The following is a 144,179-nucleotide window of genomic DNA, read 5'->3' on the forward strand; positions in this document are numbered from 1 at the left end:
GCTGGTCACCATAGCATCACCCACCTGTAGCATGCTCTCCAGCAGGTATATCTCTCAATTCTTTCTTTGGCCGCCTCTCCTTCCAGTTCTCTGCTGCCAATGACTGGAACAAACTACAAAAATCTCTGAAACTGGAAACACTTATCTCCCTCACTAGCTTTAATCACCAGCTGTCAGAGCAGCTCACAGATTATGTACAGACCTGTACATAGCCCACCTATAATTTAGCCCAAACCTCTTTCCCTACTGTATTTATTTATTTATTTTGCTCCTTTGCACCCCATTATTTTTATTTCTACTTTGCACATTCTTCCACTGCAAATCTACCATTCCAGTGTTTTACTTGCTATATTGTATTTACTTTGCCACCATGGCCTTTTTTTGCCTTTACCTCCCTTATCTCACCTCATTTGCTCACATCGTATATAGACTTGTTTCTACTGTATTATTGACTGTATGTTTGTTTGAAGAAAGAACACTGAAACAAACTTACAAAACGCGATATAACACATATAAAAAATGTGCAGACACAGGCAACTAGACATAGACATATATAATAACTCACAAAATACCCAAAGACTGTTGGAAAAGCATTCCAGGTGAAGTTGGTTGAGAGAATGCCAAGTGTGTGCAAAGCTGTCAAAGGCAAAGGGTGGCTACTTTGAAGAACCTAAAATATCTTGATTTGTTAACACTTTTTTGGTTACAACATGATTGCATATGTTTTATTTCATAGTTTGTTCTCACTATTATTGTACAATGTAAATAAAAAATGTTTAATGAGTAGGTGTTCAAACGTTTGACTGATACTGTATGTAAAATCCAAAGAAAATGTACCCTATTCAAAATGTTATTGCCAAATTAGGTCTTCTCAGATCTTGAAATTAAATCCATAATTCTAATCTGACAACGACAGAACCCGGTCATAATAAAAATAATAATAAATCAATACGTATCCGAGGTGGACCAGATTCGACCCAATATGTCAGAATGGAGGGAGAATCGAATCCAAATTGGATAATGTCTATCGGACTCAAATGGATCTGAAAGAAATTCATTATTGATGTGCAAGCCAGTAGAATTGTTTTGACTTGTCTGGCAGGCAGTGAACGTTAACATATATCAAAAATAATTGAGTTATGGTGTACACAAGAACTTAGTATTTTCATAAATAACATCCCGAATTTAAAATGTCAAACACAAGCGAAGGGGTGTGTGACGAAGACGCACTATAGGAGCTTCTCTCTCCAGAATGCGCTTTCTGCTCCTGCTCGTTCATGCGCATTAATTGTTTCATTGTGTGAATTGTTTGTCCCTTTGTTAATGTTTATTTTGCTTGAGCACGCATAGAAGTACCTGGGCTGACGTGCACTAATATAGGCCTATAAAAAAAGTTCCCATTTGGGAATGTCTGCATTTTTTTGTTGTCATGACCTCACACAACAGAGTTTTACATCCATTTCGAATGACAATAGTTCCCCACTGTATTTGAAAAACCTTTCTAACACTCTCCTTCCCGATAGGCCTAAGTAACCACTGCACCTCGGTGTGCTATAGCAACATATTGCTGATGCCATATCTCCAGAGGAACGTCATAAAATAGGCTACCTGAACACACCTACCGTGCGCAAAATCCAGCATTGTCTATTCTGAGCTCATTGGTGTGGGAAACCGTGAGAGCCCAGTTGAAACAATGCTGTAAGTTTGCTATGGCAAGAGTTCAAGCCAGGACCAAGTGGCAGACAGGTAGAGCACTAACTGCAATGCGTAGCAAACATGATTTATGGAGGATATTTATTTTCCTCTGGATATGTTCTTCAAATATAATTTTACAATCTGGTCAGTATATCATATTTTCAGACAGATCCAAGGTCCGTGGCCACCAAGCATGATCCCATCTCAGTGGGTTAACTGCCTGTTCAGGGGCAGAACAACAGATTTGTACCTTGTCAGCTCAGGGGTTTGAACTTGCAACCTTCCGGTTACTAGTCCACTGCTCTAACCACTAGGCTACCCTGCCACCCCAAGTTGAGATACTGGGGTGCAAAGGACCAAGATAAATAAATAAATACAGTATGGGGATGAGGTAGATTGGATGGGCTATTTATAGATGAGCTATGTACAGGTGCAGTGATCTGTGAGCTGCTCTGACAGCTTTTGCTTAAAGCTTGTGGGGGAGGTAAGAGTCTTAGTGAATTTTGCAGTTCGTTCCAGTTATTGGCAGCAGAGAACTGGAAGGAGAGGCGGCCAAAGGAAGAATTGGCTTTGGGGGTGACCAGTGAGATATACCTGCTGGAGCGCGTGCTGCTATTGTGACCAGTGAGCTGAGTTAAGGCGGGGATTTACCTAGCAGAGACTTGTAGATGACCTGGAGCCAGTGGGTTTGGCAAGGAGTATGAAGCGAGGGCGCCAAATTCAAAACAACAGAAATTCCATAATTTAAATTCCTCAAACATACATGTATCTAATACCGTTTTAAAGGTAGTCTTGTTGTCAATCCCACCACAGTGTCCGATTTCAAATATGCTTTTCAGCGAAAGCACCACAAACGATTATGTTAGGTCACCACGAAACCACAATAAAAACAGCCATTTTTCCAGCCAAAGAGAGGAGTCACAAAAAGCACAAATAGAGCTAAAATGAATCACTAACCTTTGATGATCTTCATCAGATGACACTCATAGGACTTCATGTTACACAATACATGTATGTTTTGTATGATAAAGTTCATATTTATATCCAAAAATCTCAGTTTACATTGCCGCGTTATGTTCAGTAATGTTTTGCTTCCAAAACATCCGGTGATTTTGCAGAGAGCCACATCAATTTACAGAAATACTCATCATAAATGTTGATGAAAATACAAGTGTTATGCATGGATTAAAGATATACTTCTCCTTAATGCAACCGCTGTGTCAGATTTCAAAAAAGCTTTCAGCGAAAGCACACCATGGAATAATCTTGAGTACAGCGCTCAGCCACCAAAACAACCATACAGATACCAGCCATGTTGTGGAGTCAACAGAAGTCAGAAATAGCATTATAAATATTCACTTACCTTTGATGATCTTCATCGGAATGCACTCCCAGGAATCCCAGTTTTATCATAAATGTTCAATAATACTCCAACCGGACAATTCCTTTGTCTTTAGAAATTAAAGGGAACGCAGGTCGCTCTCACGTCCGCACGCTTGATTTAGCTCATGGCATTCTGCCAGACCCCTTAGTCAAACAGCTCTTATTCGCTCCCCCTTCACAGTAGAAGCCTGAAACAAGGTTCTAAAGACTGTTGACATCTAGTGGAAGCCTTAGGAAGTGCAGTCGAACCAAATTTACAATGTATCTTGAATAGGCCATTTCTTGAAAATCTACAAACCTTAGATTTCCCACTTCCTGGTGGATTATTTCTCAGGTTTTTGCCTGTTATACTCACAGACATCATAAGCTCAAAGAAGTTAATTAAAAAAAATGTATTAACCAGGCAAGTCAGTTAAGAACAAATTCTTATTTTCAATGACGGCCTAGGAACAGTGGGTTAACTGCCTGTTCAGGGGCAGAACGACAGATTTGTACCTTGTCAGCTCAGTGGTTTGAACTTGCAACCTTCCGGTTACTAGTCCAACACTCTAACCACTAGGCTACCCTGCCGCCTGTCTGCCTCTCTCCATCTGGCTAGAGATTTTGGTATAGCAAACTTGCAACATTGTTTCAACTGGGTGCTCACCGTTTCCCACACCAATGAGCTCAGAACAGATACAGCTGTATTTGCTCAAGGGAGGTGTGTTCAGGTAGCCTATTTTATGATGTTTCCTCTGGAGATGTGATACACACTGGAAACTATTGAGTGTGAATGACAAACTGGCGGCCTACCAGACCTTGTTCAAAGGCACTTTTGTCTTGCCCATTCTGAATGTCACAAATACACAATCCATGTCTCAATTATCCTTATTTAACCTGTCTCCTCCCCTTCATCTAGACCAGCTATTCCCAAACTGCAAATAAAAATGTGATTCACATTTTCAAACAGTCCATTTAGATTTTCTAAATGTTTCACTGCCAAAAATAAAATTAGGCGCTAACATGTCTGACAATGAATGGGCAACATAAACCAAATTGAAACTGATAATTGTGCATGATTTCAACTGAATGATGAGGATGAAGAAGGTGATATTCCTCTGTCCTGCACGCGCACACCCGGATAAACACTTTGTTACCACTCATCAGTGTTACTTACTAAAACTGTTATTACACTAAGGTTTTAATTCTAAGATAAACTTAGACTACAATTAGGGTGTGGAAATGTTAAGATTATTTTGCTCTTACTGTAGTACTGTAGCCTACTCCTGACCGGTCACGTTGTACAGTGCCCGAGTCTAAGACAATGCAAACTGCATTGCTACAGAGACCCATGAGGCGACGGTAGGCTTTTGGTTTCTCTCCCTCTAAAAACAGTAATAATTCTAAATAACAAACAGGCTTTATTTACAAATTAGTAACAATGTCTCACCTCAAGAATGGGCTTTTTCCTCGCTCACTTTAGGTTATTTGAAAATGAAATCTCAAAATATATTTTTAAACAAGCCATAGAAAGTTGTTTGCAATTTCAGTTTTAGTCCACCAGAAAGATAGAACAAATATGGTTAACTCAAATATGCTAATTGATTAAAAAGATCTATTGGAACCTTTAACAAGTGGAAAGGGGAAGAAGTATTATTATTAGCCCTGTTTTTTGCAGGCTGTGAATTCTGCAAACGTTTCTAGGATGGGCTATTAGCAGGACTATATATTGGTCATATTGATCATGGCTCTCGAGTGGCATAGTGGTCTAGGGCACTGCATAGCAGTGCAAGAGGCATCACTACAATCCCTGGTTTGAATCCAGGCTGTATCACATCCAACTGTCCCATAGGAGTCCCATAGGGTGGCACGTTGCTGTTATTATTATTATTATTATATATAAAAAAACGTACATATTCTCAAAGATCAGATTTGCCCTAATGAAAAATCCCCCTTAGATATTATATTTAGAATCCTCAAATCCTCTAAATGTAATTTATTTCACTGAATCTACTTTGGGGTATTGGTTAGACTACAACAAGGGTGTGGAAATGTTATGCTCTTAGTATTGTAGCCTACTACCTACCGTCACGTACATATTTTCTGTTCCATCCTAACGGAAACCATGAGGGTTTCATTTTTCTTGGAATAGAAACATTATAATATTAATCAAATTAAGCTAAATTTCTTAAAATCAATCCCATATACTATGTTCTTACAAAAAAAAAACGTTTTAAGTTCTCTTGTACAGCCAATATTGAAGGCTACGAAATGCTTCTCAAAGATGCACTCTGGTGGTCAAACTAGCACTAACTAGCATTAATGTTAACAATGGCTGACAATTAAATAACGTGCCATAGAATTCTGCGGCAGTATGACACAACTTTTAAAGCAAGAACCACTGTATGTGCAAAAGTTCTATCTCACAACTTGATGAAACCTTCACAACAGGAGAGGATCTTTCTAAAGTACTGGACAGCTTTGTGACATCAAATGGACTTGTGGTCAAGATGTGTTGGTATTTGTACTGATTGCGCAAAAGCCATGACAGGGAGACATAGTGGAGTGGTAAAGCACATGCAAGCAGTTGCTCCCGACGCCACTTGGGTACTGCAGCATCCACCGAGAGGCTCTTGCTGCCAAGGGAATGCCTGACAGCTTGAAAGACATTTTGGACACTAGTGAAAGTGGTTCACTTTGTTAAAGGCCCCTGAACTCTCGTGTATTTTCTACATTATGCAATGATATGGGCAGCGACCATGAAACGCTTTTACAACATACAGAAGTGCGTTGGTTGCTGGGGCAAAGAATTGACACGTTGTTTTTTAAATTGAGAGACACATGCAAGCAGTTGCTCCCGACGCCACTTGGGTACTGCAGCATCCACCGAGAGGCTCTTGCTGCCAAGGGAATGCCTGACAGCTTGAAAGACATTTTGGACACTAGTGAAAGTGGTTCACTTTGTTAAAGGCCCCTGAACTCTCATGTATTTTCTACATTATGCAATGATATGGGCAGCGACCATGAAACGCTTTTACAACATACAGAAGTGCGTTGGTTGCTGGGGCAAAGAATTGACACGTTGTTTTTTAAATTGAGAGACCAACTTAAAGTTCTTTACTGACCATAATTTTCATTTGTCTGACCGCTTGCATAATTACAAGTTTAACACACGACTGGCCTATCTGGGTGACGTTTTTTTGTGCCTGAATGATCTGAATCTAGGATTACAGGGACTCTCTGCCACTATAGTGGGGCAAAAAAGTATTTAGTCACCCACCAATTGTGCAAGTTCTCCCACTTAAAAAGATGAGAGAGACCTGTAATTTTCATCATAGGTACACTTCAACTATGACAGACAAAATTTGAAAATCACATTGTAGGATTTTTAATGAATTTATTTGCAAATTATAGTGGAAAATAAGTATTTGGTCAATAACAAAAGTTTATCTCAATACTTTGTTATATACCCTTTGTTGGCAATGACAGAGGTCAAATGTTTTCTGTAAGTCTTCATAAGGTTTTCACACACTGTTGCTGGTATTTTGGCCCATTCCTCCATGCAGATCTCCTCTAGAGCAGTAATGTTTTGGGGCTGTTACTGGGCAACACGGACTTTCAACTTCCTCCAAAGATTTTCTATGGGGTTGAGATCTGGAGACTGGCTAGGCCACTCCAGGACCTTGAAATGTTTCTTACGAAGCCACTCCTTCGTTGCCCGGGCGGTGTGTTTGGGATCGTTGTCATGCTGAAAGACCCAGCCACATTTCATCCTCAATGCCCTTTCTGATGGAAGGAGGTTTTCACTCAAAATCTCACGATACATGGCCGCATTCATTCTTTCCTTTACACGGATCAGTCGTCCTGGCCCCTTTGCAGAAAAACAGCCCCAAAGCATGATGTTTCCATCCCCAAGGTTCACAGTAGGTATAGTGTTCTTTGGATGCAGCATTCTTTGTCCTCCAAACACAACGAGTTGAGTTTTTACCAAAACGTTATATTTTGGTTTGATCTGACCATATGACATTCTTCCAATCTTCTTCTGGATCATCCAAATGCTCTCTAGCAAACTTCAGACGGGCCTGGACATGTACTGGCTTAAGCAGAGGGACATGTCTGGCACTGCAGGATTTGAGTCCTTGGCGGCGTAGTGTGTTACTGATGGTAGGCTTTGTTACTTTGGTCCCAGCTCTCTGCAGGTCATTCACTAGGTCTCCCGTGTGGTTCTGGGATTTTTGCTCACCGTTCTTGTGATCATTTTGACCCCACGGGTTGAGATCTTGCGTGGAGCCCCTAATCGAGGGAGATTATCAGTGGTCTTGTATGTCTTCCATTTCCTAATAATTGCTTTCTTCAAAACAAGCTGCTTACCTATTGCAGATTCAGCCTTCCCAGCCTGGTGCAGGTCTACAATTTTGTTTCTGGTGTCCTTTGACAGCTCTTTGGTCATGGCCATAGTGGAGTTTGGAGTGTGACTGTTTGAGGTTGTGGACAGGTGTCTTTTATACTGATAACAAGTTCAAACAGGTGCCATTAATACAGGTAACGAGTGGAGGACAGAGGAGCCTCTTAAAGAAGAAGTTACAGGTCTGTGAGAGCCAGAAATCTTGCTTGTTTGTAGGTGACCAAATACTTATTTTCCACCATCATTTGCAAATAAATTAATAAAAAATCCTACAATGTGATTTTCTGGATTCTTTTTTTCTCATTTTGTCTGTCATAGTTGAAGTGTACCTATGATGAAAATTACAGGTCTCTCTCATCTTTTTAAGTGGGAGACCTTGCACAATTGGTGGCTGACTAAATACTTTTTTGCCCCACTGTATATTCAATGTGCGGGACAAAATTGAGGCTGTGATTAAGAAGTTGGAGCTCTTCTGTTTGCATTAATAAGGACAACACACAGGTCTTTCCATCATTGCGAGCAAGGAGGCCTACAAACCTGACTTAGTTACACCAGCTCTGTCCGTCTTAGGATGAATGGGCCAGAATTCACCAACTTTATTGTGGGAAGCTTGTGGAAGGCTACCTGAAACGTTTGACCCAAGTTAAACAATTTAAAGGCAATGCTACCAAAACCTAATTGAGTGTATGTAAACTTCTGACCCACTGGGAATGTGATGAAAGAAATAAAAGCTGAAAGAAATAATTCTCTCTACTATTATTCTGACATTTCATACACTCAAAGTATTCTGTTTTCTACGTATTTATTGACTGATGTTGTATCTGTGCACTGATTGTATTTGTTATTTTCATTTGTGGTGTAACATACATGTATAGGCCAAAATGTATAGGTGAAATCATAATCTCAGCTGTGAATTCCATATTCTGTAGGACACACTGAACTTTTGGTATTATGTAGTAAACACATTAAATATTTCACTTAACCGTCCAAATACATTTTAACACCAATATGCAGTGTTGTGTAGTTGTGAACTACATGTAGTTCAACAAGTAATTCAACTACATTTTGCAGTAGCTTGGTGGTAGTTGAACTAAATTAAAATCTAGGTAGTGTTTTCAGTATTTAATGACATTCTTTGCCATGTAGTGGTGTAGCTAACTGCTAGAAGTAAACACTACTCTTTTTGCAAAAATAAAATAAAATATGGGTGAGGTAGGCAAACATTTACTTTCTTTTTCGGACCTCAGACCTGCCTAATTCTCACTTGAAACATAGTTTTTGTGTTTAATAGGCTACATTACATTCTCTGTTAACATATGACCCCAATGTGATCTGTTCTGCAATTTGTAGTCTATGACATTTCAGACTTGCGTATCGTAATTTTCACGATTTGGATGTAGAAAACTACTTTTTCAAAGTGACTTGGGCTCCCGAGTGGCACAACGGTCTAAGGCACTGCATCTCAGTGCTAGAGGCTTCATTACAGACCTTGGTTTGATTCCAGGCTGTATCACAACTGGCCGTGATTGGGAGTCCCATAGGCGGCACACAATTGGCCCAGGTTCGGGTTTGGCTGGGGTAGGCCATCATTGTAAATAAGAATTTGTTCTTATCTGACTTGCCTCGTTAAAAATAAAAGTTAAGTACTAGATTTGTGCTAGACGTGTGCTCCTAGATTTTTTTCAAGGGTAGATTTAGTGTAGCTTAACTTCTTCCAGTGTGAAGTAATTGGTAGCTTGGTAAACTACTGTCTATTTTCAGAGTAGCTTCACTAACACTGTCAATATGTTGTTCTGTCAGTGTAACATTTATTTTGAACTACACTCACTCAAAAAATCTTGTTAATGTGTAAGTGCGTCACAACGTGGATACTATTGTGCAGGAGAAGACTTTTGTTTTTACACAAATTAATTCACTGTTTGTTTCATTTATGATTTTTGTTGAATAAAAAGAGGCTACCAGAGCTGTGGTATTGTTTATTTGTTAGTTTTTATTCCTTATTTCCACGCTGGCATGTACATGAGGTTTGTTGGTAGCCTGGTGGAACCAGCAGAGATCGGACTGCTTCCACCAGCCTAGATAGTTGGGACAATAATTGGGAGAAATGTATCAAATATTTGAATAGGGGTGGGCTGTCAAGGAATAAGTGAGGCAAGAAGTAATTCTACTGTACATACTACTATACCAACTGAGCAGAGGAATTAGATAACAGTTCACGCATTTTGAACAAAGTCACTGTTTGCAACTGAAATAGTCAACTTTGCAGAAGCAGAGGAAGTCATTCTTGGTTAATGCGCTCTCAAGTGGCCAGTTGTAGAACTGTTGATACTGACAGATCAGAGCCTTGGCAAGGCTCCATAGCTTTAATTTGTGTTCTGTTGAAATAACAGAGTACACAAAGGAAAGAAATGTTTAGCACCATGTGTCCTACGCTCCCTCCCTCCCACCCACCTTTCCTAATGGTCCTCAATGATTTTAGTTTCTTCCTATCCCAGTATTGAGGTACACATCATATAGATATCTCAATCATTCAATCAAATGTATTTATAAAGCCCTTCTTACATCAGCTGATGTCACAAAGTGTTGTACAGAAACCCAGCCTAAAACCCCAAACAGCAAGCAATGCAGGTCTAGAAGCACGGTTGCTAGGAAAAACTAGAACCTAGGAAGAAACCTAGAGAGGAACCAGGCTATGAGGGGTGGCCAGTCCTCTTCTGGCTGTGCCGGGTGGAGATTATAACAGAACATGGCCAAGATGTTCAAATGTTCATAGATGACCAGCAGGGTCAAATATCTACACTACCTTCAACAGTGAAGAGGCGACTCCGGGATGGCCTTCTAGGCAGAGTTGCAAAGAAAAAGCCATATCTCAGACTGGCTAATAAAAATAAAATATTAAAAGGGGCAAAAGAACACAGATACTGAGTCCCGGAGTCGCCTCTTCACTGTTGGCGTTGAGACCGGTGTTTTGCGGGTACTGTTTAATGAAGCTGCCAGTTGAGGATTTGTGAGGTGTCTGTTTCTCAAACTAGATACTCTACTGTACTTGTCCTCTTGCTCAGTTGTGCACCGGAGCCTCCCACTCCTCTTTATATTCTGGTTAGAGCCAGTTTGCGCTGCTCTGTGAAGGGAGTAGTACACAGTGTGTTAAAAGATCTTCAGTTTCTTGGCAATTTCTCGCATGGAATAGCCTTCATTTCTCAGAACAAGAATAGACTGACGAGTTTCAGAAGAAAGGTCTTTGTTTCTGGCCATTTTGAGCCTGTAATCGAACCCACAAATGCTGATGCTCCAGATACTCAACTAGTCTAAAGAAGGCCAGTTTTATTGCTTCTTTAATCAGAAAAACAGTTTTCAGCTGTCAACAATTAACCCTTAAGGCAATGTTCCCGCGTTTGCAGAGACAAAATTCACTGTCAATTCTGCATATGTTGGCTCAATTGGAAATTACCTTTCAAATTGTGCATTGTCGAAAAAGCGCAATCGGATCGGTCTTAGTATTTTCTCCATTCACCATCTCCTGTAACTGTTATATATCTCAATAAGCAACTAAATTAAAAAAAAAAATAGTAAAATGTTTTAAACCAGATGTGCACATTTATCAGCTTTACAAACATTCATATGAAGTATTATTATGTTTCAATGTTTCAATTCCCTTTTAATGTGCTGTGATTCACAATTTATAAAAGCACTCACACTTCTGAGTTATCTCGTTGCAGGTTTTCATGGGAATAATTCGATAACTTCAAAGAAAATAAAAACCAGCATGCTGTTCTTGCTAGTGTGACTTATTTATTCAAGCTTAGACTACGTGGCGTACTCTTGGCCTTTCTTCTGAGCTTTTTCTGTGTCGTGCTCAAATGCAATTGGATGCTTGATATCGAAATCATTATTAAAATGATTTACACATAATCAATATGGCCTTTCCATATTGATGCCTATCACTACTACTGAGTATAATGCTGTTAATGATTAACCTCCCACATCTACGTTGTTGAGTAATGTTCCCTTGATTGATTACATCACCACAGCTAAAATAGAAAGGTATCTTCCAAAAACAGCTTCTTTGAGGTGTATGTAAAGGTCATGTGAAGTTTGCTCATTTCAAACGGTGTCCAGAAGGATCTCTTAGGAGGACAGTTGTGTCATGTCTGCATATTGTATAGTACTCGTTAATTCATTCATTTCGAGACTTCTGGACTAAATCAGTGTGTACCATGGTGAATATGGTACAATTCTTTATTGGAAAGAACCTGACATACTGTAGGTAGCATACAAGTTTGAAATGGTGCGAGACAGGGAATAATTTTTCTATCTATTAACTTATATTTTTTCATTTTAAAGAAAGCTACACAAATTTGTAGAAATGGACAGTAGAAACATAGCAACCCAGTGCCACACAAACATCAATCCATTCATTACAGCCAATGTTCTCTTACACGTCAGATTATTTCCCCATTGGCTCTTATTGTGACCACCTAAACTGAGGGCATCTTAACAGAAAATATCATCTGCTATTCTCCTACAGGACAGTAAAGACGTCACAAGAAGTAATCTGTTAGGGCCTACACTATCCCTGTGCAATATTAACTGACAGCTACAAAGGTCATAATTTTTAGGTGAAGTAGTGAGAAGATTATAAAGGTTAAAGTCTTAATAGAACCAGACTTTATCAGAGATGCAGATGATTAAGTTTAGGTAATAGAGAGGCAATTGTTAAGATCCAAGGCCACCGATGTGAACCAGTCCTAACGCATAACTGTCCTTATCATGACATCTTTACTGTATAGGAGAATAGCAGATGCGCTTCTTATTGTGCACTCAGTTTAGGTGGTCTGCCACAAAGAACTGGTGGGGAAATAATCTGACGTCCATAGACAATATAGGCAGCGTAATCTATGCAGAGCCAAAGGCAAAAATGACGTCAAGTTAATGGTGAAAGTTTACGTTGATCTTTATAGTCCCATATAAGACATGGGCCAGAGGGCCACTTTTCACATATTGGTCCACCCTGGGGTGGCATAGTCTAATGATGAGTTTCATTGAGGTCCATGTCTGTGGGTTATGTTTTGGCTACACACGTGCAAAAGACAAGAGCAATGGAAAGTTAATGAAGGTTACGTTTATCTTTATTGTTTCTGTGGGTTATATTTCAGTATGATAACCACTTAGCGGAGGTAGCTAAATTGTGGTTATCTGTACATTAATGTTATGACCCCTTTCACATACAACAAGGAGATCCATTGAGAAAGCATTTTAGTTATATAGAGTCAACATATATTTAGTCCATGGACTAATAGGGACATTTGATCTGCAGGCAGGATGACATCGCAAACTACATACAATCCAAACCAAAGAGACAATATAAACTATACATCATGTAAAATAAATAAACAATATATATACAGCACATTGCTACTGAATAAATATACATGATTAGGAAGAAATAGTAAAAATATCAAATTAAATCATTTGAGGTGATTGGTTTAAGGTTTACTTGATTGAAAAAACGCATTTATAAAGGTGTTTAAATGTAGTTTATGAACTGTTATTTATTAGTTTATGGATGAAATACTTATACATTCATGTTTTAAGTGTAACCAAAATATGGCCATGTAACCACAAAATCTGGTCACAATGTGGTCACAGTGGACTGATAAAAGACACATTTTAATGCCAAGTGTAGGTATGGCAAATTTTGATCAGATTATGGTGATTGGATCATCTTGATCGGATGACGACAACCACACACGTGAGCACCAGGTACAAACAGGGCTTTAGTTTGTACGTGGCCATGAATCTCATCCAACTCCAGATAGAGTTGATCTGAGTAGTGGGAAGGAATGAACTCATCAATCTTTCACCTACCTTTCACCTACATTCTTGTGCTGTCCATTTCCTGAAAAGTTTCCATTGTGGAGATACAAGGTTTTCTTACAAATAAACAACAGAAGCCAGCTAAGTGAATTAGTCTCTCTTTAAAATTTCTGTCTTTCAAATATCATCTGGTGGGTGATGACACAGTGGCCATTTTTGCACCAGGAAGTTCACCACACAACAGCTAACAAACACAAAAATGCAATACACATGTTTATTACCACTCCCAAAATAAGAACTGCTTTAGTATTCAATTTGTGTGATTGTTAGATGAGTGGTGAAGTTTCTGAGTGGTGAAGTTTCTGGTGCAAAAATGCCTGCAGTGGCATCACCCACCAGATGAGATTTGAAAGAGAGTAATGTGAAAGTGGCTATAGCAGGGAGCAAGGTAGGGGGGGGGGATACTGTGATAAGATCCAGAGGCCCATTGTGAGGCCCATTTTTTAAGGTATCTGTGACCAACAGATGCATATCTGTATTCCCAGCCATGTGAAATCCATAGATTAGGGTCTAATGAGTTTATTTAAATTAACTGATTCCTTCATATGAACGGTCATTCAGTAAAATCTTTGAAATTGTTTCAAGTTGCGTTTATATTTCTGTTCAGTTGTCACAGCCGTCGAAAGAAGTAGACCAAAGTGCAGCGTTGTGAGCGTACATTTTCCTTTTATTTAAAATGTTGCCAACAAAACAACAAACATGAAGCTTACAGGGCTATAGTGCCACTAACAAAAGTCAACTACCCACACTGAAAGGAGGGGAAAAAAAGGGCTACCTAAGTATGATTCCCAATCAGAGACAACGATAGACAGCTGTCCCTGATTGAGAACCATACCCGGCCAAAACATAGAAATAAAGAAACATAGAAAACAAAACATAGAATGCCCACCCCACATCTCACCCTGACCTAACCAAATAGAGAAACATAGTGACATCAGTATATAATGACATACATATAACCAAAGATAAAATGATATGACTCGTTTCTGAAAGTTAGTCCCACACATTTTCAATTTTCAATTGCTCACCTCTCACTTTAGACCCCTTTCAGCACAAATAACCAACAGACCCTAAAAGTGTGTGAGAGAGAGTAGGAGAGAGAGTAGGAGAGAGAGTAGGAGAGAGAGAGAGAGAGAGAGAGAGAGAGAGAGAGAGAGAGAGAGAGAGAGAGAGAGAGAGAGAGAGAGAGAGAGAGAGAGAGAGAGAGAGAGAAGGGGCAATATCTCCTAAAGAGAGCGAGAGAGAGAAAAAATGGGGTTAGGAGACACATCATTTTAACTAATATTTGATATTTGTTTTTCAGAGGCTGTGATCAGACGATTCCAAGGTACCACCAAGGGGCAGCTTGGGACAGTAAATACATTGTTAAATTGCTGAGCTCCGCTACTACCACTACTACACTACTACTACCACTACTACACTACTACTACTTACACTACTACTACACTACTACTACCACTACTACTACCACTACTACTACCACTACTACTACTACTACTACTACTTGTCTACTACTACTACTACTGCCACTACTTGTCTACTACCACTACTACACTACTACTACTACTATGTGTCTACTACTATTACTACTTGTCTACTACTACTACCACTACTACTACTACCACTACTACTATTACTACTTGTCTACTACTACTTGTAGTAGGAGTAGGAGCAACAGCAGTACTGCTCTACTAAATAGATGGAAAACAGTGACCCATTGTTTATAACAAAGGAACTATTGCATAACTTGCATATTGTATGAGCATTAAATGAACTCCCATTATACCCAGTCACAGCTATTGGAACTACACAGTGGGAGATCATGACTTGTGTAGCCTTGAGGAAATATGAGCTTTACACAGCCACATCAGCATATGAGATAGGGGAGAGCGATAAGAGTGTGAGCTAACACGGGACATGGTTTAAAAGGCCAGGTGGTAGGCTAAGGCAGGTCACTCCTTAGAGTAGAGCCAGTCCAACCCTTCCAGCAACCATGACCTACAACGGCACTTGGAAAGTAGACCGCAGCGAGAACTATGAGAAATTCATGGAGCAGATGGGTAAGAGATTGATCGTTTTTGGAAAATTTGTTTTGGGGGAAAGACTTTTGGGCACAAATGGCACAAATGCATTTGAAAGCAAAGACAAGTAGGCCTACAAAATGTATACATAAACAGGCATACAAAGTGCATTTAAGAAATAATGCAAATAATGTATATTCACGTTTTGTACCACAGGCAAATTCAGTGTTTGCATAAAAGCTATTTTTAATGCATTACATGCCTTTAGATTAGAGGACTATGTGTGCACCTTGCACCTAAGGCACTGTAAAATGAATGCATCATCTCTAGGTAGGCGCTGCACTGTAGTACATGCAGATGAAATATCTTGTATAGTTGTTTGGGCATGGTTCAAAGAGATTTGGTGTTGGACACATGGATTGTGTGTCTGTTCACAGGAGTCAACATGGTCAAGAGGAAGCTGGCCGCTCACGATAACCTCAAGATCATCCTTGAACAAACTGGAGACAAGTTTGTCGTGAAGGAGGCCAGTACTTTACGCACGCTGGATTTGGAATTTACCCTGGGAGTCACCTTTGAGTATGCCCTTGCAGATGGGACAAAGCTATCAGTAAGCAATGCATTTATACAGTATTATATAGTATTATAGTATTGCTGCCATACAGACAATAGCTGTGGAAGAGCCTAGGCATAGTTGTTATGTTGATGCATAGTGTATTCCCAGGATAATAAATTAGTAACAATATAATTGAATGGGTGCATACCACAATTCCACATATTTTATTCCGATCTGTTATTTCCAATAACAAAAGTTTATTGCATTATTTTTCTGTGCTCAAAAGCTATTGAGAAGCTATTCAGTACTTGATAATGAATTGCAAAGTACAAGGCAATTATTATTACTCAATAAAACAGTACAGTCCCATTGGCTATGTTCCAATGTGTCCACACTAGGATACCGGTTAGAACACATTCACAATCCATTTCTTTATTGTGTACAGTATACTACTGTGCATATAAAGTATAACCACAGGCCTGATGAAGTATAAAACCTTTCAGCAACTAGATGAATATGATATAATCTTTTGAGATGTGCAGCATGACTGCAACAACGATTACCTGGAATGTTGCCACTTGATTCTTGGACCATTATCATGATGAATTATTTGACCTTTCACCCCTCAGGGTTCATGGGGCATGGAAGGAGACATGATGAAAGGTACATTCACCAGAAAGGACAATGGAAAGGTGCTGACAACTACTAGAGCCATTGTTGGAGAGGAACTTGTACAGGTTAGTTACCCTCTCTGGAAAATGTTTTACACACCCTTAATGAAAACCTCCATAAAACTTATTTACACTTTTGAAGAAGAAAACAAGCAGCAGACCTTGGCCAAAGTACAAATCAAATGCTTGAAAGTACCCATCTTGATTTACCTTGGAGTTTGCAATGTTGGGACTATTCTATTGGTTCAATTGTACATGGCAAACCAAATCAAGTGCAGCGTTTGACAGAATTGTTTGTCATGGATATGAATTTGAACCAGGTCTGGTTGTAAGTTTTTTTTTGTCATAAAAAAAAAAAATATATATATGCTGTATATATATATATATATATACTCTTCCTCCAACAGAGTTACAGCTACGATGGAGTCGAAGCCCAGAGATTTTTCAAGAGGGGTTAGAGGAAACCGATCAACCAATCCAACCGCTAAGAACAAGAAGCGTTACCTTCAAATCCAGAATGATACCATTGTGACACTGAACATTTTACAACCTTTCCTAAGCCATTGGACCACTTCACGTCTTTGTAACACCAACATAATTATTAGCTGTACAAAAGTAACTATTTGTAATAGAAATGTATAAAGCAGGTTTGATTTGCACTTCAAGTTTTGATATTTTAAGAAGTAAACACGTTTTAAAATTATTTATGGAGTCATTTTCTGAATTTCTCAATGTGCACATAATGTATACAGATATTTATGAATATTCACGATTTAGATGAGTACAATCACAGTACTGCAATACGCTATTGCCAATGACTCACTGTTGGCAATCATCAATGGAAATCAAGTGACTTCATAAACCAGAGGCATACAAAACACGTTTAGTGATTGCATAATTTTAAGTTTATTAAACAATGAATAAATATAAATGCATAGGCATCTCCAAAAATATCAAGTGTGCACAGTCAGCTCTACTGTACATGTTTCTTTTTAAATGGAACCTGTTCAACTTTCTCATGGAAAAAAATGCAAAGGCACTCCAGATACAACAGCAGAGCAATATATACGAAGTCCATACTCCCAAAAATAGCCCGTGAGAAGCAAGACTTACATAAATTAATAATAAACGGTATATTACATTAATCATTTAATGTAAAGCATTGAAATAACCAACTTTACAACAAGCAAATAAAAACACTATCAGTGAGAACTGGGGACACATTTTCATGTTGAGCTACATAAAAAAACTATAAATGGGGATTCATACAGTATTTCAACAGCCCAGGAACAAATACTATGACATCCATTTTTATTGGAAGGTCCCAGTTTGTTGAGTCTTACCCCAAATTATTTGAAAGCAAAAGTGTCAATAATTATTTTACCATTACAAAATGTTTATTTTACTAGAAGTAATGGCAAAACCGTGAATTTCAAAGCAGCATGCATTTAAATAAATGCACCAATCAAATGACAGTACACAATTGGATTATGAGTCAAATAAATAGCATAATCCATAAAGAAAAATAAATGTTGTTTTGCTAACTGAAAAATGACAGCCAAGATGCTAAGTATTCAATAGCTTTTTTCTCGTTAAGATTTTTGCCCATAGACGCTGCACTACATTTTATGCCGATGAGTCAACATGTAGGACCTGAAAATTCTAATATCAGGAATATTGACTTGCATTGAATTTACATGCTAAAAAGTTTGGAGACAGTGGCCAGTTAAACAAAACCAAAGCATGGAATGCTGTCTTACCTTGTCCATAGACTGCATAGACCAACATGTAATTTTGTAATTTGGGAGAACTATCCCTGTAAATTATTTTTCTGAAAGTACCAGGGTACTCTGGGACATGGGGCAAGATTCAGACTCAAGTTTTGTTAATGCTTCTGCCCAACCATGCAATTGCTGTATCTGTTCTTTGCACATATTGCAAATGGATAGAGGAACATTGCAATTAAAATAAATCATTATGTTAATAAACATTTTGGGGGGGGGGTTTATAATTTGATTTACACAACATGCCTACCACTTTGAAAATACAACATATTTGTTATTGTGAAACAAACAAGAAATGAGACAAAAAAAATTTAAACTTGAATGTGCATAACTATTCACCTCCCCAAAGTCAATTCTTTGGGGGGGTGAAAAAAAAAGTTGAACCTCCGTCCCAGTCTCAAATCTCTGGAGGACTGAGACAGGTTTCCCTCAAGAATTTCCCTGTATTTAGCGCCATCCATCATTCCTTCAATTCTGACCAGTTTCCCAGTTCCTGCCGATGAAAAACATCCCCACAGCATGATGCTGCCAACACCATGCTTCACTGTGGGGATAGGGTTCTCGGGGTGATGAGAGGTGTTGGGTTTGTGCCAGACATAGCGCTTTCCTTGATGGCCAAAAAGCTTAGTTTTAGTCTCATCTGACCAGCGTACCTTCTTCCATGTGTTCGGGGAGTCTCCCACATGCCTTTTGGCGAACACCAAATGTGTTTGCTTATTTTTTTCTTTAATGGCTTTTTTCTTCTTCTGGCCACTCTTTCGTAAAGCCCAGCCCTGTGGAGTGTACGGCTTAAAGTGGTCCTATGGACAGATACTCCAATCTCCCCTGTGGAGCTTTGCAACTCCTTCTGGGTTATCTTTGGTCTCTTTGTTGCCTCTCTGATAAATGCTCTCCTTGCCTGGCCCGTGATTTTTGTGGGCGGTCCTCTTGGCAGGTTTGTTGGGTGCCATAATCTTTCCAATTTTTAATAATGAATTTTAATGGTGCTCCGTGGGATGTTCAATGTTTCGTATATTTTTTTATAACCCAACCCTAATCTGCACTTCTCCACAATGTTGTCCCTAACCTGCTTAGTGGTGTTGCGAACTCTGGGGCCTTTCAGAACAGGCGTAGAAATATATATATATGCACACTGAGATCATGTGACAGATCATGTGACACTTAAATAAAGTTCACCTGTAGACAGTTTAACTAATTATGTGACTTCTGAAGGTAATTGGTTGCACCATATCCTATTTAGGGGCTTCATAGCAAAGGGGGTGAATACATACGCACGCACCACTTTTCTGTTTTTTAATTTTTTGAAACAAGTCATTTTTGTCATTTCACTTTAACTATTTTGTGTATGTCCATTACATGAAATACAAATAAAAATCGATTTAAATTATAGTTTGTTATGCAACAAAATAGGAAAAACGCCAAGGGGATGAATGCTTTTGCAAGGCACTGTACGTATCCCCAGTTAACCGCAAGTGGTTTTGTCCATGGATGTCCATTGTCCATTGTCCACGATGTAGCTCTGTTGCAATTTTTTATAACAGGCAATGGAGTTGAGATATCTGGAATGTGCCATTTTCCTCTCACAAAGAAGCACTTTGCATGAGCAAACGACCTATAACATTTTCAATATGTAATGGCAAGTGATCCAAGGCAATGTCCAAATGCTGCAAAATTGCAACATAAATCATGAGCTGCAGTGTTCAGAAATCCCCATGGATAAAGTACCATCCCACCTATATAAAATAAGCAAAAGTGTCACTCTGTGGGAAGAAAATGTCACCCATAAAGTGTTAAACTATGAAGTGTTAAAGGTTCAATGCAGCCACTCAATATCAACTAGTTTCTGTGATTGTTCTCAATTAAAATGGTCAAAAAGAAACAAAAATAGCTTGATAGGAAATAGCAATTTCTCAAGCAAGAAATTTGCTAGGACTGTCTGGAAGTGTTTGACTGGGGAGGGGAAAACTACAAAAAACTACAAAATTATGTTTCTGCTGTTAATGGCATAGAGATTTGGAACTTATTGGTCTAAAAACTAGTTTACCGCATGGGGACGTCACCATGGAAGGCCAAAACTCCCTCTCACCAAAACTTTGAGAAATTTCAAACAGCTCAAAACAGCTCTTACACTACAATTATCACAATTTTACAGTATTATTCCAACCTCATAGTTTGGAAATATATATAGAACACGGGAAAAATCTAGACTACACTGGGCCTTTTATCACCAAAACTGAAGCCATTTCCCATTGGGTTATTTATCTAATACGTAGGCGGGTAGCCTAGTGGTTTGAGCATTGGTCCAGTAACCAAAAGGTTGCTGGATCGAGTCCCCGAGCTGACAAGGTACAAATCTGTCATTCTGCCCCTGTACAAGGCAGTTAACCCACTGTTCTCCAGTAGGCTGATTTTGTTCTTAACTTACTTTTATTTTTAAATCCTATTTTCCAATCACAATGTGAAATATCAAAATGATGTATGTAAAAAAAAAACATGAAAATAAGTAGAAGTTATGGTTCCTGGTTTTTGACAGGAAATGACCCGACTTATACAATGAAAACGGAATAAAATGAATTCTAATGTGAATGATATTTGTTTGGCTTCATTCAAAAATATCTAGAGGACAACTTGCTATCATCTTTATCAAAATTGTAATAAATTGCACCTTAAATTGCGATACTATGGGTGTCATTGACAAAAACATATTGACACAATCATGCTCGCATAGTGTCCCACACCTTGGCCCAGATTGAATCTGATCGCAGGTTATAGGCATTGATAAAAACATATTGACACCATCATGCTTGCATACATTAGTATTCCACACCTTGGGACACTATGCTAATTTTCAGATTGAGACAACATTATCAGCACTTACCGTGAATAGGATCTCCGTGAATGTGGGAACATTGCCTTTAAAAGCTACAATATCTATAACCCGTGATCATATTGAATCCCTACCGTTATCGTCACTGAATAAAAATATAATAATAATAATGACAACTTAAAGGTTATTTTCACTGTTTTCAGACTCTATTTTTTCCACTTACTCTGAAAGTAGTCTACAGAGCCAGATAAACTGTCACCCACAGCTTTGATTTGTTTAAATAGCCACTACTAACAATGGGAGTGATAGGGGCAAGCTCACCATGTTCAACATTGCACGACAAAATCAACTCAAATACCTTCAAATCAGTGGTGTGAAGGTGAATGGCAAGGCACTGGAGTGACAAACCACCTTTGCTGTCTTTGCCTGGCTGGTTCCCTCTCTCCACTGGTATTCTCTCTGACCCAATTACTGGGGCTAAGTCACTGACTTCCCATGCCGTCCCTAGGAGGGGTCTAGCTTTTTTCACTATATTCGTGTCCGTTTTTGCACCCCTTGGGCTCGTGAGGTGGGGGAGATATTTTTGTGCTATACTCCGCCTTGTCTCAGGGTAGAAAGTCGGTGGTTTGTTTATATCCCTCTGGTGGTGTGGGGGCTTTGGCAAAGTGTGTGGGGTTATATCCTGCCTCGTTGGCCCTGTCCGGGGGTATCGTCGGACAGGGCCACAGTGTCCCCCGAGTCTCAGTCTCCAGTATCTATGCTGCAATAGTCTATGTGCCGGGGGGCTAGGGTCAGTCTGTCCTATCTGGTATAATTCTCCTGTCTTATCAGGTGTCCTGTGTGATTTTAAGTATGCTCCCTCTAATTCTCCAATCTCTCTCTCACTTTCTCCCCTCCCAGAGAACCTGAGCCCTAGGACCATGCCTCAGAACTAACTGACCTGGCGAATCCTGGCTGTCCCCATCCCCAGTCCACCTGGTTGTGCTGCTGATCAAGTTTCTGCTGTTCTGCCTGGAACCCTGACCTGTTTACCGAACCGGTTACCTCATGCCGGATCTACTCTTTCAACAATCTCGACCTGTGAATGCTCGGGCATGAAAAGCCAACTGACATTTACTCCTGAGGTGCTGACCTGTTGTATCCTCTATAACCACTGTGATAAATTTTTGACCCTGCTGGTTATCTATGAACGTTTTAACATCTTGAAGAACAATCTGGCCTTAACGGCCATGTAATTCTTATAATCTCCACCCGGCACATTCAGAAGAGCACTGGCCACCCCTCAAAGCCTGGTTTCTCTCTATGTTTCTTCCTAGGTTCATGCTTTTACATCAGCATTGCTTGCTTTTGGGGTTTTAGGCTGGGTTTCTGTATACACACTTTGTTACATCTGTTGATGTAAAAAGGGCTTTATAAATACACTGCTCAAAAAACTAAAGGGAACACTAAAATAACACATCCTAGATCTGAATGAATGAAATATTCTTATTAAATACTTTTTTCTTTACATAGTTGAATGTGCTGACAACAAAATCACACAAAAACTATCAATGGAAATCAAATTTAGCAACCCATGGAGGTCTGGATTTGGAGTCACACTCAAAATTAAAGTGGAAAACCACACTACAGGCTGATCCAACTTTGATGTAATGTCCTTAAAACAAGTCAAAATGAGGCTCAGTAGTTTGTGTAGCCTCCACGTGCCTGTATGACCTCCCTACAACGCCTGGGCATGCTCCTGATGAGCCAACTCCTGGACAGTCTGTGATGCAACGTGGATGTGGACGTTGGTGGATGGAGCGAGACATGATGTCCCAGATGTGCTCAATTGGATTCAGGTCTGGGGAACGGGCGGGCCAGTCCATAGCATCAGTGCCTTCCTCTTGCAGGAACTGCTGACACACTCCAGCCACATGAGGTCTAGCATTGTCTTGCATTAGGAGGAACCCAGGGCCAACCGCACCAGCATATGGTCTCACAAGGGATCTCATCTCGGTACCTAATGGCAGTCAGGCTACCTCTGGCGAGCACATGGAGGGCTGTGCGGCCCCCCAATGAAATGCCACCCCACACCATGACTGACCCACCGCCAAACCGGTCATGCTGGAGGATGTTGCAGGCAGCAAAATGTTCTCCACTGCGTCTCCAGACTCTGTCACGTCTGTCACATGTGCTCAGTGTGAACCTGCTTTCATCTGTGAAGAGCACAGGGCGCCAGTGGCGAATTTGCCAATCTTGGTGTTCTCTGGCAAATGCCAAACGTCCTGCACGGTGTTGGGCTGTAAGCACAACCCCCACCTGTGGACGTCGGGCCCTCATACCACCCTCATGGAGTCTGTTTCTGATAATTTGAGCAGACACATGCACATTTGTGGCCTGCTGGAGGTCATTTTGCAGGGCTCTGGCAGTGCTCCTCCTGCTCCTCCTTGCACAAAGGCGGAGGTAGCGGTCCTGCTGCTGGGTTGTTGCCCTCCTACGGCCTCCTCCACGTCTCCTGATGTACTGACTTGTCTCCTGGAAGTGCCTCCATGCTCTGGACACTACGCTGACAGACCCAGCAAACCTTCTTGCCACAGCTCGCATTGCCATCCTGGATGAGCTGCACTACCTGAGCCACTTGTGTGGGTTGTAGACTCCGTCTCATGCTACCACTAGAGTGAAAGCACCGCCACCATTCAAAAGTGACCAAAACATCAGCCAGGAAGCATAGGAACTGAGAAGTGGTCTGTGGTCACCACCTGCAGAACCACTCCTTTATTGGGGGTGTCTTGCTAATTGCCTATCATTTCCACCTGTTGTCTATGCCATTTGCACAACAGCATGTGCAATTTATTGTCAATCAGTGTTGCTTCCTAAGTGGACAGTTTGATTTCACAGAAGTGTGATTGACTTGGAGTTACATTGTGTTCCCTTTATTTTTTAGAGCAGTGGATAATTGATTGATTGATGTTACTTAGAGGTGATTTTGCCACAGATTCTGAACATAGTGAGCTTTCCCCTATCACTCCTTTTACTTTTTGGTTGGCAGTGGCTAAAGTTGGTAAAGTTAGCAGTGGTTGAAATAAATGTCTCTCCATGCATGTACTTTTTATGTCTCTCATGGCCTATAAAGTACATGCATGGTACTGTACGTGAAAAAATTGAGGCAGGTCCCAAAAAAAGTGAAGATATAATTGAAGTAGACCCAATAACATAAACCAATTGGAATTTGGATGTCGGTTGGATTTATGTAAAGTATGCCATGCGCATGCTCATACTGTACACATCACTATTGTTACCTCTTTATAAGTCCTCATGCAGGCTAACATTGTAACAGTTGTCTATTCAGCAGGATAACAAGTATGCAAACACAATGTTAGTGTTTGTATTCTGAGATTGCTGAATTTGGTGCTCATATTCGGAAATAAAATTTGTGTTGGCCACACAATCAGGGATGCACATAACCTTAAACCAAAAGATACACCTCTTGATCCCAGAGGTCAATGTCACACTGTAGCAATTGTATATTCAACAGGTTATCATTATATTTTACTGTAATATGCCTTGGACTGCCCTTTCCAACTTCCAACTCATCTATCAACATACATAAAAAAAATTCTCTCTGACAGTGGACTATCAAACTGTATCTTACTTCAAAATACATATAAGTACTTCTGTAACGCACAGTGCATCAGTGATTTGGCATTTGACACTGATTTCAATTGAAGTTCTAGGAGCAACACCTTTCCAATCAGCAGACTCTTTGGCATCCAGTTCAATAGATTATTTTCCATGGACATCAGACCTATGAGTAAGAAGAGGACAGTAGATTACTATGATATAGATCATACTGTATGTGTACGCCATGAATACGCCATAAGTACATTTCCAAGAAAGAAATGCCTTTTAGCAGACACTTTTATCCAAAGCATACATAAATTGTGTATGGGTTAATTGCCTTGCTCGAGAGTAGAACGACAGATTTTTAGCCTGGCAGCTCGGGGATTTGTCCAGCAACCATTTGTTACTGGCCCAACGCTCTAACCATTAGGCCCACTGTCCTGTGTTCAAAGCACAATGCTCTACCAACTAAGCTACAGAGGCCCACATTACCAATGTGCTATAGAGCTTGTTACTAAAAAAACATTTATTGTCCTTATACACTTCTTGTACTGCAGACCTGGGTAAAATATATAATGTAAAATATTTTCAAATACATGGGAGTTTCATTTCATTTGGTTGAGTACAATGAAACCAACACAACAGTAAAAGAAGTGCACCACGCAAACTAAATATTTCTGATTAACATATATTTTAAAGTATTCAACCTATGTATTTGACCCAAGTCTGGTTTATTGGTTGTGCATTTTTCAGCTCTTGTTTTTGCTTGTTTAAGTTGACATTTTAGTCATTTAGCAGACACTTTTATCCAGAGCAGCTTAGTTAGTGAATTTCTTAAAGGCCCAATGCAGCTGTTAATTTATCAATATCAAATTGTTTCTGGGTAACAATTAAGTACATTACTGTAATAGATTTCCATTAAAATGGGAAACATTTGCTTTTTAGTTAAAAAAACTTCTGAAACTAAAAATTTGCTCGGTCTGGGAGTGGTCTGAGTGGGGAGGGGGAAACTGAAAACTAGCTGTCACTGGCACAGAGGTTTTGGACTTTCTTTGTTATTGGTCAATTAATCAATTTACCGCATGGTGATGTCACCATGGAAAGCAGAAACTCCCGCCCATGCAAACCTGCTGATAATACGGTAATGTGTAGATTGTATTTTCAACCAGCAACTATCAGATACAGTGAGGGTAGTCTGTGCGGGTAGGCTAGTCTACATGATGAGATTATTATATATAAGAGCAAGAATATTTGTATTTGTCAAATGGCAGTCAAGCATCGATCATCATGTCACCAGCATAAGACCTTCGATATATATCGGAAAGGAGCATCAAGATCAATGTGTACTTTCACCACCATGTGAAGTTCATCATCACTTATCACCTGTAGCCTAATGTACTTCATGGTTTACCAAGCCGTAGTGGGAGGACCACACACCATATCATCGCGTGACTCCAAGTTTACTTCCATATGATGGCTATTATATCAATACATGTCTATAAAGGCGTTTCCAACACCATTTCTCGCATGATACATTTTACAGACAAAAAAATTCCCAGGTCGAACAAACAAATGATCTATCGGCATTTATAAAATTGTTTTGAAACGGTTTCCATCACAGCTGGCATGTTTTTTTTTTATACGCTATCACTTTAGTCGCATAAAAACGGTGGATGGAAACATGGTTACTGTCAGCAAATATTTCCTCAATAAGTAGCAAAGTCAGTGCATGTCCTGAGTAGTGGTACTGAACAGCTTAAATTCTGGTATACAGATGAATATATGTTTTTTACTGCATTAAATTCAAATAAGAAATGTCATGCATTATCATCTCCAGGGAAATTAAATGATTTTGTGTCTGGCCTTCTCTCACTGATTTTGACTCAGGCGAGTGCAGCATGCCGTGCAGTAATGCTTGTACAAAATAAACTGCATCTGTATTCATAGAAGGATTTGGTAGAGGAGCCATTAAAAAAGTACTGAAAAGAGGAACTGTGTATCACTTACCAGGTAATACCATCACAAATAGCCACGCTCATCCAGTGCTTTGGCTGTCACTGGGTTCCATTTTGCAGTGGGCTTATTGCTGTTATGGCCTGTTTTTGAGGAAAAAAATAAAACAATATAGATGAAGATGAACTCAATGCAAAAACACACATGACATTTAATTTTTTTGTGTTTTTTTACAGATGACGTCAAAGCAAATTTTGGGCAGATGCCAGCATTAAAAATATTTGGATGCTTTAATATTTATGCTTTATTTACAGTTGTAAATTTACTGTTGAGACCAATTGTACAGTATGAGGAGAACATGTCGTTTTGGAACAGTGTACTGTACATGAATGTCCGTAGGTGTTTTTACAAGCCGCTGTGACTGTACAAGCTTACCTGCATCAGGCCGGGTTTTGGGTGGGTCTAGCATGGAGTGTGTGTTTGCGGGGTGCAGGTGGTGGCTGGGATGTTCTCGGGGCTCCGTCGGTGCTCGCGACACGATAGCCGAGAGTAGGAGGGGTCGCTGGTGATGGTACTTAAGTCTGTATGTGTCCGTCATGCAATTGTCCACGCTGAAGTACGTGGTGAGGGAAACCCCTTGGGCTGCCGCTGACTCGGCTCCAGGTGGCCTGCAGATGGGCAGCCTCTCCTCACTTTCGCCCGACGATGGGTTACTCCTCTCTGGGTCCGAGCCCGACTTGGAGCTGGCACCCGTCGAGGGCCTCTGCAGAGGGCCATTGGATTCCGACCTCCGGTTGGGGCTGGGGGTATGTGAGGCCGAGGTGGGCCGGACGCTGGGCCGGGGGCTGGTCTGGGAGGGCTCCTGGAGTAGCCTGGGATGGAAGCAGTGGCGGCCAACATCCCCCTGGTGAGGGGAAGCTCGCTGGGCGGCTTTGGGGTGAGGCAGTGGTGGCGTGATGGGCTGATGTTGAGATGAGGGCTCTTCCAGTTCGATATGGGGGGGTTGGTGGAAGGCCAGGTGGTGGGGGGGACAGGGCAACTCGGACAGAAGGGGCTTGCTGTTGCTGGAGCGGTAGGCACTGTCCTCTTGTTCTGAGAGATTCCCAGTCAGGTTGTCGGTACTGTTCCACTCCGAGCTGCTGGGTTCACCCAAGCGCCGCAGGGCGGGGCTATCGCCATGGTGACCACCTCTGTTGTTGTTACTCATCTCTGGCGATTCCATCATGTGACTGCTCCTGTTGTCTGAGGAGCTAGCGTCCCTCTCTAGACCAGCTCCTTTCTTAGAACTACAGGGGCTGTATCTACATTTCTGTCTGTAGAATACAACACAATATACTTTCTAAATGCACAAAATATAGATGTACACATTGACAATTACGACATTAAACATATCAACATAACATTACCTTGAACTTGGACTACTTTTCAGAAGATGTGAAACTTGATGGTCGCAATTCTTTCCCTGAGTTGTCAGTTGATGTTTACCTAGAAGAAAAATAGACAAAGCTGAAATTAACACACTCACTGCTTAGGACAAAATGAAAATGAAACCCCAAAATGATGCAATCACCAACATTTTATGGAGTTATTTATTTACATTATTTATAAAGTATGGATAGTTTTTCCCCATGATAAATCTTGATATTTTGTCCAGAAGGGAAAAGTAATACAACTTGGGGGTGATTCCATTGAATAAATTACATCAACAGTTAATCAGGTCTATTTATTCATGATTTATAAATTAGGAATAAGTATTTGACATTTTCATTTAAACCATCATTTTCTAGAGACACAAAGAAAATAACACCTAATCGCAGAGAAGAGAAAAAAACGAACAGAGCAACACACAGGAGAGACATTAGAGCAAGAGAAAGAAAAAACTGAAAGAAAGAAAGAAAGAAAGAAAGAAAGAAAGAAAGAAAGAAAGAAAGAAAGAAAGAAAGAAAGAAAGAAGAGAGAGGGATGGACAAGCAGGTAGACACAGACACAGAGACAGAGACAGAGAGCGAGAGAGAAAGAGAGCAAGAGAAATAGGGAAGGGCCTATTTTCAGGGAGCCTATTTGTCTCACAGTGCCAGTGAGATGGGGGAGTAAAAGCAGTTCTGTTTCTCTGACGCACGATGGCACCACAGGGTTGATCTCCACCGCCATTGACCCTGCTGCTGGATTGACCAATTGGCAGACGGTCAGCACAGCAGGAGGCAGTATATGCATGCTAAATTCATCCACTTTAAAAATGGAATCGTATTTTTTTTTCCTTCCTGCCACTGACCTAGAGGTCCATGCAAGGATAAAAGCTGTGGGAGTCAGTTTGGCTCTAGATTCACACAGGTTGACTGTAGAAGGAAGCATTGCTATAAGTTAACATATTCAGGTGAAGGGATAAAACATGTTCAACTCTATGCTCTTCCATAAAACTATGAAAGAGTGTTAAAAAGGGGCCAGCACTTGATTCAGTTGCAATAAAAGCTTTGAATAGCTTAGCTTTTATATATTTTACGGGGAACTTATCCTACTGGAGCACACAGCGCTCTACACACAAGCTAACATATTAACAACAATGACTAAGGCGGAAACAGTCAAGTCCAGCTGCGGCATCTGAACAAGCATTTGGGGATTATTGTCAGATTAATGAATGTGGAGGGGCTTAATGGGTGAACAGGTTAAATCAACTTTTTGGCATTCTAGAGACCAACAGTCAACCAGCGCACAATCCAAATTGACATTCTGTGTACATTTATTCACTCATACGGTGTTTAAAATGTTTATTTTTATGTGACTAAAATGTCCTCTTTAGCCTTTGAACACACATCGGATAAAACTTGACAAAAATGCCATACTCTGGCCCCTCAAATACAATGGCATAGAATATCATATTTTTCATCAAATACACATAGGATAAAATGTGAATAGAAGGTCATCTTTTCCCTCAAATTCACATAGGATTTGTGCATCCTGTCAAAAGATGTTGCGAGCACAGAATCTACAAATCTAGAATATAGCTATCAAGGCAGACCGCAACAAACTCCCTCTAGGAAACAAAGTCAATAGGGTCGAGCTTAGGCAAGGTTTAATAAGATCTCCCTCTCAACATGACAACAACAAATTATCAAGTCAGGATGTTACTGTATTTTTATATTTTGTCTACCCTCATTCCCAGTGTGGAAAATAGTCAGAGACCTACAGTACAACACAACACATATCCTACTGTACACTACACATGTCGGATAGATTTTGGCGTGTTATTTACAGTACTGCTAATTTACAGTAGCGACAGTAGGCCATGTGTTAGCTCGGCTCAAAATCTATTTCCACACTAGGTTTATTTAGCGTTTTCTTCTCGGATATCGTCATGTATTTTAAATAGCTAGTGCAGATTAGAACGTAAGAGATTTGAAGGGCTTGATTTTGCATGACTCACTAGGGCTCTGACAATCATGACAAAGGTCCTTTGCGTTTAGGGCCTATTGCCCCCATATTCAGTTGGCCGTAATCTAGCACCATTAAGTCAGGGGATCAAAATGAACAGTCCCTTAATCTGCTTTTCCTTCTTTTTTAAAGCCTATGTTTCCCTGAAACGTTGGTATGGGGGAGGGGAAGATAATACTGGTATCTCTCTTTTCAAAACACTGAGGATTTTGTCGTTGCTCGGATGTATTATACAAAGTCGTCTTATAATACAGTTTGAACATTTTATCAAGGGTTGCACTATGATAGTGTGATGGAAATTAAGTATCACATTTCCATCACAATAGATAGAAGATACATTATGTACTGTATTGATTTAGAACTATTACTATGATTTTGCAGGTATAACGCTAAACCTTTGTAAGAATAACACAATTTTTCAAGTGTTCTGAGAGATTTGGAGTTATGAACTCTTTAGGGACAGTTTGACATATGAAAAAAATATATTGCACACCCTCCCCCTCAAATCAAAAATAATGATTACCACCATAAATAACAATAACTGTAGCAACCCTGTGTTTATAAACGTGGATATCAACTTCAGAAAGTTGAGCGTTTGCCGACCACCACGGACGGACAGGCTCACACTCCTTGCCTGTATCATTACACTACGACCAGAGCCGGCTGCAGACAACGATCAGCTAGGGGTTAATCGTATTTTCCAGATGTTGATGCTATATTTATAATTATATAAAATATATGCAATTCATTTTCCATCAACAGGTTTCTTGTGCCAATGCACCACACACAACCAATAAGCAACATATAACTGCATACTGATTACCGACTTTGAGCGCTTATCATCATGGTTTGAGTCTTCAACACCAGAACCAAGAAGAGTATGTCAGTCTGGACAAAACAGAAATCACATCCCTCCCTACTCAGAATTGAAGGCTTGGTTTGACAATCTCCAAAAGTCATGAAGACTTTGTAACAGAAGTCTCTTTATATTATTCAAATGGCTGTTTAGTTTTTTCAACCTTTCTTTAACCAGGCAAGTCAGTTAAGAACAAATTCTTATTTTCAATGAACAGTGGGTTAACTGCCTGTTCAGGGACAGAACGAAAGATTTGTACCTTGTCAGCTCGGGGGTTTGAACTCGCAACCTTCCGGTTACAAGTCCAATGCTCTAACCACTAGGCTACCCTGGCGCCACGTTAATCAAGGAACCTACCAGGTACAACCCTAAATCTGTAAACTTGGGCACCCTGAAAGATATCATTCTGACCAACTTGCCCTCTAAATACACCTCTGCTGTCTTCAACTAGGATCTCACCGATCACTGCCTGCGTCCGTAAGGGGCCCTTGGTCAAACGACCACCCCTCATCACTGTCAAACACTCCCTAAAACACTTCTGCAAGCAGGCCTTTCTAATTGACATGGCCCGGGTATCCTGGAAGGATATTGACCTCATGGCGTTAGTAGAGGATGCCTGGTTCTTCTTTAAAAGTGCCTTCCTCACCATCTTAAATAAGCAAGCCTCTTTCAAAAAATGTTGAACTATGAACAGACATAGCCCTTGGTTCACTCCAGACTTGACTGCCCTTGACAAGCACAAAAACATCCTGTGGCTTACTGCATTAGCATTGAATAGCCAACGCAATATGCAACTTTTCAGGGAAGTCAGGAACCAATATACACAGTCAGTTAGGAAAGCTAGGGCTAGCTTTTTCAAACAGAAATTTGCATCCTATACCACTAATTACAAAAAGTTTTGGGACACCGTAAAATCCATGGAGAATAAGAGCACCTCCTCCCAGCTGCCCACTGTCACCACTGATAAATCTACAATAATCGAGAATTTCAATAAGCATTTTTCTACTGCTGGCCATGCTTTCCACCTGGCTACCCCTACCAACAGAAACCTCTGGCAGTCTCTATGGGGGTGCCACAGGGTTCAATTATCGGGCCTACTCTCTTCTCTGTATATATCAATGATATCGCTCTTGCTGCTGGTGATTCTCTGATCCACCTCTACGCAGACAACACCATTCTATATACATCTGGCCCTTCCTTGGATACTGTTAACAAACCTCCAAACGAGCTTCAATGCCATACAACACTACTTCCATAGCCTCCAACTGCTCTTAAATGCTAGTAAAACTAAATGGATTCTCTTCAACCGATTGCTGCCCGCACCTGCCTGCCCGCCTAGCATCACTACTCTGGACGATTCTGACTTAGAATATGTGGACAACTACAAATACCTAGGTGTCTGGTTAGACTGTAAACTCTCCATCCAGACTCACATTAAGCATCTCCAATCCAAAATTAAAATCTAGAATCGGCTTCCTATTTCGCAACAAAGCCTCCTTCACTCATGCTGCCAAACATACCCTCGTAAAACTGACTGTCCTACCAATCCTTGACTTCGGCGATGTCAATTACAAAATAGCCTCCAACACTATACTCAGCAAACTGGATGTAGTCTATCACAGTGCCATCCGTTTTGTCACCAAAGCCCCATATACTACCCACCACTGTGACCTGTATGCTCTCGTTGGCTGGCCCTCGCTACATATTCGTCACCAAACCCACTGTCTCCAGGCCATTTATAAGTCTTTGCTAGGTAAAGCCCCGCCTTATCTCAGCTCACTGGTCACCATAGCAACACCCACCCGTAACACGCGCTCCAGCAGGTATATTTCACTGGTCATCCCCAAAGCCAACACCCCTTTGGCCGCCTTTCCTTCCAGTTCTCTGCTGCCAATGACTGGAACGAATTGCAAAAATCAGTAACGCTGGAGACTTATATCTCCCTCACTAACTTTATGCATCAGCTGACAGAGCAGCTTACCTATCACTGTACCTGTACACAGCCCATCTGTAAATAGCACATCCAACTACCCCATTCCCATATTGTTTTTGTTTTTTTGCACCCCAGTATCTCTACTTGCACATCATCTGCACATCCATCCCTCCAAAGTTAATGTTAAATTGTTATTTATTTTGCCACTATGGCCTATTTATTGTCTTACCTTCCTAACCTTACTACATTTGCACACACTGTATATTTTCTATTGTGTTTTAAACTGTACATTTGTTTATCCCATGTGTAACTCTGTGTTGTTGCTTTCGTTGCTCTGCTTTGCTTTATCTTGGCCAGGTTGCAGTTGTAAATGAGAACTTTTTCTCAACTGGCCTACCTGGTTAAATAAAGGTGAAATAAATAAAAATAATTTTAAAAATAAAAAGCAGTTTGGATGATGGAATGGGATTATAGTTTAGTGGATGACCGTGAGAAGGTAGCCGACAGTTTGGAAGTACTGTAGCCTAATCAGATTAAAACACTGACTAATTGTGTTTATGCTAGGGTGACCAGACGTTTCCGTTTTCCGGGAATGTCCCCGTTTTTAACTGTGTGCTAAAAACAGACCGCAAAGTGAAATTATATTTTACGTGGCAAGAAAGACCAGGCAGCAGAGCCTACTGGTTGATGTCTCAATCGCGTTGTGTTTGTATTGGCCAACAGAGGGGGCTGCTCGCTGTAGCAGCTTCATTCACTCTTCTTCTTCTACTAACTACTTGCTCTCGCTAGTTTTAGAAAAAACTGCTGTGGAAAACTCGGCCAGAAACTAGCAAGTGTCAAGTGAATTCACATCACCCCAAACTTATTTTCAAGGCAGGTGAGTTACTAGCTAGTGATGTTATAATGTCACAATTTATTATATAGATAGTGTCAAGCCTGCTCCCGCTCCCCCCCCCCCCCCCCCCCCCCCCCCCCCCCGGCACTCGAGGGCGCCAGGCTCCCCAGCATTGGACTCAATCACCTGTTTACTACCTCCCCTATATTTGTCAGTTTCCCATCTCGGTTCCCCTCATTTGTCATTGTGTACCCGTGTGCTGACGCTGTTTCGGTCTTGCTCTTTGTCTGTTCCTAATTAAATGTCAACTCCCCGTATCTGCTTCTCATGTCCGGCGTTGGTCCTTACAGATAGATGATCTGCTCTATAAGGTTTTAAATAGGTTATGCTAGCTAAAGTTAGTCTAGCTAGGTTAGTTAGCTACTGGCATGGCAGCTAAGTTAAAAAAAACGTTCACATGTAAACATGACACAATTCATTATGAGAATATTTATTTGTAGATTACAATTTTAATGGTTTGGCATTATAATAAGTAGTGTGAAAATATACTTTGACATTATCATGGATAACATTAACATAATGTTTTCTGTTAGAGAGTTGAGAGGAAGGTGTACTATTTATTATTAAAGATTGCCACACATAAAAGGTAATACATGTGAAATGACTAATATTTAGGCATCATCCTAACGTTCTCTAGGAGCAGGTTCTAGGTCAAGGAAAGCCGCTCGGATCAGAAAGGAGGCAGAACACTTGTTATACTTTCCTGAATAATGGGCCTGCTGGGAGCATAGGCCTATGTGGACACACTATATAGGACGACTTCGGAGAAGTCCTCATCGTAGGCCCCGGGCTGGGGAGCTAGGAGCAACAACGGCTCAGCTGCAAAGTGGTAGGTCATACAAGCTCACAGAATGGGACCGCTGAGTGCTGAAGTATGTAGCGCGTAAAAATAGTCTGTCCTCGGTTGTAACACTCAATACAGAGTTCCAAACTGCCTCTGGAAGCAATGTCAGCACAATAACTGTTCGTCAGGAGCTTCATGAAATGGATTTCCATAGCCAAGCAGCCGCACACAAGCCTAAGATCACCATGTGCAATGCCAAGTGTCGGCTGGAGTGGTGTAAAGCTTGCCGCTATTGGACTATTAGAATCTGCCCCAATGCATAGTGCCAACTGTAAACTTTGGTGGAGGAGAAATAATGGTCTGGTTCAGTCTAGGCCCCTTGGTTCCAGTGAAGGGAAATCTTAACAATGCAGCATACAATGACATTCTAGACGTGGCAACAGTTTAGGGAAGGCCCTTTCCCATTTTGCAATGACAACGCCCCCGTGCACAAAGCAAGGTCCATACAGAAATGGTTTGTTGAGATTGGTGTGAATGGACTTCACTGGCCTGCACATAGCCCTGACCTCAACCCTATCAAACACCTTTGGGATTAATTGGAACGTCGACTGCAAGCGGTGCTCGACCTCACTAATTCTCTTATGGCTGAATGGAAGCAAGTCCAGTAGCAATGTTCCAACATCTATTGGAAAGCCTTCCCAGAAGAGTGTAGGCTGTTATAGCAGCAAAAGGGGGACCAACTCCATATTAATGCCTATGATTTTGGAATGAGATGTTTGACGAGCAGGTGTCCACATACCTTTGATCATGTAGTGCAACATTCTGAGAACCATGTTTCTTAAGAGGGAATTTAAGTACTTCAGCGTAACGTTTCCTACAGGTTTCCTCATGGTTCTATTTAAAGTAATGTTCTCAGAATGTTCAGAGAACATTAAGAAACAACGTTCTTCTGTGTGAATTTCAGTACTCCAGGATAATGTTTTCTGCAGGTTTCCTCATGGTTCTACATGAAGTCATGTTTCCAGAACATTAAGAAAACTTTCCATAAAAAAACAAAAGAAAATATTACTAACGTTCAAAGAGCGTTCTAAGAATGTAATTTAAAAATAGATGCAGTGCCTTGAGAAAGTATTCACACCCCTGGGCTTTTTCAAAATGTTGTTGTATTACAGCCTGAATTTAAAATGGATTAAATTGAGTTTGTTTGTCACAGGCCTACTACACACAAAACCCCATAATGTCAAAGTGGAATTATGCTTTTAGAAATGTTTACAAATTCATAACATATTCAAAGCTACAATGTCTTGAGTCAATAAGTATTCAACCTCTTTATTATGGCAAGCCTAAATATGTTCAGGAGTAGACATTTTCTTAATGCAAAATCAGCAGCTACTCTTCCCGGGGTCCACACAAAACATGCCACATAATACAGTCAATGGGGTGTGAATACTTTCTCAAGGCACTGTATCTATTTTTAAATAGCATTCTTAGAACGTTCTTTGAATGTTAGTAATATTTTCTTGTGGTTTTTATGGAAAGTTTTCTTAATGTTCTGAAAACATGACTTCATATAGAACCATGAGGAAACATTATCCTGGAGTACTGCACATCAATAGACAAGAACAGCTCAAGGACAGAACTACATACATTTAAAGAACGTATGTTGAGCAGTGAATTTCAAACACAGATTCATTCAACCACAAAGACCAGGGAGGTTTTCCAATGTCTTGCAAAGGGCACCCATTTGCAGATTTTTTTTTTAAAGCGGACATTGAATATCCCTATGACAATGGTGACGTTATTTATTACACTTTGGATGGTGTATAAATATACCCAGTCACTACAAAGATACAGGTGACCTTCCTAACTCAGTTGCTGGAGAGGAAGGACTGGAGAGGGTGACTTTAAAACAGTTACAGTTTAATGGATGTGATCAGAGAAAACTGAGGATGGAACAACATTGTAGTTACTCCACAACAATACCCTACATGAGGTTTATATCGAATATAATATTCAAAAATATGCATCCTGTTACAATAATGCACTAAAGTAAAACTGCAAAAAAAATGTGGCAAAGAAATTAACTTCCTGTCCTGAATACAAAGAATTATGTTTGGGGAAACTCCAACAGAACATATCACTGAGTACCGCTCTTCATATTTTCAAGCATGATGGTGGCTGCATCATGTTATGGGTATGCTTGTCATGGGAATGGACTAGGGAGGTTTTTAGGATAAAAAGAAATGGAATAGAGCTAAGCATAGGCAAAATCCTAGAAGAAAACCTGGTTCAGTCTGCTTTCCAACAGACAGTGGAAGACAAATACACCTTTCAGTAGGACAACAATTTAAGGCCAAATATACACTGCAGATGCTTACCAAGACGACATTGAATGTTCCTGAGTGGCCTAGTTACAGTTGTGACTTAAATTGTGGAAAAAGTGGAATGTGGATGTGGAAAAAGTAAAGGGGTGTGAATTTTTTCCGGAGGGCACATTCTCAACATCAAGAAAACATTCTCTATCCACTATCTTGTTTTAAAAAAAAAAATATATATATATATATATATATATATATATATATATATATATATTTAACCAGGCAAGTCAGTTAAGAACATATTCTTATTTACAATGATGGCCTAGGAACAGTGGGTTAACTGCTTTGTTCAGGGGCAGAACGACAGATTTGTACCTTGTCAGCTCGGGATTCAATTTAGCAACCTTTCTGTTACTGGCCCAACGCTCTAAACACTAGGCTACCTGCCGCCCCGTATGTCTTATTTAGGGCTTGTTTCCTTTGAAATGGGGTCTGTTTGAATTGACTAAAATTAACAGCTTGGTATGAGTAAAAAAAACAAAACAATGCATGGTAGCTCCATCCTGGTGGCAAAGTGGACTACTTCCATGGATAGAGAACATAAGGAAATTAATATAATGTGTACCATCTGTGCTTGGAGTTCAAAACAGTCAGCCTAATGTAGCAGTGTTATTAAAAGTCTTATTGAAACATGTTCTCAGATCATTATTTAATGAGCTTCAAATAATCTATAATTGCTGTTCTCACAACGTTAATAAAAACTCCAAAGAAAACTTTCAGGGAACCATAGTAAAACATTCTCAGAATCTCCCTGCAAGCAAAAAAAGTTAGTTCCCAGAACAGGCAAAATATTAACTTCCAAAATATTAACTTCTAAAAGCGTAGTGCATAAGTGAAGTGCCAAAACACCTAGATAGAGAGGGCACATGCAAACAGATGAGGAAATTGGCTATATGGAAGACATGAAAACCTGCAAAATGGTGAATGTAAATCAGGGGAAAAAATGTACTACCCTCCCCAAAGCAAAACAAAAGTTAGACAACCTTCCCGTTTTGGAGCAGCCCTCCCACCCTAGTACATTTTCAAACTGTCCTTTAGAGAGAACATGACTCAGTTTCAGTTTACATTAAAAACAATGAACCTTCACTAAACATACTGTACTACAGTTGTAGGATATTAATTGACTAGTATTGTCGCAGCAAAAATAATCCTGCAGCATGTTGCGTGATCGGTGGTTAGGCTATATTAGTGGTTAGGCTATTAGCCGGCCAAAATTAGGCTACATGAAAAGTGAAGTACTGTTAATATAACCATGTGTTTTTGCATGTTTTCAGTGAATTTATGTAAATCATGAAACCCATCTGCATTTCCCACTGTGCAGAAAAATTCTCAGTTACAAAAGAGTGATCAAATTAAGATCATACATCTGTACAACTTATATATTAAACACACATGCTCGAAAGCGCAGAACATCCACTTACCTTGATGCAAAGGGGAGTGTACCGCATCAGGTTTTGAATCGCACCTGTTTGGGTGAAGCTGACCCCTGCAAAAAAAATAAAAGAAGATTTAAACTCTGAAACAACCCAAAATGGACTTCAGAGAGTAAGATCATTGTGTTTCACCCAAGAGACTAAGTTTATGATGGACATTGTGGTACAACTATCCTTGTGTGACATTTAAAGTGTTACATTTATTTTATTATTGTCTGGAAACACATGGGTCCCCTGAAAAGACAAAAAATCTATATAAACAAATATAAGGCAAGTTTATTAAGTGTCAACACATGAACTCGATTAAACTTAACAACATTACAGTCACTTAATACAAGATTTGAATGTAAACAAAGTCCACCTTTGTGAATGCACACCTGGCATTAATCTATGCTCCTAGATTTTAGCTCAGCAGGCTAAAGCCCGGTCTCTAGAGCTGGGTTTAAACCCCAGTCTGCCATCATACCTCTGAGACTGCACCTCTGGTGTCAACCGCTGCTCCTTCCCGGCAAAGCTGTCCACCCCTGGCGAGTCAGGGTTGGTGGAGCCGCTGCTCAGCCGGTCGCTGCTCTCATATCCCGACTCAGTCCTCTGGATGGTCCAGGTGTCGCTGCGCAACAGGGCTTTGGTCCCGCCCTTGGCCCTACTCCCGCTGCTTCCATCCCCTCCACCGCCCCGGTCGCCGTGCCCACTTGCCCTGCCCTCCGATTCGAGGGAGCTGTGGCTCTCTGTCTCTTGCCGCTGCTCGTCCTCGTAAATTGTCATCAAGCACTTCTGCTGCTTGCACTCTTCCCTCATCCTGAGACGGTCCCGTTCCCGCTCTTTATCCTTTTCCCGCTCTTTTTCCCAGTCCCGGTTGTCCTGTTCGCTGCCATGCGGGATCTCCTGATAGGAGGGTTTAGCGAGCCTGGGGCTACCACCACCGCCATAGTGCTGCTGTTGTTGTCGCCGTTCAAGGTCGTTCAAGACGCTGTCCACATTCAGAACTTCCCGGATTGGCCTCCAGGAGGGCTTGGCTTTGTTATGGCCCGCTCCCAACCTGCTGCCCTTATCCCACGCGTCCTGGCTGCCGTCCTGTTCTTGGTGACCAGGGGATGTTTCCTGTCTCCAACTGTGTCCGCCAAGGGCACCGGATTGAGAGCGTGGGTCTGGGTCCTGGGAAGCTCTGCTCTGGTGGGAGGATGACAACTTGTCAGCCCGGGCTCCACTGCCGCCTCGCAAACTCTGGTCAGCGTGCTGCCTCAGCCCGCCCTCGGGCGGGGATCTGGCATAGGACATATCTAAACAGGAAGTGACATACAGATGTAGGATCTTAATGTGTGCCAGTTTGCAACAGCAGGACAATAATCCTGCAGCAACATGAAATGTGAATTATTATGTGGATTATAATTAATGGACATTTTTGTAGGGGTTGATACATTAGGGCAGATCAAGTCTGATATTTCAAAGTGGAAATTACAAACTTTTGAAATTCTAAACCTCAAATACACTACACATTTACATTTTCCTAGATTGCTCGAAAGTTCTCCTGCAACAGGTTGATCAAATTAAGATCCTACATATGTAAGAAACAGCATTTTTGTTTTAGTGTGCCAAGCATGCATATTGTACTTGTGTAGCATCGTAAAATGTATTTAGGCCTACAATCTACGTATAAACTTATTCTAGGTGGTTTTTAAATATATTTCTCAGGATTGGATAAATGTTGAACAATGAATGGCTCGATTGAGAGAAGAAAATCTCCTGCACTTGGTCCAAGGTTTATATCTTAAAAGTTGAAGATATTTGACATAGGATACAATGCCTTCCAACATCGTCCAGATATTCCAAAAGACAATATTACATAATCTTTCTCTGAATATTCTGTTTTAGGTGGAATTTTGTGTCGAAGAATCTGATTGGAGAGGGCACTTTTGGGACACATGTCACATGGTCTTCTGGGAAACACTGGCAAAATGCAAAGCACATTGTTTAGCTTCATCAGAAAACTTACCTCTGAACTGAAAATGTAAGAATAATAAAGTATGCTAAAATTTAGAAAAGCAGGTCACACAAATAATAAAACCTAGGATTAGAACTACACAAAAAAAACTGAAGCACTCTGGAACCAATTATTTCCATCTTACATGGTTATATTTGCCCTGAGATAACTTTTTCTGTGTAGAACAGATGGTATGCTATTTTCTTGGAGATTGGCCAGTCCTGTAAAACATTTCCTGACTCCATATTGCTGCCCTTAGTTTGCCCTTTGGTTTGGGCCACATCTAAAAAAACTATGCACCAAAACATTATCCAAGTGACACTTCAGGCAATCTATTGGATGTGCACAGCATCATATCACATTATAGTCAGTACTATTTGTGTCTATAAACAGTGTGAAAAATCATCCAACCAATCTTAAGGAGAAAACCCTTGTATCTTAATAATCTACAATCAGGTTAACACAGTCAAGTATACATTTATTTTGGTTGTAGCACTGGTTGGTTGAATAGTTCACTCATCACACACAACATTAAGTTTGTGGTAGTCAGTGACAAGTAACTGCCTCTGATTCAATGAATAGTAATTTCAATTTTTGTGCAAGTTATTTCTATCTGCCACTGTAAGCTAAAACTGTTTTGACAAAAATAGTATGGACACAATATACTGGTTCTTACACATGTCATCAGCGCTTGTCATGGTTTTTCAAGGTACCCCTCAAAGTACAGTAAAATGTTACCTTATGAGTATAACAATCACTGTAGTGCACGTTACCTTTGTGTGGATCTGGTTTTCGACGCCCTCTTTCGGCCTCCTTCTTTATCCCCTCTACAACCCTCTGGGAAGTCTCCTTGGAAGGAACCCGGAATTTGTTGGGACTACAAGGTGGGCCTTTCACTATGGATATCAGGATTGGGATAACACATGAGTTACAACACATGCTCATTTGATTTGATTTATTTTACAATTTAAAAACACAATTCAACCATACGATGTGGATACAATGCATTTAAAATCATATAATATAACACAAAAAATGTTTTATTATGTTTTGAGGTCTTTTTTAAATCTTAGTTGTCTTCCTCTGCCAAAATCCAAGTCTGGGTCATGTTCTGCACAGCAGCAGTTTTGAAATGGAAAACGAAAATGAGGTTCAATATGCTTCAAAGCATTTTCTACTGTTCGGTACCTACTGGCCTCAACCTGGATCTTACCTCTTTTGTAGCCTGAGGTGGAGGGTGGAAGTAGCATCTGCTTATAGGGCCCCTGGTTGGAGCGGAATGGGCCTGCATTCTCCCGGATGGCATCCAACTTCTTCATCCCTGCAGCAGAAGCAGAACATCAGATAGGCATTCAGTGAGATGAGGTGAGAGCTAATGGCCACGTTCCAGGCTGACTACATTTCAGATGCATGCCAGATCTCAGAACGCTTGGATGGGTGTTTAACATGTCAGCTATCCACATCATATGATATAGCAATCTGATGCTTAACTGAGCAGTGAATGACGTGGCACACAACCATTTGTTGTTGTAATGCAACATCTGCAATTCAGTTGGTCTGGAACGCAAACTATGTGTATGAAGGCCTTTGTTCCAGCCCTACACTAACCCAGCTGATTGACTTTCTCAACAGTTAGCAGAATAAAGTATGTTAAAGTAGGACTAGAATAAAATCCTACAGTGGTGGCCAACTGCACAGGAGGAGAGCTGGCCACAGCTGCAGTAAGCTAAAATGCAACATTGGACAATGCATTTAAAAAAAACATTATAATAAAGTTGCACTTTTTCCACAAGTGTTGTTTACTCCTTTGGTTGTTTTTCTACGACACATGACATGACCCAGCTCAGTAGTTGGCCTGTCACAAACTTGTGTCTATCCTTGCCAAGGTGTTCTGCCTCACTAAAACAGCAACTGGCATTAGTTTACTCCATTTTTGGTAGCATCTAGCCAGCCCATGTTGCATACCAATTCTCTACCCTGCTGCTTTGTGTGTACGCATTTTCACTTGCCTTCACGGGTTTAAAAGGAAAAGACTGGTGCAAAGAATACGGTGGATGCTCCCATGGCTCTGGAGCCACATCAGGCCCTCAAAATGCTTTCTTGTAAGGCCCAGACTAATATCTGATTCCTATTGGAATTAGGCCCTCTCCTCTGTAAGGGTGTTTAACTGGCGGCAGAGAAGTCAGACGCAGGAGAGAAATGTTTCCAACGGCGCAGTTTATTTTTTTAAAAACCCACCGGAAAACATAATAATAAAAATCAATGGGTAACATAACCCGACGCACACCAGTACAGACGTACACAAACACTTACAATAAACAATCACCGGCAAGGACATGAGGGAAAACAGAGGGTTAAATACACAACATGTAATTGATGGTATTGGAACCAGGTGTGATGGAAGACAAGACAAAACCAATGGAAAATGAAAAATGGATCAGCGATTGTCACACTCTGACCATTATTTGAGTTGTTTGTTTCAATGGTTTGTTTGGTCAGGGTGTGATATGAGTGGGCATTCTATGTTGCATGTCTAGTTAGTCTGTTTCTATGTGTTTTGGCCTGATATGGTTCTCAATCAGTGGCAGGTGTTTGTCGTTGTCTCTGATTGGGAACCATATTTAGGTAGCCTGTTTTGTATTGTGGTTCTTGGGTTATTGACTATGTTATGTTGCATGTTAGCACAGTGTTCATTAGCAGTCACGGTCGTTTGTTGTTTTGTTAGTTTGTTCAGTGTACTTCGTGTTTTTTCGTCATCCATTAAACTATGCATTCACACCACGCTGTGGTCTCCTCCATACGACGATCGTGACAGAATAACCCACCAACAATGGACCAAGCAACTTGGTAACGGCCAGCAGCAGCGGCAAAGAATGCAGGACTCATGGACTTGGGAGGAGATTCTGGATGGCGAAGGACCCTGGGCACAGCCAGGGGAATATCGCCGCCCCAAAGCAGAGCTGGAGGCAGCGAAAGCAGAGAGGCGCAGGTATGAGGAGGCAGCACAGCAGCGTGGCTGGAAGCCCGAGAGGCAGCCCCAAACATTTATTGGGGGAGACACACGGGGAGTGTGGTGAAGCCAGGTAGGTGACCTGCGCCAACTTCCCGTGCTTACCGGAGAGAGAGAGGGACAGGGCAGGCACCGTGTTATGCAGTGGAGCGCACAGTCTCCCCAGTGCGTGTGCATTCCAGCTCCTAGTATCGGCCGGGCTAGAGTGGGCATCGAGCCAGGTGCCATGAAGCCGGCTTTACGCATCTAGTCTCCAGTGCGTCTCCTCAGGCCGGCGTACATTGCACCAGCCTTACGCATGGTGTCCCCGGTTCGCCAGCACAGCCCAGTGCGGGCTATTCCACCTCGCCGCACTGGCCTGGCATTCAACCAGGTAAGGTTGGGCAGGCTCGGTGCTCAAGAGCTCCAGTGCGCCTGCACGGTCCGGTCTATCCAGTGCCATCTCCACGCACCAGCACTCCGGTGGAAGCCCCCCTCACCAAGCTGTCTCTCCATCTTATCCCTACCGCCGCCCCTACCGCCGCCAGAGTCTCCCGTCTGTCCTGAGCCGCCAGAGTCTCCCGTCTGTCCTGAGCCGCCAGAGTCTCCCGTCTGTCCTGAGCCGCCAGAGTCTCCCGTCTGTCCTGAGCCGCCAGTCTCCCGTCTGTCCTGAGCCGCCAGAGTCTCCCGTCTGTCCTGAACAACGATCGTGACAGCGATGGCTAGAAGGTCGGTGACGTCGACCGCCGAACACTGCCTGAACAAGGAGAGGGAACAACTTCGGCGGAAGTCGTGACACCCTCAAAATAATTTTCTTGCTTTTGGAATCAACCCACGTGCACAATTAGGTAAATTATTTCATAAGCTTTTTAGATCATGCTTTTAAATGCATGGGGAGGAGCGTCCACTTTGTGAGTGCACACTTCTGGAGAAAAGTAGAGAAAAAACTGAAAAAATCACTGAAAAATTGAACTCTTTGTTTACTTTACAAAATTAGCCAAATATGGCATGGTAACAGTGCATTTATATTAGATTGGATTTCAGCATGAAACAAGTATTTATGTAGTCTGTGGCGAGCCCACAATTGACGTTGTGACGCCAGGTCGCAGTTGCAAATGAGAACTTGTTCTCAACTAGCCTACCTGGTTAAATAAAGGTGAAATAAAAAAATACAAAAATAAAAAAACCAGACAATCTGCAAATCGGGAAAAGGTTATTCTCAGACAAGAGCACTGCTAAGGCAGGTTAACAATGTCTAAAAAAAAACTATCAACAGCATTGATAATCTGGCCAATACTGCCCAAAAGCATCCTCACAAATATCTGTCCTTATAATATAATAATCCACATCAAACAATAACGCAACACAATTACTTACGCTTATCCACATAACAATGCAAATCAAATCCCATTCCAAAAGAGATGACCGGATACGACGCCCAGGCTAAAAGGTCCGTTTCAAAAAGCAGGGCACCATTTCCGAAAGCAAACGCATATTAGAATGGGAACAAACGCGGGATGGGAGATCACGGGAGGGAGTGAAAGCTACCAAGCGCACTTGACCCGGGGAGCAGGGATAGCAGGGAGAGCAGGGATTAGGCAGGGAGGCGGGCGGTAATCTGCATGTCACAGAGGCATCGTCCTCGTATCAAGTTCAACTCTGCACACGACAAGGGAGGACAATCGCAACGGCCATCGCTCCGCCAGGGGAGTGCTTTTAAAAACAATGCCAGGCGCCATCACATTTTTTTCTCAATGACAGTGTTCGTTGCGTACTGTAGGCCTCTGTATTACGCATGTAGTGGAAGCAGAATAGTACATATTCTCTTTCCACAGCTACAATATTTGAGGGAAAATGTATTGTGGGTGTTGGATGTGTGATCTAGATAGAACCTTGTGTATGGGCAAGGCCATTTAGGAAAGACACTGAGCTAGCCACAGGACAAGTGTGAAACAAAGTCTTGCAATGCCTTATGATCACATCAAATGCCTTAAGTAAAGTTTTACCAACATTTTTGCACCAGGTTAGTTAAGTGAATGTTTAACGACCCTTCACCTACCACGCCCCACACCTCCCATAAAGGTCTGCTACACTGGAAACTTACATTTTGGCTGAACGTGAGACACTCATTAATTTCAATATAACCTAGAACCTACAAAACTTTGCATAAAATGATGCTCTAGTTCTATTTTCAAGAATTTGAAGTGCGGCACAAGGCCAAAAACTCTTTATAAAGTGGCTCACACTCTGCTCACGATGGGAAAAGTAACGAGTCCAGTGTAGCTCAGACTCATTGTGACACACATGTAAACCAACCGTTAAGGTTTCGTCTTACCTGGCACTTCCCCGTTGGCGTGGGCTTTGAAGCGGTGACACATAATCGTTTGTCTTGGCGCATCCTCGCTGGAGACTGGGGTCCCCTCCAGGTTAGTGTAGAACAGGAGCAGTGGCTGGAAATGTCCCCGGATGCATTTAGAGGCCACATCTTTCCACTTGGATCCGATCTAAGAAGAACACAAAAATAACGTAAAAGTGAAAAGAATAAACATTCTGTGTGTGTGACTGACATATTTGAGACTAAACGCTAAAGACTAGCAACTAGTATGTTGACGTTTTCATTTTCTTCATTTAATGTGAAGTACAGAGAATTTGCTGCGTCTTTCTACGTGTGGTGATTCCAGATGAAACATGGTCTAGTGTCATGTTTTTGATGGTGAGGCATAGACCTTGCATAACTGTCAGCATAACGATGGATAGTTCAAGTAACATGTTAAAATGGCTTCCGTCTTTTGTGAACCTCTCCATTTTGCTTTCATGTTTCATCATTACAATTTGGCAGAGCTCTTGGGAGAGCATTGAGTTGATTGCTGAGCTTTTAAAATGTTTTCTTTTTATTTAACAAGGCATGTCAGTTAAGAACAAATTCTTATTTACAATGACAGCCTCCCCGGCCAAACCCTAACCCAGACGACGTTGGGCCAATTGTGCACCGCCCTATGGGACTCCCGATCACGGCCGGTCGTGATACAGCCCGAGATTGAACCCGGGTCTGTAGTGACGCCTCTAGCACTGCGATGCAGTGTGCCACTCAGGAGCCAAAGGATAGATCAAAGGATAGCCCAGCTGTTAAAAGGAAAGCATTGCTTTTACGGCTCCTGTCCAAAGAGTAATATTGAGTCATGTAGAGAAATGCTAATTCTTATGTAGGTGACCAAACTATTGTTAAGGGGGGGCTACCACTCAGAGTTGAGCCTGTGGGGTCCCCTACAGGATAGCTCCCGCATTACACTAATGGCCAAAACCAGCGCACACACACATGATCTCCGTTGTACCTGAACGTTGAATACCCGAAGAGGATTCTACGATGACGGACAGACTACTGAGCCAATGGCGGAAGACTACAGACTACACCCCAGCTGAACCAATCCAAAGATCCGATCTTCCAGAATCAACCTACTTTCTGTTTTATATATAAGTGGTGTACTGATTGTATCGGCCTCTTCTTCGTCTGCGCTTCCGTACGAACCAGCGGGAGAGCCGTAATTACGCTGTTCTAGATATCTTCACTCTGAATAAACTGTAGCTTGTCATACAATTTACCACCTTGTCTGAATCGATCCTTGACCGACTCGTCCGTCTACATATCCAATTACTAACAGAAATGGTAGCAGAGTATAGTTTACTAACGATCCAGTCGAAGTGAGTTGATTTGGGTGTGGAGAAGGCGAGTTGGGGAAAGGACGATTCATTAAATAAATAAGAAAGACGGGTGAAGACTTTCGGGGGAGGGCAACAATTCTGCTCAACTCGGAAAACTGATTTCAAGGTGCACCATAAAAAAAATAAGGTAAGCAAAAGCCTGTTAAATCAAACTTTGCATATTGTCGAATAGTCTGTCCAAATTTTTATCAGTTTTTCCGAGTAAGTATGAATTCTTGTGTAAATTTATAATTTGCTGACGAGTCGAAATAACAGTGTACGTGAACATATGTAGTAACGAACCGGCGACGGCCGGTGTGATTTAAATCATTGATGAGATATCAGTAAGGGGATAGCTAATTACTATTCATTAACTCTGGCGCCGAGGGGACAAATTGTAATTTTGGGACCCGTGACCCGGTCAGCACAGTCTGCTAGCTTTCAATGATGAGTGATCACTGTTTTGTCTTTGATAGTTCCGATAGGGGTCGGGAATAGAGATCAGTAGGGGATAGCTAATTACTATTCATTAATTCTGCAGCCGAGGGGACAAATTGTAATTTTGGGACCCGTGACCCGGTGTGGTTCAGTCTGATAGAGATTCACCGATAGGGGTCGGACATGTGTAATAATTCTGATAGGGGTCAGCTCGATAGGGATCAGGAATAGAGATCAGTAGGGGTCAGCTAATTACTATTCTTCAAATCTGGCGCCGATGGGGATAAGTTGTAATTTTATCCTGTGGTCCGGTACGGCTCAGTCTGATAGAAATTCACTGATAAGGATCGGCTTTCAGGGGTCAGAGATATAACGTGCTGTTTTGTCTTGTTTTGTCTATTTGTAACTGTTTATGTTATGTTATGTTAAAATGCAATGTGGTTGTAATTGTTTCCATTAAGATTGTTGGTGGTTAGATAGAGGGAGAGAGAGAGAATTATAATAAGGGATATTGGATAAATCCGAAACTTCTATATTGTATGTACCTATGTTAATAGGTACATGTATAAATGTATAATCAGGAATGAAATGACTGATGTATAATTGAAATAATATCTGAATATAATATGTAAATATTGAGACTAAATAGTCGAATAGATCCCTTGGTTGTGCGCTCCATAATGCTATACAAACCCATGCGTTTTTTCTCAACCTGAATATACGAAGGAGAAGCTCTGAGATAAGGCAGAGCACGAGCAATAGTGTCTCTTCGAATACATCGTGGGTACTAATCAACGTCGGGCGAAGTATATGCTAACTATATTAAGATAGAAGGAGAGAATTTCGATTAAAACTACGATTAAATTCCGATTGAATTAAATTAAATTACGTTTAAAGCAAATTCACAATGGCGACTCCCAATACTCCAAAGCTGAGGTTTAATGAGTTCCTAGAACAAAAAATTGAATATAGATCAGGGGGAAAGGAACGATGGACGCCTATAAAGAAAGTTTGGGAGGGATTGAAGTTAAGATGGACACAAGCAGGTTATCTAGGGGGGTGGCCGCCAACAGGGGCCCAGCTGAAAACAATGGAATGTGAGTTGAGAGGGACGTAGCAGGAGGCCAGAGACAAGGAAGTTGAAAGAAATAAAAGCCATGTATTTAAGAACTAAGGGACCAAACAGAGAATGAACAGAAGGCGGGGCCATTGCGTCTCCCACTGGTCTGCTTACTGGCGTAAATGAAGATTTGTAAGAATCAAATCCTGTGCATGAAACACGCTTGATATTCAGTCGGGGACTAATATCGATATGAATGAGGTCGGGGACAAAGCGAGTGTGGTACATGAGGTGTTTCAGTTGGAGCTGGAACCGGTGAGAATGTTGAAAAAGTCGCAGGCTTGCTGATGAGAGTTATATCATAGAATATTGAGGGGGGGTGCATGACTGTTGGAAAGAGTGTTAAACTCTATTAACGCAAATTTCTTTTTGCGGATTTATATTATGAGGTTTGAACTATACTAATGTTGTAGAATTACATAATCAACATCTGAACATACTTACGTTAAACATTAATTGAGCCACTGAGTAATAGATAAGCTGTACACTAGGTACGGGGCGAAGGGTGTGGTCGATGTAAGACGGGAGTGGTGTTCTAACCAAATTATTTAGTTATTTTAATTCATTTATACAAGTACTTCCCGGGTATTGATTTTGGTTTGATTGTTCAGATAACATCATTGAAATTAAACAGGAGGTCAAGGTATACTAACATTAGAATCTGTTTTCATTATGGAGAACTATGAAAGGCCCGCAGAGTGGATTGCAGGCTGAGGTTTTTATGTTAAAGGGACAGTGCACATTTATCACAGTTGTGTGTGTCTGTCTAATGGCTGGGTATTTAAGAAGTATTTTTGGGAGAAAATTTGGAGAAAAACGAATAAGACATGAAACATCGAGACAAATTATTTGAGTTTGAGGGGATTATCATAATTATTAGGTTTTGTTTTTGTAGTAAATGTTTGGGTTAAGGGGATTTCCATGTTCCCAGAGACATGATATTTTAAAGAGGCACGCTCACATATGGAACCTTTATGAGTTTATTTTATGAGTTTTAATTACACAAGCGATTTTTATTTTATTTTAAGGATAAAGGGTTCTTTAATATGTCTAATATGGTATGGAACACGAATGTGGGGGGATGGTGTAACCCGTGACCGGATTTCATGGCTCTCTCGGGTGGTCTGATCAGCCACAAGGGGGTGCCATTTGAATAATACATTTGTGGTCATGGGTAATACTGTTTAAAAAAATAAAATAATAATAATTAAAGTTTTTTTTTAAATTTAATTTTTTAAGGTAACTTAATTATAGTGGAGTTTACTTAACCTATATAAAGACTTTAGAAATTGCCACCATAGACATGTTTTTCTAAAAATCCATGAGTTTAGATAAAGCCAAACAGTGGGACATTTAGTTAAAATGTGGAAACATGGGAAAAGGCAGACAGATGAGCCCTCCCCCGCACTGCAGAGACCTTGACGGTTGGAGAGCAGAGAGGAGAAGTTTTAGAAGGGAGCCAGGATGAGCAAAGATAACGGAGTGTGTAGATAACAGTCACTGAGTGGAGACAAAAGGGAGAATTGGACATGTGGGAAATTTAAAGGGGCGCTCCTACATGATAATGTCAGAACAGAAGGATAATATACTAATCTTACCTAAGTCATTATTTAGAGTAGGTAAGGTTGTTACCTGGGCATAGCCAGGTATCAAAAGGGGGATAGGTAAATTGTGGTCTAGGATAGGATGGGGCCTATTGGATAAGAAACTAATATTTAAAAAAATGTAGTTAACAAATGGGCATAGAAGTTAAAGATAGAATCAGATAAAACATGAGAAACTGTTTGTTAACCAAGCCTGTATGTCCAGCATTTTATGCATTATAGGTGAACTGCAGGTGAAGTCACTCAATCCAGTCCCAGAGGCTTGTTGGGGGGACCATACCAAGGTCTCCTGGTGGCAGCTAGCTGAAAGAGCTACCCGGATTCATATCGCACGGTGGGAGGGTAAGACACACGGACACTATCGAACAATAAACAGTGTTCGAGAGGAGAACTGGAATTAACAGAATTCCGGGGGCCATCTCTCGAATGAAGAAAATCCTCCCTGTCCTGTCACCCCTGTTTTTGTTCATAGAAGTGAAGATGTGTCTGGCTCTTGCTAAGTGATGTGTTCTCGGGGAAAGGGTGGGGCTTCACATGGAAGCTGTTTGTCTGAGCTGTCTTATCGTGGGTGACATCCCAAATAACACAGCTCCGGATGAATCAGTACCCGAAGCCTCAGCTGGTTTGACCACCCTGGCTCACGGGTTGACAGAAAACACTGGGGTGGATACTTCTGATTAATTGGGTTTGATAATATGTTTAGAAAATGGGGAAAATATTATGATCACTGTATTGTGGGCTACATTCACCTGTGTGACTGTTTTAGTTTTATGGGGCTGTTGTCTAACTCCCTGTCTATGAGGCCTTATTTCCAGGACTCTGGAGAAATCGATGGAAATAGATGGTGATGTACCAGCGGATTCCAGGTTCTGACCCGTGGAATGCTGAATGTATGTCTACAGAACAAGTGGACGAAAATTATAAATGAAATTATATTAAATTGGGAGGGTGTCCGTATGGGGATTACAGGATAACCGACTTGGGACAGTTCTGGGATTGGAAGAGAGGGTATCCTTATAGCATAGGGGATCCCACAAAGGTGGATAGGCTTTTCATGATATGGGAAAACCTGGGAGCACTGTTGAACTTTGTAAAGGTGATGAAATCTTGCTAACCATCAAAACTATTAAGCTCTCTGATGCAGGCACTTACACCCTCGGACTACAAAGGACCGGGACAGACACGATGGGTGTGTTTTCTATTAAGGTGCTGCCAAAACCAGAGGTCCCAGATGAACCAGGGCCAGACACACTCCTCTACCACCCCTGGACCGAACCTGCCACCACTGTATTAAAAAATCCCATTCAGGTAATTAATGTTAGACTATTCAGCTATTGATCAATTAGGCACTGAGACTGGTGTTATTGGTAGGGACAATTTGTGGCTTTCTTATGAGGTACAGTTAAGACCCTGAAAAGAAAGGACTACATGAGTTACATGAAACATTGGTCATGATGGACCTGTTCTGGCTACACACCCATTTGCTATAGGAGAAGGAGAGGGGTGGTTGTGTATTCTGAGAGGTTTATACCTGGTTGAGGCCAATTCAACTCTCTGTTCCTCTTTGAGCCTTGTGTTTCCTACAGTACCTCCTCATCGGGCCCCTTGGGGTGTTGAGGCATATGGGGGCAATTAAAGTTGCATCACGGGTACAGGTAATGGCATTGATTATGGGAGATTGCCTGAAGCTGATTGCAGTAGTAACATAACCATTAATTCCACTTGGCCAGTTACAGGCCTAAACCAAACTAGTGGTCTGGCTGATGTGTGGTGGATCTGTGGACCCAAAAGAGTGCTGAGACTCATTCTTAGAGGAGACTGGCAAGGTACGTGTGCTCTGACCAGTTTGATAATTCCACTGACCATTGTTGATGTTACTGCTGAACAGTTGTTGGGTTCTGTATCCAGGGGACCTGAAAACATTCCATCCCATGGGAGACATAGAAGTAGTGCTCCATGGACAGAGGATGTAGTTGACATACACACTAACCTGTTGGGAGTGCCGGTGGGGGTTCCTCATGAGCTTCAGGCCTTGGGCAGGAATGATGGATTATAGGTCTAGCCATGGTGGATGCAAGACAGACTGCATGGATTCATTACATCTACTATGATCAACAGCGTTTTGTTAATTACCCCCGTGATGCACTCACTGGTATGTCTGAACAGTTTGAGGCCACATCTAGGGTTGCCAGACAGAATAGACTTGCTTGGGATATGCTTCTTGCCAGTCAGGGGGGCGTATGCAAGATGTTCGGTGAACAATGTTGCACGTATATTCCTAATAACACCAGTCCAGATAGTAGTATATCTAAGGCCCTTAGTGGGCTTGATGCACTATCTGCTGAGATGAGGACCATGGTGGGGGTGGAGGAGTCTGGCCTGTTCTCTTGAGTGGGAGCCTGGGTTTGGTAAGTAAACTAGAATGGTGGTTACTGGATTTCTGACCCTAATTTTTGTTATTTGACGTGTTGTGCTGCTTGCATCATACCGTGTTTTAAGAAGTCTGTTACAGATGTGGTGAAGGCTTCAGGCATGATGATGCCTTTGCTTGATGCTCCAGTTGGAGATGCTGATACTGAAGCATGCTTTCAGGGGAGGATGAGACTGACTGAGGATGACCCATGGTATGCTGTGGGCGAGGTAGTAGAATAAATCTTACACCACCACAGTTCCTTGTTATACATCTTAATGATGGGTTTTCTTTCCAGTATGTTTGTTCTCCCTGTTGTGAAGGTTTTGAGTCCCTGGGTGGCATGAAGCCCAACTGGTGCAGGATAGGAGTAGCTGAGAGGACCAGATGGTTTATAATAATGCTTTGCTTTGCTTTACTCTGTTTTCCATGACCAAAGTTTTATCCGGTATCTTACATGTCAATAAACAATAAAGTGTTATCCTGTTTTTGCTAAGTGACACCCTTGTGGGTGTCAAAAGGGGGACTTAAATTTCATTTTTTTTTTTTTATGTTCTGTTTTTGAATGAGCTGTTCTCTTTTGACATGAAGGTATTTTAAACTCTGTGACTGTTGTATGATTCATTGCTGAATTTTTGTTCACACCCTGGGGGGTGTGAAAAAGAGGGATTATTGGTTCCTGTGTTTTACATTATAGCCATTACCATATATATGATTGAATATTATCTGCTGTTGGCTTGTGTTGATGTATGCAAGTGTTATGCAACATAGCTGACTTGAAACATTGTTAAAAGAGTCAGGGCCAGGGGACTTTCTCATGCTGGAAATATACAGAAGGGAGGGCACATTCAGAGCGTGGGGTTGCGAGAACAAGCATTTTTTTGTTAGATAACAGGAGCCAGGTGCGTGATAACGGTATGGAGCATGAGAGCCTGGCTGCAACTTCTCTTATGACATTCCAGAATCGCATTGCAGTAGATATGCTACTGGCGGAGAAAGGTGGAGCTTGTACTATGTTTGGTGAACAGTGTTGCACTTTCATCCCTAATAACGCAGCCTCCGATGGTAGCTTGACCATGGCCCTAGAAGGTTTGAGGACGCTTAATGGTAAAATGAAATCTCATTCTGGGATGGATACCTCGATGTGGGACTCCTGGATGAGTGCGTTTGGTAAATATAAAACCCTGGTGTCCATTTTGGTATCCATTTCGGTGTTCGCTGCCATTTTAGTTCTCTGTGGATGCTGTTGCATTCCATGCATCCGTTCCCTTGCCACTAGGGTTATCTCTAGAGCCATTGACCCTTCCTCCCCTTCCCAGATGTTTCCTCTGCTGGATAAAGACCTACATGAATTCGAGGATGAGGAGGAGAGTGCCTATTTAGGTTTACATTATATCTGCTGTTGCCTTATGGGGATGTATGTATGTGTTATGCAAGTGGATCATTCCGCCTGACTTGCCTAGTTTAAGTCACATCTCTTTGGAGATGTGAAGAGAGGGAATCACAACTTTTTCCTGCGGGAAAAAGTTGGCTTATGTAGACAAGCATTTACTTTTATTTTGAGCTGTTGTTCTCCGCTCTGTTAAATGAGGGTTGTAAGTTCCTAGGTGGCTGGTAGCCAACTTAGTACATAGTGGGATTGAATGGAGAACATGATGTAATACATATATATCTATTTCTGTTTAATACCGTGCCTTATTTCATAGTCCCATTGGGAGAAGTTTCTCTTTGTGTCTGGATCCAGTTAGGTTGTGTCACGTCTCTGGTGAGACGTGAAGAGAGGGTTTTGTAGAGAAATGCTAATTCTTATGTAGGTGACCAAACTATTGTTGATAAAGGGCTACCACTCAGAGTTGAGCCTGTGGGGTCCCCTACAGGATAGCTCCCGCATTACACTAATGGCCAAAACCAGCGCACACACACATGATCTCCGTTGTAGCTGAACGTTGAATGCCCGAAGAGGATTCTACGATGACGGACAGACAACTGAGCCAATGGCGGAAGACTACAGACTACACCCCAGATGAACCAATCCAAAGATCCGATCTTCCAGAATCAACCTACATTCTTTCCTATATAATAGTGGTGTACTGATTGTAACGGTCTCTTCTTCGTCTGCGCTTCCGTACGAACCAGCGGGAGAGCCGTAATTACGCTGTTCTAGATATCTTCACTCTGAATAAACTGTAGCTTGTCATACAATTTACCACCTTGTCTGAATCGATCCTTGACCGACTCGTCCGTCTACATATCCAATTACTAACAGTCATAATAACCTACTTTCTTTTATTCATTAAACACAGATTATGTTTACCGGTCGGCAATGTTAAAGGAACATTAAACTCCAAAGTCAACATTTACCAGATGTTTTTGGACCTCAAATGTAGTCTAACATCAAGATGAATCCACGTCCCACGCGTCCCATGGATTGTGGCAATCTGTATGCCAACACCAAATGAATGGAAAAGATAAGCACCGAATAAGATCTGGATATGATTTGGTCCTTAATGTTCCAATTCATTTGATGTGGCTGGATCTACTAAATTGATGGCCTGGGACTTATCTCCACATAAGAACACTTTTGAGGTGGTTTTCAAAGTTTTGACAAGAATTCTGCAACATCTGCACAAATAGATCATCTATGAGATATTAGAAGCATTTTTCTCAATTCATTTGAAAAAGACACCAACACGTTCATTTGAACACTCACCTCTTTCACGGTGGCGTCGTCAAAAAAGATCCATTTTGAGGACTTGCTGTGATAAGCGAATGCAGAGTAATGTTTGCTGGAGAAACAAATCATTCCCACGAGATGTAACTCACTCCTTTTGGCGTTCTCATCAGTGACCCGGTTGAACAGCTGAAATAGGACATACATGAAAGATACCGATGATCAATTAGGATAGGACTCTTCAACCAACATTGACATTTGCTTAATACTCAAGCAACCCTAATACAGCTATCCGGTCTGGCTACTTTACAGACGCCTGCCAGATCTCACAAGACCTTGATAGGATTTAGTCAGACTGGAATGTGAACATAATCATTGGACAATCATATTGTCTCTTTGAGTGTGAGCCATTTCCCATTTGAAATGTGTGTTCATAATCTTGTTCTTTGATCATACTTCATAATATGTGGCCCTAAATAACTATCCATTTAAATGGTAGTTACAAAGGCAGGTACAGTGTAATTACAATTACATATTGCTGCATACTACTAAAAATTGTTATACCTGATTGTGGCAAGGATTTACGAATAATATCAAGGTCACATTTTACAATAAGTGTCCTTAATACATACAGTATGTATTTACATGGTACTTACATAGGCAGGTGCAGTCAGTGTAATTACACCTAAAGTTCCACTATACATGTAATTACACAGTAATAACTGTAGTAACATTGTAGTGCTGTCAGCTTTTCCTGATTTGTTTATCTCTTGTGATCATATTTTGTAATATCTAACATACATGCAAACATTTGATTTAGAGTTTTTTGTTTTCTTTCATGATAAGATCTTTTACGTTTTTAAAGTTGTTTTCCTCAAAATGGAGGCGTAGCTACTTTATTTTAGCGGTTAAAAGGGGAAACAGGAAATATTACAGATGAAACTGTATATACTGTATCATGTATACTGAAGATTTGCCTAAAAAAAACTGTGCAGAAATTACATAAAATGGACACCCACGTAAGAGTAAAAAATATTCTAAAATTAAGGACTGTGTGGTTGAATGGGATTGGGGTGCTGTGTGATTCAGTTGGTAGATCATGGCACTTGCAATGCCTGGGGTTTGTGGGTTCGATTGGCAATGGGGCCACCCATACAAAAATGTGTGCTGCATGACTAAGTTGCTTTGGATAAAAGTCTGCTAAATGGTATATATATATAGTTAGTATTATTGTTGTTATCTTACTCTGTATTATTATTAAAATAAATTGATTAATATTACATAATCATGTATAGGAACCATACAGTCAACCCTCAAGCCAAATTTGAGGTAAACAATTAGCGACTAAACTTCCATTGTGCATCTTTAACCCTTACCCCCGAGAGGTTGAGATGTGGACCCAGTGACCTCACCACGTCCTCTGTAAGGTCAGACTGCTCTGCGTCCCACACAAAGCCAATGGTGACGATCTCTGGGCGGTTCATGAGAACCCGACGGATCTTGATGCTCTGGCCACAGTTGCTCTGTAAAGACGATGAGAAACGATCATCCAGGAGAGATAATTAAAAGCAGAAATCTATATATAAATCGATGTATTTTATTCCAGAAACCTTGTCAACTTTGCCATAAAACATGTTGCATCATATAGGAATCATAAATTATAATATATACAGAACTATAGTAGCCCTTTATAATAACTCCACGGAATAAAGCATTTATAATGGATTAGTAAATAGTTTATTCATTTATTAATGATTACTCCCACATTTGTAAATGTTAGTAACCTAGTGAGTCATACATTTATGAACAACTTATAAAGTATTTAATAATGATGTATAAGATGTTTAATATAAGTCCTCATAAACCATTTACTAATCATTAGTTAAGTATTTTTGTGTGGCCTCATCTAAAGTGTGGGCTATATATACTTTATAAATGTTTTGAGTGACCAGTGTAATTTATCACAGGATATGCCATTGGTAGATATTCCAACGGTAACTCCTTAAGGTATCAAAATGGCCGATAGAATATATCAACGGTTAAACAATAAGCACACAACACAGAGGATCCTTAAGAAAATATATTGAACATTTGATTCGAAAACACTCAAACTGTTGTAATAATGTGATGTGTATCTTCATACAAAGTCTATGCTGAGAAAAAATAATATATTGAAAGTCAATATATATATATATATATAAAAAATATTTTAATAAAAAGAGTTCTTAACAGGTTCTTTTTTTTGACCCACATAAAGTGCCTTCGGAAAGTATTCACCGCCCTTGACTTTTTCCACAATTTGTTACGTTTCAGCCTTATTCTAAAATTAATTAAATATATAAAAAAATCCTCAGCAATCAACACACAACGCCTCATAATGACAAAGCGAAAACAAGTTTAGAATTGTTTGTAAATGTTTTAAAAATAAAAAATAGAAAAAGGTTATTTACATCAGTATTCAGACCCTTCGCTATGAGATTCAAATTGAGCTCAGGTGCATCCTGTTTCCATTGATCATCCTTGAGATGTTTCTACAACTTAATTGGAGTCCACCTGTGGTAAATTCAATTGATTGGACATGATTTTGAAAGGCACACACCTGTCTGTATAAGGTCCCACAGTTGACAGTGCATGTCCGAGCACGACAAAACGTGGAGTGCCTGGAAACAGCCCTTAGCCGTGGTACATGGGCCATACATCACAAACCCCCCGAGGTGTGCCTTATTGCTATAATAAACCCGTTACTAATGTAATTAGAGCATCCTTTATAATTATTATTTGTTAGTTATTCTTAATGTTGTTAATATGAAAAATGTAATACAACTTTCATTACATAAAATACAAAATAGCTTTAATATCTATCTTTAATAATCCTGCGTGATAAGATTTTTTGATCCAGGAACAGTAGAAAGGGTTAATGGAACAAAGCACTTGCACCAGGGCTGACGCACATTGAAGTGGTAGACCGGTGCTAGCCAATCGAGATGAGAGAGCAACAGTGGATAAGCCTTAACTGCTATTTATATCCCTAACACTAGTCTGGCTGCCTCTCCTTCAGGCCTGTTCCATCATAATGTCACAAAGCAGAATGCAGAGAGTAGAAATCAGCTCGATGCGGGTTTGAATTAAATACTGTCTGGATCTGCATTCACTTGCTTTGGGATACTGCAGGTACAGTGGCTATAATATATTGTTCTGATGGTCATACGTTAAGGTTCAGTTCAATAAAACAGTATTGTAGTATTTACAGAGTAACATTGATGTGAAGATATGTCCTGTAGTTAATCAATCACAGAATGTTTTTGATACTGATAGAATAGCTGGTGGAATCCATTCATCGCCAGATCCTTTCTGTATTCAGAAGATGACAGTGATTTATAAACAAATAACATCATGAACATTGCTACAGTTATGGACTTTCACAGTTCAAAAAGCACAATCTCCGTCCACTACATAATTGACTAACAGAATGATTTGATTGGACAAGGAGTTCTATTTTGGTCAAAGATTACATAAAAAATCCATTGGAGTCATGTACTGCTAGAAGCTGGGATGACGGCACATTGCAGTCACATTGTTCAGCACCAACTTTCGGGCTGCATAGATAACAGCATGGCCACATGTCTATCAAAACCAAATACATCACATTGGATATTAGACATCAAACTCTGGTTCATAATGAAAATGAGCAACATACCGGACAGTTACGTAGGTCACCGATGGTGTTTGCCGCCTGCAGCAATTCCCCGAACATGTCCGACCGAATTCTGTTATTCTGCCCCAAGACGCGGTCCACCTGTTGGCTGGGACACAGAGGGGGCGGGATATGAGGGGTGTCCTTCTGCACTGTGAATCACATAGGCCTTATCCAAACCTAACAGAAAGTGTATGTTGTGATCGCTTAGCAGGCTAGCACGGTCACACTTTACAGCACAGTTACAGTAAAGTTATTACACTGTACTGACACACTGTACTTACCCACAAGTTATACAGTTATAATAGCATTGTAGCGTAAAGTCTTACCTACCCCTAGCACAATATGCAGTTGGAGTACTTTGGGAAAAAAAGTTGTGGGAAGACCTACTAGAGCAGTAGGTCTATCTACAACTAGCTGTGCGTGCACACCTGGTACAAGGCATTCACATAGGTTATTGCCTTATAGTTATCATAGAATGATGCCTATGTACTGTAATATACAATGTTGCTAAGTCAAATCAAATGTTATTTGTCGCATACCTCGTATAACAACAGGTGTAGACTAAACAGTGAAATGCTTAAGTACAGGTTTTTCTCAACAATGCAGAGAGAAAAATATAGAAACATAATAACACAAGGAATAGATACATAATGAGAAACGATAACTTGCAAGACACTGAGTGTACAAAATACAAAACATTAGGAACACCTGCACTTTCCATGACATAGACTGACAGGTGAACCCAGGTGAAAGCTATCATCCCTTGATTGATATCACCTGTTAAAAAACTTCTTAGGGCTGTGTCATGATGTTGGCCTCTTTGGGTATAGCAACCCCATCCCCCTCTCCCTGCCTCACCCCCCTTGCCTCCTTCAACAAGGCTGCTGTGGTCAGAGGTTGTAAATTCCTGAGGAGACCTCCTCATGGACACACAGTAGAGAGAGGGTAGATTTTCATGGATAACAAAGGAAATCCTTCCATCTCACAGAACTTGAGGTACGAACAAATTTCATCTTCCAGAGAAAGTATAAAAGATCGGTGAAGAATCCAGCTACGAACTAGTCCGTTTGTCACAACTTAGGAAGCTCATGGGAGACGGTGTGGCCACATCACCATAACGCTGTTTATATAATAGCCTCAGATATGAGATTTACATCTAATTGTTGTATAAGATGAATGAGTGAATATGATACTGTTTGTATAATTGTGTAATATGATTGTGGAATGTTTAATGAAGAAAAATAAATCAGAGGCCCGCCCCGTAGCCCAGTTAGGGTCAGACATCCTGGGACAGACCCTTTTCTGTCATTCCGAATAAAACCCAACTTTGAGAAATGATCAGCAGACCCAGCTTACCTCAATTACGAGATGGCTAAATGTTGCAGACCATGTTTTTCTCCATTAGGAAGAGGACAAAGGTTGTAAACCATTGCTAAATCTTTTAACCATACCACGTGGTTAAACTCTTAGACTATTGATACCGACCGAATGAGAACAAGTCTTTGATATTAATTACTAGTCTGCAGCTAGAAATTCGGTATCATTGAACGCGAAGAACGACAACCGCCGAAACATCCATTCTATAACGAATGTCACTCTGAACAATCCCCTCTAACCACAACCGAGAGAGGGAGAGAGACGGACTATTCTACATAAGACACAAACTTTTCACCAGCGGTCAAGACGACACACTGAGCGTAAATATATATATTGATTGCAGTTGTTCCCGAATGAGTGAGCGTTCATGTGTAAACGATTAGCATTTCAATCGTTATAATTATCACTCTGTAGTGACTTCTTAGTCGACCCCCACTTCCCCTTTGGTCTAACAAGCCGCCATGCCGGTTTAGCCCACTAGGGCGCATCCTCCTATCATTACATTTACCTTGTTTGTTTGTTTGTTTATGCATTTCTGTGAATTACTTAGTTAGTAATAAATAAATGATTTAAGACAATTGATGTATGGATGACTCATAGTGAAGACTACGTTCGTGCAAATAACCAACAATTTACGTTTGGAATGAGACTAACGTGAGGTAAAGTAAATAATTCATTAATTCGAAGACTAATTGATCAGATAAAATATCTGTAAAGTTATTTTAGGAAATTATAACTTTGTAATCTGAATATTTTTCCTTGGTGCCCCGACTTCCTATTTAATTAGTTACGTGATTAATCAGTTGATCGCGTAGTAACTAATTACAGTCTTCAGTAGTAACTATCAGTCTTCAGTTAATGATAGTAAAGACACAACAGCTGCAATCCTGTTAACGGGATAATATGACAACAGCCAGTGAAAGTGCAGGGCGCCAAATCCAAAATAACAGAAATCTCATAATTAAAATTCATCAAACATACATTTATTTTATACCGTTTTAAAGGTAATCTTGTTGTTAATCCCACCATAGTGTCCAATTGTCACGATCGTCGTAGTGAGGAGACCAAAGCACAGCGTGGTGTGAATATATACTTTTAATGAATGACGAAAAAAACACGAAGTACACTAAACAAACAAACAAAATAACAAAACGACCGTGACCGCTATCGAAACTGAGTGCTAACATGCAACATCACATAGACAATAACACACGAAACACAATACAAAACAGGCTACCTTAATATGGTTCCCAATCAGAGACAACGACAAACACCTGCCACTGATTGAGAACCATATCAGGCCAAAACACATAGAAACAGACTAACTAGACATGCAACATAGAATGCCCTCTCATATCACACCCTGACCAAACAAAACATAGAAACAAACAACTCAAATAATGGTCAGAGTGTGACACCGATTTCAAATAGGCTTTACAGCGAAAGCACCACAAATTATTATGTTAGGTCACCGCCAAGCCAAAGAAACTCTGCCATTTTTCCAGCCAAAGAGAGGAGTCACAAAAACCACAATAAAATGAATCACTAACCTTTGATGATCGTCATCAGATGACACTCATAGGACTTCATGTTACACAATACATGTATGTTTTGAGTTTACATTGGCGCATTACATTCACTAGTTCCAAAAACATCCAGTGATTTTGCATAGCCACATCGATTAAACAGAAATACTCATCATAAATGTAGATGATAGTACACATGGATTTATAGATATACCTCTCCTTAATGCAACCGATGTGTCAGATTTCAAAAAAACTTTACGGAAAAAGCAAACCATGCAAAAATCTGAGACGGCGCTCAGAAAATAAATACAATTTTCCGCCATGTTGGAGTTAACAGAAACCAGAAATCACATTATAAATATTCCCTTACCTTTGATGATCTTCATCAGAATGCACTCCCAGGAATCCTAGTTCCACAATAAATGCTTGATTTGTTCGATAATGTCCATTATTTATGTCCAAGTAGCTACTTTTAGCGCGTTAGGTACACATATCCAAACGCTCGCGCAGGTCCCGTATAACTTCGGACAAAAACTTCAAAAAGTTATATTACAGGTCGAAGAAACACTTCAAACTATGTATGGAATCAATTTTTAGGGTGTTGTTATCATAGATCTTCAATAAAGTTCCAACCGGAGAATTCCTTTGTGTCTAGAGAAGCAAGTCGATATCATATGGAATGCGCATGACCAGGAAATGGCTCTCTGCCAGTAACCTGACTCATTCAGCTCTTATTCAAGCCCACAACACAGTAGAAGCCTCATTCAAGTTTCTAAAGACGGTTGACATCTAGTGGAAGCCCTAGGAAGTGCAACTTCATCCATATCCCACTGTGAGTTCAATAGGGCCTGGGTTGAAAATCGACCAACCTCAGATTTCTCACTTCCTGTTTTGATTTCTTCTCAGGTTTTTGCCTGCCTTATGAGTTATGTTATACTCACAGACATCATTCAAACAGTTTTAGAAACTTCAGAGTGTTTTCTATCCAATACTAATAATGATATGCATATATTAGCAACTGAGACTGAGGAGCAGGCCGTTTACTCTGGGCACCTCTGGGCACCTTTCATCCAAGCTACTGCCCCTGCAGCCATAAGAAGTTAAATCCACTTCAATCAGTGTAGATGAAGGTGAGGGGGGGGGGCAGGTTAAGTAATGATTTTTAAGCCATGAGGCAATTGAGACATGGATTGTGTATGTGTGCCATTCATATGGAGAATGGGCAAGACAAAATATTTAAGTGCCTTTGAACGAGGTATGGTAGTAGTTGCCAGGCACATCTGTTTGAGTGTGTCAAGAACTGAAATGGTGCTGGGTTTTCCACACTCAACAGTGTCCCGTCTGTATCAAGAATGGTCCACCACCCAAAGGATATCCCTGCAACTTGACACAATTGTGGGATGCATTGGAGTCAACATGGGCCAGCATCCCTGTAGACCGCTTTCGACACCTTGTTGTCCATGCCCTGACAAATTGAGGCTGTCGATGTGCATGGGGTATGAGGTAATTTAAGTAGATGCACTATATATACAAAAGTATGTGAACACCCCTTCAAATTACTGGATTCGGCTATTTCAGCCACACCTGTTGCTGACAGGCATAGAAAGTCGAGCACACTGCCATGCAATCTCCATAGACAAACATTGTCAGTACTGGTCTTACTGAAGAGCTTAGTGACTTTCAACATGGTAACGTCATAGGATGTCACCTTTCCAGCAAGTCACTTAGTCAAATTTCTGCCCTGCCAGAGCTGCCCCGTTCAACTGTAGGTGCTGTTATTGTGAAGTGGAAAAGTCTAGGAGCAACAACGGCTCAGCCGCAGTGTTCGGTCACACAAGCTCACAGAACGGGACCGCCGATTACTGAAGCACATAGCTACCGAGTTCCAAACTGCCTCTGGATGCAACGGATGCTCAAGAACTGTTCGCCGGGAGCTACATGAAATGGGTTCCCATGGCCGAGCAGCCTAAGATCACTATGCGCAATGTCAAGTGTCGGCTGGAATGGTGTATAGCTCGCCGCCATTGGACTCTGGAGCATTGGAAATGTGTTCTCTGGAGCAATGCTTCACCATCTGGAGAACGCTACCTGCCCCAATGTGTCAATTGTAAAGTTTGGTGGAGAAGGAATAATGGTTGTGGATGTTTTTCATGGTTCGGGCTGGGCCCCTTATTTCATACAATGACATTCTAGACCTGGCCTGGGCAATTATTTTCCATGGAGGGCCACATTAGAATATATCATTGCAGACCAGAATCATATTACAGAATTATACATCATGTATATATATGACTGTGTTGACAAATATATATACTGTAAATCACGTCCAGATATGCTACTTATTGAACTTTAACATAATAAACCATAAATAAATCACATACATGCTCTCCTTTTGGAAGGTATTTTCATTATTAAACATGCAATGAACTGCACAGAGGGAAAAGTGCACTGTGCATTCAGCACCACGGATAGAACTCTTGTTAACGGGTTGCACAATAACACAAGAGAGAGAGAGAGAGAGAGAGAGAGAGAGAGAGAGAGAGAGAGAGAGAGAGAGAGAGAGCTCAACATTACATTTAAATTACTCAAATTACTCTGTGAGGAGTGAAGAGTGAAGTCCCTGATGGGCATTGACTAGAGCAGTTTCTGACGTCGCAATGCGCAGAATTGCTGAGAGGTGAGAGTCAGTAAGAGATGATCTGTCCCTTGACATCACATCAAATCGTTATTAGTCACATGCGCCGAATACAACAGGTGTAGACCTTACAGCGAAATGCTTACTTATGAGCCCCTAACCAACAATGCAGTTTAAAAGAAATATGGATAAGAATAAGAAATAAAAGTAACAAATAATTAAAGAGCAGCAGTAAAATAACAATAGCGAGACTATATACAGGGGTACAGCTACAGAGTCAATGTGCGGGGGCACCGGTTAGTAGAGGTAATATGTACATGTAGACAGAGTTATTAAAGTGACTATGAACACGTGATAACAACAGAGAGAGGCAGCGGTGTAAAAGAGAGAGGGGTTGCAACACAAATGGGGAGGTATGGGTAGCTATTTCATTAGGTGTTCAGGAGTCTTATGGTTTGGGGGTAGAAGCTGTTTAGAAGCCTCTTGGACCTAGACTTGGCGCTCCGGTACCACTTGCCGTGCAGTAGCAGAGAAAACAGTCTATGACTAGCGTGGCTGGAGTCTTTGACAATTTTTACGCTGAGCTGTAGTCAATGAATAGCATTCTCACATAGGTGTTCCTTTTGTCCAGGTGGGAAAGGGCAGTGTGGAGTGCAATTGAGATTGCATCATCTGTGAATCTGTTGGGGTGGTATGCAAATTAGAGTGAGTCTAGGGTTTCTGGGAGAATGGTGTTGATGTGAGCCATGACCAACCTTTCAAAGCACTTCATGGCTACAGACGTGAGTGCTACGGGTTGGTAGTCATTTAGGCAGGTTACCTTAGTGTTCTTGGACACAAGCACTATGGTGATCTGCTTGGTATTACAGACTCGGACAGGGAGAGGTTGAAAATGTCAGTGAAGACACTTGCTAGTTGGTCAGCGCATGCTCACATTACACGTCCTGGTAATCTGTCCGTTGACCTGTTTATAGGTCTTACTCACATCGACTGCGGAGAGCGTCATCACACAGTCTTCCGGAACAGCTGGTGCTCTCATGCACATTTCAGTGTTATTTGCCTCGAAGCAAGCATAGAAGTAGTTTAGCTCGTCTGGTAGGCTCATGTCACTGGGCAGCTCTCGGCTGTGCTTCACTTTGTAGTCAGTTAGGGTTTTCAAGCCCTGCCACAACCGACGAGCGTCAGAGCCGGTGTAGTACAATTCGATCTTGGTCCTGTATTGATGCTTTGCCTGTATGATGGTTCATCGGAGGGCATAGCGGGATTTCTTATAAGCTTCCAGGTTAGAGTCCCGCTCCTTGAAAGCGGAAGCTCTAGCCTTTAGCTCAGTGCGGATGTTGCCTGTAAACCATGGATTCTGGTTGGGGTATGTATGTACGGTCACTGTGGGGATGATGTCATCGTTGCACTTATTGATGAAGCCAATGACTGATGTGGTGTACTCCTCAATGCCATCGGAGGAAATCCATTAACATATTCCAGTCTGTGTTAGCAACACAGTCCTGTAGCTTAGCATCTGCTTCATCTGACCACTTTTTTATTGATCTAGTCACTGGTGCTTCCTGCTTAAATTTTTGCTTGTAAGCAGGAATCAGGAGGATAGAATTATGGTAAGATTTGCCAAATGGAAGGTGAGGGAGAGCTTTGTATGCATCTCTGTGTGTGGAGTAAAGGTGGTCTAGAGTTTTTTTCCTCTGGTTGCACATTTAACATGCTGATAGAAATTTGGTAAAACTGATTTAAGTTTCCCTGCATTAAAGTCCCCGGCTACTAGGAGCGCCACCTCTGGGTGAGCGTTTTCTTATTTGCCTTTGGCGGAATACAGCTCATTCAATGGTGGCTTAGTGCCAGCTTCTGACTGTGGTGGTTTGTAAACAGCTACAAAAAATACAGATAAACTCTCTAGGTAGATAGTGTGGTCTACAGCTTATCATGAGATACTCTACCTCGAGCAACAGCTTGATACTTCCTTAGATATTTTGCACCGGCTGTTATTTACAAAAATACATAGTCCGCCACACCCTTGTCTAACCAGATGCCGCTGTTCTATCCTGCCGATGTGGCGTATAACCAGCCTGCTGTATGTTGATAGTGTCGTCGTTCAGCCATGACTCCGTGAAGCATAAGGTATTACAGTTTTGACTTGTTATACTTCACCCCTAAAAATGTCTGTACACATACATAGGTTGATCCAAACAGTACATACATCTTCTGAGCATGACTCCTAATCTTTGGAGTTTTGTTTTCATCGAGATATGCATATAACCTCGTCAGTCACATTGTTTTGAATAGTTCTCTAATCACTGCATCAGCCTGAAAATCGATAAGCTCAAGTTGCATGTCAGTGGGAGCGTTATCCACATTGGAGATGAAAGGAGAGGAAACCAACTGCATGTCATTTTCCAACACTTTGAAATCCTCAAAACGACAGGATAACTCACTGTTCAAAGCATGCAGTAGCGATGTATTCTTCTCCCGCTGGTCATCTGATAGGGAACAAGACTAGTAGTGTCGGAAGGTGGGTGAGATTGTTGGCTTCTATTTGGCGGGTTAGGAGGACAAATTTTCGCTTGAAGGCTTTGATACATCTGATGTGAAAAAAGGGCCTTCCCTTGTAGTTTGGAATTCATTCATGACGGCCACGCTGTCCACGGTGAAGGCAAAATCAGCCAACCATTTTTATCTTGCAGTTGAGGGAAATCCACATATTTTCCTTTCATTTGCAAAAACTTCAGGTCCCACACCCTTTAATCACCTTCCCCAAACTCAGCCATCTCAGGTTTGTGTTGTAGGGGAGATCTGCATGATCCGACTGTCTCTTCCAACAGTGACAAGAACTGCCTGTGGTTTAACGATTTTGCTCTTATGAAGTTTAGTGACTGTATCCACCTTAGTGACTGTATCCACAACATGGCTCATTTTCAGAACACATTTACAGAGCACCTCCTGATGAATAATGCAATAAAGGAAAATCATTTTCTAATCTGGGTTCAGCTTAGCTACTTGATCTTGTATCCTTTTCAAAACGCCAACGTTTTTCCCTGTCAAGTTTAGGCACCCATCAGTGGTTACACTGGAAAACTTTTCAAAACTCAGTCCCGGCTTTGCCATACTTATTAACCTCCTCCAAAAAATCTTTCCCTGTGTTTGTGCTCTTCATTGACTGCACTGAAGCAAGCTCCTCTGTAATTTAAAAGTCTGGGGTTATGCCTCATAAGAATATCAACTGCTCTCATCCACGGCAAAGGAGAAATAGGTGCCAATTCATTCCCCTGCAACTGTTGTTCCATATTCTTTGTGATGTCCTCAACACGCCATATCGTCTTGACAGAGAAACATTTTCAAACAGCTCTTTCTTGTCGGGGGAAAGTATTGCTGCAGAGTCAATTAAACATTATTTAATAAATTCACCCGAGGCTAAATGGCTTGCTATGCTGAGAAATTTTGTGAGACGGTACATACTGTAGCTAGTTCTCTCAATTACGTTGTTTGCTGAATGCAGTTTTGTGAAATCCTTGCTGCTTTTGCAACTGAGAAAGCAACTCTTTCGATGCACTTGCCCTCTGCTCAGAAGACATATTCCTATATTTCTCTGCATGCTTCGTCTGGAAGTGTCAGAACAAATTGTGGTCTTTCAAGCAGCGATGCTCTCTTTGCACACTAAGCACACAGCTTTCCCTTGATACCTCAATAAATAAATATTTTGATGTTGACTCTTGCTGGAGGTGTTCATTCATTGTCTACTTTCCTTTTTTTTAATCTTTGAAAAACACATTTGGGGCAATTTATAGCTAGCTACTATTTGTAACTGTGACGTGTGTGTCAGAATGTCAGTCACTGTCTGTCCTCGTGCAGTTGTTAATTATACGTGCCTTCAAAATAAATGTGCCACAAGCGGTGGGAGTTAAATCATTACACAAAGGTGGGTATTCATTTGGGCTTTTAATTTCAATAACAAATACGTTTTTCAAAACTTTACTATCGCAAATTCTTTATGTGATCTGAGCATTATTCCCCGGGCCATATTGAATCAGGTCGCGGGCCAGAGCCGGCCTTTGCCCTGTTCTAGACGATTCTGTGCTTCCAATTTTGTAGCAAAGGGAAAGCCCTTTTCTGTTTCAGCATGACAATACTCCAGTACATGCAGTACATGCAGGCAAGAGCGTAGGCAAAATGTATTCAGTTCAGTGTGTCAAATCAGAGGGCATGCTGTCCGGTCCTCTGGCAGTCTCTATGGGGGTGCCACAGGGTTCAATCCTCGGGCCGACTCTTTTCTCTGTATATATCAATGATGTTGCTCTTGCTGCGGGCGATTCCCTGATCCACCTCTACGCAGACGAGACCATTCTATATACTTCCGGCCCGTCCTTGGACACTGTGCTATCTAACCTCCAAACGAGCTTCAATGCCATACAACACTCCTTCCGTGGCCTCCAACTGCTCTTAAACGCTAGTAAAACCAAATGCATGCTTTTCAACCATTCGCTGCCTGCACCCGCACGCCTGACCAGCATCTCCACCCTGGATGGTTCCGACCTTGAATATGTGGACATCTATAAGTACCTAGGTGTCTGGCTAGACTGTAAACTCTCCTTCCAGACTCATATCAAATCAAGAGTCGGCTTTCTATTCCGCAACAAAGCCTCCTTCACTCACGCCGCCAAACTTACCCTAATAAAACTGACTATCCTACTGATCCTCGACTTCGGCGATGTCATCTACAAAATTGCTTCCAACACTACTCAGCAAACTGGATGCAGTTTATCACAGTGCCATCCGTTTTGTCACTAAAGCACCTTATACCACCCACCACTGCGACTTGTATGCTCTAGTCGGCTGGCCCTCGCTACATATTCGGCGCCAGACCCACTGGCTCCAGGTCATCTACAAGTCCATGCTAGGTAAAGCTCCTCCTTATCTCAGTTCACTGGTCACGATGGCAACACCCATCCGTAGCACGCGCTCCAGCAGGTGTATCTCACTGATCATCCCTAAAGCCAACACCTCATTTGGCCGCCTTTCATTACAGTTCTCTGCTGCCTGTGACTGGAACGAATTGCAAAAATCGCTGAAGTTGGAGACTTTTATCTCCCTCACCAACTTCAAACATCTGCTATCTGAGCAGCTAACCGATCGCTGCAGCTGTACATAGTCTATCGGTAAATAGCCCACCCATTTTTACCTACCTCATCCACATACTGTTTTTATTTATTTACTTTTCTGCTCTTTTGCACACCAATATCTCTACCTGTACATGACCATCTGATCATTTATCACTCCAAAATTGTAATTTTTTCGCCTACCTCCTCATGCCTTTTGCACACAATGTATATAGACTCCCCCTTTTTTTCTACTGTGTTATTGACTTGTTAATTGTTTACTCCATGTGTAACTCTGTGTTGTCTGTTCACACTGCTATGCTTTATCTTGGCCAGGTCGCAGTTGCAAATGAGAACTTGTTCTCAACTAGCCTACCTGGTTAAATAAAGGTGAAATAAATAAAATAAAAAATACAATTCAATAGGATTGGTTGCTGGGAAAGTTTAACCGAAAACTATTTTTGCATTCGTTTTCAAATATATTTTTTGCTCTCGCTTTAAAATGATACGTTTTAGGGTTTTGCTTTTGATGTCTCATTCTTCTTTTCAATTCTATACATTTTGCTTTCAATTGTTTGGTTTTTGATTTCAACATCCATTGTTTCAACCGTTCTTGAAAATGTAATGTTTACATTCTCAACTTTATTTTTCATGTTCACAATTTATTTTATTTTGAATTCAATACATATGGCGTGAAATTTACCCCATACACAACCCTCCCCCTCTCATCTTACCCGAAGCTGCCGTCCGATCTTGACGATGCATGGAAAAGCCAGCAAGGTTTATATTATCCAAGTTCTTGTTCAGTCACGACTTCAACAAACATAGGATATTACAGTTCTTCAGGTTCCGTTGATAGGAGAGTCTCGAACAGAGCTTGTCCAGTTTGTTCTCTAGTGATTGTACGTTCGCCAACAAAACATTGGACAATCGCCTCTTTCGAGTCCCGGGGATCAGGGCCTGGTCCGGGGTAAGCATTAACGTCCAGAACTGCCGACTCGTTGAAGTAGAAATCTTAATCTAAATTGAGGTTAGTGATGGCTGTTCTGATGTCCAGAAGCTGTTTTCGGTCACAGGAAATGATGGTGGAAATAAGTTAAGATCAGCGTAAAAAAACACAATATCAGGAGCCCGTAAGACGGCAGCTATCCACTTCAGCGCCATCTCACCAGAAAATCCCCTTTTGGCTTAGAACAAAGATTTAGTTCTGTTTGTCAAGTTTCTTAGAGGAAGTGCTTACCATAGGGCTGTGGTGGAGACATAATGCACTAACTCTGTGAAAGGAAGGGGGTCCGAGGAGGCGCCACAACTACGACATACAAACTGCAGGGGGAGAAAATCAAAGTTGCATGTCAAATTAAAATAACAGAATAACTAACAGAAAGTTGAAATTGGAAATCCGATGATATGTGTATAGGCCTTATCAGATTGGCTTTCAAATATATACCGTATATTTGGCTAAATCTAATTTATGCTGTATGTATGCTTTTATTTATGCATGTATATGTCTTTCTTAGGTGGCGCAAGAATTCCCCTACGGGGACAATAAAGATCTATTGAATTGACTTGGTTTTACAATCTTTTTGTTGTTAGTATGTCACTATTGGGTAACACTTTACTTAGGGCATACAGTTATAGTGTATTATTACTTGTTACAAGCATGTATAAGTCCTTATAAATGCTTTAGAAATTAACTTATAAAATGGTACGTCTTTTTATATGGAAATTTATCAAATGGCTGAACATGGCTGTTCAGATGATAACACATTATAAACACTTCATAGATACTGATGGCTTACAATGCATTATGAACGTATCATGATGCATTATACCTGTATCCCTTAAGTAGAGTGTTACCTACTAGTCTATATGTCTCTCCTTTTCCCTCTTTCTAATCAACAGTGGATTAAATAAATCACATTACCTGTTCATAAAGTATCATGGCAAACTTCTGGTGGGTAATGCAGGACTTAGATGTGCAGGCCTCAGTCGCCGTGTCAGAAACTATGTGCAGGTGAATCCTCTCCAGAATGTTCTCCTTGTGCACCAAGAATTAAACAAAGTGAGGTCAGACATCTGAAGTCACTGTTTTCCATTACATCCTTAGCATCTGTAGCCCAAACTATCCTGATACACATATCTGTGAGTAGAAACATAACAGTGTACACTGAGTGTACAAAACGTTAAGAACACCTTTCTAATATTGAGTTGCACTTGTAGTCCATGCCTCAATTTGTCGGAGCATGGACTATAAGGTGTCAAAAGCATTCCACAGATATGATGGCCCATGTTGACTCCAATGCTTCCACAGTTGTGTCAAGTTGTCTAGATGTCCTTTGGGTGGTGGACCATTCTTGATACACACAGCAAAGTGTTGAGCATGAAAAACCCAGCAGCGTTGCAGTTATTGACACACTCAAACCGGTGTGCCTGGCACCTACTACCATACCCTGTTGAAAGGCACTTTAATCTCTTGTCTTTGTCATTCACCCTCTGAATGGCACACATCTGTCTATAATAAAGCACAGCTCTGCCATCTTAACAACACTATCAACAAGGCAGGTCCTACAGGCCCTAGTTTTGTCACACCTGGACTACTGTTCAGTCGTGTGGTCAGGTGCCACAAAGAGGGACTTTGGCTAAGAACAGGGCAGCACGGCTGGCCCTTAAATGTACACGGTGAGCTAACATTAATGACATGCATGTCAATCTCTCCTGGCTTAAAGTGGGGGAAAGATTGACTTCATCACTACTTATTTTTGTAAGAGGTGTTGACAAGCTGAATGCACCGAGTTGTTTAAACTACTAGCACAAAGCTCAGACACCGATGCATATCCCACGAGAAGTCTCTTCACAATTCCAGAACAGATTGGGAGGTGCACAGTACTACATAAAGCCATGACTACATGGAACTCTATTCCACATCAGGTAACTGATGCAAGCAGTAGAATCAAATTTAAAAAACAGATTAAAAAAACATTTCATGGAACAGCGGGTAGTGTGAAGAGACACACATGTACAGACAAACGTATATGCACACAGGCACGAGTACACACACCCCACACATGTACATTGTAATATTGTTGTATGTGTTATATATACCCCTTTGCAGCAGCTAATGGGGTTCCCTAACAAATACAAATACATACACAATCCATGTCTCAATTGTCTCAAGATTTAAAAATCCTTCTTTAACCTGTCTCTACACTGATTGAAGTGGTGACATCAATAAGGGATCATAGCTTTCACCTGGATTCACCTGATCCGTCTATGTCATGGAAAGACTAAATCAAATGCTCAAAATTAAAATATATTTTTACAGCACAGGAGAAATGTAGTCTTGTCTTACCCTGGCGTCTTCCTGACTTACATTTTGGTTGAATAGGGTTATTATGGTCTTCAGCTACTGTAAGATGGTACCATTGGACAGCGCTAGGAGAATCCCCAAATACCTCAGTTGAAGGTATAACCTCGTGTGTGCTAAGCAGAAAATACCCTCTGACCTCCTAGCTTCTGTTCCTTTAGCTCAGTGTTTCCCAAAACCTCTCCTTGAAGTACTCCCAGCCATTTCCACTTATTTGATTTATTCCAGAACTAGCACAGCTGACTTAACTGGTTAAGTGACTAGATGAATCAGGTGTATTTGTACTGGGTTTAGGGTTGCAAAATTACTTTTGGGAAAGTTACTGGAATTTTGCTAATTTAAGGGGTACCAACGGGGAGTTTTGGGAAACTGCTTTAGTTCAATAAAAAAGGCTAATATGACATCTCGATCGCTAAAAAAGAAAGTGCTACGGTTCTAGACTTACAAAGCACTCTGCAGCGTCGTCCATGTGGCCAAGTTGGAAACGCTGCTCGTCCTTAAAGGTTTCTGCGAGTGCGTGACGCAGGCTATCCGAAGGCAACGCTCGCTCTTGGCTTTGCTGGAACTGGCTGAAAATACTCTGCAGGGGGAAAAAACGTTGTAGAGAATTGAGGGGAGGGGGGTACTGTAAGTTGCCTTAATGATCAAGTCTCTAAGAGCTGGTTTCCTGAACCCAGATTCAGCTCAGTCCTGGACTTAAAAGAATGTTCAATGCAGTCCAGGATTAGACTTAATTCTAGGTCCAGGAACTCTGCCCACTGGGCACAGACGTCAATTCAATGTACATTCCACGTTGATTCAACATTATTTCATTGAAATGACGTGGAACCAATATTGATTCAACCAGTGTGTTTAAAAGATCTTCAAATATCAATGGCTATTTTTGTTTAAATAGAAACTAAATAACTATGCTACATTTTTTACGAGTGAACTTGGACATATTGTGAATCTCTTGAATCAGTAATTAAACTAGGTGTAAGTATTGTGATATGTACAGTATTGTGATGATGATATTATATACAAACCTTTAAAGCACAGAAAATGCAGGCATCCCCTAGACAAAAATGACCAGGAAGCTGTCTCAAACTCCTCCTGAAAATGTCCAACTGCCATAACACCTGTTCAGGTGAAATGACAGCATTGCACTGATCATATTCAAATCACAGGTATATGTGTATTAATCCAACAACATAACATAAAATGTTATGACTGTTTTAGTCCACATTACGTTCTACATGAAAAGTAGAACTAAATCCTACATAGAAAAAAGCATGGACATCTTAATTTTAGTAGTAATCTTGCCCCTTAGCCTTCCGTAGGAAAACTATTGCATAAACCTGCATATTGACACGTTTTAGCACTCACCTGTACGGCACTGTTGAGGAAGCAGCTATTCTGGCCTGGTTCATTCAGCAGGCCTTTGGTTAGAGCCAGAGACAACATGCTCCCAGGCTGATAGGATTTCCCCAGACCCCCACCACCACCAACAGCTCCAGGCTTTTTGAAGAGCTTGACCCATGCCAGAGAGTTAGAGCCTGCCACTGGGGAGAGAGCAGTCACCAGCTGTTGTTATGCTCTAATGGGAATTGGATATACAAATGTGGCTCCTGGACCAGAAGTTTAAGACTGCTGTTATGAGATATATCCATAGAGAACACTAATCATACAATACAATACCTTGTTTTACCAGGTAAGTTGACTGAAAACACATTCTCATTTACAGAAACGACCTGGGGAATAGTTACAGGAGAGAGGAGGGGGGATGAATGAGCCAATTGTAAGCTGGGGATGATTAGGTGACCGTGATGGTATGAGGGCCAGATTGGGAATTTATTTTACATCCTGAGGGGTAAGTCCTTATGTGTCCATGCACATCTTAGAGGGTGAATAGCACTTGGCCACTGGTTATGATCAGACGTTGGGTTAGGTAGGATTTAGTGACTTGTGTGATGGGAGCTGTTGTTTACCTTCTCTGGAGAGTGGGGGAGGCTTGCCAAAGCTGGACATACTGGGAAGAGGGAGCTAGCAAGCCATGGGACCAATCCATTACATCCCTGCCTCGCACTTCCAAAAAGATCCATTGAAGTCATTCCCAGGCTCATCCATAGGGAAGCTTTTGAATGGCACTATTGGACATTGAGTGACAATGGGACCAAGTCTAAAGAGAGGAAAAGAGATGGGACAAATCATTGGCTTTAAAAAAAACTTTGGGCAATGACGGCACAATCAGCACAAACCGTCATTCTGTGACCAAACTTTGCATCTGCACTGCGGGAATTGTTAAAAGTATTAATTGTGCATATAGTTGTATGGTTTAACTTTGCAATCATTGGTTTTTGTTTGACATACATTTTAAAGTGAGTTGCCCTACTGCTTTCAAAGGTTGATAAAATTCAATACCAGTGAGTTACCACTTAAGTTTACATGTATCTAACTTGAATATTTTCCGTGTGTGCATTTTCAAATTGATTTTTTTGAACATATTAGGGACAGATACAAATTAACAGTTGAAACAGTTTTTCAATAAAACACATCATATAGTTCAAGCCAATTGTCAACACTATATGTGATACAGTTTCCTGAGTTCCCATGGCCACAAGCAGGGGTGCTTGTTCCCCCTCTGGCCCCCCAGAAAAATACATCTTAAAATTGCCCCTGCTATTATGTTGCGTTACTGCCATTGTTTTATCCCATGCCTTCATACATTGTTTATGACTTTCTCAAAGTCTTATGATTTTATTTTGCATACACCTAAATAGAATCTAGAAGATGTATGTTATATAAGTGACCATAGAGACTAGGCCTACGGTTGCAATAGCTTCTCTGTGTTGTGATTGACTTGAGCTGGGTGGACAACGTTACAATCGTATAAGCTACTTGGGCACAGATTCAACAGCCAGTTTACAGGCATTTGCTGTTTTTCAAGTCACTGGTTGTCACAGCACTGAAAAATACAGTACCCCCTGGCATTTTATCACATTATTTAATCACATTAGGACTGTGTGAAAGTCTGGATACTCCCCATACCAAAACAGCACATATAGCTAGCTAACTAGGCCAATGAGGCTCCCTGCAGGGTTGGGGTCAATTTGAATGGAAGTCAGTCGATTCTGGAAGTAAACTGACATTCCAATCCAATAATTGAAAAAAGGGCATCTATTTACAATGACTTGAAAAGTAGAAGAACTGAAAAGTAGAAGGTACACTACATGATCAGAAGTAGGTGGACACCTGCTCGTCGAACATCATGGGCATCAATATGGAGTTGGTGCCCCCTTTGCTACTATAACAGCCTCCACTCTTCTGGAAAGGCTTTCCAATAGATGTTGGAACATTGCTGCGGGGGACTTGCTTCCATTCAGCCACTTGTCATACTAAAATGGGAAAGGGCCCTCCCCAAACTGTTGCCAAAAAGTTGGAAGCACAGGATGGTCTAGAACGTCATTGTATGCTGTAGCCTTAAGATTTCCCTTCACTGGAACTAAGGGGTCTAACCATGAAAAACAAACTTTACAGTTGGCACTAAGCATTCAGGCAGGTAGCGTTCTCCTGGCATCCGCCAAACCCAGATTCATCTGTCAGCCTGCCAGATGGTGAAGCGTGATTCATCACTCCAGAGAACGCATTTCCACTGCTCCAGAGTCCAATGGCTATACACCACTCATGCGCATGGTGATCTTAGGTTATGTGCGGCTGCTCGGCCATGGAAACCCATTTCATGAAGCTCCCGACGAACAGTTCTTGTGCTGACGTTGCTTCCAGAGGCAATTTGGAACTCGGTAGTGAGTGTTGCAACCGAGGACAGACAATTTTTAAACGCATTAGCACTCGGAGGGCCCATTCTGTGAGCTTGTGTGGGTACCACTTTTCTGCTGAGCCGTTGTTGCTCCTAGATGTTTCCTCTTCACAATAACAGCAATTACAGTTGACCGAGGCAGCTCTAGCATGGCAGAAATTAGACGAACTGACTTGTTGGAAAGGTGGCATCCTGTGACGGTCCCACGTTGAAAGTCACTGAGCTTTTCAGTAAGGCCATTTTACTGCCAATATTTGTCTATGGGGATTGCATCGCTGTCTGCTAGATTTTATACATCTGTCAGCAACAGGTGTGGCTGAAATACCTGAATTGACTAATTTGAAGGGGTGTCCACATACTTTTGTATATATAGTGTATACATTTCAAAAATTGTTCAATGTTTTTATGTTTTATTTAAATCACTTTCGGAATTGACTGCCTTCAATTCAAATGGACCAAAACCCGGTTTCTCTGCACCCTGAAACATTACAGACAGGACAGGTTACTGATATTGTTGCTGAGCTGTGATGCTGCCGAGTCATGATGCTTTCCTGGAATCCACAGAATTAATTCCATATGAAGTAGGATTAGGCATCAACCCAAGTAATATATCTGATATCCTACTGGTAGGTAAACCAGAAGCACATTATAAAGCATCAGGTTACTCTTATAGGAGTGTAATAACACTGTAATTACAATTGATTCTATATTGAACTCCATCTCTATCCCTACGTGATTGCAAAGCATTACTAAAACAATATGTTATTACGATGTTGTTATTGTAGTAAGTACAGTAATACACAGGTATAAGTGCAAATTAAAGCAAAGTGTTACTGGTAAACTTTTCTCATCCTCTTCTCTAAGAGTTGGCTATGGGCTACTGTACATAACACATAATAGTTTATATTCTATAATATTTGCTGGGTCCAAACGGCTACAATTTCCTTGAAAGATGGTTATTCTCCTCCTGTCTGACAATATAAAGTTGAAGTGGGAATTTACATTTAAACTCAACTGACATTTAATCCTAGTAAAAAGTCCCTGTCTTAGGTCAATTAGGATCACAACTTTATTTTAAGAATGTGAAATGTCAGAATAATAGTAGAGAGAATTATTTATTTCAGCTTTTATTTACTTCATCGCATTCCCAGTGGGTCAGAAGTTCACATACACTCAATTAGTATTTGGTAGCATTGCTTTTAAATTGTTTAACTTGCGTCAAACGTTTCGGCTAGCCTTCCACAAGCTTCCCACAATAAGTAGGGTGAATTTTGGCCCATTCCTCCTGACAGAGCTAGTGTAACTGAGTCAGGTTTGTAGGCCTCCTTGCTCGCACATGATTTTTCAGTTCTGCCCACACATTTTATATAGGTTTGAGGTCAAGGCTTTGTGATGGCCACTCCAATACCTTGACTTTGTGGTCCTTAATCCATTTTGCCACAACTTCGGAAGTATGCTTGGGGTCATTGTCCATTTGGAAGACGCATTTGTGACCAAGCTTTAACTTCCTGAATGATGTCTTCAGATGTTGCTTTAATATATCCACATCATTTTTGTGAAGTGCACCAGTCTCTCCTGCAGCCACGCACCCCCACAACAAGTTGCTGCCACCCCCGTGCTTCACTGTTGGGATGGTGTTCTTCGGCTTACAAGCCTCCCCCTTTTTCCTCCAAACATAACGATGGTCATTATGGCCAAACAGATCTATTTTTGTTTCATCAGACCAGAGGATATTTCTCCAAAAATAACGATATTTGTCCCCATGTGCAGTTGAAAACCGTAGACTGGATTTTTTATGGCGGTTTTGGAGCAGCGGCTTCTTCCTTGCTGAGCGGTCTTTCAAGTTATGTTGATATAGGACTCGTTTTACTGTGGATATAGACACTTTTGTACCTGTTTCCTCCAGCATCTTCACAAGGTGCTTTGCTGTTGTTCTGGGATTGATTTGCACTTTTTGCACCAAAGTACATTCATCTCTAGGAGACAGAACACGTCTCCTTCCTGATCGTTATGACAGCTGTTTGGTCCCATGGTGTTTATACTTGCGTACTATTGTTTGTACAGATAAACGTGGTACCTTCAGGCATTTAGAAATTGCTCCCAAGGATGAACCAGACTTGTGGAGGTCTATTTTTTCTGAAGTCTTGGCTGATTTCTTTTGATTTTCCCATGATGCCAAGCAAAGAGGCACTGAGTTTGAAGGTAGGCCTTGAAATACATCCACAGGTACACCTCCAACTGACTCAAACAATGTCAATTAGCCTATCAGAAGCTTCTAAAGCCATGACATAATTTTCTGGAATTTGACTGTGCCTTTTCTTTAAAGGCATAGTCAACTTAGTGTATGTAAACTTCTGACCCACTGAAATTGTGATACAGTGAATTATAAGTGAAATAATCTGTCTGTAAACAATCGTTTGAAAAATTACTTGTGTCAAGCACAAAGTAGATGTCCTAACCAACTTGCCAAAACTATAGTTTGTTAACAAGAAATGTGTGGAGTTGTTGAAAAACAGGTTTTAATGACTCCAACCTAAGTGTATGTAAACTTCCGACTTCAACTGTAGTCAGATCTCAGATGTGCCATGGAAACAATGAGCAGGAAGTAGTGTAACTCCCATTAATACTGTACCTGTGTCCCAAATGGCACCCTATTCCCTTTGAAGTGCTCTATTTTTGACCAGGACCCATAGGGCACTATATGGGGATTAGGGTGCCATTTGGGATGCAACCAATACCTCCTAATAACAGTAATGTGTTAAACAAGAAGCCCTGTATTAAGACAAGTAAATCCCAACCCAAAGTGCTCTACAAACCTACTTCAGAGATCATACAAGAGCCAGAAGCAATAGCTCCATCTTTCCATCTGATTAGTGGGTGGAATTCTAGCCATATTGCCTCATAACTACCTAGATGTAGGGGCTAGATTATGTTTGTTTCTGGATAGGGCTGCTGCTTGGTTTTAAAAAGCTATAGTCTTGTCCAGAAACAACCTGTTAGGCACATCTGAATGGTTTGGATAAGAATAACCAACATGACAGAACATCCCACCTACTGATACATTCATTTATGTTATGCATGAAATGAGATGTGTTTTCAGTGAACTATCCTTTCACATTCTGTTTGCCATCACGAACTTCAGCATAATATCTGACCGCACCTGTAGCTGACCCATGTTTGTCATAACTTCTACTATTTGCAAGTGAGATGTTTTTGCTTGTAACAATCACATATTTACAAAATGTGCAAAATGTTTACTGTATACAATGCCTTCAATTCGAATTGAGCCCAAACCTGGTATCCAGGCAAGTGTATCCAGCCCACGTTGTGACCAAAAAGTGGTATACATATACACCTGAATAATCACAAGCAGGCATTAACAAATATGATTACATTTGCCTTTCTGCACATGTGGTGTATTCTTCAAATAGAAAAAGGATCCGTATCATAGCCCTATAATTATAACCTAAAACTTCATATGACTTCATTTAGCCTATAATTCGCCATCCACTGTATTATTCTAAATAGCGAGGAGTTACTCGAACATGAGGGGTCTTTTCTACCATGCATAGGGATACTTCAGATGCCATTGCATATCGTGCAATTTACACCTGTTAGGACGCATGCGTGTTATGGGGGAACAGATTTATTTACCGCAACTCGCATCACTGCATCAAAGAAAAACATACCCGTTAGATAAAAATGTTATAACACTGTAATACTCACTGTATCTCGTCGATAATATTTGGCCGATATAAAATATCTCCCAAAACAGCTAGGCTGTCAACATTAGATTCCCACAAGTTGTGTCACCTACAAACCGGTGAAGCAAAAATTACTGCAATAGACTACCCGGACTCGCTCGTGGATAATGTCAGGCAGTACTGGTGGATGGAATCTGTGGGCAAATGCATTATTAAGGTCTGCATAGCTACAATAAATTGCAACGCCAGTGCAGTGATACAATGCCAACCGGCATTTTAACCGTCATACCCGAATACGTTTTGTCTATTGTCTTATTCTAGCCTGATAATGTCCTTGCTGTTTTTACGTTTTCGGTTCAATAGCGGAAATAATTTCTGGAAATAAATCCAGTAGTGGTCTATGCATGAATGTCATCCGCAGATTAGTGATGCTTCGAGAGTAGCGAGGTCAAAATCCGCCCCGAGTGTACAGTAGCCTACTGCAATTCAGATATCTCGGCCGCATGGGTGGACTTGATGGCAAATCGCTTGTCTCGCAGAGCAGACACAAGTATTCGGCGTTTGGTTTGTCCCATTTGAGGTGAGAGTAGAACTCACATGACTCTCAAAAACACTGTTTCACTATCAGGCTGACTGCAGCATGTAACGTTGTAATTGTCGAGGCTTTCTATATTAAGCTTTGATGTTTGCAATTATCAAATACAATTATCTAAAGACCATTTTCCTCGAGATAAAAACATTCAGGGGGAAATAAAGTCCATGTCTATAGCTAGGTATCCATCCAATCGGAGACAGATTTGCATGCGAATATTCTAAAATTCGCATAATTAATATGCACACTTGTTGATAAAAGTTCAATGTGCTTGCATCACATTTTCAACACTACAGATTGTTTTGTCACAAAACTGTTGCATAAAATAGCAAATGCGCCTACTCTGGGCTTGGCACTTGTGCTCTAGCCAACAGTTTACAAATACAGTGCAGGTAGACTATGCGGGATGGCTAGTCTACATGATCAGATTATTATGGATAAAAGCGAGAATATTTTATTTGTCAAATGGCAGTCAAGCATCGATCATAATGTCACCAGAATAAGACCCTCGGTATTTTATTGGATAGCAGGATCACACTCATCACGTGCACTTTCCTGTGAAGTTCGTCACATCTTATTTCATCTGTAGCCTAATGAACTGCATGGTTTCCCAAGTGGTAGTGGGAGGACCACACACCATATCATCATGACTCCAAATGTACTTTTATATATGATGGTTATTATACCAATATTTACCTATAAAGACGTTTCCACCGCCATTTCCAGCATAATTAGTTTTACCTACACAAAAATATCCCATGTCTAACGAGCAAAAACGTTCTGTTTTTGTCAAAGCTGTAATTATTATTTTTTAAATAAGATATGACTTTATTTGCATAAGAACTGTTGATGAAAACGTGCTTAGTATCTAGGTTTTCATCCAATTGGCAACAGATTTTCATGCTAATATTCAAAAAAATTCCCAGCAGTGGTGTATTTCCACCAAACTGACTTGTTGAGGATAAAAACCTAAACAATACAATTAAATTGAATAAAATGGCATATGCAGGCCCATGGCCTATATTTCAGTCCGCTATCCACAACTCAGGAAGCACCGTTGCATTTGTTGTGACTAGTACGCCTATGCTAATTTCCCACAAAAATGCACGGTGCAGGACCACTGATCGGGAACATGTCTTCCCTCCCATTAGATCTTGGCAGATGTAAAGGCAGAACCATTGTCTGACTCTGACACAATTATATTTGACATGCTCTCAAGTTGAAATCAATGTTTGAAACGTTTAAAATGATTTCTAGACCAAATTTTGTAACTCTCTTTATGTGCATTTTCCCCTCATTTTTAAGCTTCTTGTTCAGCCTTGGGAGGCAAGGGAGAGGAGCTCTTGTCCAACTTTTGATCGTTTCAAGTAATGATTTGTGTTCGAAAGTATTTCTTATTAAATGAGATCAACGGCAGCTGTAGTGATATCATACCATCATGAAATACAATCAATGTTCAATATTTTTCTGGGTATAGCTAAACGAATGAATGGAATCCAATGGGATGCTAATATTAGCAATATGCTGACATGACCTACTGAAACAGCTGATTCCATGGACTCCTTTTGAGAAGAAAAACCCATGAGGGAATTGCCACAATAACCACGTTTCCATCCATAGTTTTTATGGTAGTAAAGTCATATCGCATAAGAACAAATTACAACAGCTGTGATGGAAACAGGAAGTCTCGGTGTAATTTTATAAGCACTGACAGATCATTTGGTTGTTCAACATGGTGGGATCTTTTTGTGTCGGTAAAATGTTGGTGGAAACGCCTTTATGCGTACATTTTTATATAATAACAATCATACGAAAATACATTTTGAGTCACACAATGATATGATGTCTGGGCCTCACACTACGACTTGGGAAGCTACACAGTTTATTAGGCTACAGATTAAATAAATTATGATGAACTTCATAGGATGGTGAAAGTGCACAGTGATGAGCTTGATGCTGCTTTCCAATAAATATTGAAGGTCTTATTCTGGTGACATGATGATCGATGCTTGACTGCCATTTGACAAATCAAAATATACTCACTCTTATCCATAATAATCTCATCATGTAGACTAGCCAGCCTGCACAGCATACCCACACCGCATATGCGAGCTGTTGGCTAGAGCACAGGTGACAAGACCAGAGGAGGCACATTTGCTATTTAATGCAACAGTTTGTGACAAAACTATTGGTGGAGTTGAAAATGCAATGGAAAATGACCTTCTGCAGTTAATGCTAACAACATTGCTATGGATAAAGCTATTTGCTAATTCAACCCAATCCAACTCTCCAGTTGTCACCCATCTTCCCCATTATCGCCTGTGTATTTATACCTGTGTTCTCTGTTTGTCTGTTGCCAGTTCTTCTTGTTTGTCAAGTCAACCAGCGTTTTTGTGTCTCAGCGCCTGCTTTTTCCAGTCTCTCTTTTTCTTGGCCTCCTGGTTTTGACCATTGCCTGTCCTGACTCTGAGCCCGCCTGCCGACCTGTACCTTTGCCCCATTATTAAACCATTGTTAATTCGACATTGTCTGCATCTGGGTCTTACCTTAATACCTGATTGTGTGTGTGTGTGTGTGTGTGTGTGTGTGTGTGTGTGTGTGTGTGTGTGTGTGTGTGTGTGTGTGTGTGTGTGTGTGTGTGTGTGTGTGTGTGTGTGTGTGTGTGTTGATCAGACATCATCAACTGTTGTTGGTGTATGGTTGTTGGTCTGTAGTTGGTCATACAGTTCCTGGGTAGTACCCTGAACTAACTAAGAATTGTCCTATCTTTTAAAAAAATATTTGAATTTAGGGATTTGGTACGAAGTCAGTGAAACTATTTTCCGATTCAATTTGGTATGTGTTGGTTCTTTAATGTTAGCATACTGTAACTCAGTATTGTTTTTTCTTCTTCCGATAGCTTAAGCAATACTTTCATAATGAATGATGTATTGTTACTAATTAACAAATAGCATGTACACTGTAGCCCACTTACTTTTCTTTTAATTTGCAGGAATTGTGTGTTTCAAGTCAAAGTACTGTACATAACAAGTTAATTTGTTCCACATATCCAAACCACACATTGTGTCACGTTCTGTTTGTTTTTCTAGGTTTTGGGTATTTCTATGTTTCGGCCTAGTATGGTTCTCAATCAGAGGCAGGTGTCATTAGTTGTCTCTGATTGAGAATCATACTTAGGTAGCCTGGGTTTCACTGTGTGTTTGTGGGTGATTTTTCCTGTCTCTGTGTTTGCACCAGATAGGACCGTTTAGGTTTTCGCACATTTATTGTTTTGTTAGTTATTTAATGTCTAGTTCCTTTATTAAAGAACATGAATAACCACCACGCTGCATTTTGGTCCGCTTCTCCTTCACCACAGGAAAACCCTTACACATTGATTTACATAAGCCAATTAATTATACAATGTCATGAAAAGAGATATACATTTTTATTTGCACATCGATATATTCCCATTCTAAAAGATTAATTAGGCAACATGTCTACATAATTAAAGACAAAGATACTTTTGTATCTGATATCCAATATAAGCCAAAAGATGTATTGAAGTTTCAATGTATTACTCATATTTTTTCTCTTAGACATTTCAATAACATTTCTGCCATGTGTGCTATTTATTTACATGTTATTCTCTGAATACACAATGCAAAACTAACCATCAGTATCATTACTCATGCAAATGGCACAGAATTGAAACAGGACAGCAGGGAACCCCTATTTGAAACCATCATTTCGTCGTCGGTTGCACATATTCAATAATCATGATTTAGGCTTCAGCTCTGACCCCTATATCGCAGATCAGGCAGTAAGGTTAGAGGTGCCAGCAGTGGATCTTGTTGGACCAGTGCTCTCTTGTCTTTCCAGGTATTTATGGGTCATTTAAAGGTCATCTAGAGGTCATCGGACTCAGGGATGGGCATAGGTTCCAGAGGTACGGTGGGCAGGATCAGTGGGATGCCGTCGGTTATCCATCCCTGGGCGACCCTGTTGAAGGTGGGCCGTTTCACCCCTGGGTCCTGGAGATCAGAGTAGTTGGGGAGGTTCAGGTCGATCTCCGGGAGCTTGAACGTGATCCCACTGCTCTGGGGGGCTTTGTCGAAACCACCAAACGGTGTGGCCACCCTGGAAATCAGATGTAGAGATACAAGAGTGAATGCAAAATCAAAATGAAGATCTTTAAAGATGTGACGGTTTGCATAGAATATAGAAAGCTGGCTTTTTATGGAGTGTTACAGTAGTGCATCCATGTAACAGTGAATCTGAACTGTTTTATAAGAAAACCATTTAATTCCATTGAAATGTTTGCAATATCAATGTCGTAAGTACTTGAAATTTGCATACTTAACTCAAAGTCTGCCATTGAGAGAAGTGCATGGCTGATGCAGTATGTTCAAGTAGCTCGGAAATCTTTGGCTTAAGTTGTTGAATAGCAGTTGTCTGACAACTCTCCTCAGAACACTTCACCTGTTAAAGCTCTTGTATTCAGGAGCCTCTGGTCTGGGTTCAGGGACAGGCATCCTGATATTGAGGGTCTCGGCCAGGTTGGGGTCGTTAATGATAGCCTGCTCCCAAGGGGAGTGGTAGGACTTGGGTATTGCTGTAGAGTTGAACGTCTCTGCAGGGACATCCTTCAAGGGGCCTCCATATCCTGAGATACATGCCAAGAAGATATGATCATAAGACCAACAGTGCAGTGTATAGACACTCACTTATCCTATCAACACATTAGTATATCTGTGCGGTTGGACTTTAGTGCGATACATGATTACTGCCAATTTCTTTCTTGTCGTCCTTGCACAAGAAATGTGAAAAAGTACTAGGGCATTTGAGCCTGTATTTTGTCCAGACCAGGGTTCCCCAACTGGCGTCCCACCAAGTTTTTTTGTGTTGAATTTTCATTGCTGGACATAAAAGACTGTACAAACACCAGGAAATCAGCTCCAAGTGATTGTAATTTTAGAAATCTGTTCCCAAGTATTCCCAAGCATTATAGAGAGGCACGGGATCATATACAAATGTAAGCAAGGCTGGAATGATTATGTTTTAGTCAAACATTATATCTGTTTGGGGTTCGTGCAGTCAATTTGCAATCCACAAATGATTTGTAATTCTGTTCCGCCCCCCCCGACCATCCGCTCCAGGAAAGAAATCAGCTCACGGCTGAATCTAGTTGATGATCCCTGATGTAGACAGAGCAAGGTAACAAACACAACACTTTAGTCACTCCGTTGTTACCACCTGTTCCTCCACGCTAATTTCATCAAGACATAACAACAACAACAAAAAATTACATTTTTGTTTAGTATTACCTGTTTTTTATTGCTTGGAAAACAAAATAGGTGTCAAAATGACTGTGGCTGTGCTGTTTTATCAATAGCCACTATAATCTAATAACGGTATTAACTAGAGCAGTGAAAAAGGTGATGTAGACGCAACACTAGCAGATTGAGACAATTTGGTCCATCATTAGCTCATGTCTTAAAATAGTGCACACCATCGTTCGTTCATCCTTTGTGTGAAAAGCGGGTTGGTCCAGTTGATATGGGTTGACACCATGCTTGGTCACATCAGATTCTATAAGAGTGTTCTGTTTGTATCTCCTGCTGACAATTTAATGCAGGGAAAGTAAATGCTTCTCATGTATACTGCTTAAAGGCCAGAGGTCTGCTGAGTCACTATGGGGAATTAGACTGGTCCTTAGAGGTAACATGAACATCTAAATAGGGCCTTAAAAATGCATTCACAACCCCTTCATAAGCAGTACATAAGCAGTTCATAAATGTTCATGTCAACAATTGCAAGACATAGCATACATATCAATTTCTAGTTGTTGAAAAGCGATATTTACTTATGAATGCAGTATGCATGAGTTATGAATGTGTTATGAAGTCCTTATGTAGGATCCCTTCAAGTGAAGCGTTACTCATGCTTAACACTACGTAATAATGAAATAAAGATATTTTAATAAGCCCTTATTATTCCCTTAAACTATATTATTCCGCCTTATAAGCATTCATAGATTTTGAATATTGATGTGGTAGCTACATACCTGGTGCAATGCTTTCTGGATTTGAAGGGTTTCCTGGGGCGGGTGTGTAAGGAAGTTTTTTTGATCCCTCTTTGTTTTCGGCACTGTCTACATTCTCAGCTAGCAGATCCCTCTGGGAAAAAATGGAAAGTATGTTGTTATCAGCAAAGCTTTACCCTTTTGCTCAGTTCTGAACTTATCTCATTAATTCATTTGAGGATTAGCTGCAATGAGTTGTTCACTTTGAGTAAATGAGACCCACTAGGTAAATGGGTAGATCGATCACAGGTTTTACGACCATGTTAACTTAGCACACTGAGCTAAAGCTTGGGCATAACATCAAAACAAGATCAGCTACCACCAAAATGCCCATCAAAAGACTTGAAATAGCAACTAATGCATGTTTGTTTGCAATGTTTAATTATTGATGTGTAATGTTGAGAACATACATCTAACCAATGTACACGTGAACATATAATGCATAGAATTCAGAAAGTATTCCTACCCTTGACTTATTACACATTTTGTTGTGTTACAGCCTGAATTCAAAGTTGATTAAATATATTTTTTTCTCACACATCTACACACACTATTCTATAAAGACACAGTTAAAATATGGTTGTAGATGTTTTTGGCACATTCATTGTAAATTAAATGCAGAAATATCTCACTTACATAAGTATTCACACCACTGTCAATGCATATACCTTTGGCAGCGATTACAGCTGTGAGTCTTTCTGAGTAAGTCTCTAAGAGCTTTGCACACCTGGATTGTACAATATAGTTGTTGATCATTGCTAGACAGCCATTTTTAAGTCTTGCCATAGATCTTCAAGCTAATTAAAGTCAAAACTGTAACTAGGCCAATCAGGAATATCGAATGTCGTCTTGGTAAGCAACTCCAGTGTATATTTGACCTTGTGTTTTAGGTTATTGTCCTGCTGAAAGGTGAATTTGTCTCCCATTGTCTGCTGGAAAGCAGACTGAACCAGGTTTTCCTCTAGGATTTTTCCTGTGCTTAGCCCTATTCTGTTTATTTTTATCTTAAACAACTCCATAGTCCATGTTGATGACAAGCATGCACATAACATGATGCAGACACCACCATGCTTGAAAATATGAAGAGTGGTACTCAGTGAGGTTTTGTGTTAGATTTTCCCCAAAACATAATACTTTGTATTCAGGACATAAAAATGCAACAAAAATTGGCTAAGAAATTAACTTTAAGCACCTTATTGCAAGCAGAATGCATGTTTTGGAATATTTTTATTCTGTGTAGGCTTTCTTTTTTTCATTCTGTCATTTAGGTTAGCATTGTGGAGTAAATAAAATGTTGTTTATCCATCCATTCTCCTATCACAGCCATTAAACTTTGTAACTGTCTTAAAGTCACCATTGGCTCATGGTGAAATACCTGAGAAGTTTCCTTCCTCTCCGCGACTGAGGTAGGAAGGACACCTGTATCTTTGTAGTGACTGGGTGTATTGATACACCATCCAAAGTGTAATTAATAACTTGACCATGCTCAATGGATAGTCATTTTCTGCTTTTTTTTACCCATCTGCCAATGGTGCCAAGCATTGGAAAACTTCCCTGGTCTTTGTGGTTGAATCTGTGGTTGAAATTCACTGCTCGACTGAGAGACCTTACAGATCATGTATGTGTAGGGTACAGAGATGAGGTAGTCATTCAAAAGTCATGTTAAACACTATTATTACACAGAGAGTGAGTCCAGTCAACTTATTATGACTTGTTAAGCAAAACATTACTGCTAAACTTATTTAGGCTTGCCATAATGAAGGGGATGAATAATTATTGACTCAAGACATTTCACCTTTTCATTTTTTATTAATTTGTAAAAATGTCTAAAAACATAATTCAACTTTGACATTATGGGATATTGTGTGTAGTGTCGTGACGTGACTATCATTCATGTGATGACAGCTATTTTATCAAATCAATTAACTATGTTTAATAATGACGTGATTAAATGTATCATGCAATAATTAACTCATTAGCAAGCACCACAGAAAAAGTTTGTTTAATGAGTTACAGTTTCCCGAATTAACTCCAGAATATATCAGAATATATCGTTATCCTACCAGTCATCCATTAGTTATTATTATTACCCCATATCAGTCTCATTCTGAACAACGTTGACTTCAAATCTGCACGAACCCTAGTCTAAAATGATGATTCAGCGATACACATATTTTTACTAATATTTACTAACTAACTAAATAATCACACAGAATTACATAAACACAAACACAGGATAGAGTGTATGTTGATTACTAACATAATGCAATGAAAAGTCCCTAGTGGACTAACCTGATATGACGGCTTGTTACACAATGGCGAGGGGGTGGGGACAGATATAGAGTGGGAAACATTGTACATAGGGTTGGATAACTATGCTCATGGGAATGTGAATATTTTGCACATGAACGATTGCTCATTCAAAAATAATTGCAATGTATATATATGTACACTTGTATTTCTTTGTCATCCCTCTCTGTTGAAATCGCCCGGTCCATCTATGGGGAGTCAGTTCGACAGAAGTCTCTGGTTGTTCACCAGAGGTCACAATGTCCTTAGTTGTTGTAGTAGGCTTTCTTTGTTCTTTAGAATGGATACATCAGACATACCGCACAGTGTTGAAAGGGAAATGTTCTTCTTTTCTCGTCTTCGGTCGAGTTTCCTAGAATACATGACATGCAGAGCTGCAGGCGGTGCATGTCTTAGTCTTCTTCTTCCCTGTTGAGTTTCAGAGGGTCTTACCATTTTGTATCATTCCGCTCATGCTGTGGTCACATTGGACTATATTTAAACTGCAACCATTTCAACGTGTAGCCAACCCTCCATGCTGTCTGGTGTCAATGGTTGATTATTCAGGGTACAGCTAGAACCACTTTACACACCGATATGCAACCCGGCATGTTTTGGTGATTTTACACGCCAGTAGCAACCCGGCAATGTACTGGTCTAGTAATTTTAAACCATTTTACACGCCAGTAGCAACCCGGCAATGTACTGGTCTAATATGTTCATTCTTTAGGAGTCCTTTATAAGCACTCTGGCAAAAGAGGCATTCCATCCTTTTAGCATAATGTCTGTGCTCACGTGGGCGTGGCTAACAACTGGGTAAAACTTCATATGAAAAACAATTATCTAATTTAGAAGGCTAAAATCACATTTCATCTTCTCACAAATAGTTTCATATTTAATCATATTTAAACATACGTTTTACAACTCTGACATATACATTGTGAAAACTCTTAAAGTTACAATGTTTCCATTATAACATCTTTAATGACATCACAAAATAAAGTGATCTGACATGATTGTTCTTTATGTCCCTCCCGACCATTTCCCACAATCTTTGTGTTAGAAATATTGTTTCATTATCCACTTTTGGATGTTGGAGTTTTGGCGGGAAGAATCTCTTTGTAACAAAAGGGTTCTTTCCCCTCAATACTGCATGGCAAGGGAGAGAAAGTTCCTGCAAGGCCTTTACGACCATCATATAACTGGCCAACTCCCCCAGGAGAGGGGGGTATTGAAACCTTTGATTAGCCGGCACCTTTGATCTCCATCCAGGAGGGCAAGTCATGACTGTAGGCCAGTGACAAAAACATCTACATTTAATCAATTTCAAATTCAGGCTATAACACAACAAAATGTGGAAAAAGTAAAGGGGTATCTGCAAGCACTGATAAGCGACATAGAATTTCTTGAGCAATGTGCTCCAGGAGCCTCTGGCCAGAGTAGGTGCAGAGAAATGTTTCTCCATATCTCCCAGGTGTTCTAACACTTTTGTCTGGGTGCACACATCATTAATGCAAACATGAGTCACTCAGAAACATATTTAAAATCCGGGAATATGGTTGCATTAAAGCACTTTTGGATCCAAGTAAACAATGAAACATTGTTACTGTACTGTAAATGAAAAGAATCACAAATACTTTTGAAATCCCAAAGTCCAGAGATCCAATAATGTGATCCCAGGATTCAACCCTTGGACCCTCAACCCATAATATCCAATATATAATAATAACTGTGTGTCTGATATAATCAGACTCGGCATTACAGGCTGGCAAAACCGGGCATGTGTAAATAGGATTAAGGTCATAAAGTCAGTCTCATAAAGTCTGTCTCGTCCAAAACAGAGTTTTGTGAGACTGGTCAAGACTGCATTACAACGTAAATTAAGTTTGGGTTTGTTTCAATCCTGCGCACATGCCCACACCTGGCAGCACAATTAAAAATCAATTTGGAGTGCAATCTGATTGTAATGCCTGTTGTAAATGTGGGTTGACTTTGGATATCCCTATGGATATTAGGGACTATCGGTAAATTCCACAATTTAAATCAAATCAAATCAAATGTATTTATATAGCCCTTCTTACATCAGCTGATATCTCAAAGTGCTGTACAAAAACCCAGCCTAAAACCCCAATCAGCAAGCAATGCAGGTGTAGAAGCATGGGACAATATATATATTAAAATTCCAATAGCTCCAAATTTAAATGACTTAAAGACCTCAGACCAATATATTTTTTTTATAAATGAATATACTAATATTGAAAGCATTTAATGAGAACTGAAAGGTGTGAAACATGAACATATTTTCTCATTTACATTTATTGCCGGTCTCTAACTATCACCCCAGATAGGCTATCCAATGTCAAACTAATTTTGCCACAGTTGCACGCCAGCCAGCTGAAGCTAATTGGCTAAATAATTTGACTTACTGTTCCCACCTGCGAACACACACCGAGACACCGATATCAAACCACACCCCGAAACCAACTCAAGTTTTAATTCTGTCATGGCCGTTAACATTTCTTAATGAACCAAATCTAAAATTAGGCAAAATCAGGAAGTGCCGTCACCCTTTAATAAGATGTCGTCTTTTCGACTCTATATAGACATAAAAAAAAATCATGGGCTGCATGTGACTGTATGATGAGGTTCTGAGGTTGCCTTTTTGTACCCCAAAAAAATATGTGCCATTGCGTTCCATTCCCTGCCTCATGGTATAAATAGGCTGCACTCTGTTTCTTGGTCTTCATTCACTATTTGACAAATGTTAATATTCTCACCCATCAAACTATTTTCAATTTCATCTTGTGTTTACATCTACTATTATATATGTGACATTATTTTTGATAGGCTACGGTTTAGGTGTAACCTACGGCTGCATTTCGAATACACTTGTATGTCGTAGTGGGACCAATATCTACTTTGTGTAATAAGGGCTATAAAGTAATATGAGTTGTGAACATCTTTAATTTCAGGTGCCCTCCGTGGATTTCGTCCTAGTGCCAGTCCTGAAGTTGTAAAACTCTACAAACAAGACCCTGCCTGTCACAGCTTTTTCTGCTCCAGTCTCACAGCGGTGGAACAAGCTTCCCGCAACACTATCCATCTGACCCGTCTATCAAATATGGCTGGTGTGGCAGAACCCAGATGTATGATATTGGTAGTGAATGTGAGTTGTGAGGTGTGTTGTATTTTGTGGTTGTATAAGTCTCCATATTTGCATCCACTTATTGTTGGTCTTTGGGATAAGAGTGTTTAGATTACTAAATTACACAAATGTACATGTAAAAGTCCTTACACTCAGCTGCACGTTTGCCTCATTTTGGATACTTTCAAACGTATATTTCTCTGATCTTCGCTGGCGCATTTTGAAAAGACGAGAGCCTCTGTTGGATTGCAGTGACAGCTCCTCCAGCATGATGTCTTTGGGAGTGCTAACCTTTATCCCCAGGTCCATGATGTCCCCTGGAAAAATAATTCAAACAAGTTCCAGTAGATGCCCATGACGGACTTTACATTAAAGGTAGACTCAGCAATGTGACATCATCTAACACAGTAGGGCAACTTCCTGTTTACAGACATAAATAACAACAGAATTTAAATCTGTCCAAAACCGCCACTATTGGTTCTTTGCAATTTGTGCCATCCTTTGAGATACTGTATACCCATATCAGGATGAGCTAATAGTGCAGTATTGGCAGTATGATTTTGTTATTGGGCATTGTAAACCAGATGTTTTCCAGCTGTATAATGATGTCATATATGGTGATCTCATGAGTCCACTGCTCTAAAAGTAAAGCAACTGTGACCTTCAAGATTCCCCCAAGACTGTATTTTTATGTCTTTGTTGCACAAAATATATCGTCTCCCCAAATATATACAGTATATATTTTTTTTCTGACACTCTCCCTAAGACATAATGTACATAGCATGCTTTTTTTTTTATAATTTATGATTACAGCGAGACCTTTATCAGAGGAAAGGTTCATTAACAAACATTATTATTCTGATATCATCTGAAGGGAAAATATCAATGACATAGTGTAACTTCAAAATGCTTTCTGCTGAGCAATTAGCATGCCTAAATCAAATGAACGTAGCTTCAAACCAAGCTGTATAGTAAGCATCACAATATGATAAAAGGTTGCACGTGTTTAATAATAATTGGTTGCCTCAATATACAGTATACTGCAATAGTTCATTCTTCATTGTATGGTTATTAAACAAAATTGTGCGTTGAGTTGATTTAGGTATGCTCTTTGGACAATGCAACCACAGCCTTGTTAATTTCCATGAATTTGCACTCAACAGTGCTAACGCTACTTGCTATTTGCGGGTTCTAGAAAGTCTAGGTGAATTTTGTGAATTTTCAACTCCGATTGAGACAAATGCAGTCTTACAAAAAATTGTAATACAAATGTATGTATTATTTCTTATTGAATTCAATTTGTATTATGTTATTGTTCCTATTACTTGTTGAAGGCTGAACATGATGCTGCTTCAATGAGCTATACCCAGACAGAATGTACTTCAGCTGTCGCAAACCCTCAGTCCCCTAAATCGCTACGCGCAGTTGTCCAACTCTGCCCTGCACAACTCCCCACCTCACCCGCCCCAAAATAGCAGCTTCAAAAGGACAACGACAGAAGGATTTGTTGCCATAGGTAGTAAAACATCCCCATTAGCTTTAAATGGCAACCGCTAGAGAAACGGCCCTGACATGTTCAACCCGGATATGAATGACTGCCCTCCACCAGAAGAAGTTTGATTCTCTTTTCTGTTGAGGCTGTCGTTGAGCCCTGGCCCAGATCATACAATTGGCACAGTGGACCTCTTGAGACATAGCCTCTGCATGCACCTTCCTCTCTCCAACTGGCATTGTACAGAATTGCGACATTTTGGCTTTAGGAAGGGTGGCACACGATTTTCCCCTGGGAACTGGAAACACATAAAGGACACAGGATGTACTCTCTGTTCTACCCCAGCGGAAAATCTTTTCAAATTGTGGTGTTGATATGAACTGAACATTAGAGAGCCAACATACTGTACTTCTATAAATAAAATAAGATTGGGTTTGAAGTAAAGTTGTAACGCTCACATGGCACATGCAACACTGGTTGACCTATCGGATAACTACTGCATGCTGTTTAGACCGCATTATGATATTCCATTAATGTCCTGTGAGAAAACAGTCATAAAATATTATGATGGCCTTCATGTCAGGTTTATGATAGCATTAGCTTGGCATTATGGCATTTAATTCAAGGACAGGGTTTCTGTCAACACCAAACCAAAACAGTACATCTCACTCATATAACTCAGATTGGCAGGTGTAATTCCTTGTTTGCGCTTGAAGAGCAAAGTCAACACTTACTTTAAAATAACCTTATAACGAATGCTAGATTATGTGCATTAAGGTGTCACATGGCATTCAGCGTTGTGAATCATCAGTGTTGGGTGAGGGGTGAACATTGTGTCCCAGGGTTGACAAAAAAATAAAAAATCATTCAGCACGATGGCATTTGACAAAATAAATAAAAATAATTCGGCACGATGGCATTTGAAAAAATATATATATTTCCGTGACAAATATAACAGCCTAGTTACCCTAAATCTAATTCCAGAAGTCCTAAAAAATCACAACTTAACTGTAAAAAATGTTTTTACTGTGCACATTTTTTTTCTTTGCAAACAAATGAATCAAAACAGCAATGCCCTTTTGTATTCACATCACAATTTTCACTACAGCTCTCAATGTTACCCCAACATGTTCATATCCTTTCCTATTTGCATTTTCCATGTTTCAGACATGTTGTACAAAATGTTTACTCTCAATGTTATGACTAAAATGTATATCATTTATAGTGCTTTAATTGTTTACAATTAAAAATAACATTTGGAACATGAGAAATATAATGAGAACCTGAAAGACGTTATTGAACACAATGTTCATAATCAGCTCTTAATAAAACATAAACATAGAAACATTATTTCAGAGTGACTACGGTAGAACCTAGCAGTTGTATTTATTTTGTAGCTTCTTGTTAAGTTTTCTAAAAAAAATATAAAAGTTTGTTAGTAAGGGATGTGAGATATTGATTAATGCAAAGTTAATATGACTGAATACATCAGAAAGTAGCATAATCAGAGTTAATCGTTGTGAATGGTCAAAGCACAAAACATTGACACTATTATTTTGCCATACCTCGGAATCACAACTCCACACCGTGATGGGACTTGTCCATACCTGTGTGTGTGTCCTGTCTGTCTTGTCTTTCAAACAAACTGGATCCTTGACTGGAAGGCAAGGAGGCTCAGGGGTCGACCTAGGTAGTTTCGATCCAACCTGAACTTCACACTCCCAGCCACTGAAGCCAATCTGTTGGCGGGGTGTGTCTCTGTGTCTGTTGTCAATGGAATGTAGCTTACATCAATAGGCTAAATTTAGCAGGCCAAACACTCAAAACCACTCACAAAGCAATGGGGACGTGGGGAGGCTATCAGAGAGATTAGGGCACCCGAACTGTGCCACCGGGCCCACACCGAGGGAGGGCTCTCCCCTCATGAGCACTTGTGTTTCCTGGAGCCTAGGAATGTCTAGGGAAGACATGACTCTGGAAGTGGTGTTGGAGGGCCGGTTGGAGGCACTCTTTCCTCTGGTCTAAAAAAAATATTTACAGTACCAGGCAAAAGGGGTTTTCTTTATTTCTTTCTATTTTCTACAGTGTAGAATAATAGTGAAGACATCAAAACTATGAAATAACCCATGTGAAATCATGTAGTATCCAGAAAAGTGTTAAACAAATCAATATATATTATATATTTTAGATTCTTTGAAGTAACCATCCTTTGCCTTGATGATAGCTTTGCACACTCTTGGCATTCTCTCAACCAACTTCATGAGGAATGCTTTTCAAACAGTCTTGAAGGAGTTCCCACATATGCTGAGCACTTGTTGGCTGCTTTTCCTTCACTCCACGGTCCAACACATCCCAAACGATCTCAATTGGGTTGAGGTCAGGTGATTGTGGAGGTCAGGTCATCTGACGCAGCACTCCATCACTCTCCTTCTTGGTCAAATAGCCCTTACACAGCCTGGAGGTGTGTTTGGTCATTGTCCTCTTGAAAAAAAAAATGATTGTCCCAACCAGATGGGATAGTCTATCTCTGCGAAATGCTGTGGTAGCCATGCTGGTTAAGTTTATTCTAAATAAATCACTGACAGTGTCACCAGCAAAACACCCCCACACCAAGCAACCACACACCATGCTTCACGGTGGGAACCATATATGCAGAGATCATCCGTTCACCTACTCTGCGTCTCACAAAGACACTGCGGTTGGAACCAAAAATCTCAAATTTGGACTCATCAGAGCAAAGGACAGATTTCCAAAGTTCTAATATCCATATCCATCAGACAAATCAACTGTAAATTTCGGTGTTCCTCAAGGTTCCGTTTTAGGACCACTATTGTTTTCACTATATATTTTACCTCTTGGGGATGTTATTCGAAAACATAATGTTAACTTTCACTGCTATGCGGATGACACACAGCTGTACATTTCAATGAAACATGGTGAAGCCCCAAAATTGCCCTTGCTAGAAGCATGTGTTTCAGACATAAGGAAGTGGATGGCTGCAAACTTTCTACTTTTAAACTCGGACAAAACAGAGATGCTTGTTCTAGGTCCCAAGAAACAAAGAGATCTTCTGTTGAATCTGACAATTAATCTTAATGGTTGTACAGTCGTCTCAAATAAAACTGTGAAGGACCTCGGCATTACTCTGGACCCTGATCTCTCTTTTGAAGAACATATCAAGACCATTTCAAGGACAGCTTTTTTCCATCTACGTAACATTGCAAAAATCAGAAACTTTCTGTCCAAAAATGATGCAGAAAAATTCATCCATGCTTTTGTCACTTCTAGATTAGACTACTTGCAATGCTCTACTTTCCGGCTACCCGGATAAAGCACCAAATAAACTTCAGTTGGTGCTAAATACGGCTGCTAGAATCCTGACTAAATTGATCATATTACTCCAGTGCTAGCCTCTCTACACTGGCTTCCTGTCAAAGCAAGGGTTGATTTCAAGGTTTTACTGCTAACCTACAAAGCATTGCATGGGCTTGCTCCTACCTATCTCTCTGATTTGGTCCTGCCGTACATACCTACACGTACGCTACGGTCACAAGACGCAGGCCTCCTAATTGTCCCTAGAATTTCTAAGCAAACAGCTGGAGGCAGGGCCTTCTCCTATAGAGCTCCATTTTTATGGAACGGTCTGCCTACCCATGTCAGAGACGCAAACTCGGTCTCAACATATAAGTCTTTACTGAAGACTCATCTGAAGAGTGGAAGACTGAAGAGTGGGTCATATGATTGAGTGTAGTCTGGCCCAGGAGTGGGAAGGTGAACGGAAAGGCTCTGGAGCAACGAACCGCCCTTGCTGTCTCTGCCTGGCCGGTTCCCCTCTTTCCACTGGGATTCTCTGCCTCTAACCCTATTACAGGGGCTGAGTCACTGGCTTACTGGGGCTCTCTCATGCCGTCCCTGGAAGGGGTGCGTCACCTGAGTGGGTTGATTCACTGATGTGGTCATCCTGTCTGGGTTGGCGCCCCCCCTTGGGTTGTGCCATGGCGGAGATCTTTGTGGGCTATACTCGGCCCTGTCTCAGGATGGTAAGTTGGTGGTTGAAGATATCCCTCTAGTGGTGTGGGGGCTGTGCTTTGGCAAAGTGGGTGGGGTTATATCCTTCCTGTTTGGCCCTGTCCGGGGGTGTCCTCGGATGGGTCCACAGTGTCTCCTGACCCCTCCTGTCTCAGCCTCCAGTATTTATGCTGCAGTAGTTTATGTGTCGGGGGCTAGGGTCAGTTTGTTATATCTGGAGTACTTCTCCTGTCCTATTCGGTGTCCTGTGTGAATCTAAGTGTGCGTTCTCTAATTCTCTCCTTCTCTCTTTCTTTCTCTCTCTCGGAGGACCTGAGCCCTAGGACCATGCCCCAGGATTACCTGACATGATGACTCCTTGCTGTCCCCAGTCCACCTGGCCGTGCTGCTGCTCCAGTTTCAACTGACCTGAGCCCTAGGACCATGCCCCAGGACTACCTGACATGATGACTCCTTGCTGTCCCCAGTCCATCTGACCGTGCTGCTGCTCCAGTTTCAACTGTTCTGCCTTATTATTATACGACCATGCTGGTCATTTATGAACATTTGAACATCTTGGCCATGTTCTGTTATAATCTCCACCCGACACAGCCAGAAGAGGACTGGCCACCCCACATAGCCTGGTTCCTCTCTAGGTTTCTTCCTAGGTTTTGGCCTTTCTAGGGAGTTTTTCCTAGCCACCGTGCTTCTACACCTGCATTGCTTGCTGTTTGGGGTTTTAGGCTGGGTTTCTGTACAGCACTTTGAGATATCAGCTGATGTACGAAGGGCTATATAAATAAATTTGATTTGATTTGATTTGCTCATGTTTCTTGGCCCAAGCAAGTCTCTTCTTCTTATTGGTTTCTTTTAGTAGTGTTTTTTTCAGCAATTTGACTATGAAGGCCTGTTTCACGCAGTCTCCTCTGAACAGTTGATGTTGAGATGTGTCTGTCACTTGAACTCTGTGAAGCATTTATTTGGACTGCAATCTGAGGCTGGTAACTCGAATGAGCGTATCCTCTGCAGCAGAGGTCTTCCCTTCCTGTGGTAGTCCTCTTGAGAGCCAGTTTCATTATAGCGCTTGATGGTTTTCGCGACTGAAATTTTCCGGATTTACTGACCTTCATGTTTTAAAAGTAATGATGGACTGTCTTTTGTCTTTGCTTATTTGAGCTGTTCTTGCCATTATATGGACTTTGTCTTTGTCACGACTTCTCCCGAAGTCGATGCCTCTCCTTGTTCGGGCGATGCTCGGAGGTCGACGTCACAGGTCTTCAAGCCATCGCCTATCCATTTTTCATTTGTCTTGTCTTGTTTTTCCACACACCTGGTTCTCAGTTCCCTCATTATGTATTGTGTATGTAACCCTCTGTTTCCTCCATGTCTTCGTGTGGCATTGTTTATTCTGTTTCATGTTATGCGCACGTTAGTCTGTTGCGCTGGGTTATGTTAACCCAAATTGTTATTTCGTGTTTATTTCGCCGTGTGCTTTTGGTTCGCTAAATAAAAGGCTCCGTTGGCTACCCAATATCTGCTCTCCTGCACCTGACTCCCTTACAGCCATTTACGCATACCTGACAGAATACCACACCCATTATGGAGTCAGCAGAAGCAGGTACCTATGGTAGCGGAGTCGAGGAGCGCGTCCAGGAGCACACAGCTTTGATTCACCATCTCGGCACTGCCATGTACCACGTCTGTCACACTAGGGTGGGCATTCTAACCAAAATAGAGAATAAAAAGCCTCTCTATGGCCAGGGCGTGACAAAATGCTCCATCAGTCTTCCAAGCCTTTGTAGATGAGATTTTCAGGGACCTGCACGGGCAGAGTGTAGTGGTGTATATACAACTTGCAGACTTGTTTACGTGTTGCTGTGCGTTTTGTTGCCAACCTTACTTTGCTACCTGACAACTTAAGGTTTTAATTTTTTAATTACCGTTTATATTTTGTTTTTCCCTCACTCAACTTTTTTTCATTAAACTTTTTCACTCCGGACGCTTTATCTGGACATGGTTCGTCAGGACTTCCAACAGCCAGTTGGAACATTAAATGATGCCTTCTAATTGCAGTCGCTGTACTCATAATATACAGGAGAACGATCGCCTTACTGTGAGGATAGCTGTGCTGCAAGCCCAGCTTCAGACGCAATCATTAGGCAAGGGTAATTTGGTCCCGATTTAGTCCTGCCGTACATACCTACACGTACAGTACGGTCACAAGACGCAGGCCTCCTAATTGTCCCTAGAATTTCTAAGCAAACAGCTGGAGGCAGGGCTTTCTCCTGTAGAGCTCCATTTTTATGGAATGTTCTGCCTACCCATGTGAGAGACGCAAACTCGGTCTCAACCTTTAAGTCTTTACTGAAGACTCATCTCTTCAGTGGGTCATATGATTGAGTGTAGTCTGGCCCAGGAGTGTGAAGGTGAACGGAAAGGCTCTGGAGCAACGAACCGCCCTTGCTGTCTCTGCCTGGCCGGTTCCCCTCTCTCCACTGGGATTCTCTGCCTCTAACCCTATTACAGGGGCTGAGTCACTGGCTTACTGGTGCTCTTTCATGCCTTCCCTAGGAGGCATGAACTTGAGTGAGTTGAGTCACTGACGTGATCTTCCTGTCTGGGTTGGCGCCCCTCCTTGGGTTGTGCCGTGGCGGAGATCTTTGTGGGCTATACTCGGCCTTGTCTCAGGATGGTAAGTTGGTGGCTGTAGATGTCCCTCTAGTGGTGTGGGGGCTGTGCTTTGGCAAAGTGGGTGGGGTTATATCCTTCCTGTTTGGCCCTGTCCGGGGGTATCATCGGGTGGGGCCACAGTGTCTCCTGACCCCTCCTGTCTCAGCCTCCAGTATTTATGCTGCAGTAGTTTGTGTCGGGGGACTAGTGTCAGTTTGTTATATCTGGAGTACTTCTACTGTCTTATCCAGTATCCTGTGTGAATTTCAGTATGCTCTCTCTAATTCTCTCTTTCTCTCTTTCTTTCTTTCTTTCTCTCTCTCTCTCGGAGGACCTGAGCCCTAGGACCATGCCTCAGGACTACCTGGCATGATGATTCCTTGCTGTCCCCAGTCCCCCTGGCCATGCTGCTGCTCCAGTTTCAACTGTTCTGCCTGCAGCTATGGAACCCTGACCTATTTCACCGGATGGGCTACCTGTCCCAGACCTGCTGTTTTCAACTCTCTAGAGACAGCAGGAGTGGTAGAGATACTCTTAATGATCGGGCTATGAAAAGCCAACTGACTTTTACTCCTGAGGTGCTGACTTGCTGCACCCTCAACAACTACGGTCATTATTATTATTTGACCATGCTGGTCATCTATGAACATTTGAACATCTTGGCCAAGTTCTGTTATAATCTCCACCCTGCACAGCCAGATGAGGACTGGCCACCCCTCATAGCCTGCTTACTCTCTAGGTTTCTTCCTAGGTTTTGGAGTTTCTAGAGAGTTTTTCCTAGAAACCATGCTTCTACACCTGCATTGCTTGCTGTTTGGGGTTTTAGGCTGGGTTTCTGTACAGCACTTTGAGATATCAGCTGATGTAAGAAGGGCTATATAAATACATTTGATTTGATATATTGATATATTGATGACATTCTGATATACTCCGCTACACGAGCCGAGCATGTGTCCTTGGTGCACAAGGTTCTTGGTCGACTGTTGGATCATGACCTGTACGCCAAGGCTGAGAAATGCCTGTTCTTCCAACAGTCCGTCTCCTTCCTAGGGTATCGCATTACCACGTCAGGGGTGGAGATGGAGAGTGACCACATTGCAGCCGTGTGTAATTTGCCGACTCCTACCACGGTAAAGGTTTTGGTCAGTTAGCGGCTCCCATTACCACACTGCTGAAGGGGGGCCTGGTGCACTTGCAGTGGTTAGCTGAGGCGGACAGGGCTTTTAGTCACCTGAGAGCTCTGTTTACCTCGGCTCCCTTGCTGGCTCATCCGGATTCCTCTTTGGCGTTCATAGTGGAGGTGAATGTGTCTGAGGCTGGGATAGGAGCTGTGCTCTCTCAACGCTCGGGTACGCCACCAAAGCTCCGCCCCTGTGCTTTCTTCTCGAGGAAGCTCAGCCCGGCATAGCAAAACTATGACGTGGGGGACCGGGAGTTGTTGGCTGTCGTCAAGGCCTTGAAGGCGTGGAGACAGTGGCTTGAGGGGGCCAAACACCCTTTTCTCATCTGGACTGACCACCGCAATCTGGAGTACATCCAGGCGTCGAGGAGAATGAATCCTCGCCAGGCAAGGTGGGCCATGTTCTTCACCCGTTTTGTTTTCACCCTTTCTTACAGACCAGGCTCCCAGAACGTTAAGGCAGACACATTGTCCCGGCTGTATGACACAGAGGAGCGGCCCATGGATCCCACTCCCATACTCCCATCCTCCTGCCTGGTGGCGCCGGTAGTGTGGGAGATGGATGCGGACATTGAGCGGGCGTCGCATGCAGAGCCCGCTCCCCCTCAGTTTCCAGATGGGCATCTGTACATACCATCCTGCTGTCCGCGACCAGCTGATCTATTGGGCCCACACGTCACCCTCCTCTGGTCATCCTGGGATCGGTTGGACGGTGCGCTGTCTTAGTGGGAAGTAGTGGTGGCCCATTTTAGCTAAGGACATGAGGGTTTATGTTTCCTCCTGCTCGGTCTGTGCCCAGTGCAAGGCTCCTAGACACCTGCCCAGAGGTAAGTTACAACCCTTATCCGTTCCACAGCGGCCGCGGTCGCACCTGTCGGTGGATTCCTAACCGATCTTCAACCTTCACAGGGTAACACCACGATCGTGGTCATTGTGGATTGTTTTTCTAAGTCCTGTCATCTCCTCCCTTTGCCCGGTCTCCCTACGGCCCTACAAACAGGCCCTGACGAACTGAATTGGTCCACCCACACAGACAGCATCGTGAAGAAGGCGCAGCAGCGCCTCTTCAACCTCAGGAGGCTGAAGAAATTCGGCTTGTCACCAAAAGCACTCACAAACTTCTACAGATGCACAATCGAGAGCATCCTGTCGGGCTGTATCACCGCCTGGTACGGCAACTGCTCCGCCCACAACCGTAAGGCTCTCCAGAGGGTAGTGAGGTCTGCACAACGCATCACCGGGGGCAAACTACCTGCCCTCCAGAACACCCACACCACCCGATGTCACAGGAAGGCCATAAAGATCATCAAGGACAACAACCACCCGAGCCACTGCCTGTTCACCCCGCTATCATCCAGAAGGCGAGGTCAGTACAGGTGCATCAAAGCTGGGACCGAGAGACTGAAAAACAGCTTCTATCTCAAGGCCATCAGACTGTTAAACAGCCACCACTAACATTGAGTGGCTGCTGCCAACACACTGACTCAACTCCAGCCACTTTAATAATGGGAATTGATGGGAAATGATGTAAAATATATCACTAGCCACTTTAAACAATGCTACCTAATATAATGTTTACATACCCTACATTATTCATCTCATATGTATAAGTATATACTGTACTCTATATCATCTACTGCATCTTTATGTAATACATGTATCACTAGCCACTTTAACTATGCCACTTTGTTTACATACTCATCTCATATGTATATGCTGTACTCAATACCATCTACTGTATCTTGCCTATGCCGCTCTGTACCATCACTCATTCATATATCTTTATGTACATATTCTTTATCCCCTTACACTTGTGTCTATAAGGTAGTAGTTTTGGAATTGTTAGCTAGATTACTTGTTGGTTATTACTGCATTGTCGGAACTAGAAGCACAAGCATTTCGCTACACTCGCATTAACATCTGCTAACCATGTGTATGTGACAAATAAAATTTGATTTGATTTGATTTGTTTACACACGTCTTCCAGCACTACGGGGTGCCTGAGGATAGAGTGTCTGATCGGGGTCCCCAGTTTACGTCAAGGGTCTGGAAGGTGTTCATGGAACGTCTGGGGGTCTCGGTCTGCCTTACCTCAGGTTTTCACCCCAGGTGGAAAGAGTTAACCAGGATATGGGTAGGTTTCTGAGGGGTTTTTGCCAGGACCGGCCGGGGGAGTGGGCGGCGTTTGTGCACCGGGCAGAGATGGCCCAGAACTCGCTCTGCCACTCCTCCACTAACCTTTCTCCCTTCCAGTGTGTATTGGGGTATCAGCCGGTTCTGGCTCCTTGGCATCAGAGTGAGACCGAGGCTCCTGCCGTGGATGACTGGTTCCGGCGCGCGGAGGAAACATGGGATGCCACGAAGGAGTGGCTTCGTAAGATGCATTTCAAGGTCCTGGAGTGGCCTAGCCAGTCTCCAGAGCTCAACCCCATAGAAAATCTTTGGAGGGAGTTGAAAGTCCGTGTTGCCCCAAAACAACACTGCTCTAGAGGAGATCTGCATGGAGGAATGGGCCAAAATACCAGCAACAGTGTGTGAAAACCTTATGAAGACTTATAGAAAACGTTTGACCTCTGTCATTGCCAACAAAGGGTATATAACAAAGTATTGAGATAAACTTTTGTTTTTGACCAAATACTTATTTTCCACCATAATTTTCAAATAAATTCATAAAAAATCCTACAATGTGATTTTCTGGATTTTGTTTCTTCTCATTTTGTCTCATAGTTGACCTGTACCTATGATGAACATGACAGACCTCTCTCATCTATTTAAGTGGGAGAACTTGCACAATTGGTGGCTGACTAAATACTTTTTTGCCCCACTGTAAATATAAAAATATATGCAAAAATAAGACTCATAATTTTTTTTTTTAAGTAACAAAGACAAATAGAAACAAATACATTACCCATCCCCCAACACTGTGAACCAAGAGTCAAGACTAAACCATTTCACCTTGGGGATACTGGTTTTTATATTATCATTAATGATTTCTCACAAAACAGAAACAAATGCAACAGTATCATGAAAGAATTGTGGTTTATTTGGTAGCATTTCGTAGTGTGGCTTATTTTACTAATTGCATTAGTACTGTACAAAGTTAGTACTGTACAAAGATAGATTCCCCCGCTCCCCCTACCTCGGGCTTCCAGTGGGGAGACCTGAGGTCAACCTACCCCCCTGCCCCCCTCCCCATCTCGTACTTCTGAGTGGGAGACCTTCCCAGGCAGTAGCCTGCCTAGCTCACAAACTAGAATCAGGGCACCCACTCCGACAAGGTTAATTGACCCACAGTCCCACACGATGACATGATATCATTGACATGACGTGCAAATGAGCGATAGAAAACAAACTTCACCATCCCAAATTATTTTGTGTGGGCTCTTATACCTAAACACCCGTCACTTATACCTAAACCCATGTCGCCTATACCTAAATCTCCCAATGCCTTATGCCATAGTTTTAACATCTCAATTGGCAGTAGAAACCACATTTGTTTAAGCACATTTGTTTAAGCATGTCAGCCATATCAGCTATGTTTTTTTAAAAGGCAGCAAATGAGGCTGAATGAACTGTTTTGCTGCCAGACAAGGCTCCGCTGATAGCCAGGTGTAGCGGTTGTAACGATTCACTCCAAGGTGTTGAAAAGAAAGCTCTGCTGCCGGGACAGCTTTATGTAGGTCCTAAAGGTTTGTGTAGACCATTTGTCACATTAGAGTGCAATTCATGTATTGTTTAGTGTTGTGTTGTGTAGTGGCTTTGCTGGCATGCATCTAAAAAAACTTGGGGAGTTTCCCCCACCAAGATGTACATGCTAAAATTGCCACTGTAGAGAAACCTATTTTTAACACTGTATTGTAGCAACCAAGCAAACAACTTAGCGGGAGTAATGTTACAGAAATGTCTGTATGTTCATGGGGCTTCTAAGATAACTGCTGTCAGGATTAGAGGTTCACCGATTATGATTTTTCAACGTCGATACCGATACTGATTATTGGAGGACCAAAAAAGCCGATACCGATTAATTGGACGATTTTAAAAATGTATTTGTAATAATTACAATTACAACAATACTGAGTGAACAATAAAAATCCATTTAAAATAAAATAAATAATGAAACATTTTCAATTTGGTTTAAATAATGCAAAAACATGTAAACGCTAACGTTTAAGTTCCTTGCTCAGAACATGAGAACATATGAAAGCTGGTGGTTCCTTTTAACATGAGACTTCAATATTCCAAGATAAGAGGTTTTAGGTTGTAGTTAATATAGTATTTATAGGACTATTTCTCTCTCCATTTGTATTTCATATACCTTTGACTATTCTTATAGGCACTTTAGTATTGCCAGTGTAACAGTATAGCTTCCGTCCCTCTCCTCGCCCCTACCTGGGCTCGAACCAGGAACACATCGACAACAGCCACCCTCGAAGCAGCGTTACCAATGCAGAGCAAGGGGAACAACTACTCCAAGTCTCAGAGCGAGTGACGTCTGAAACGCTATTAGCGCGCACCCCGCTAACTAAACAGCCACTTCACATCGGTTACACCAGCCTAATCTCAGGGGTTGATAGGCTTGAAGTCATAAACAGCTCAATGCTTGAAGCACAGCGAAGAGCTGCTGGCAAAACGCACAGAAGTGCTGTTTGTATTAATGCTTACGAGCCTGCTGCTGCCTACCACCGCTCAGTCAGACTGCTCTATCAAATATCAAATCATAGACTTAACTATAACATAATAACACACAGAAATACGAGCCTTTGGTCATTAATATGGTCGAATCCGGAAACGATCATTTTGAAAACAAAACGTTTATTATTATCGCATATACCCTGACTCTGCGTGCAATGAACACAAGAGATGTGACACAATTTCACCTGGTCAATATTGCCTGCTAACCTGGATTTCTTTAAGCTAAATATGCAGGTTTAAAAATGTATGCTTCTGTGTATTGATTTTAAGAAAGGCTTTGATGTTTATGGTTAGGTACACGTTGGAGCAATGACAGTCCTTTTTCCACGAATGCGCACCGCATCGATTATATGCAATGCAGGACATGTTAGATAAACTAGTAATATCATCAACCATGTGTAGTTAACTAGTGATTATGATTGATTGATGGTTTTTATAAGATAAGTTTAATGCTAGCTAGCAACCTACCTTGGCTTCTTACTGCATTCGTGTAACAGGCAGGCAGCTCGTGGAGGGCAATGTAAAGCAGGTGGTTAGAGCATTGGACTAGTTAACTGTAAGGTTGCAAGATTGAATCCCGAGCTGACAAGGTAAAAATCTGTCGTTCTGCCCCTGAACAAGGTAGTTAACCCACCGTTCCTAGGCCGTCATTGAAAATAAGAACGTGTTCTTAACTGACTTGCCTAGTTAAATAAAGGTGTAAAAAAAAAATATATATATATATTTTTAAATGAAGACTTGAAATCGGCCCTAATTAATCGGCCATTCCGATTAATCGGTCGACCTCTAGTCAAGATACTAAATCATTTATCTTCATAGTGCTGCCAAGAAACAAACTTACTGCTTGAATTGTCTAACTACTTCTGAAATGATTGGTTCTTCTCATGTTATTCAAGCCTAATCCAGACTTGTTGTCAGCTATCGGGGGGATTTGTGTCAATAGATTTTAATATTAAAACATTCAGTGTAAAAATGAAACTACAAAAGTACACCGAACAAAAATATAAACGCAACATGTAAAGTGCTGGTTCCATGTTTCACGAGCTGAAATAAAAGATCCCAGAAATGCTCCGTATGTACAAAAATCATATTGATCTCAAATTTTGTGCACTAATTGGTTTACATCGCTGTTAGTGAGCATTTTAGCCTTTGTCAAAATAATCCATCCACAGGTGTGGTATATCAAAAAGCTGATTAAACAACATGATCATTACGCAGGTTCACCTTGTGCTGGGGACAATAAAAGACCACTCTAAAATGTGCAGTTTTGTCACACAACACAATACCACAGATCTCTCAAGTTTTGGGGGAGCGTGCAATTGGCATGCTGACTGCAGGAATGTCCACCAGAGCTGTTGCCAGAGAATTATATGTTTATATATGTTTATTTCTCTACCATAAGCTGCCTCCAACATTGGTCTTTCTGTCTGTAATAAAGCCCTTTTGTGGTGAAAAACTCATTCTGATTGGCTAGGCCCAGTCACGTGAAATCCATAGATTAGGGCCTAATTTATTTATTTAAATAGACACATTTCCTTATATGAACTGTCCCTGAAAAATCTTTGAAATTGATGCATGTTGCGTTTATATGTTTTATCACTATAGAATTAAATGGTTAGGGTGTCATTTGGCTCTCTTCACACCTAAAAAAATGTATGACAGTGAGACTCAGTTTTTAGCTTTTTCTCATATTTAAAATGGTAACTTTCTCTTTTCGACATCATTTACATTGTGTAAAGTCGTTTTCACATACAATTTTATTTTAGTATGAATCGTCTACCACTGTTCATCTCCCACTAGTCATCTCCCAATAGCTCAGTCTGTGATTATGTAACCATCACTTTGGTTACTAGTCCCTGGATGGACCTGTGGAGATGCTTTGTGACAGATGTCAAAGCAACTCTCTAACTCTCCACATTCCACTCCATTTCTATACATGTATCTAATATATTAATATATGTGTTATTGGTATTCAGCAATTGTTTGTTTCTCAACGAAGTCCAATATGTAAGAAACATTTCACAAATCCTGCATATCTTACATACATGTTCATTAAATAAAACGTCAGAGGCACGGCGTACTCCACAACGTGAACGTTTTATTGGAAGAGTGCAATATTTATCTTCAGTGCTGCAACAAATTAACAACACAATCAAGTGATAAAAGTTACAATATCTTCAACACATTCACAGTCCATATTATATGAAAGTGTAACACATTTCACATGCCTTTCACAGAAGTGCCAAACCAATCACAGAAACTTCAACCTCTTCAATGGCGTGGTCTTGAATATAGTGTGTGACTATGTTTTGCAAACTGACTGAATTATATGAATAAAAACACTGTTCATTTGATATATTTCAGCAATAAAATCAGACATTTGAATGATTATTTTAAGACATTTCTAAGTTTCCTTAATTTTCATAGTAACATAAGGGATTGTCTGAACGTGAACATGAATATTGATTGTTTTCATCAGCATGTGCACTTGGTACTTGCTATCTAACCTGCTACACATGCTATTGTGCATATTACACAAACCATCAAGGAACCCTAGCAATACATTTGAAATACAATTCACTGTATTTCTATTTTAGATGTTACCGCTTACATCACATACTGTTACAGTACTCAATACATTTTTCTATTTAGTTTTCATACTATGTGGAAAATAAAACATGTAAGGTTCATATAGGTTCAACACATCTAACTTTCCTTTCCTGGCCATCTGTCATTTTCTCACTCATCACCTTGCACACCTCTTACTTTTAGAGGTAAATCAATGTAAAACACATGCAAATAAATAATAGGCCTATCATGTATCCATTTCTACAAATGCATAAAACTTGTTTTGAATTTGAACTTTTCTGGTACAGAACATCCAATGGAACATACATTAGAACATATTATAAATGTGTGTGAATGCACTTCACTGATCAGAATTATAGTAGAGAATGAGATACAAATTATTTGCCCCCTGTGGCCACAGGACAGTACTTTTTTTCAGAAATGAAAACCTTTAAAGCTAGAATCCATAGTAATATTGCCACGTCCGTTTGCAATATTGCAACAACAACATTAACACTGTTTTTGCAGTCTAAACCTCTCTTAAAAAAAGGAAACACTACATTGATTCAATTGTTAATTATAATATGCTGGCCCTATTGATTACATATGTACATCCAATTACATTTTCTACGTTTGTTCTTACAGTGTTTTTTTGCAGTGCAGTGTTTTTTTGTTTATGTCATCTAGCTGAGGATGTACAGATAGCTGTGCGAGATTACCTTCTCATAGTTGTGCGTGGCAAGGTAGCGTAGAGGGACTGACATGGGTGGCCTGGGCCTCGACCCATATGTCCAACGGTAGCACTCACCCATGACCACAGAGGCTGGGCCTGTCTGAAGGGAGGCCCGTAAACAGGGGCAGAGGTCAAACTCATAGACCTAGTATGCATTGCTGGGGGTGGAGCATGATAGTAACCACCACTGACACTGGGGGCGTCCAATGACACCTTGCGCTTCTGTTCGTCCGGAGGTTCCGGAAGAGATCGTTGGTTGGCGGCGGAGTTGACGTTAGTGGAGATGGACTGAGGGAAGTTCTGGAATCGGAAGGCATCGTCCACCAGACCCAGGGGGCTCCGGGAGGCAGCCTCCCAAGGGCTGGGGGGCTTGAGGGTGACTTTTTCCTGCCAGGAGGTCTGTCTCCCGAGAGATGGATGGAACACAGGGGTGGTCACAGGGGACATAGATGACTGTGAGGGCATGTAGGACATGGAGCACATCCATCTGGGTAGGGACAGAGAGTAGCTTCTGCCAAGACCCTGGGAGAAAAGGACATTGTACTTGATTGACGTGAGTCTGCTATTATAAAGCATACTGTACATACTGGGGCTCAGGGTCGAAATATAAAATACCAAAAGTAATGTAATGCACATGTATTAATGAGGCACTAAATAAATGTGTTCATGACACTTTATCCCTCTGTTTCCAACCAACAGTAGTTCTATACAACTTGCTTTGGCCTGGAATGCTTGAGCAGAAAGAAGAGAAGATTCCTCATCCAGTGCAGTAAGGTGATTAATTTTGCGATCCAATAAAACGCATACGCGCACGCACACACACACGCACACACGCACGCACGCACGCACGCACGCACGCACGCACGCACGCACGCACGCACGCACACACACACACACACACACACACACACACACACACACACACACACACACACACACACACACAGTGTCAGAGGGCATTGCCTCCCGTGAAAGAGCAGGATATCCACTTTCAATCTATTCATATGGACAATTCTACTCAACTGGGTGTTCATCACCATCCATGACCTTTCCCCATGATTATTGCTATTTTTTTCACAACATAGAAGTCATATCACTCTCTCATACAGTAGCATTGTGGCCTGGAAATGAATGCCTATAAATAATTACAGTAGTGAACAGACCCTCAAACCTGATGATGCATTATCACTGCACATTTTGTTCAGTGTTCATGTTCCAAACATAGCTGGGTGACGTAATGGGGTCGTTTCTCCTTAAAATACAGTCCCCTTGGCTAATTAAGACCAATGGCTGGGAAGAGGATTTGTTTTCAGCACTTACCTTTGGCAGGGGTTGATCTTATCGGGTCTCTGCTTAGCAGAGCTAACTTTTCGAAAGGGATAGCATGTTTTAAAGATGGTGAGTCTGAGCTATATTTGGAAACGGTGAGCCCTTTGCTCATAGCAGGTCTCCATGCAAACTTTGGGTTTCAGCAAATACCTGTTTAGTGCACAGTAACACATTGCCTTAGTAACACATTGCCTTAACAAGTCATTGAAAACATAAACCTACAAAAGTGTCTTAAACAGGTGGAAAGGACTCAAATATAGTTTAATTTGCTGTAAAGTAGAAAATGTGAACTGACCTGCATTATACACAATGAGGAAATCATCGTTTTATCATGACTTTTTTTAACCAGATGTTGCTTAAGGTACCATGAATTGGCAACATTAGCAAATACATAAGCAACATTAAAATAGAAGAGGTATTACAATATGAGTGTGTGGTACAATAATTCAAGCGTGATGCATTCATAAAAGAAAACATTGCAAGAGCCCATGCAGTAGTAATGAAATATGAAAACATACACAGGGAAAGGGAGATATTTAATAGCAAGATTGTGCTACGAAACGTGCAATATACAATGGAACACATAAAAGAGGAACAATAAACGTAACAAAGGACAGAAAAGGTCAAGTCAGCAATCTGATTGGAAATTACAAAAGGATTATTTGTAACATATATATCAATTAACCTGAACATAAAACATGTTTGATTAAGTGTTAAAATGAATATGTTGATAAAAACCACTAAGTGACTGGCCATAATTGACAATAAAATACAAAATTCCACATTGTCAACAACACAAAGATGTAGTGGGGGCTTTAAAAACACAACTAGGAAAAGCTTTGAGCTGTATCACACTATTAAATATAGTTTGGAATGAGACTGAAGGAATTGTAAGAGGTCTGCATCCAAATATAGTGCCTATTATTGTTATTATTATATCTCTTCTAATCATAGTCATCATAAAAGTATGAACAAACCCCCCTGTTTTTATGTTAGGCACTATCATTGCTATCATTTTGCATACATTTTGACTAGCATCCAACCTACCCACACTGTTTAACATTTCCTATGGGTATGAACATTACTGTTGCAATAATGATAATGGTGGTGTCATGTGGTCATGACACCACTGGTGAATACAGGCTACCCTAAACATAAATTAATTTACACACAAAAAAAGGCGAGGCAAGGCACCATAGACAAACTAGAAATGTTTCCTCTTTTCAGCTGCACACACAACTGATCACAATTTCCTGAGAATACTCAACACGACGTATCCCTAGTGGGACCAAAACTTCTGCCAAGGAGGGGACTTTTTTGTTGAATTCTTCCTCTTACGCCTAATGGGTATCCCCTGCTAGTATCTTTATCTTCACTAATGATCTAGCGCTGCAGACAACAATATAGCAGCTACCCTGACTTGCTAAACTGTGTATCAATAGCTAGCAAAATTTGCTAACTAGCTTCATTGGCAAACACTACATTGGTATTGGCAGTAGCTAACATTAGCTTAATTCACAGCTTCATTAACAACACCTACAATATTCTCTCATTCTCAATAGTTTCTCATTCTGAAACACTCATGTACAGCTAGTCTCTAATTTCATTGTTTTACAAGCTATGAAGCAAACAGATAGCATTATGAAGTTGAAGTGGGGCGTTAACTCAAGCAAAAGAGGTAGATCGAGGCAGGGTGGCAGAGTGGCCAATTAATGATAACAACCATACGCAGTGATACCTACTGACATATTTTATCTGTATAAAAGCACTGGTATAACACAGGTTGTTGGTCTGGAAAATGACTTCCATAAGACAAAGACAGAGGCATTTGTTTTCTCATGTTAATTTACTATAAATCTAAATGTTCTGCAATTTGTAAAAAAAAAATGTATAAAGCTAGAGAGAGGAACATAATGAAAATGCATTCATTGGTTTCCCTTGTTGATCTGTCATGCATAATGTATATTCTTTAAATATTGAATTAATTGTTTAGTTTTATTGTTCTAAGTTGTCATGTAAAATGTTTTGTGATAGGTTTGCATACTATCGTATGTATAGTAGAAAGTAAGAAGATATAGAGTGACAGTTTGACACCGCAACAATGCAGAGATATTACCAAAAATAAGTATATTATTTGAAATACTTGGCAGGACACATCTAATTTAATTTAAACCATTTTAAATAAATGGTGCTTTAGAAATGGTAAGAAATAGTGTATAATCTCTGCATCTTCTGCAACATCAAAATGGGGCAGTGGGTTGGGACTAATGTTGCAGAATGACATGCCTCCACTGTTTGGTTGTTACCGCTTGCTTTTTGGCAGAAAATGTAGGCCGAGGAGCCATTTGAATGGTACCTCTAGAGAGGACATCAGCATCAAAGGGTATAGAAGACATAGATTCTGAGTGGACACTGAGAGAAAGCTGATGGGGAGTGCTTGTGGGTATAGGGCAGTGGGTGCTTGGAGCTTGGGTAGCTTTTTGGGGGATATCATGCAGAGCAGGTGAAGCATTATGCTTCCAGTACAGTTGCTTGCTAAATGGGAGTGGTTCACTTGACTGTGTAGATTGACAGCCGAGAGGGTATAGGACACTCACCAATCTAGTAGACTTAGCAGGAGCTATGGGCTTGCATGGTTGGTTTGCTGGGGGAAGATCATGGGCAGGGTAAAGAGAAATGCCAAAGGCAGGTCTAGGGCTGACAACAGGGGCAGGTTTAGGGCTCAATGGTGGGTTTGACTCAGGGGTTGGGATGGGAGCCATTTTGAGGCCTTCAGCCTCAGTGCCTACGCTATATCTAAAGAGTGATGAGTCCAGCTGGTAAGGCTGATGTTTCAAGACATCTAGGGCATCCAGGTGCTTGTGGGGTGGTGGTTTTGTTTTCGCCTTGGTCTTTGGCTTGATTTTTGGACTTGTTGAAGGTGGCTGCTTAGCTCCTGCAGGAGGATAGCAAGGAGCATGACGGGGATTGTATGACAAAGGAGATGGGGCTCGGACGTTGGATGAGTATCTCCAAGCACCTGGAAGGGAGGTGGTGGGGGAAGGAGACTTTGCTTTGTTGGCCTGAACTGTTTCGGCGTCCACCACATATTTCTCCATACGGGTCTTCCTCTTGGCAAAGAGTTCGGCACCTCTTCCCCTCAGAGTTGGACCATTTATGGCTGGACTAACATGGCCCTCAGAGATGTGACCCATTGGAGATGTAGACGGTGCCTTGGCTGCGTGGCTGTAAGAGATCTCTTGTTGGGGTGGGCAAGATTCCACCGAAGGATTTGGGGACTTATTCTTTGAGACTGTGGGTTGGCGAGGTGCCGTGTGATTTGGGTTCGGGGCCTGAATACCTACTGGGGACCGCGATGGCTGTGGACTCCAGCTATTCATGGTTGGCTGAAGTTGAGAGGGTGATGTTGAGTTGGCTGGTGCACCGGTGCTCATTGGTGGCTGCGGTCGTGCCTGAGTTTGGGGTGGTTCACGGGGGTTCACCATTTGCTGAGGCAAAAGCCAGTCTTGTTGTTTGAAGTATTGCTGAGGAGGAGCCCCCACTGGACTTGGGAAAGATGTTGGGATTGGATTCCTTGCCGGGTGAAGTAGCACATTTGAAGAACTCTCCTTCAGCCATGGTGGACAGGCTGGGTTGATGCTAGGTTTTGGTGCAACAGGTGGGGGATACTTGTGCTTGACTGTTCGGGGTTGCATAAAGTTGCATGCCTCAGCACCAAGACTAAAGTAGTCTTCCTCTTCTCCTGACTCAACGTATGATCTTCTTTCCCCTCTGTTTTGAATATAGGCATTGGATGCTTGATCAGAGGATGCTCTATTAGCACCTCTTCTTTTTGAGTCTAGTAGGATGCCAGTCTTGATTGCTGGTACAGATATGCGTTCATCACGCGACGCTATGAAGTCCCCAGTTGGGGACCAGACCTGTGGAACTGTGTGTATAGGGACTGATACCTTGAATTTGAGTTCATGATGCTTCACTGGACTAGTGACACCACTAAGAGGAGAGAATGGGATAGGCACTCTGTTTTGGGATCCCAAGAAGGGCTTCGCTGTTCTATTGGGCACAAGAGGCTTTGGTATGGCACTAGATAGGTGGTTGGGCATTCTGTTCATCATGTGAGCACATTGTTGCACCTCCTGTTGGTTTTCTTTGCACTGCAGTTGTTGATTGCCATGAGCATGATTGGATTGCACGTAAGTTTCATCCATTTTGCAAGACTTGTGCAGTTCTGTGTCTTCAAGCTTTACAATACCTTCGACTGGTAAGCCTTTGCACCTCATTTCCTCATGCTCTAAGGCAATCTCATCCATCCTCTGGCGGCGCTGCGCAAACATTGCCATGCCCTTGCCTCTTGTCTCTGGCAGTCGCTCCATCTCTTCCAGGTGCTGAAATATGTTGGCTATTCCAAGGTTCTCCTAGTTTAAATTGACGTCTCGTTCTTGTACATTCATTGAGTAGTCTTCTTCAAGTTCTGAATAATCATTAGTGGTCAAAGTAAACCTGACCGTTTTTCCGTCTTCACTTTCTATGTCTTCGTCGCTTTTGTCGTCAAACTGGTGCTGACCTGTCCCGTAGCTGACAAGTGTATAATTCTTAACCCTTTGCCGCTGTTTCTTGAACATCAACACCCCTCTGTTTCTGGGATTTGGTGCATCGGTCAACAGCAAAGCAATGTTTTCGACTTGGCTTCCTTCACCTGCCTGTCTGACTGGCTCTTGCTCTGTCTGGGCCCTGGAGGGGAGATATGAGGAGAGAGGACAGAGATAAAAAGAGAGAGATTTTATCAATGGAATGTAAATACATAAACTATTATTTTTTGCTACCTCAGAATGATGCATATGTAATGTCAGGAGGTATCACATGAAGTACCCCACATAAAGGACATTACAAGAGCACTGTCTACCCATTTCAAATGATCTGTGTCCTGAGAATGTCATCAACCCATTACTTTTAGGGTGTAGCTTTCTCAATTGCCATTTAAGTTACAGTACATTTGGAATGTATTCAGACCCCTTCAATTTTGTTACGTTACAGCCTTATTCACATAACACCCCATAACGACAAAGCAAAAACTGTTTTTTGCAAATCTATTAAAAATAAAATACTGAATATCACATTTAAATATATATTCAGACCCTTTACTCAGTACTTTGTTGAAGCACCTTTGGCAGTAATTACAGCCTTGAGTCTTCTTAGGTATAATGCTACAAGCTTGGCACACTTTCTTCTCTGCAGATCCTCTCAAGCTCTGTAAGGTTGGATGGGAAACGTCGCTGCACATACCCCAAGCGACTTACAGCTGTAATCGCAGCAAAAGGTGGCGCTACAAAGTATTAACTTAAGGGGGCTGAATAATTTTGCACGCCCAATTTTTCAGTTTTTGATTTGTTAAAAAAGTTTGAAATATCCAATAAATGTCGTTCCACTTCATGATTGTGTCCCACTTGTTGTTGATTCTTCACAAAAAAATACAGTTTTATATCTTTATGTTTGAAGCCTGAAATGTGGCAAAAGGTCGCAAAGTTCAAGGGGGCCGAATACTTTCGCAACTTTGGAAGTCACTTTCCAAACAACGAGCTCCATTATTTCATTATGTATTACAAATCATTCAAACATTAATGGCCAATATTTTAGAATAACCTTTTTCTTCAGAATATTTAGACTTAACTCCAAAATAAAGGAAAAAATAGAGAGCCAGAGATTCGAAGTTTAATTCCAGACCTATTTATTATCTTGTCACGATGGCTCCTGACAAATGGCTCGTATTGTATTTTAGCAAACACTTCAATTTACTTGAAGCTTCCACCCTAAGGTCTACAGAACACGGTTGTCTATTGATGTGATGGATGTCATGTAAACTGACTACACAGTTGAAGAAAAACCAATTATAGCTACCTAGCCAATTACCCGTGGCTTATATAAAGACCCTGTGCAGTCTAGTAATACTTTTAAATAGTCATATTATAAGTAAAAAACTAATACAAATAATAGAAATATGATACTTTTTAAGTTCGATTTTAGTCCGTTGACATTTAGAATTTATTTTATTTTATCCAAAGAGCTGTAAAGTTTTTAGTGTCCACTAGAGGATGTTAATATATGTATTTTTGCCGACAGATATATCCAATTTACATATTAGGGTTTGCAACATTAGACAACAGACACAACCTGTTAATATTACAACTTTCATCTTTACATTAAAATAATATGTTACTTACTATACTCCTACATTGTTAATACTTTAAATGTTAAAAGGGATGTTCAGTATGATACTATACAATAACTCAAAATCTATGGAAGTAATGGGAGCATGCATGCAGTGCCTGTTAAAATGTTCACAGCCAAATCAACTTTAATCAACGTAGTTATTTGGTTTAAAGTTACTTAAAGGTGATCCAGTTTTTTTAACATGCACCACATGCCCCCATCACTCCCATTGTTTTCAGCTAGCGGTGGCTAAAGTTAGCTGACGTTTAAAGAAAACCGAACCATGGATTAATGTTTTTTCCTGGGCTATAGACTACTTTCAGGATGAGGAACCATCTAACATTACATTTTAAAATACTTCTCCTTTAACTCTTCAAACAATTTATGTTTGGTCAATCTGATTTATCCATGTTTTTCGGTTAGTGTTGTAGACTGAATGAACTCAAATTATTTATTGCATTTGATTTAGTTGAGGCTTTTATTTGGAGGATTAAACTAAAAAGAATAACAATGTATAAACACATAATGACACTTTGTGTTCATTTAAAATAATATTTATCAAAACATCTGACCCCATTTAAAAAGTCAAATTTAATAATAAATATAGAGTTTGCATGGTCTTTGCAACAAACTGTTTGCTTTGTGCATATAACATACATTGACAGCAAATCCAATGAGGGTAAACATTCACCAAAGTCGGACAGCTACTTTTAATGTGCTTTAATTTCAGGATCGCCTGGACCTGCAGACTCTGCAACTGTATACTTTTATTTTTAGGTCCACATTGCAAGATGCAATAAAAGCACTAGTCTCATTTTAGAGCTAACTTAGGGGGGTCTCTGAGGCAAGAAAAGTGAGGAGCTAACTTTCCATTACACAGTCAAGGCTAATGGTTTGAAAAGGGATCGGGTGTCAAGCCAGGATGACACATGGTGGTGTCCGTCAAATTCCCTTCTGCCAGTCTCATCAGAGGTATGGATGGTCGTATTTTATTATGATCCACTCAGACTATTAAATGCACAGGAGAGCCCACTTCCAATAAGCACACATCCCAGCAGTCATGCCCTTTAGTCCAAATTCAAACATTGCATCATTATCTATTTTGCTTTATAAACGTCACTGTACTTTGTAGCAGCAATAACAGTAGTTCCTTTACAATACAAATAACATGATTTAAGTGACAACAAGCCAATTATATTTGACATGCCTTTTCTTTTCAAATTTTCACATTGTTTTATTTCATTTTAAGCCAAATGCAACACAAAGAAAATTACCACATAGTTTTCAGTTGCACAGATTTACATTGGTACTTGATCTACAGTAAATGAATGAGGGGGTGGAGGGAGGAAGAGGGTGGCTACTTACGTGCGTGCCTCACCCTGTGTCTGCTGGGACTGGGGAGATCTCTCTCAGACGCAGAGTCCCACTCCTCTGCCTGCTCAGCACCCTGCCCTGAAATTCCAAAGGATAGATAAAAGCAGGAGGTGTTTCGCGGTGCCCTCCTTCTTCCGGAGACTCAACACTCCCATTCCCCCTGGCCCCGGTCCCAGAGCCCAGCCTCCTGCCGTCCCCCCTGGGTTGCCCATGGGTAAGAGTTAGGGTCATCTAACTCCATCCAACGGAGGAAGAGGAGGTGGACCGTTGGAATGATATTTGACACAAGTTGGGGTTCGGGGCGGGGGTTTGTGGGGTCTTTGGGGGAGTCGGTGAAGGGGTGCTTGAGTAGAATTCGGCATAGGAGACCTCGGATTCTGCCGGGTTGACGCTACATGGCCCCTGTGATAAAGTGTCTATCTCTTGGCTTCTGCTGGGGCTCAGTCCCCTGACCGGGCTACATTCTCCCGGGCTGTAGTCGAAGGGTGGTCTCTGATGTTCCACCATGGCTTTCTTGGTGTAAGATTCAGGGCTCTACAGAATGGGGGGACTCAGCCTGTCTAATGTGGGTGTGCTGGAGATCTGTATCACTCTTCCTTTCTTCATTGTAGGATCCATCCCGGGACTCTGAGATGTAAACGTCTTCAGAGGAGTGGCAGTACTCAGAGACTGACCAAGCGCCCATGACAATGATCTCCTGATCCTCTGTTTCTGACTCCATGTCTTGTATGTTACAGACACAGATAGGGTCCTGGAAGTGACAAATGCAACATTTAGAACAAGACAGGAGACGAGAGAGCATGATAAATAAGAAGAAAGGGAACTTCCACTAAGAAATTGATCATGAATACATTATTAAGTATTCAGTATCATTGTCAACAAAATCACCTTGCAGCTGTAAACACAAAGCAGCAAAGCAATGTGATACAATTTTAACACGCACACAGACACATGCACACATGCACATGCATCCACGTACATGAGCATGCATGCACGTACATGCACACATGCACGTAACACACACACACACATACACATCATCATCATTGTCAATTCTGATGAGAGAGCAGTGCCTGTATTTCTTTAACTATATCAAGCTGTCAAGTTAATATTTTATGTTTCAATTCAATTTGCTGATAATCAGGTAGCTAATGACACCAAATAACAACAACTACAGTTATAACTTGTGCAGCCGGTTTAGCCACATATTTCACAAGGAATATTTTCACATATTTCACAAGTTTGCAATCCAGCTACTGTGTGATCAATGCATTCCTTATCCCCAATAGGAAGTCACAGTGGCTTGCATCAGCAATTTCTTCTGCACTGCCACCACTCTAAATGGAATGGTATGCAATATCACACTGGAAACAGCATTCACATCCAAGGCTGTTTTCCAAGCTATGATTTATAGAAAGAGAGTTTTTCCCCCCTCCTCTATACAAACATATCACTCGGCTCTGCGGATCTGGAGTGCTGGCATTTCCATTTAAGAACTCAATCCTAGATGTGTTTGATTAAACGTTGCCAAAGAGAACTCTCAAAGTCAACTAGAAACAAAGCCACTGCTACTTAATTACAGTTAAGGGTAGCACTTTATCTGACAGTACTGTTGCTAAGGAAGCTCTTTCTTCTTTATGTTTTATGAAGGGAACTCTTTCTTTCATAATGCGGCACAGTAAAATGGCACAGTAAAAGTGTCATATGTAAGAAATGCATGTGCAAATAACGCTTCTAATTTCCCATAACCCGAAAACACAAAACACTTCCCTAAACAGCTATACCACAAATTACCTCCAAACAACCCCTACATGTTAGAAACTACCCAAAACAGTTACTACAAACAACTTCAATACCAGAGAAGACCCCAAAATACTAGAAACCAAAGGTAACAGACACCCCAGACTACCTCAAACATTCCAAAAATACCAGCTACTCCAAGCTCTTTTGGGTGTTTTGGGGTATGCTGTGTTATTTTTTTGCATAGTTTTGTGGTAGCTGTTTTGAGTAGTGTCTGGTATGGGGTTGTTTGGAGTTAGCTGTGGTAATTTGGGGTAAATAGTAGTATAAAGTATATTAAGTATATTTGAACAATTACATTTACTTTTGAACCTTTCTAAAGGTTTGGCATACAAGCTATTATTCCCTCTATGGAAAGGAGAGACTCTCATGAACACGATGGTGTTTACTCCGTTTTGCTCTACCACACTAGTCTGAAGTCGGTACAACCGATCTTTCCGTGGAAAGGTGAGACTCTTACGAACATGTACAGTACAGTACCAGTCAAATGTTTGGACATATCTACTCATTCAAGAGTTTTTCTTTATTTTACTATTTAAAAAAAAATTCTGCATAGAAGAATAATAGTGAAGACATCAAAATATGAAATAACACATATGGCAAGTAACCAGAAAAATGTTCAACAAATCAACAAATATTTAGTATTTAGATTCTTAGTAGCCACCCTTTTCCTTGATGACAGCTTTGCACACTCTTGGCATTCTCTCAACCATCTTCATGGGGTAGTCACCTGGAATGCATTTCAATTAGCAGGTGTGCCTTGTTATTTATTTATTTAATTTATTTTTTTCACCTTTATTTAACCAGGTAGGCTAGTTGAGAACAAGTTCTCATTTGCAACTGCGACCTGGCCAAGATAAAGCATAGCAGTGTGAGCAGACAACACAAAGTTACACATGGAGTAAACAATTAACAAGTCAATAACACAGTAGAAAACAAAGGGGGAGTCTATATACAATGTGTGCAAAAGGCATGAGGAGGTAGGCGAATAATAAAAATTTTGCAGATTAACACTGGAGTGATAAATGATCAGATGGTCATGTACAGGTAGAGATATTGGTGTGCAAAAGAGCAGAAAAGTAAATAAATAAAAACTGTATGGGGATGAGGTAGGTGAAAATGGGTGGGCTATTTACCAATAGACTATGTACAGCTGCAGCGATCGGTTAGCTGCTCAGATAGCTGATGTTTGAAGTTGGTGAGGGAGATAAAAGTCTCCAAAAGTCTCTGTTAAAGGTTAAATTGTGAAATTTCTTTCCTTCCTGAGTTGAAGCCAATCGGTTGTGTTTTGACAAGGTAGGGGTGGTATACAGAAGATTTATTTGGTAAAAGACAAAGTCCATATTATGGCAAGAACCGCTCAAATAAGCAAAGAGAAAGAACAGTCATTACTTTAAAGGTCTGTCAATTTGGAAAATGTCAAGAACTTTGAACGTTTCTTCCAGTGCAGTCGCAAAACCCATCAAGTATTATGATGAGAATGGCTCTCATGAGGACCGGCTCTTTAGTTCTTTAGAGTTAACTACACCTCAGGCTGCAGCCCAAATAAGTGTTTCACAGAGTTCAAGTAACAGACACATCTCAACATCAACTTTTCAGAGGAGACTGCATGAATCAGGCCTTCATGGTCAAATTGCTGCAAAGAAAGCACTACTTAAGGACACCAATAAGAAGAAGAGACTTGCTTGGGCCAAGAAACATGAGCAATGGACATTAGACTGGTGGAAATCTGTCCTTTGGTTTGATGAGTCCAAATTTGAGATTTTTGGTTCCAACCGACTTGTCTTTGTGAGACACAGAGTAGGTGAACGGATGATCTCCTCATTTGTGGTTCCCACCGTGAAACATGGAGGAGGTGTGATGATGTGGGGGTGCTTTTCTGGTGACGCTGTTGGGGATTTATTTAGATTTTAAGGCACACTTAACCAGAATGGCTACCACAGCATTCTGCAGCAATACACCATCCCATCTGGTTTGGGATTAGTGGAACTGTCAGTTGTTTTTCAAGAGGACAATGACCCAACACACCTCCAGGCTGTGTAAAGGGCTATTTGACCACGAAGGAGAGTGATCGAGTACTGCATCAGATGACCTGGCCTCTACGATCACCTGAATTGAGATGGTTTGGGATGAGGTGGACCACAGAGTGAAGCAAAAGCAGCCAACAAGTGCTCAGCATTTGTGGGAACTCCTTCAAATTATATATACTTTAGACTACTTTTGAGATCTGAAAAGTTATGTTTTGGAGTCAAATTCTGCTTTTTCTTATACACTCAACATACAAATAAATGTGTTCCAAATTTATCTAAGCATTGATAGAACTTCATTCTTCTCAATAGCACTCTGACAAACATTGCGACTCTGCTACAGGGTAATCACCAACCAAAGGTTCATAACAAATGGCATATAGTGTATATGGATTAAATTGTACCTGTACTTTCCAGTCATATTGCTCTAAATTAAACAGTGAAAACAGTGAATTGAATTCACCTCTATGTTCACCTCGATGTTTTAAGTTTAAAAAAGTATCAAATTAAAACTATGACTATAAATAGAGATATGTGTCATTGAGTACAGTACTCTAAGGGGAACATGAATTATGTGACTTTCGATCATGACAGCTAGAGGGAGCAAATGTACAATGTTATAAAAAATGTCAAAGAGTCAGTAAATTCGTATCACACATAATAGATACAAATTGTCAAAAAAAACTGTAGGTATTTCAAGGTATAATATTAGGTGTTACAGTTTAATATCAGTTTATTTGTGTATTTGGATCCCTATTAACTGTTACGATCCCACAAAAAATAACTATTCAAAACAACAATGATACAATAACAATACAAAGACAACAAATATTTGTTTAATTAACCCATATAAGAACAAATTACTGATAAAAAAAGCTCAACAGCTGAAATGAATGTTTATCAAATCTGTTTTGACATTGTTGTTGTAATGACACAGTTACTGTGTGTACAGTAGGCCTTATGGTTGAGAGTAAGTTAATGTGTTACTGGCCATGCCGTATTGTGTCATCTTCATAGCACATAAGCTGTATGTATGAAGAGTGCTTCTTATTCCATTGAGCTGCATTCTTTCTTTCACTGTTGTGGTCTTGGACTATATCCATGTGCACTTAATTAGCTCCATGGTCCTGTTCAGTAGCTAAACGTTGTCGAATGGTGAAGATACAAATTAATAGAGCCAAAGTGATTCCTTATTCTACATGTCAGAGAGGCTTGTTTGTGCTACATGGCATATTTCTATCTGAATGTTACAAAATGTTGTGTCTTGCTGAATGTGCCCCTGTTCATCCCTCCATGGAAAAGAAAGACAGGTCTCTTGACCCACTCCTGAGAAACATTGTCATAGATCATATTAGCAATATTTCACCTTTTAACCAGGTAGGCAAGTTGAGAACAAGTTCTCATTTACAATTGCAACCTGGCCAAAATAAAGCAAAGCAGTTCGACACATACTGTACAACACAGAGTTACGCATGGAGTAAAACAAACATACAGTCAATAATACAGTAGAAAAATAAGTCTATATACAATGTGAGCAAATGAGGTGAGATAAGGGAGGTAAAGGCAAAAAAAGGCCATGGTGGCAAAGTAAATACAATATAGCAAGTAAAACACTGGAATGGTAGATTTGCAGTGGAAGAATGTGCAAAGTAGAGATATAAATAATGGGGTGCAAAGGAGCAAAATAAATAAATAAATACCGTAGGGGGAGAGGTAGATGTTTGGGCTAAATTATAAATGGGCTATGTACAGGTGCAGTAATCTGTGAGCTGCTCTGACAGCTGGTGCTTAAAGCTAGTGGGGTAGATAAGTGTTTCCAGTTTCAGAGATTTTTGTATTTCATTCCAGTCATTTGCAGCAGAGAACTGGAAGGAGAGGAGGCCAAAGGAAGAATTGGTTTTGGGGGTGACCAGAGAGATATACGTGCTGGAGCGCGTGCTACAGATGGGTGCTGCTATGGTGACCAGCGAGCTGAGATAAGGGGGGACTTTACCTAGCAAGGTCTTGTAGATGACGTGGAGCCAGTGGGTTTGGTGACAAGTATGAAGCGAGGGCCAGCCAACGAGAGCGTACAGGTCGCAGTGGTGGGTAGTATATGGGACTTTGGTGACAAAATGGATGGCACTGTGATAGACTGCATCCAATTTAGTGAGTAGGGTATTGGAGGCTATTTTGTAAATGACATCGCCGAAGTCGAGGATCGGTCAGATGGTCAGTATGTTTGGCAGCATGAGTGAAGGATGCTTTGTTGCGAAATAGGAAGCCAATTCTAGATTTAACTTTGGATTAGAGATGTTTGATGTGAGTCTGGAAGGAGAGTTTACATTCTAACCAGACACCTAGGTACTTGTAGTTCACATATTCTAAGTCAGAACCGTCCAGAGTAGTGATGTTGGACGGGCGGGCAGGTGCAGGCAGCGATCGGTTGAAGAGCATGCATTTAGTTTTACTTGTATTTAAGAGCAATTGGAGGCCACGGAAGGAGAGTTGTATGGCATAGAAGCTTTTCTGGAGGGTTGTGTCCAAAGAAGGGCCAGAAGTATACAGAATGGTGTCGTCTGCGTAGAGGTGGATCAGAAACTCACCAGCAGCAAGAGCATCATCATTGATGTATACAGAGAAGAGAGTCGGTCCAAGAATTGAACCCTGTGGCACCCCCATAGACACTACCAGAGGCCCGGACAACAGGCCCTCCGATTTGACACACTGAACTTTATCAGAAAAGTAGTTGGTGAACCAGGCGAGGCAATCATTTGAGAAACCAAGGCTATCGAGTCTGCCAATGAGGATGTGGAGATTGACAGAGTTGAATGCATTGGCCTGGTCAATGAATACAGCTGCACAGTATTGTTTCTTATCGATGGCGGTTAAGATATCGTTTAGGACCTTGAGCGTGGCTGAGGTGCACCCATGACCAGCTCTGAAACCATATTGCATAGCGGAGAAGGTATGGTGGGATTCGTAATCTGTTTGTTGACTTGGCTTTCGAAGACCTTAGAAAGGCAGGGTAGGATAGGTATAGGTCCGTAGCAGTTTGGGTCAAAAGTGTCCCCCCTTTGAAGAGGGGGATGACCGCAGCTGCTTTCCAATCTTTGAGAATCTCAGACAACACAAAAGAGAGGTTGAACAGGCTAGTAGGGGTTGCAACAATTTCAGCAGATCATTTTAGAAAGAAAGGGTCCAGATCGTCTGATTTGTAGGGGTCCAGATTTTGCAGCTCTTTCAGAACATCAGCTGACCGGATTTGGGAGAAAGAGAAATGGGGAAGGCTTGGGCGAGTTGCTGTGGGGAGTGCAGTGCTGTTGACCAGGGTAGGGGTAGCCAGGTGGAAAGCATGGCCAGCCGTAGAAAAATGCTTATTGAAATTCTCAATTATAGTGGATTTATCGGTGGTGACAGTGTTTCCTATCCTCAGTGAAGTGGGCAGCTAGGAGGAGGTGTTAGTTTTCTCCATGGACTTTACAGTGTCCCAGAACTTTTTTGAGTTTGTGTTGCAGGAAGCAGATTTCTGCTTGAAGAAGCTATCCTTGGCATTTCTAACTGCTTGTTTATATTGGTTCCCTAGCTTCCCTGAAAAGTTGCATATCACGGGAGCTTTTCAATGCTAATGCAGAATGCCATAGGATGAGGCAGTGATCGCTGAGATCTTGGTTGAAAACAGCAGAGGTGTATTTAGAGGGCAAGTTGGTTAGGATGATATCTATGAGGGTGCCCGTGTTTGCGGCTTTGGGATGGTACCTGTTAGGTTCATTGATCATTTGTGTGAGATTGAGGGCATCAAGCTTAGATTGTAGGAAGGCTGGGGTGTTAAGCATGTTCCAGTTAGGTTGCCTAGCAGCACGAGCTCTGAAGATAGATGGGGGGCAATCAGTTCACATATGGTGTCCAGAGCACAGCTGGGGGCAGAGGGTGGTCTATAGCAGGCGGCAACAGTGAGAGACTTGTTTTTAGACAGGAGGATTTTTAAAAGTAAAAGTTCAAATTGTTTGGGTACAGACCTGGATAGTAGGACAGGCTATCTTTGCAATAGATTGCAACACCGCCCCTTTTGGCCGTTCTATCTTGTTTGAAAATATTGTAGTTAGGGATGGAGATTTCAGATTTTTTTTTTTGGAACAGAAAGGTTGGATAAGGTATAATGACAGTGAAATTCACTCTACAGTGAAATAAGCCAATAAACACTAACCAAAACAGCAATGGACAAGGCATATTGACATTAAGGAGAGGCATGCATAGTCGAGTGATCATAAGGGTCCAGTGAGTAGTGAGGTTGGTTGGGGTAACGGCGATATAGACAGCTAGCCGGGCCATCGGTAGCAAGCTAATATAGGATGGAGGTCTGTTTTTAGCCACTTTATGCGTTTCCGTCAGTAGATTAGTGGGGTTCCGTGTGGTAGAGGGGATCAATCCAATTTGCAATAAATATATAGTTATAGTGACCCAAGAAAAATTGTCCGATAGACCTATTCAGATAGCAGCCGATAAGACAGCTAACGATTAGCGGGCCGCAGATGGGCGTTCAGGTAACGTCGCGACAGAGGGGCCAGTTGGATAACTCCCTCGGGCAGATAACGCCGGTATTCCAGTCGTGAAGGCCCAGTGGGGCTCCGCATTGGCAGTAAAACGGGTCCGGATAGGTGATTGTAGCCCAGGAGTGGCTGATGGAACTCTTCAGCTGGCTAGCTCCGGAATAATTGATGTTTGCTCTGGGATCGACGTAAGCCAATAGTCACACAGATAGCAGCTAGCTAGCTAAGAGATCCAGGTGTAAATGTCCAGGGCTTGCGGTTGAAATCCGGGAATATGGAGAAAAAAATAGGTCCGGTATGTTCTGGTCTGACTCGCGTTGTGCAAAACTGGCAATAGCTTTTCAAGCTAAAGGATAGCTGATGACCACAAACCGTGGTTAGCTGAATACTAACGTTAGCCAGTAAAATGGCTAGCTTCTGGCTAGCTTCTGGTTGGCTTCTGGCTGGCTTCATTATGGCCAAACAGTTCTATTTTTGTTTCATCAGACCAGAAGATACTTCTCCAAAATATGATCAATGTCCTCATGTGCAGTTGAAAACCGCAGTCTGGCTTTTTTTGGCGGTTTTGGATTAGTGGCTTCTTCCTTTCTGAGAGGAGTTTCAGGTTATGTCGACATAGGACTCGTTTTACTGTGGATATAGATACTTTTGTACCTGTTTCCTCCAGGATCTTCACAAGGTCTTTTGCTGTTGTTCTGGGATTGATTTGCACTTTTATGCTCATCTCAAGGAGACAGAATGCATCTCCTTCCTGAGCGGGATGACAGCTGCGCTGTCCCATGGTGTTTATACTTGCGTACTATTGTTCGTACAGATGAACGTGGTACCGTCATCCCAAGGATGAACCAGACTTGTGGAGGTCTTTGCTGATTGCTTTTGATGTCAAACAAAGAGGCACTGGGTTTGAAGGTAAGCCTTGAAATACATCCACAGCTACAACTCCAATTGACTCAAATTATGTCAATTAGCCTATCAGAAGCTTCTAAAACCATTACATAATTTTCTGGAATTTCCCAAGCTGTTTAAAGGCACAATCATCTTAGTGTATTTAATGTTCTGACCCATTGGAATTGTGATACAGTGAATTATAAGTGAAATAATCTGTCTGTAAACAATTGTTGGAAAAATTACTGGTGTCATGCACAAAGTAGATGTCCTAACCGACTTGCCAAAACTATAGTTTGTTATCAATACATTTGTGGAGTGGTTGAAAAACGAGTTTTAATGACTCCAACCTAAGTGTATGCAAACTTCTGACGTCAACTCTATAACTGGACATGAATTCATTTTGACATTGGACTACTTTTGAGTTCTGAAAACATTGGACTAAATTAGATTTTGGAGCAAAATGTCCCTTTAAAGAACAATCCTGTCAGATGTGTTACTAATTTGTGATATAACTAAAAACAGTATAACCACATAACTGTATCTCTGAATGTGTATATTTCCCAGTTGTCAGGTTCACGTCCAAATGTTGGGGAACTTATATGATTAAATATGAAACTATTTGTGAGAAGATGAAATGTGATGTTAGCCTTCTAAATGAAAGTCTTGTTTTTCATATAAAGTCTTAACCAGTTTGTAAAGCACAGACATTATGTCGGCGTGAAATTAACATTAGACTAGAGAATATGAGGATGTGTGTCCACACCCTGAAATGGTTAAGAAATGTAAATCTCTAGAGACCAGTACATTGCCGGGTTTCTATGTGCATGTAAAATGGTTCTAGCTCTACATTAGACCAGCGGGACCGACAGCGTGAGCTGGAAGGTACGAAATGGTTAAACACTGAAACTTTCAACAGTTACATGCAGCACCAGCTGAATACATTACAAATGGTTAAGAAATCTACAAAACTAAAGACTTCACATTCACAGTCTGCAGCTATATATGTCAAATAGTCTTGAAACTCGACCGAAGATGAGAAAATAACATTTCCCTATCAAACGACCATTGGTACCTCTGACGTACCCATTATAACAGACACTCCGAGAAATCTGAGAAGCTCCAGTTACAAAAGACATTGTGACTTCTGGGTAACACGACCAGAGACTTCTGATGAATTCTCTCCACAGAAAATGGAGCAGGTGATTTCAACAGAAAGAGATGACAAGACATAAATATGTACATTGCAATTATTTCCGAATGTGCGGCCATTCATGTGCAAAGTATTAGCATTTCAATGAGCATAGTTATCAACTGTATGTAGTGGGTCCACACTGTCTTTCCTGCTCTTTATCTGTCCCCACCCCTTTCCGTTGTCTACCAAGCCATCATATCGGGTTAGTCCACTAGGGACTTTTCATTGCATTGTGTAGTAACCAATGTGTAAGCTATCCTGTTTGTGTGTTTATGTAATTCTATGTGATTATTTAATTAGTTAGTAAATCAATAGTTAAACCAATTTGTATATCACTTATTCATCATTTACGCTAGGGTTTGTGCAGGTATCCAAGGATTTTGTGACATTCAGAATGAGACTGAAGGTATATTAATTAATGCCTTATTGATGACTGAAATGTAAGAGTTCATTCGGAAAACGGTAACTCATTAAATAAACTTTTTTGGTGGTGCCCCAAGATTGCTAATGAGTTAATTGTTACGGGATTCATTTAATCATAATAATTCAACATAATTCATCACATTAATGATAGTAAAGACACAATAGTGGCTTAAGTTTTTTTTTTTTTAAGTGTGCATTTTAGAAATTCATATTTACTTAGTATATCTCTGTGTTACATCCTCTATGCTTTAGTATTCACATTGCTTTTTGCTTTTGATTCCATTCCCTGGTGAATAGTCGTGTATTTTACCTCTATCACCTAGACCTGCCGTGTAAACTTAATAAAAAACAGCTGAAAAATAGCCTCTCTACCTGTCTATCATTTCAGTAACATTTTATTTGGATGGTCCATCTGTAGATGATCTTCAGACTATCAGTAACATTTCAAATAACAATCTACTAACACTAACTGTAGCCCTAACCCTAACCTTAACCATTATCCTAACACTAAACTAAAACCTTATCCTAATCCTTACCCTAACCTTAACCCTTACCCTAACCCTTATTCTAAACCCAACCTTAACCATAACCTTAGCAAGCATTTTCTTATCAACAGATACTATAGTTTGGTGATAGTATAACCATCTGTAGAGCATCTACATCTGGACTATCCAAATAAAGTGTGACCATCATTTTTATTCCAGGTCGTAGCTGGAGGCTTCACATGGGCCCTCCTGTGCTTGGATACATCTAGGCTGCCTAAAAATAGTGCATTACATATGGAATATTGTGCCATTTGTGACGAAACCTACAGTAATTAAGTTCAAGTGGAAAATGTGTGGTTTTCTCTGTTTTCTGTCTTTCTTCATCTCTGAGTGAGTAATTAAGGCACATAGATGAAGTGAAGGGAGTTAGTGCTGATTATCTGAATGATGTGTATTGATATATATATATATATATATATCAATACACATATATATATATATATATATATATATATATATATCAATACACATATATATATATATATATATATATATATATATATATATATTTAGTAGATAATTAGTACATAAACGGTCTGAAGGTTTGGGATGTAAAAGCTCTCAGCTACCTTGGCATCAATTATGTTTTGGTTTAATTATTTGAAAGCTACATGTCGTCAATGCCACAGATAAACTGGTGGAGACAAGAAAGGAAATTGAGACAACAGATATAGACAGGTGTTGCAACAAGATTGAAGATGACTCCAGAGGTTGTCAAAATGCTGGTGTGAGGTTTTATTAGCATTTCTTGTATGACTTTATACATTGAAGCTCACAACACAGTCAAGAATTAACATGCAACCCTGTTAATCCTAAATACATACTAAAACACCGAAATATTATTGAACAAATGCAACACATATAAATACAACTCCTACTCGCCAGTACAACTCGAAGACTACATGTTTCATTATTACCCATGAACACAAAACCTTTCAGATATTAACACTCTCAATGCAACTTCAATTTGTATCTTAACACAATCTTGATATGAGGGGTGGTGGGTCTTTTTTTCAAGGCTTGATGTCTGTGTTGGTCTCCATGGCAACACTCGGGGTAGTGGGCACAGTCTCCAGGACAAAGGCCCATCTCTGTGGGTGGGATGGGTGTGGTCAGGTGTGTGTCAGTGTGGTAAATTCATTGGTGACTGTGCTAGACCGGTGGTGGGGGAGTGGCTGTGTCCAGACCAAAGGCAGGGTCCATGGTATCATGCAAGGCTCCAGGGATAGGCAGACCTACGTTGGCCACCAACCCAGGATAGATGGTCTGTCTGCTGGGGAGACCTCCAGGAGAGAACCCCATGGTAGGTAGGAGGCCGGGCGAGGGCAGACTGAAGGAGGGAAGCTCTGGATTTCAGACAGTAGATCTCAAGTGGAAATATCCCCATCCTATAGAACTGAGTTGAAGACAAACCCCTTGAGGGCTTGCTACATATTTTACCTTAATTAAATGTGGGTTTGGATGAAAACGAGGTGATAGAAGATTTTTATTGAGTTTGACTTTCAAACTGTCACATACTGTATTTATATGTATTGTACCACACAGTGTCTAATTATCATTATCATAGTCCTCTTACCAGCTGATTCCCTTGTGGTGCTGAGAACATGGGGAAGTGTCCATAAGAGGCCTATGTCCATAAAAGTCAAATCACATTCTATGTTAAAATTCAATATCTGCACAACTGTTATGCCCTTGCATATGGTTATGCTAAATAATAACTGATTGTTAAATGTTGATGACCCCTAATTGTGTTGATAACCCCTCCTTTTAAGACAATGACAAGTAGTTTAGGCTTGTTAAATCTATCCTGATATAGGAACAATTTTTTTTGTCTTTTAAAATGCCTAAATTCCGTCTGTTCCATTTACCTGAGGATGAGGGGGCAGTGATCCTGGCTGGGCGACAGACCCCTGCAGGGTCCAGGTCTGGGGCTAAGATCCACCCTGGGGACCCTGCTGCTCAGCGACACAGGTCTGAAGTAACTGGGTCTGAAGCTGAGGCCTCCACTGATGTGCATCTCTGCACTAGGTCTCCTCTTAGCTCTGCTTGTGGTAGAGCTGTACCAGGTACTTATTGGGTGAAATATAGTCAAATGCTTTATATACGCTCACATCCAATACAGGTGTAGTATCTTAATTTTATCACGCTGTTGTCGCTGAGAATATTCCTGCCAGTTAAAATCTTTCATATTACTCTGAGACACTTTATAAATACAGGCACAAACAAAAACATTAAATTTAAAAGAAAACCATGGTCCCAATATTGCAATCAAATTGGTATGGTGGCAGGGCATGGGTCGACAAAACCTTGGTGCAGACTACGCTCATCACTGCAAGAGTAAAGAACCGAGGACTGCCTCAGCTCATTAGCACAGACCGGTATGGACTCCAGGCCATCTCTCCTCTCACTACGTCAGTTCTAATTGGTTATGAGGGAGAGAACCATGGTGTTGAGGGTGTGCATAAGTTGTGTTCCAATTAGCAGGAAATTCAAATGAGCCTTGTGATTTACATAAATTCACTGAAAACCCTCTTTCTCTCTCACTTGCTCAAACGCTAAATCACCAGACAGAATATATGTTCTACTACTGTAGGGCAATGTACAAACATGCCAAATGTATCCAGCTGCAGGATTATTTTATCACTGCGACGAAACTGATCAAATCCGACATCTGTATATTTTTTACCTCCTAGTCATCATGTGCCTGATTTTCGTCACATTTTGTTTTTTAAACCAGTGTTTTTTAATAAGCATGAAAGTCTGGCCTACCTAGTTCCTACCATGCAATTAAAAACACTTTGTAAAATATGTCTCTTTTTAAGGGGATACTAAAGAAATCCTAGAATAACAATTATTTGTCAAATAGAAAGATTCTTACAAGCACAGCAGTTACTTCCATCGCAATACTGTCACGACTTCCGCCGAAGTTGGCTCCCCTGCCTGTTCGGGCGGTGCTCGGCGGTCGTCGTCACCGGCCGCCACCAATCCCTTTTTCGTTTTCTGTTTGTTTTGTCTTATTAGTTGCACTTGCGTCTATTTGTGTTTGCTTGATGGGCTTCCTTATTTAAAGTTAGTATACCCGCCCTTGTTTTGTGCGGGATTATTCTTGTGTTACGTGTGTGTGTTATTAGGTGTGTTCATGCTCTGGACCTGGTACCCTGTGTTTTGGGTTGGTCCATATTTTTCCACGCCCTGTGTTGTGGGCATTGCTTTTGGTGCCGTATTAATGTGCACTTCTTCCTGTGGAACTCTCTGCTCTCTGCGCCTGATTCTTCCTCACACACCTAGTCCCTGGTGAGAAATACTTGTCAGTTGAATTTCTATAATCATCTCAAGGACCTTAAAGAAATTACAATGTTAAAATGAATTCATCAAACACATTGCCAAAAATAACATAACCATAACACTCATTAAAGAGCTCATAGAAGGACTGTATAAATGACTTTACAGTTACCCTATCTTTAATAACATTCAAGAAGAATCGAGAATATGGCCAAGAACAATTTGACCTAAGAAACAAACGGTACTGTGTGCAATAAAATGCAAATTAATTACTTAAAAATCATACAATGTGATTTTCTGGATTTTTGTTTTAGATTCTGTCTCTCAAAGTTGAAGTGTACCTATGATTTTAAAAAATACAGACCCTCTCTCTCTCTCTCTCTCTCTCTCTCTCTTGCTTCTCCTTTAATTTATTTTTGAAGAAATGAATTTGTTGGAAACTGTTCAACTATTGCCTTTCTCTCTCTTTGAGTCAACTACTCACCACATGTTATGCACTGCGGTGCTAGCTATCTGTTGCTTAGTACTAGATTAATTCTCTGACTTGCCTAGTTAAATAAAGGTTCAATAAAAACATAAATACAAAAATTAATTATCTGATTCTTTGATTGGGTGAACAACATGTCAGTTCATGCTGCAAGAGCTCTGATAGGTTGTAGGACGTCCTCCGGAGTTGTCATAATTACTGTGTAAGTTTATGGAAGGGGGTGAGAACCAAGTGCCTCATAGGTTTTGTAGTCAATGTACCAAGAGGAGAACAGAAGCTAGCTGTCCACTGGCTGGCTACACCATGGTGCTACCCTACAGAGGGCTACTGGAAACCTTCATTGCTAAACAGTGTGTTTTAATAAATTATATACTGAAGTGAAAATATTTAGGATAGTTTTATTTAAAAAAAATGTTACCCCCTTTTTCTCCCCAATTGTTAGTAGTTAATGTCTTGTCTCATCACTACAACTCCCTCACGGACTCAGGAGAGGCAAAGGCCAAGAGCCATGTGTCCTCCGAAACACAACCCAACCAAGCCACACTGCTTCTTAACACATTGCACATCCAACCCAGAAGCCAGCCACACCAATGTGTCAGAGGAAACACCATACACCTAGCAACCTGGTCAGTGTGCACTGTGCCTGGCCCGCCACAGGAGTTGCTAGTGCACGATGAGACAAGGATATCCCTGCCGGCCAAACCCTCCCTAACCCGGACGACGCTAGGCCAATTGTGCGCCGCCCCATGGGTCTCCCGGTCGTAGCCGGCTTTGACAGAGTCTCTGGTGGCACAGCTAGCACTGTGATGCAGTGCCTTAGACCACTACGCCACCCGGGAGGCCGTGATTTAAATGTTTGACCATTTAATTTGGCTTCTTGACTACCTTTATCCTACTTTACTCATCCTAATGTAAATACGATGTAAAACATATTTAAATGTTTAAAACAACAAAAATATAGTTCACAACCAATATAGCCTCCCTCTAAATACAAGATGCTAATCCTCAGATTTAAGTAATGTGTCAATAATTTTCCCTCTCACACGCACTACCCCTCTCTTTTTTTCTCCTCTCTTTAGCTAGATGTCCAGTGATGCATATATAGTTGAAGTCGGAAGTTTACATACACCTAGGTTGGAGTCGTTTTTCAAACACTCCACAAATTTCTTGTTAACAAACTATAGTTTTGGCAAGTCAGTAATTTCCCAAAATGATGTCATGGCTTTAAAAGCTTCTGATATGCTAATTGACATCAGTTGAGTCAATTGGAGGTGTACCTGTGGATGTATTTCATGGCCTACCTTCAAACTCAGTGCCTCCTGGCTTGACATCATGGGAAAATCACAAGAAATTAGCCAATTGTAGACCTCCACAAGTCTGGTTCATCATTGGGAGCAATTTTCCAATGCCTGAAGGTACCACGTTCATCTGTACAAATAATAGTACGCAAGTATAAACACTATGGGACCACGCAGCTGTCAAACCGCTCAGGAAGGAGACACCTTCTCTCTCCTAGAGATGAATGTACTTTGGTGCGAAAAGTGCAAATCAATCCCAGAACAACAGCAAAGGACCTTGTGAAGATGCTGGAGGAAACAGGTACAAAAGTACCGTAATTGTTGGACTATTAAGCGCACCTGAATATAAACCGCACCAACTGATTTCTTAAAAAATATGTATTTTGTACATAAATACGCCGCACATGTCTATAAGCCGCAGGTGCCTACCGGTACATTGAAACAAATTAACTTTACACAGCCTTTAAACGTTTCGTTTAAAGGCTTGTAACAAAAATAAATAGGCTGTAACGAAATACGGCTTGTAACAAAAATAAATAGGCTTTAACGAAACACGGCTTGTAACAAAAATTCAACAGCAGCCTACCAGTAAAGTCAATTGGTCACTATCTTCCTCCTCCTGTGCACTGAAACCACTGAAGTCATCTCCTTCGGTGTCGGAGTTGAATAGCCTCAGAATTGCTTCATCCGATGTTGGATCGTTTTCATTGTCGCTCTCGTCACTTTCATCCGGAGGCAAATTCCCCACTGAACTGCCCTCAACAACACGCAGCAGTCCAGCCTTTCGAAACCCGTTGATGATAGTGGATTTTTTGACAATGCTCCACGCTGTCAGGACCCACTGGCTGACTTGACCATAAGTGGCTCTTCGCTGAGGCCCGTTTTAGTGAAAGATTTCTCCCCACTTGTCATCCAAGCCTCCCACTGAACACGGAGCGCCACCTTAAATGCACGATTTACACTGATGTCCAGTGGCTGCAAATACTTTGTTGTGCCCCCAGGAATCACAGCTGGAATTGAGTTTGTCCTCTTGATGGCTTCTTTCACAGAATCTGTTATGTGGGCCCTCATGCTGTCCAATACGAGCAATGCCTTGTTCTTGTGAAAGAATCCTCCCGGTCGCTTGCCGTAACACTCCGTATGCCATTCATGCATTAGGCCTTCCGTCATCCATCCTTTCTTGTTGACTTTCATAACAATTCCTCTCGGGAATTTTTATTTTGGCATCGTCATGCGTTTAAAAATCAACATCGGTGGAAGCTTTTCTCCCGATGCGGTGCAGCTCAGAACACAGGTGAAGTGCGTTTTTTCATGCCCAGTTGTTTTCAGCATGATGGATGATTCGCCTTTCCTGTTGACAGTCCGAGTGAGAGGCAGGTCAAACGTCAGAGGAACCTCATCCATATTTATGATGTCGTGCGGGCCGATGGAATGCTCCTCTATCTTTGCATCAGTGAATTTGCGGAAGTTTGAAACTTTTTCCTCGTAGTCGGGAGGGAGCTGCTGACACAGACTCGTCCGTATCCTGATGGACAGGCCCTTACGTCTCATAAATCTTAGACACCACGATGGTCCACCTCTAAAATCCTCAAACTTCATTGTGGTGGCGATTGTTTTGGCTTTCAGTCAGATCTGCACGGTTGAAACACCTCGGCCGTCTGCTCTCTGTGTGAGGGTAGAAAATTATGTGGATATATTGAAGCAACATCTCAAGACAAATGGGTCTTCCAAATGGACAATGACCTCAAGCATACTTTCAAAGTTGTGGCAAAATGGCTTAAGGACAACAAAGTCAAGGTATTGGAGTGGCCAAAGCCCTGACCTCAGTCCCATAGAACATTTCTTGACACAACTGAAATAGCTTGTGCGAGCAAGGAGACCTACAAACCTAACACAGTTACACCAGCTCTGTCAGGATAATTGGCCCAAAATTCACCCAACTTATTGTGGGAGGCTTGTGGAAGGCTACCCGAAACATTTGACCCAAATTAAACTTTTTAAAGGCAATGCTACCAAATACTAATTGAGTGTATGTAAACTTCTGACCCACTGGGAATGTGATGAAAGCAATTATAGCTGAACTAAATAATTATCTCTACTATTATTCTGACATTTCACATTCTTAAAATAAAGTGGTGATGCTAACTGACCTAAGACAGGGAATTTTTACTGGGATTAAATGTCAGGAATTGTGAAAAACTGAGTTTAAATGTATTTGGCTAAAATGTATGTAGACTTCCGACTTCAACTGTATAGGTCGTTTAATTAATGTAAGCTTTATTTATAAAGCAATTAAGAACATTCTTATTTGCAAAAGGTTCCAACATTATTTCATACACCCAGCTCTGACAAACAAACGCCCAAACTGTGTACACGTTTGAATACAAAATCATATTTCTCAGGCAAAAGAAAACGTGCAGGAGGGGACATATGACACTTCAAATCCTCTTTATTGCATTTCAGATAGACATATCACAGCAGGTACATTAAAGGGAAACTCCAGCAAAATCTGGAAAACAGCAATTACAGTACATATTGTCAGTTAATGTTCTGGTCATTTCAGCAACCGTAGCTTGCTCTTGTCGAGTTGAGGATTCTGATTCATGTCCTTTCTCGGCGACCATCTGGAGCTGGGGCTGGGACTGGGGCCAGTGCTGCAGGGGCCGGAGCTGCAGGGTTTGGGACAAGACCAAGTCTTTGCAGAAGCAGAAGGTAGCCACGGACACCGCCACGCTAGAAGAAGGAGGCAAAAAGAAGGCTAATCAAAACTAATGTAGTTACTGGAGTCTCAATTGTGTACACTGTACACAATAACTATATAAATAACTATTATTTGAGTAGTTAATCATATGTTTTTTATAACTGTGTACAGCAAGGGCCATGCAGATACTGATACTATATCAAATCAAATGTATTTATATAGCCCTTTGTACATCAACTGATATCTCAAAGTGCTGTACAAAAAAACAGCCTAAAACCACAAACAGCAAGCAATGCAGGTGTTGAAGCACGTTGGCTAGGAAAAACTCTCTAGAAAGGCCAAAACCTAGGAAGAAATCTAGAGAGGAACCAGGCTGTCACGTTCTGACCTTAGTTCTTTTGTTACGTCTTTGTTTTAGTATGGTCAGGGCGTGAGTTGGGTGGGTTATCTATGTTCCTTTTTCTATGTTGTGTTTTGCGTTTGGCCTGGTATGGTTCTCAATCAGAGGCAGGTGTCGTTAGTTGTCTCTGATTGAGAATCATACTTAGGTAGCCTTTTCCCACTTGTGTTTCGTGGGTGATTGTTTTCTGTTTTGTGTCTGCACCAGACAGAACTGTTTCGGTTTCATTTCGTTCGCTTTGTTGTTTTATTCTTTAGTGTTCTGAGTTATAATAAATATCATGAACACTTAACACGCTGCGCATTGGTCCTCCGATCCTTCCTACTACTCCTCCTCGTCAGACTCCTGGACATGGGAGGAGATTTTGGGCTGCAAAGGACCCTGGGCACAGGCTGGGGAATATCGCCGCCCCAAAGGCAGAGCTGGAGGCAGCGAAAGCCGAGAGGCGGTGGTATGAGGAAGCAGCAACGGCAGCGCGGCTGGGACGAGAGGCAGCCCCAAAAATGTAATGAGGGGGGGCACACGGGGAGTGTGGCTAAGTCAGGTAGGAGACCTGTGCCAACTCCCCGTGCTTACCGTGGAGAGAGGTGGACCGGGCAGGCACCGTGTTATGCCGTGAGGCGCACGGTGTCCCCGGTGCACAGGCATAGCCCGGTGCACTACATAGCAGCACCTCGTATCGGCCGGACTAGAGTGGGCATCGAGCCAGGTGCCATGAAGCCGGCTCAGCGCATCTGGTGTCCAGTGTGCCTCCACGGACCGGTCTATCAGGTGCCTCCTCCACACACCAGGCCTCCGGTGGCAGCCCCCCGCACCAGGCTGTCTCTCCGTCTCCTCCCTACAGGTGCTCCCGCCTGCTCAGCGCTGCCAGAATCTCCCATCTGTCCTGAGCTAACAGAGTCTCCCTCCCGACAACCGTTACACAGGCTATGAGGGGTGGCCAGTCCTCTTCTGGCTGTGCTGGGTGGAGATTATAACAGAACATGGCCAAGATGTTCAAATGTTCATAAATGACCAGCATGGAAAAATAATAGGTCTGGGGCAGGTAGCACGTCCGGTGAACAGGTCAAGCAGAACAGTTGAAACTGGAGCAGCAGCACGGCCAGGTGGACTGGGGACAGCAAGGAGTCATCATGCCAGGTAGTCCTGAGGCATGGTCCTACGGCTCAGGTCCTCCGAGAGAGCGAGAGAAAGAAAGAGAGAAAAATAGAATTAGAGAGAGCATACTTAAATTCACACAGGACACCGGATAAGACAGGAGAAGTACTCCAGATATAAAAAAAACTGACCCTAGCCCCCCGACACAAACTACTGCAGCATAAATACTGGAGGCTGAGACAGGAGGGGTCAGGAGACACTGTGGCCCCATTCGATGATACCCCCAAACAGGGCCAAACAGGAAGGATGTTACCCCACTGCGTCTTGTGACCATAGCGTACGTGTAGGTCAGAGAGATAGGTAGGAGCAAGCCCATGTAATGCTTTGTAGGTTAGCAGTAAAACCAGCCCTTGCCATGACAGGAAGCCAGTGTAGGGAGGCTAGCACTGGAGTAATATGATACATTTTTTTGGTTCTAGTCAGGATTCTAGCAGCCGTATTTATCACTAACTGAAGTTTATTTAGTGCTTTATCCGTGTAGCTGGAAAGTAGAGCATTGCAGTAGTCTAACCTAGAAGTAACAAAATCATGGATACATTTTTCTGCATCATTTTTGTTCCGTAGATGGAAAAAAGCTGTCCTTAAAACAGTCTTGATATGTTCGTCAAAAGAGAGATCAGGGTCCAGAGTAACGTCGAGGTCCTTCACAGTTTTATTTGAGACGACTGTACAACCATTAAGATTAATTGTCAGATTCAACAGAAGATCTTGGGACCTATAACAAGCATCTCTGTTTTGTCCGAGTTTAAAAGTAGAAAGTTTGCAGCCATCCACTTCCTTATGTCTGAAACACAGGCTTCTAGCAAGGGCAATTTTGGGGCTTCACCATGTTTCATTGAAATGTACAGCTGTGTGTCATCTGCATAGCATCGTATGACATCCCCATGAGGTAAAATATATAGCGAAAATATATAGTGAAAACAATAGTGGTCCTAAAACAGAACCTTGAGGAACACCGAAATTTACAGTTGATTTGTCAGAAGCCAAGCCATTCACAGAGACAAACTGATATCTTTCCGACAGATAAGATCTTACCCAGGCCAGAACTTGTCCGTGTAGACCAATTTGGGTTTCCAATCTCTCCAAAAGAATGTGGTGATCGATGGTATCAAAGCAGCACTAAGGTCTAGGAGCACGAGGACAGATGCAGAGCCTCTGTGCCATTAGAAGGTCTGATCCCATTAAAAGGTTGTTTACCACCTTCACAAGTGCAGTCTCAGTGCTAAGATGGGGTCTAAAACCAGACTGAAGCATTTCGTATATATTGTTTGTCTTAAGGAAGGCAATGAGTTGCTGAGCAAGCCTTTTCTAAAAAAAATTGAGAGGAATGGAACATTCGATATAACCCGATAGTTTTTTATATTTTCTGGGTCAAGGTTTGGCTTTTTCAAGAGAGGCTTTATTACTGCCACTTTTAGTGAGTTTGGTACACATCCGGTGGATAGAGAGCCATTTATTATGTTCAACATAGGAGGGCCAAGCACAGGAAGCAGCTCTTTCAGTAGTTTAGTTGGAATAGGGTCCAGTATGCAGCTTGAAGATTTGGAGGCCATGATTATTTTCAGCATTGTGTCAAGAGATATAGTACTAAAACACTTGAGTGTCTCTCTTGATCCTAGGTCCTGGCAGAGTTGTGCAGAATCAGGACAACTGAGCTTTGAAGGAATACGCAGATTTAAAGAGGAGTCCGTAATTAGCTTTCTAATAATCATGATCTTTTCCTCAAAGAAGTTAATTCATTTATTACTGCTGAAGTGAAAGCCATCCTCACTTGGGGAACGCTGCTTTTAGTTAGCTTTGCCACAGTATCAAAAATAAATGTTGGATTGTTCTTATTTTCCTCAATTAAGTTGGAAATATAGGATGATCGAGCAGCAGTAAGGGTTCTTCGATACTGCACGGTACTGTCTTTCCAAGCTAGTCGGAAGACTTCCAGTTTGGTGTGGCGCCATTTCCGTTCCAACTTTCTGGAAGCTTGCTTCAGAGCTAGGGTATTTTCTGTATACCAGGGAGCTAGTTTCTTATGATAAATGTTTTTCGTTTTTAGGGGTGCAACTGCTCCTAGGGTATTACGCAAGGTTAAATTCAGTTCCTCAGTTAGTTGGTTAACTGATGTTTGTCCTCTGACGTCCTTGGGTAGGCAGAGGGAGTCTGGAAGGGCATCAAGGAATCTTTGTGTTGTCTGAATTTATAGCACGACTTTTGATGCTCCTTGGTTGGGGTCTGAGCAGATTATTTGTTTTAATAGCAAACGTAATAAAATGGTGGTCCGATAGTCCAGGATTATGAGGAAAAACATTAAGATCCACAACATTTATTCCATAGGACAAAACTAGGTCCAGAGTATGACTGTGACAGTGAGTAGGTACAAAGAAACTGAGTCGATGATGGCTCAGAAAGCCTTTTGGAGTGGGTCTGTGGACTTTTCCATGTGAATATTAAAGTCACCAAAGATTTGAATATTATCTGCTATGACTACAAGGTCCGATAGGAATTGAGGGAACTCAATGAGGAACGCTGTATATGGCCCAGGAGGCCTGTAAACAGTAGCTATAAAAAGTGATTGAGTAGGCTGCATAGATTTCATGACTAGAAGCTCAAAAGACGAAAACGTCTTTTTTTTCTTCTTTTTTTAAATTTAAACTTGCTATCAGAAATGTTAGCAACACCTCCGCATTGGCGGGATGCACGGGGGATATGGTCACTAGTGTAACCAGAAGGTGAGGCCTCATTTAACACAGTAAATTCATCAGGCTTAATTAAGCCATGTTTCAGTCAGGCCAATCACATCAAGATTATGATCAGTGATTAGTTCATTGACTATAATTGCCTTTGAAGTAAGGGATCTAACATTAAGTAGCCCTATTTTGAGATGTGAGGTATCACGATCTCTTTCAATAATGACAGGAATGGAGGAGGTCTTTATCCTAGTGAGATTGCAAAGGCGAACACCGCCATGTTTAGTTTTGCCTAACCCAGGTCGAGGCACAGACACAGTCTCAATGGGGATAGCTGAGCTGACTACACTGACTGTGCTAGTGGCAGACTCCACTAAGCTGGTAGGCTGGCTAACAGCCTGCTGCCTGGCCTGCACCCTATTTCATTGTGGAGCTAGAGGAGTTAGAGCTCAGTCTATGTTGGTAGATAAGATGAGAGCACCCCTCCAGATAGGACAGAGTCCGTCACTCCTCAGCAGGCCAGGCTTGGTCCTGTTTGTGGGTGAGTCCCACAGTATCTTTTGGGAGGGGCAGAAAACAGTTTTCAACCAGCGATTGAGTTGTGAGACTCTGCTGTAGAGCTCATCGCTCCCCCTAACTGGGAGGGGGCCAGAGACAATTACTCGATTCCGCCCCATCTTTCTAGCTGATTTACACGCTGAAGCTATATTGCACTTGGTGACCTCTGTTTCATCCTAACATCATTGGTGCTGACGTGGATAACAATATCTCTATACTCTCTACACTCGCCAGTTTTAGCTTTAGCCAGAACCATCTTCAGATTAGCCTTAACGTTGGTAGCCCTGCCCCCTGGTAAACAGTGTATGATCGCTGGATGATTTGTTTTAAGTCTAATTCTGGGGGTAATGGAGTCGCCAATGACTAGGGTTTTCAATTTGTCAGAGCTAATGGTGGGAAGCTTCGGCGTCTCAGCCCCCGTAACGGGAGGAGTAGAGACAAGAGAAGGCTCGGCCTCAGACTCCGACTCGCTGCTTTAATGGGGAAAACCGGTTGAAAGTTTCTGTCGGGCTGAATGAGCAACACCGGTTGAGCATTCCTACAGCATTTCCCTCCAGAAACAATGAGAAAGTTGTCCGGCTGCGGGGACCGTGCGAGGGGATTTATACTAACTATACTATCTGTACTTACTGGTGGCACAGACGCTGTTTCATCCTTTCCTACACTGAAATTACCCTTGCCTAACGATTGCGTCTGAAGCTGGGCCTGCAGCACAGCTATCCTCGCCGTAAGGCGATCGTTCTCCTGTATATTATGAGTACAGCGACTGCAATTAGAAGGCATCATGTTAATGTTACACCTTAGCTTCGGCTGTTGGAGGTCCTGATGAAGGGAAGGGAAAAAGTTGAATGAAAAAAAGTTGAGTGAGGGAAAAACCAAAAATATAAACGGTAATTAAAAAGTTTTAAAAAGTAAAAACCCCCAAACCCCTTTTTTACAGCCTGAATTTAAAATATATATTTTTTTGTCACTGGCCTACACACAAAACCCCATAATGTCAAAGTGGAATTATGTTTGTAGATACATTTAAGTTTTCATTACTTTTGTTATGGAAGCCCAAATAAGTTCAGGAGTAAAAATGTGCTTAAAAAGTCACATCATGAGTTTGCATGGACTCACTCAGTTTGCAATAATAGTGTTTAACATGATTTACTTTGTATGACTATGACTTTTATGACAAAGTTACAGAGTTTAATGGCTGTGATAGGAGAAAACTGAGGATGGATCAGTAACATTGTAGTTACTCCACAATACTAACTTAAATGACAGACTGAAAAGAAGGAAGCCTGTACAGAATTGAA

General features: G+C 41.2%; 4 protein-coding genes across 5 annotated transcripts; 1 reads left to right on the forward strand and 3 right to left on the reverse strand.

The window, feature by feature from the left end:
• The first annotated feature begins 15,267 nt into the window (after positions 1–15,267).
• Positions 15,268–17,290, forward strand: LOC109894213 (fatty acid-binding protein, intestinal-like). The gene is made up of 4 exons (XM_020487509.2): positions 15,268–15,399; positions 15,798–15,970; positions 16,546–16,653; positions 16,995–17,290. The coding sequence occupies exons 1-4, from the start codon at positions 15,333–15,335 to the stop codon at positions 17,043–17,045; spliced, it is 399 nt and encodes a 132-aa protein (XP_020343098.1). The 5' UTR covers positions 15,268–15,332; the 3' UTR covers positions 17,046–17,290.
• A 6,768-nt stretch (positions 17,291–24,058) lies between these two features.
• Positions 24,059–75,076, reverse strand: LOC109894791 (inactive ubiquitin carboxyl-terminal hydrolase 53-like). The gene is made up of 18 exons (XM_020488472.2): positions 75,037–75,076; positions 74,435–74,610; positions 74,095–74,187; positions 73,515–73,649; positions 71,630–71,743; positions 70,946–71,028; positions 59,069–59,174; positions 56,748–56,894; positions 55,411–55,560; positions 45,765–45,933; positions 41,654–41,761; positions 41,214–41,336; positions 38,926–39,739; positions 38,448–38,512; positions 28,158–28,236; positions 27,187–28,064; positions 26,806–26,894; positions 24,059–24,982 (listed from the first exon to the last, which is right to left on the reverse strand). Exons 1-17 carry the CDS (start codon positions 75,074–75,076, stop codon positions 26,818–26,820), a joined length of 3,357 nt encoding a protein of 1,118 aa, XP_020344061.1. The 3' UTR covers positions 24,059–24,982; positions 26,806–26,817.
• A 9,493-nt stretch (positions 75,077–84,569) lies between these two features.
• Positions 84,570–95,888, reverse strand: LOC109894214 (myozenin-2-like). Of its 2 annotated transcripts, none has more exons than XM_020487512.2 (5): positions 95,759–95,888; positions 92,810–92,976; positions 87,208–87,319; positions 85,623–85,806; positions 84,570–85,280 (listed from the first exon to the last, which is right to left on the reverse strand). In XM_020487512.2, exons 2-5 carry the CDS (start codon positions 92,966–92,968, stop codon positions 85,049–85,051), a joined length of 687 nt encoding a protein of 228 aa, XP_020343101.1. In that variant the 5' UTR covers positions 92,969–92,976; positions 95,759–95,888; the 3' UTR covers positions 84,570–85,048. The 2 variants fall into 2 exon arrangements, with proteins under 2 accessions (XP_020343101.1, XP_020343099.1); XM_020487510.2 differs by having other exon boundaries at positions 95,717–95,883.
• Positions 95,889–108,779: 12,891 nt separating this feature from the next.
• On the reverse strand, positions 108,780–119,077 carry LOC109894215 (synaptopodin-2). Its single transcript, XM_020487514.2, has 3 exons — positions 118,904–119,077; positions 113,929–116,062; positions 108,780–110,524 (listed from the first exon to the last, which is right to left on the reverse strand). Exons 2-3 carry the CDS (start codon positions 115,702–115,704, stop codon positions 109,985–109,987), a joined length of 2,316 nt encoding a protein of 771 aa, XP_020343103.2. The 5' UTR covers positions 115,705–116,062; positions 118,904–119,077; the 3' UTR covers positions 108,780–109,984.
• Positions 119,078–144,179: the final 25,102 nt, after the last annotated feature.

Source organism: Oncorhynchus kisutch, linkage group LG7, assembly GCF_002021735.2.
Source record: "Oncorhynchus kisutch isolate 150728-3 linkage group LG7, Okis_V2, whole genome shotgun sequence".
NCBI lineage: Eukaryota > Metazoa > Chordata > Actinopteri > Salmoniformes > Salmonidae > Oncorhynchus > Oncorhynchus kisutch.

Bases quoted from the DNA above. Each gene is read 5' to 3' on its own strand.
- LOC109894791 (XM_020488472.2), bottom strand. From the start codon at position 75,076: ATGTCCAGCTTTGGCAAGCCTCCCCCACTCTCCAGAGAAG. The intron at 55,561-56,747 runs GTAAGGGTTAAA...GTCCTATTTCAG, and splicing joins CACATCTCAACCTCTCGGGG to CTGTTCAACCGGGTCACTGA. The intron at 41,762-45,764 runs GTAAGACGAAAC...CTTCTGCTGCAG, and splicing joins CGCCAACGGGGAAGTGCCAG to GGATGAAGAAGTTGGATGCC.
- LOC109894214 (XM_020487512.2), bottom strand. From the start codon at position 92,968: ATGGACCTGGGGATAAAGGTTAGCACTCCCAAAGACATCATGCTGGAG. The intron at 87,320-92,809 runs GTAAGGACTTTT...ATTTTTTCCCAG, and splicing joins AGGCAAACGTGCAGCTGAGT to AGGGATCTGCTAGCTGAGAA. The intron at 85,281-85,622 runs GTGAAGTGTTCT...TCTGATTTCCAG, and splicing joins GAATACAAGAGCTTTAACAG to GGTGGCCACACCGTTTGGTG.
- LOC109894213 (XM_020487509.2), top strand. From the start codon at position 15,333: ATGACCTACAACGGCACTTGGAAAGTAGACCGCAGCGAGAACTATGAG. The intron at 15,400-15,797 runs GTAAGAGATTGA...GTCTGTTCACAG, and splicing joins GAAATTCATGGAGCAGATGG to GAGTCAACATGGTCAAGAGG. The intron at 16,654-16,994 runs GTTAGTTACCCT...TTCCTCCAACAG, and splicing joins TTGGAGAGGAACTTGTACAG to AGTTACAGCTACGATGGAGT.
- LOC109894215 (XM_020487514.2), bottom strand. From the start codon at position 115,704: ATGGAGCGACTGCCAGAGACAAGAGGCAAGGGCATGGCAATGTTTGCG. The intron at 110,525-113,928 runs GTGAGTGTCCTA...CTTTTCTCCCAG, and splicing joins CTGCTAAGTCTACTAGATTG to GGTCTTGGCAGAAGCTACTC.